General features: G+C 40.4%; 2 protein-coding genes and 1 long non-coding RNA gene across 5 annotated transcripts; 1 reads left to right on the top strand and 2 right to left on the bottom strand.

Moving 5' to 3' along the window:
• Positions 1–23,380: 23,380 nt before the first annotated feature.
• mybl1 (v-myb avian myeloblastosis viral oncogene homolog-like 1) lies at positions 23,381–88,977 on the bottom strand. 3 transcript variants are annotated; one of them, XM_072571509.1, is made up of 17 exons: positions 88,845–88,977; positions 79,462–79,535; positions 70,428–70,533; positions 70,013–70,084; positions 67,360–67,452; positions 64,133–64,353; positions 61,517–61,703; positions 61,327–61,395; positions 60,482–60,586; positions 54,377–54,622; positions 48,872–49,246; positions 47,173–47,315; positions 43,888–44,002; positions 37,125–37,241; positions 36,893–37,000; positions 30,777–30,926; positions 23,381–26,593 (listed from the first exon to the last, which is right to left on the bottom strand). In XM_072571509.1, exons 3-17 carry the CDS (start codon positions 70,485–70,487, stop codon positions 26,468–26,470), a joined length of 2,187 nt encoding a protein of 728 aa, XP_072427610.1. In that variant the 5' UTR covers positions 70,488–70,533; positions 79,462–79,535; positions 88,845–88,977; the 3' UTR covers positions 23,381–26,467. The 3 variants fall into 3 exon arrangements, with proteins under 3 accessions (XP_072427610.1, XP_072427609.1, XP_072427611.1); XM_072571508.1 differs by lacking the exon at positions 79,462–79,535; XM_072571510.1 differs by lacking the exons at positions 60,482–60,586; positions 79,462–79,535.
• Positions 88,912–109,386, top strand: LOC140477490 (uncharacterized). The gene is made up of 3 exons (XR_011960749.1): positions 88,912–89,027; positions 107,741–107,807; positions 108,634–109,386. It is a non-coding gene; the product is annotated as an uncharacterized lncRNA (long non-coding RNA).
• vcpip1 (valosin containing protein (p97)/p47 complex interacting protein 1) lies at positions 104,775–135,776 on the bottom strand. Its single transcript, XM_072571507.1, has 4 exons — positions 132,383–135,776; positions 121,032–121,118; positions 116,620–117,569; positions 104,775–107,652 (listed from the first exon to the last, which is right to left on the bottom strand). The coding sequence occupies exons 1-3, from the start codon at positions 134,988–134,990 to the stop codon at positions 116,650–116,652; spliced, it is 3,615 nt and encodes a 1,204-aa protein (XP_072427608.1). The 5' UTR covers positions 134,991–135,776; the 3' UTR covers positions 104,775–107,652; positions 116,620–116,649.
• Between the last annotated feature and the right edge of the window lie 8,403 nt (positions 135,777–144,179).

Here is a 144,179-nt window from a genome sequence, read left to right as displayed (position 1 = left end):
ACCTGTCCACCTTCCTTCTCACCTATCCGCTCCACCCTCCACTCTGACCTATCATCTTCACCATCCTCCTGCATCCATCTATTGCCTTCCCAGCTACCTTCCCTCCAGCCCCATCCTCATCCTTCTATTTATCTCTCAGCCCCCTTAGCTGCCCCCCACCCCGACATTCCTGATGCCCGAAACGTTGACTCTCCTGCTCCTCGGATGCTGCCTGACCTTCTGTGCTTTTCTAGCGCCACAATTTTGACTCTAAGGAAAACAACCCCAATCTGTCCAAACTCTCTTCATCACTGAAACTCTCCAGTCCAGACAACACCCTGGTAAATCTCCTCTGCCCCCTCTCCAGTGGCATCACATCTTTCATATAATGTGGATTCCAAAACTGCACACAGTACTCTTGCTGGGACCTAACCACCATTTTGTACCTTTCCAGCCTTGCCTCCCTGCTCTCAAACTCTATGCCTCACTGAATAACGACAAGCATTCCATATACTTTCTTAATCACTTTATTTATCTGTCCCACTACCTTGAAGGATAGGCATGCATGCACACTGAGTTTCGTCTGATCCTTGCTGCTTCCCAGAGTCAGTATAGATGAATATTTAATTCACGTAACGTCCCACCTTCCAAAAGGATTCAGTCATCAGTAAATGTGGCAGCAGCACTTGGCAACAGAGGCCACTTTGAGTTCTAGTCATCATGATTTACTTATTCCAAACCCAAGCAGTGTGGTCCAAACTCATTGCTGTAATCCCTGGACTAGATGCCATGAAAATAAAAGCTGAACTAAAAATATGTTGAATACTCCAGTTAGAGGAAGCTCATTAAATACATGTATTTCAAAGTGCAATTTCCAAAGTGAAATATTTCTTGTACATTTTCTTTTCTCTTTTGGAGGAGTTATATCCTGTAATGGAGACACCAACACATTGCCAATGAAAGCTGGCTGCAATTTATTGGATGGATGCGGAGAGAAATTTAAAATAAAGAGTATCATATGAAGTGGAAGTAAAACAGCAGAAATACATTGAAAGGAAATGGGAGAAAGAGGCACATGAGGACTGTTCTTTAAGCTTTCTGACTCAGACTCAGAAAGCACAGACATTGTGAGTTATCTAAGACCCGGTGTAATGACTGAGCCAACTCCAGATGTCAGCAGTTTTATTTCTAATGCAACCAACTGAAACCCTCCTTTACTGAACACAGCTGTTAAGGTCTACAACGGACTGTTAGCCAGTGATGGCCTTCTGTCAGACGTTTGGTCGGACCTCAGCCAAACAGCAGGTGGCATAAGTCAGAGGTCATCTGTTTATTACACAGTAGTGTCAACTACAATTATCCTTTTTGTATCACAAACCCTCACTTAACAAAGCCTGAGGAATAATTTCTGTCCAAACCACATGTCGGCTCCTTTGTCATTACACATAAGGCTTAAGCATTAAGCTTTTGTTGAACAGTCAAGTGTTTGTGTTTAAAAATAGGACAATCCCAGGAAACTACATTTTAAAAATCAGATGAATTATTTAACCCTTGATGAGCTGTGTTTCATTTTAATAAAAACCAACACAAGCAGATTTCCAACTGCTTTAATTGTGAGTATTGAGGTAAACTCTCCTCTATACTTATCCCATTTACTTTCTTTTCTGCAGATGAAAAGGTGGTGAGAAACCTCGACAGAGATATTCTGTTGATTCAGTTTCACTGCTGTGATTAATCAGTGTGGAAGACATTTCAAATATCTAGTAGCAAACTGGCCAGGAAACAAGTGGACAGGTTATCCTCAACCCCTCAGCACCGTGGGCAGTGCTGGGTCCATTGGGAAGCAATGGCAAGGGGCAAATGTTAGGTGTCCTGAAGATGAAATTTCAGTGTGTGGTCAGCCTATCCAGAGTGGGCCACAATACCTCAGTGTGCTATGCTACACACAAATGAGCAGGAAAACAGGGGATGTGAGGGATGCTAAAGAGCTGGGAGGGCAGCAGCAGGCTTCTGGGGAGGACGGTAAGGACATTGGAGGGACATCACCTTCCCCTTGATTCAGTGCTGCAGCATTGGCTGCTACCTACCAGACAGAACCTGATTGATACTTGGTTTGGGGAGTCTAAAACTAGAGGGCATAGATTTAGGGTGAGAGGGGAAACCTTTAAAAGGGACCTAAGGGGCAACTTTTTCACGTAGAGGGTGGTTTGTGTATGGAATGAGCTGCAAGAGGAAATGGTGGAGACTGGTACAATTACAGCCTTTAAAGGATGGGTATATGAATAGGAAGGGTTTAGAGGGATATGGACCGGTGCTAGCAAATGGGACTAGATGAATTTAGGATATCAGGTTGGCAATATATTTATTGATTTGGTATTCTATTTACAATGCCATCTATGTGCCCTCTGAGGCATTCTTTTATTGTTCAATGTAAAGGGCTATTCCTGGCTGGCAGCATTTAACCTGGCACACAGCTAGACCGTAAATATGGTGCCGGAAACACGGAAAGTCCCGCAAAAGTGAGGAGAGTGTAAGAGAGCATGAGAATGGCACGAAGAGCTGTGATATACACAGGGTGATGTCAGCAGCAGAGAATTGTATGAAATAACTTCCTAGATCTCATGGGGAGAAACTTTCAGTGGTGCACCCTGCAATCGGCACTTGGCTGGGTTTTGGGAAAATGCGCTAAGGGATAAATAAATATATAGTTAAACTGCAGAAATAATTGTATGCATTAATTCTCCATATGCTCCTACATCTCGAATACTGTTTGTAGTTTTGATTTATTTATTTAAGAGAGGATGTGCTGGAGGAGGTTTTTCTGGAACGAGCTGGTTGTCTTTTGAGGTTAGGTAGGCTGGCTTTGTTTCCACGACAGTTTTGGAGAGTGAGGGATGATTTAATTGAAGGATATAAGATCCTAAACGGTCCTGAAAAGGTGGAATGGAAAGAATGTCTCTTCTTGAGGCTAAGTTCAAAACTAGGGGGGCACTGTTTGGAAATGAAGGTTTGTCTGTTTACATCCGAGAGAAGGCGAGGTTTTTTTATGTCAGTGGGTTGTGTGACTCTGCCTCAGAAGACAGTGAAGATGGGTCACTGAGTAGTTTTAAGATGAAAGTGGATAGATTATTGTCAAACAAGGACTATCAGGAGAAGGATGAGAATGTGGAGCTTGAAACACAAACCCCATAACCATGATCCTATTGAAACGTAGAGACTGTAATTTGTAAGTCTGTAGGTAATGGGTAAAGCTCTGAACCGGGAACACAAAGTCAGGATTTTATAACTTTAAAAATATCTTTAATTAACCTGTTCAAACACATCTCTGAGCAAGGTGGGCACTGAATCTGGACCCCAAGAGCCCCTCAATATTTATGACACCGAGATAAAGCTTTGGCAGTTTGATCTTTATTTAAGGAGCACAAGTGGTCTTCTTTAGAGGTAGATTTCACTACATTCCTCAAAGCGAAACATTCTGGAAGCTAAGAAAATAAACTGCTGTTGGAAGAATCCATTCTATCCTTCATCAATATTTTGAAATGTACCATAACTAAGAGGTTGGATTACAGGATCACTTTATCTATCTCTACATGAGTTTTTTGTTTACAAGGGAAAAATAACGCTCAAAGACTTTAGGAAAAGAAAGAACTGCTAAATCAAACCTAGACCGAAGTTCAACTGATCAGTTACTGGATGGAGAACTGCTGTAGCAGAAGGCAACATGACATCATCAGCAAATCCCAAAAAAAGACGTTATTCCCCCAACTTGAGTTGAATTCTAATGATTAGACTTTGTGTTACTTTGTCAACATTTTTGACTCACAATGATCCTGCAAAATATGTTTGTCCCTTCAGTCCTGTCCATCGTAAATGTGGATGAATGCCTGTGTGGTTGGATTGAAAGCAATGATAGTTTAAGTTTGCATCTTTGTAATTCATCTGCTTTTGCTGCATGATGGAGGATAATTTGTTACAATAAATACATTTATTTTATTTGTTGATGAGAGCTGGTGTGAGTTTCCTTCTCATGGATAGTGGTCAGAGTCAGGCATTAACCAATCCTAGAGATGACATTGGTCCGATTTTACATTTGGGATGACTCAGGAGCAGTGGGCATGATTTTGTGTACACTATCCCCAGCAAGACCCTTTAAGGGCATCATGACTGTCACCCTTTCACCCTCTGGCAGTTTCCAGGATCCACCTGAGATTTGTGTGATCTGTTGATATGCGTCTCATGGATACATTGAGGAGGTGACCAATGCAATATTCGAGAAGGGTTTGGCCGTTCTGTGTTACCGCACCAATCGTGACAGTTAGCTGTAGAGCTCCTTTGGATTAGTGTCCACTGCTGGATTTCCTCAGGGTACAGCAGACTGCAATGACGTTGGCATGTAGTGCAACACTCCATTTAACTGATCCCTTAGGTGGGACCTCAATTCAACAATCCTAATGATCTGTTCTGTCACTGCCCACACTGAAGCATGGCCTGTACTATATTCTGCTCTCCTGGATTTTAAAACTATTCCTCATTTGTTCAGTTGGTGCTACACATCTCAAATGAATTTAATCTGTAATTTTCCTCCTTCATTTTGGCACGCGACCCTTGCTTCTATTTCATAAAATTAAATTCAGTAAATGAAAGCTTTCACAAACCTCTGTCCAGGCAAAGGGTTTAACCCAAAATGTTGACCTCCTGATGCTGCCTGACTTGCTGTGATCTTCCAGCCTCCTGTCTGTCTACCTTGGAATCCAGTATCTGCAGGTTTTTTTGACTCTAACCAGGAATAACAATAAGCAACAATTCTAGCTGTGCAGCTAAGAACCCTTCCTTCCTCAATCTTCAACCTACCTTGTTTGTTTTAACACTGTGAAATGGACAAGACCTTTGTTCAAGTTCAGCAAACTTTTGGTATTTTGTATAGGTACAAAACAGAAGTTGCTGGAAAAGTTCAGCAAATCTGGCAGTATCTGAGGAGAGAAATCAGAGTTAATGTCTCGGATCGAGTGATTAGGTAGCAGTTTACTGTGTTGTACTGTATAAAGTGAGTGATATAGAAGGCTGGGAATAGTGTCAGAGAAAAAATTTAAAATACCATACTGGGAAATGTAATTCCTTTCATGGAATTCAGTTCAAACTAAATATGATCCAAATGTGACCACCAACCTTTGCTGACTTGATAGATTTTTTCAGGGTGTTGATAGAAATTAACGTTTACTCAGCTATTTCATGCACACGGCACTCAGTGCCAAAGACAACTCCTGTAAGGAAATCCATGTTGCTGATGGACCAGAGTGAGATTCTATATGTTCACCATCTGGTAACACTGGTCATCCACAGAACAACCTGAAAGTCACAAGAATTGATATAAACCTTCTTAAATACCTCCGTCCTTTAGACAGCAGAAAATGAAACATTGTTCTATTTAATTTATTTACTCCAATTTATCAAAAAATATTATTAAAAATGCAAAGTTGACCGTTGAAGAAAATCACCTTCCTATGATAACGGAAATCTTCAGCTTGGTCATAGGGATAAGTGCACCTTTGCTCAAATAATGGCAAGTCTGAAGCAGTCTGGCAATGCCCATAGATAGACCCTGGTATAGTGTTACATGCATTAGGTTTGAAGGCCGATGTCTTCAGGGGTGACCTACACCCTCTCCCCACCAACGAGACAGCTTGCTTGATAAAGCTGTGATCAAGCACTTCAGAGCTGAGCTCAACAGTGAAGGCCAGAGATTATACAGAAAATTAGGATTGAAGGAAGAGATAGAAACTATGGAGTGTGGTGAGAGCAGGGCTGAGGCTAATTTAAAATGGAACAAATTGGGTTTTTACTTGATTGTGTGCAGCCACTGTGATGATTTCTTGGTGAGAGAATAAACACTTGCTGTTTTGTAGTAATATAGAGCCTGTTCTCACAGCTGTAGTAGTTGAATCATACAATCCTACAGTGTGGGAGCAGGCCATTCAGCCCATTGAGTCCACAGCAACCCTCCAAAGAGCATCTCACCCAGACCCACCACCCTGCCCTATCCCTGTAGCTCTGCATTTACCATGGTTAAGCCACCTAGCATGCACATCCCTGGACACTGTGGGCAACTTAACGTGGTCAATTCACCTTGCCTGCACATCTTTGGACTGTGGGAGGAAACCGGAGAATCCAGAGAAAGTCCACGCAGACAAACTCCACACAGACAGTCACCCGAGGCTGGAATCGAACCCACATCCCCAGTGCTGTAAAGTAGCAGTGAACTACTGTGCCACCCTTGAAGGGCTGCAATAAGCTACATCTTCTATACTCTATAACACCCCTCTCATTAGACCAGAAGGCAAACACCCTTGCACACTTTAATTCATGTAAGCTCCTAAAACCTCCATAGACATGGAAGCTCCAGATGACAGAGCATACAACGTGGTGATCAGCGTGAGATCCGAACATTTAATTTAGCAGCATCAGTCCCAACAAGGCAATAGGCTGGTTGCCCAGAAAACTTCAAAGAAAGATCACTGCTGATTTATGGAGACAGCGAGCATTACAAAAACTGACAGCAACACTCAACGCTGAAGAAAACTTCAAAGAATGACAGAAAGAGCTTCAGACACTATAGCACACTGATTCTATAAGATGCTATAAGATACCATAAGATGCAGCAACAATAAAGGAACAAGGTTAATAAAGGAACTGACAAAATCTGGGAGCAGAGAGTTCAGGAAGTTGCAAACTCAGTCTTTTAAACCATATAAACACTGAGTGACTTAAAGAAGTGAGCAATTCTGGTCTAAGACAGAAATATTTTTAGGAATCCTCCATTATATTGGTGAAAGATGAGAAATCTTGCAAGATAGCAAGAGGCAAACACCAATATTAAAGCTGCAAAAGCAGGAAATTACTCCTGAAAAGTGCAGGAGAGCTAATAATACTGAAAACTGAAAGTATTTAAAGAAAGTAAAATACCAAATCACATCAGGAAACCACGGCATCAGAAAAAGTATTGCCGGGAGGATTTAATTTCAGAGACGGGCCAAATAGAATAGAAAATTTGACATCCTGGAGAAAACAATTCTTGAGATATGGAATTGCCTCTGAGCTGGATATAAGGTCAAAAGTTGAAGAAATAAATACACTTTTGAATTGTGCATAATTGTGAGTAGAGAAAATTATGTTACTGTTCACCAAGGGTCAAAGAAGCATCAGGCACATTTGAAAATATACTGAATACTTCTGATAATTATTTAAGCTCAGAACGAATAAAACTCTTGAAACAGCAAGATCTTACAAAAGAATAAAGAGTTCAAAGACATTGAATGTATTCAAGAGGTGGTTAGGTATAACAATTGGGATGAATGGAATCAAAGGTGATGGGATGAAAACAAGATTAGGTTATTGAGTTGGACAATTGGCCATGATCGTGATGAATGGCACAACAGGCTTGAAGGGCTGAATGGCCTCCTCCTGCTCCTATCTTCGATGTTTTTATGTTCAGGAAATTCGATAGGAGACTTTCCACTGACGAGTAGAAAGATAAAACTAAGGTGTTTTAAAGCTGGAGTTCATACAAGATCAAATTGATCTAACCAATCTGCTCAGAGTTGTTATTACATATCCCTGGAGCAGGTGAGACTTGAACCAGGGTATCCTGGGCCAGAGGTAGGAATGCTACCACTCTACCACAAGAGCTCCTCCCAAACACTTAGAAGATACAGATGGAGCACATGCAGTTAGAACAGAGAACATTGAGCAATGTTGTGCTGACCTTTTATCCTACTCTGCGATCAGACTAACCGACATACCCTTCATTTTACTATCATCCATGTGCCTATCCAAGAGTTGTTTAAATGTCTCTAATGTCTCTGACTCTACAACCACTGCTGGCAGTGCATTCCACACAGCCACCACTCTTTGTGAAAAGTACTTAACTCTGACTCTCCCCTAAACCTTCCTCCAATTACCTTAAAATTATGTCCCCCAATGATTACTGCCCTGGGAAAAAGTCTGTGGCTATCCACTCTATCTATGCCTCTCACCATCTTGTACCTCTATCAAGCCACCTCTCAACCTTCTTTGCTCCAAAGAAAAAAGCCTTAGCTCCCTCAACCTTTCTTTATAAGACATGCCCTCCAGTCCAGGCAACATCCTGGTAGATCTCCTCTGCACTCTCGCTAAAGCTTCCACATCCTTCCTATAATGAGGTGCCCAGAATTGAACACAGTATTCCAAGTATGGTCTAACCAGGGCTCTATAGAGCTGCAGCATAACCTCATGGCTCTTAAACTCAATCCCCCTGTCAATGAAAGTCAACACACCATGTGCCTTCTGGACAACCCTATCAACCTGGGTGGCAACTTTGAGGGATCTATGAATGTGGACCTCAAGCATAAGAGTGGTGGGCCTGTGGAATTCATTGTCACAGAGGGCAGGGGAGGCTGGGACATTAAATGTCTTCAAGGCAGAGATTGATAAATTCTTGATCTCGCAAAGATATAAGGGAAACAGGGAGAGTGTGGCTAAGTGGCATTCAAATGCCCATCAGCCATGATTGAATAGCGGAGTGGACTCAATGGGCCGAATGGCCTTACTTCCACTACTATGTCTTATGGTCTTACTCCAGTGCACAGTGAGGGCGCAAAGAATATCACCAAAGGCGCAATAATCTCTTGCCTCACTTCCTGTTGTGACTTAGGGTATATCCTGTCTGACCCAGGGGATTTATCTATCTTCATGTTATTCAAAACTTCCAGCACATTCTCCTACTTAACATTAATCTGTTCAGGCATATCAGTCTGTTTCACACTGTCTTCACTAGTGAATACTGACCTCCCCTATCTCTTCCAATTCCAGGGACAAGTTCCCTCCACTATCCCTAATTGGCCCTACTCTCACTCTGGCCATTCTCGTGTTCCTCATATAAGTGTAGAGCACTTTAGAGTTTTCCTTACCCACTAAAGCTTTTTCATGCCCCCATCTAGATCTCCTAAGTCCATTTTTCAGTTCCTTGGCTACCTTGTAACCCTCTAAAGCCCTGTCTGATCCTTGCCTCCTCAACCTTAAGTCAATTTTCTTCTTCCTTCTGATTAAATGCTCCACATGTCCTGTTATCCAAGATTCCTTCACCCTGCCATCCCTTTCTTGCCTCAGTGGGACAAACCTATCCAGCACTCACAGCAAGTGCTCCCTAAACAACCTCCACATTTCTGTCGTGCATTTCCCTGAGAATATCTATTCCCAATTTATGATCTACAATTCCTGCCTAATAACATTGTAATTCCCCCTACTCCAATTAAATATTTTCCCATATTGTCTGCTCCTAGCCCTCTCCACGACTATAGCAAAGGTCAGGGAGTAGTGATCACTATCACCGGAATGCTCTCCCACCGAGAGATCTGACACCTGACCTGGTTCGTTGCCAAGCACCAAATCCAATATGGCCTCTTCTCTAGTCAGCCTATCTACATATTGAGTCAGGAATCCTGTTACTTCTGCACCTTTCCATAATCTGTCTCCCAATCTGCTCTTCCTTGTCTTTGTTGCTATTGGGGGGGGGGGGTGGGGGGTGGGGGGGGTGGCGGGGGGGGGGGGGGGGGGTGGGTGGGGGGGGGGGGTGGTGGGGGGAGTATAGAAAACTCCCAACAAAGTGACTGCCCCTTTCCTGTTTCTGACTTCCACCCAGACTGACTCAGTAGACAAACCCTGCTCGACGACCTCCCTTTCTGCAGCTATGATACTATCCTTGATTAGCAATTCCACTCCCCCACCTCTTTTACCTCCCTTCCTATTCCTTTTGAAACACTTAAACCCCAAAACATCCAACAACCATTCCTACTCCTGTGGTATCCAAATCTCCATCATGGCCACAACACCATAGCTCCAAGTACTGATCCATGTTCTAAGATCATCACCTTTGTTTTGACTCTTATTGCGTTAAAATGGACACACTTCAACCCGAAACACTACAACTTTTCCCTATCAACTGTCTATCGTTCCTCACCGACTCTCTGCATGCTGTATCTGCCTGTTCACCAGTTACCCCATCCTCTGATCCAGAGCTCCGGTTCCCATCCCCTTTAAACCCTTCCGAAGAGCTTGAGCGAACCTCTGTCCAAGAATATTGGTGCCCCTCCAGCTCAGGTGCAACCCCTCCTTCTTGTACAGCTCCCACCTTCCCCAATTGTGAGAGGCTGTAATGAAACATTTTGAATCTATAACTTGTTTAATGAGACCTGGATATAATAAGAACATTCATTCCAAGTTAGTTCACTAATGAGAAGCACAAAGCAGCATCAGACAATGAGCTGGAGCCTTGTTACACTATTTGAATTCTGGCAGTAAATAGATGTGGTTTTCCCTTTTACAGAGTTGGGTCATTTCACTTTTGAAACATTGTCTTCACACCACAATTGTTCGCATTAAAAGAAACATATCTAAATGTTTCTGTCATTTTGATCTTCGTGTTTTTAAAATTAAAATCCTTTATTTATTGACAAAAATCTCCAGTTCTGTTATTCACTGTGAAGTCAAATGTTCACACTCTACTGCTGTATATTAAAATATGCAAATTAAAATGATCCATTTCTGTGGTGAGATCACCGTAGACTCAGCCCAATTTTCAGATATTCATATGTTACATAGCAACAAACCACAAATAGCAATTCAGAATGAGATCACTCTAAGCAATGCTTAAGTTCTGAATCAAAAGTATTTTCCTAAAGGTGGCTCCTATTTTAGATTTTGATTTTGCAATTTACTCGAAACCAGGAGTAGCTGAATTAAATAGAGTGCCTAATGTTGACGAGGGGCCACTTGTTCACTTAACAAATTAATCAGTAACCCTTGCTTCCCCAGCAAATAAGTGAAGCAGTGGACTTTTGCAAGTGTCTGCCAGATGATCCCCTTTTCACCTTGGTAACTGACTTCCATCTGGTGTCTGATTTAAACAAAGATTCCTATTGTGACAGATGGAGGAGGACATCAAGCTGTCTTCATTTATCAAGCTCCACCACATGGTGCTCTGGATCTGCTTTAGTCTATTTCAGCTGATTTTATTAATGTGTTAATTCTCGGCTTTTAATTCCTTCAGAACACAAGTTCTCAGCCTATTGCCATTCTCGCTGTCGGTCTTTTTACACACCTAACAGGATAAAAGTTGTATTCTGGAGAATTCTGACAAATAAACACAGAGTTACCTGCATGGCAGTTTCTCTGTGGACTGGTGAACAATAAAAGCCCATTGTTTAACTCGCTGGTCACCAGTGAATTTGGTCATTTCCTGGCCTGGAGCAAGTTGTCTGGTTCATGAATATTACAGAGGGACACATTTTTCGGGGGTGATCTAACTTTCTCACACGCTCTCTATTTTCATTGCTCACCATCACTAAATGGCATGTGCTTGGAGCAGTTTGAAAATTTTGTTGTCGGCACAATTTTATGTTTCTAGCAACAATCCTAACCTTCTGACACGGTTTGTTACAAAACTTTGATGAAATATTAACTCTGTTTCCTCTCTCCACAGATGCTGCCAGACCTACTGAGTTTCTCCAGCAATTTCTGACTTTGTTTTAATTTCTAACATCTACAGTTCTTTCACTTTTCTGAACAAGTCGTGCTGGTCTTGGAAGGTAGGGTTGAATCTTACATTGTTTTAACTAAAGTGCGAGTTTCGTTCAGTTATCTGTAGGGATTGTCATCATGATGCCTAGTTTGTCTTCTTTCTAAATCTTACCAAACTCACTTCATTTACTACTTATCTCTGATTTTATCCCCATCTTTACCACACAGTCTTTTCTGAAGAACTGCCCACTGCTGGGACAGGCCAGAACTCCCCCCTTTCTGAGGCCATTGAGCACCTGGACAACACTGTCAATCCTGCACAGTTCCTCACATTGTCCTGGAAATGGCAGATAGGGGGTATTGGTGCCCCACTGTGTGGGCAGGGATCTGGGGGTCTGTTAGAGGGGGTGTATAGACCTGAAGGGGAGAACGCCACAATACCAGTCTCTGTCAGTCTGGCTGAGGTTTCCATCAGCATCAGTGTGGTCTCTGCCACTTGGAGAAAGAAGGTCAAAGTTCTTCTCCATTGCGCCAGTGAATGTGCCACCATCTTTTCTCAGGTACCTCACTCTATCTCTGCTCCTATACCCACCTTTCCCTCTGGGCCTCATGCTCTATCACTCTCACCATTGCCTGTGACATCTTCCCTCGCTCATCCTCGCCCATGCCAACCCAGTCACACACCCTTGTGCTGCCTACTCACTCACTCAGGACAGCTCGCCACCCACTTGCGTCTCTTGGAATGAAAGCAGTCTGCAATGGGGCAGAGGAAGGGTCAAGGTGGTTGGGTGACGTGCCCATCAATCAGCTCCTGATCCCTCATGAGGAGAGTATCCTGACAGGGACCACTCTGAGTGGTTTGATGACTGTGCCCTTGCCTCACTGGGCTGGGAACCCCTGAGTGAAGGCTATCCCCTCTTGACTGTACTGAAGCACTCAACAAACCATGGCCGGCATCCTAGCTTTGAATCTGCACAAGATGGAAGGATATGAGCCCAGTATCTCTGGCTGAGAGGGAAAAACTCAAAAAGAGAAGGCAGAGCAATGCAAGGCAGTCCCCAGGAAAGTTCACAGTCAGTCATACAGTCATACAGCACAGAAAGTTCACAGTCAGTCACACAGTCATACAGCAGAGAGAGTTCACAGTCAGTCACACAGTCATACAGCAGAGAAAGTTCACAGTCAGTCATACAGTCATACAGCACAGAAAGTTCACAGTCAGTCACACAGTCATACAGCAGAGAGAGTTCACAGTCAGTCACACAGTCATACAGCACAGAAAGTTCACAGTCAGTCACACAGTCATACAGCACAGAAAGTTCACAGTCAGTCACACAGTCATACAGCAGAGAGAGTTCACAGTCAGTCACACAGTCAGTCACACAGTCATACAGCACAGAAAGTTCACAGTCAGTCACACAGTCATACAGCAGAGAGAGTTCACAGTCAGTCACAGTCATACAGCACAGAGAGTTCACAGTCAGTCACACAGTCATACAGCACAGAAAGTTCACAGTCAGTCACACAGTCATACAGCAGAGAGAGTTCACAGTCAGTCACACAGTCATACAGCACAGAGAGTTCACAGTCAGTCACACAGTCATACAGCAGAGAGAGTTCACAGTCAGTCACACAGTCATATAGCACAGAGAGTTCACAGTCAGTCACACAGTCATACAGCACAGAAAGTTCACAGTCAGTCACACAGTCATACAGCAGAGAGAGTTCACAGTCAGTCACACAGTCATACAGCAGAGAGAGTTCACAGTCAGTCACAGTCAGTCACACAGTCATACAGCAGAGAGAGTTCACAGTCAGTCACACAGTCAGTCACACAGTCATACAGCAGAGAAAGAGCCCTTCTGATCCAATTCATCCATGTCAACCAGTTTTTCCAAATTGAACTCCATCTGGCCCATATCCCTCTAAAGCTTTCACTATCACCTGATGAAGGAGCGATGCTCCGAAAGCTAGTGTGCTTCCAATTAAACCTGTTGGACTATAACCTGGTGTTGTGTGATTTTTAACTTTGTAAATCCCAGTCCAATACCGGCATCTCCAAATCATAAATATTTCCTGTTCATGTACCTGCCTCTTAAATGTTGTATCTGTATCTGCATCTATCACTTCCTCTGACAGCTAGTTCCATACAAGGACCACCCCTCTATGTGAACAGGTTATCCCTTAGGTCCCTTTTAAATCTTTCCACTCTCACCTTAAACCTATGCCCCTCCAGTTCTGGATTCCCCTACCCTGGGGAAAAGACCCTTGCTATTCACCATATCCATGTCCCTCATGATTTTATAAACCTCTATAAGGTCACGGCATCAATATCCCAGGCTCCAAGGATAAAAGGCCCCAGCCTATCCAGCCCCTCCCTGACCCTCCCATTCCAGTAACATCCTTAAAAATCTTTTTTGCACCCTTTCCAGTTTAATATCATCCTTCCTGTAGCAGGGCAACCAGAATTGGACGCAGTATACCAAATGTGGCATTGCAAATATCCTGTACAGCTGTAACATGACATCCCAACACCTATACTCAATGAATGAAGAAGGCAATCAGTGCTGTGAGAGCAAGCAAAGAAGTCAGAGATACAGCCTGGGGCTGTAGCATTACAGTGAGAGTTACTTGGGCAGCACTGAAGTGCAGAAACATCCTGTAAGTGGATGTTAGATGTCCATGTAGATTTGTAGAGGTTGGCACATGTAATACCAATGCCTGTGAATGTGGGCTTTGTGTGCCAGTGCCTGATATATTGGTGCCTGGTGTCCAACGTGAAAGTCACAAGGTAACAGGGAGGTGATAGCCTACTGGCATTATCACTAGACTATTAATCCGGAGACTGAGGTAATACTTGGGGGTCCTGGAATTGAATCCCACCACAGCAGATAGAGGAATTTAAACTCAATAATAAAAGATCTGGAATTAAGAATCCACTGTTGGCCACAAACCATTGTGGATTATTGGGAAAACCCATCTGGTTCACTTTTTCAGGGTAGTAAACCTGTCACCATTACCTGGTCTGGCCTATGTGTGATTCCAGACCTTCAGTAATGTGGTTTATTCTAAACTGCCCTTTGAAAGGGCCTAGCAAACCACTCAGTTGTTTCAATCAGTATACAGTGTCAACAAAGAAATGAAACTGGACTGATCACCTCACATCGACCTAGGCACCAGAAAAGACCACAGAAACAGCCCTGTCAACCCTGGACTAACCCTCACTAACATCTGGGGTCTCGTGCCAAACTTGGGAGGGATGTCTCAGAGACAAGCCAAGCAACAGCCTGACATAGTCTTCATCACAAAATCATACCTTATAGGCAATGTCCTGGACACCATCATCACCATCCCTGGATATGTGCTGACACACTGGCTGAGGTGGCTGCACCATGGGATACAGTTGGGAGGGAGTTCCTTGACAGCCCTTAACATTGACTCCAACCAAGTCTCATGGCTTCAAGTTAAACATGGGTAAGGAAACCTCAGCTGATTATCCTGTACCATCCTTCCTTGACTGATGAATCTGTACTCCTCCATGTTGAACAGCACTCGAAGGATGTCCTGAGGATTGCAAGGACACCAAATGTATTCTGGATGGGGGACTTCAACTGAGCTGGTCTTGTCCTAAAGGACATAGCTGCTAGTCTGGGTCTGCAAAAGGTGATGAGAGAACCAACAAGAGGGAAAAACACACTTGACCTCATCCTCACCAATCTGCCAGCTGCAGATGCATCTGTCCATGACAGTATCAGTAAGAGTGACCACTGCACAGTCCTCATGGAGACAAAGTCCTGCCTTCACATTGAGAATACCCTGCATCGTGTTGTGTGGCCACTATCACCGTGTTAAATGGGACAGACTTCAAACAGATCGAGCAACTCAAGGCTGGGCATCCATGAGGCGCTGTGGGCCATCAACAGCAGCAGAACTGTACTCCAGCACAATCTGTAACCTCATGGCCTGGTATCCCCTACTCAACCATTACTTTCAAGCCTGGGGTTCACTGGAGAGTGCAGGAGGGCATGCCAGGAGCAGCACCAGGCAGACCTGAAGGTGAGATGTCAACCTGGTGAAGCTACCAACATGAAGAAAGTGAGGACTGCAGATGCTGGAGATCAGAGCTGAAAATGAAGGGATTCCTGAAGAAGGGCTCATGCCCGAAACGTCGATTCTCCTGCTCCTTGGATGCTGCCTGACCTGCTGCGCTTTTCCAGAAGCTACCAACATGCCAAACAATATAAACAGCAAGTGACAGAGGTAAGCAATCCCATAACCAACAGATCAGATCTAAGCTCTGCAGTCCTATCACATCCAGCTTTGAATGGTGGTGGGCAATTAAACAACTCACTGGAGGAGGAAGAGGCTTCACAAATATCCCCATCCTCAATGATGGAAGAGCCCAACACATCAGTGCAAAAGATAAGGCTGAAGTTTTCAAAGCAATTCTTCAGCCAAATGTGCTGAGTCGATGATCCAATTCGGCCTCCTGTCGTCGTCCTCAGCATTACAGATATCAGTCTTCAGCCAATTTGATTCACTCCACGTGATATCAGAAACGGCTGGAGACACTGGATACTGACAACATTCCGGCCCTGACAACATTCCGGCAATAATACTGAAGACTTGTGCTCCAAAACATGCTGCTCCCTAGACAAGTTGTTCCAGTACAGGCACCTATCTGAAATGCTAACTTCAATTTTTCTCCACAGTTGCTCATAGACCTGCTGAGTTCCCCCAGAAATTTCTGTTCTTGTTTCTAATCTTCAATATTCACATTTCTTTGTTTTATTCTGCGTACATTATGCACATTGGAACTCCCCATTCCCAGGTTGGCTTCGTTTATCCAGAATGTACATATTAATACATAAGAACTTAAGAAAGAGGAGCAGAAGGAAGCCACTTTGCCCCTTGACCCTGTTCCACCATTTGATATGATCATGACTGATCTCATCTCAGGCTCAACTCCACTTTCCACTTTTCATAATCCTTCATCCTGTTATGAATTAAAAATATGTTTATTTCCTCCTTAAATTTACTCAATGTCCCAGCAACCACTGCACCCCGGGGGAGTGAATTCCACAGATTCATGACCGGCTGAGAGAAGTAATTTCTCCCCATCTTGGTTTTAAATCTGCCCTTTATCCTAAAACTCTCATTCCAGATTGTCCCACGTGAAGAAACGTCCTCTCTACGTCTACTTTGTCAATCCCCTTTAGCATCTTATAAACCTCAATTCGATCTCCTCTCATTCTTCTAAACTCTGGGGAAATCGGCCTAATCTGCTCAATCTTTCTTGAAAAGCCCTTCATCTCTGGAATCAATTTAGTGAATGGAAACATCAGATTTGTTGACTTAAATTATAATTTATTTCATGAATAATTTTATTACCTTTATATATACAGGTCCTTGACAAAACTCTTTTACCGAAAGAAATCTCAATATTGGTTCAAATCTGAAACATCAGGCCACACTGTGCTAATTAGAATATAGAATATCCTTTATTGTCATTTGTATCCAATGTGAAAAGTGAAAAGTACTGTCATTGTCTATAGGCACCATTCATATTAATTTACAATAAAATTTTTAAAATAATTTAAACAGAGCCAAACTTTTACTTCTCCACTGCTGCAACATGCTGCAGCCAGAGTCCCCTTCCCGCATTCCCACCCATACCATGCCCCACAGGGAGAGTGTCCCGCTCTGGTATTCCCACCCCCACCATGCTCCACAGAGAGAGTGCCCTCCCCCAGCATTCCCACCCCCACCATGCCTCACAGAGAGAGTGTCCCGCTCCAGCATTCCCACCCCCACCGTGCCTCACAGAGAGAGTGTCCCGTTCCGGCATTCCCACCCCCACCGTGCCTCACAGAGAGAGTGTCCCGCTCCCGCATTCCCACCCCCACCATGCCCCACAGAGAGAGTGTCCCGCTCCAGCATTCCCACCCCCACCATGCCCCAGAGAGAGTGTCCCGCTCCAGCATTCCCACCCCCACCATGCCCCACAGAGAGAGTGTCCCGCTCCAGCATTCCCACCCCCACCATGCCCCACAGAGAGTGTGTCCCGCTCCAGCATTCCCACCCCCACCGTGCCTCACAGAGAGAGTGTCCCGCTCCAGCATTCCCACCCCCACCATGCCCCACAGAGAGAGTGTCCCGCTCCAGCATTCCCACCCACACCATGCCCCACAGAGAGAGTGTCCCGCTCCGGTATTCCTACTCCCACCATGCTCACCAGAGTGTCCCACTCTGATATTCCTACCCACACCATACCCCACAGAGAGAGTGTCCCGCTCCGGTATTCCCACCCACACCATACCCCACAGGGAGAGTGTCCCGCTCCGGTATTCCTACTCCCACCATGCTCAACAGAGTGTCCCACTCTGGCATTCCCACTCACACCATGCCCCACAGAGGGAATGTCCCCGTCTAACCACCGCACTCTGGGGTAGTGAATTCCACAGGAATGAAAGGTGTTACGCAAATTATAAAAGGAAGAATTTGCACTCCTTTGGTGCCTTTCATCACCTCTCTAAGACCCAAAGCTTTTCCAGACAATTCAAAATGTAATCACTATTTAATACAGTGAAACACAACATGAATTTGTGTAATGTCCCATAAACAAAACAAAAGAAATAAATAACTAGGAAAGATGTTTTAGTGGTAATGAATGAGGGATGACTGTTGGTTAGGATACCAAACCGATTGTAGAATCTTTTAGATCCACTTGGGGTCTCAGTGTCTAAAAGATTGTCCGTCTGACAGTGAAGAATTATGAAAAGTCAATCAAGTCCCAAAGTCCCAGAGGTGAACCTTGAAATCATGACATTCTGACTCAGATGCTCAAAAATACATCAATCTCATGTACATTTTTTGTAAGATGCTTCAATATTTTTCTCAACTCTTCCATTTATGTAAAGGTTTGCAATATGCACTTGCCTCAATAAAATGCATTGAGTGACTTGTATATTATATTCCTTATCTAAAATGTCTCCGTCAATTAACTTTATTTCACATTCAGAAAACCTACAGTTAAATCAATACTTTCTACATTGTATTGTTAATAGCTCATGAACAGTTCCATGGAGAGAAGTCTGGGAACAGATCACTTTCTTGGTTGATAGTATTAAATATGTCACCATTAAGTAAAGGAAAACTAAGGAAATATACAGGAAAACAACAATATTGAAATCAATATCTCGACTTTCTTGGGTGTGAATTAACATAGATCTTTGTTTTTTTTTTGTAATACTAAACATATTTTAAGATGATAAACTCACCCATTAATTTGTACACCAAGCTGTTGATTAAATAACTTTTAAGAAGAAGCTATGCCAAAACCCACAGCATGATGTGAGGCAGATTGACAGGCAGCAGCTGAATCTTTCCATTAAGGTAACGGACTGGCTGAACAATAGGTCACTCAAATGCATCACTTTACGGTACATATAACTGCTTTTCACTTGTCCATAAATAACCATATGTGATCTTCTCATTCAAAAAAGCCACAATTTAAATACTGAATCTGAACAGAGTAACATTTGGCCTCTTTGTTTGAACTTGCCAAATTTAAACATATGACCAAAATAAACTCGCTGACGTGGGAAGTGCTGGGGTTTTGTAAGATCCTTCTCATTGTCTGATTGCACCAGTTCTCCAACCATGGTTTGTTATTCATTTACATCATTTAAATTTACTTAGTCTTTCTTTTAGATTGAATTGGAAGTTATTGGTCACTTTATTTCCTAGGGAGAGAGAGGATTCTGACCCATCGACAATTGGGAACATTTCTATTCTTAAAATCATAAGTGCGGCATTTATGTGGACAAAGTGAGTTAAATGTTTTATTAAATTGTAATCATGTGACATTAGAACTGATCTAAAATATAATTTAATTAAGTTTGATTCACTATTAAGCAATAGATTAATAATTATTAAACGGCAATTCTTTTACCTTACATTGTACCGCTTTGAATGAAAATTCTTACAGCCAGTTTGATTTTCCTGTCTGATACATTACATATTTTACAATAATTCATGTCTCATGAGTCATTCATTTACAGGGAGATTACTAATTTATTGGAGGGAAGTACGTAATTCTTTTAAGTATGGAATACTTTTGTCAAGTTTTAAATAACTTTTTTTCTGCGTAATAGATATTTACAATATCAAATAATATGTAGCTTAGACATAAGAGAAAAGTAATCATTACAGTGTAATCCCGATTAATGTTTAAGGTTAGGCAATGCTTGGTAGATAAATTTCGAAACAGGTTCTACCCTACAGTTGTTAGAATACTGAATGGACTCAAACTCTTAACATTCGCCTGTACCTGTGTTTTTGTTTTTGCCATTGTTTACTTATTATTTACTACCTATGCTACTTAACTCTGTGATCTGCCTGTATTGCTTGCAAAACAAAGCTTTTCACTGTGCCTTGTTACATGTGACAACAAATTCAATTCAATACATCACAAAGACAGAGAATAAAGCAGTACTCCTGTATTTTTTTCATATTTTGACAGAGGGTACAATATCCAAAACCAAATCACCCATTTCAGGGTTAGGCATAACATTGTTGAAATGCTTTGCCAATATTTCAATGACACCCACCTCCTTGATAGTGCCATGTAAGTCCAACTGTAACTTATTTGCCAACTCCAACAGTCTAATGTTAGTTACTTCCTGTAAACCCAAGAAGGATACCTGTTCCAATGGCAGGATGGTTTCCTACTTATATTGGTGTCAGGATTCACATATATTTGGAAAGGCAAGGACTGATTAGGGATAGTTAACATGGCTTTGTGCATGCAAAATTGTGTCTCACTCACTTGTTTTTTTGATATGGAGGTGCTGGCGTTGGATTTGGGTGGACAAAGTTAAAAAATCATAACACCAGGTTACAGTCCTTCCTATTGGACTATAACCTGGTGTTGTGTGATTTTTAACAGAGTTTTTTGAAGAAGTTATAGTCATAGAGATGTACAGCATGGAAACAGACCCTTCGGTCCAACCCGTCCATGCCAACAAGACACCCCAACCCAATCTAGTGCCATCTGCCAGCACCTGGCCCATATCCCTCCAAATCCTTCCTATTCATATACCCATCCAAATGCCTTTTAAATGTTGCAAATGTACCAGCCTCCACCACTTCCTGTGGCAGCTCATTCCATACACAAGAAGTGATAAAGAAGATTGATGAAGTTAGAGCAGGAGACGTTGTCTATGTGGACTTACAGTAAGGTATTCAACAAGGTTCCACATGGTAGACTGGTTAGCAATGTTAGATCACACGGAACCCCAGGAGACCTAGCCATTTTGATACAAAATTGGCTTGAAAATAGGGGATGGAGAGTTGTTTTCAGAATGGAGGCCTGTCAACAGCTGTGTACCGCAAGGAACAATGCTGGGTCCACTGCTTTCTACCATTTCTATCAATGATTTGGATGCAAATAAAGGTGGTATTAGTAAGTTTGCAGATGACACCAAAATAGGTGATATAATGGACAGTAAAGGTGATTAGCTCAGAGTACAACAAGACCATGATCAGATGGGCCTTGGAGTGGTAGATGGAATTTAATTTGGATAAATGTGAAGTATTGTATTTTGATAAGGCAAATGAGGACAGGACTTAGTTTCAGGGTCCTGAGAGTGTTGCCAAAGAAAGAGATCTTGGGACACAGGTTTATTGTTCTTTTGAAAGTGGAGTCACAGGTAGACAGGGTAATGAAGGAGGTATTTGGTACACATGCCTTTATTGTTCAGCGCTTGGAGTATACGAGTTGGGATGTCATGTTGCAGCTGTACAGGAAATTGGTTAGACCACATTTGGAATATCACATTTAATTCTGATCTCCCTGCTATACAAAAGAGCTCAGAAAAGATTTACAAGAATGCTGCTGGGGTTTGAGCTATGGGGAGAGTCTGATTAGGCTGGGCTTATTTTCCCTGGAGCAGCTGAGGCTGAGGGGTGGTCTTATAGAGGTTTATAAAATCATGAGGAGCATGGATAGGATAAATAGCCAATGTCTTTTTCACAGGGTAGGACAGTCCAAAACATAGGTTTGAGGTGAGAGGAGAAAGATTTAAAACAGACCTGAGGGACAACTTTGTCTACAGAGGTTGATGTGTGTATGGAATGAGCTGCTAGAGGAAGTAGCAGCATCTGGTACAGTTACATTTAAAACGTGCCTGGATGGGTAAATGAATAGGAAGGGTTTAGAGGGATAGAGACCAAATGTTGGCAAATGGAACTAGATTAATTTAGGATATCTGGTAGCCATGGACAAGTTGGACCAAAGGGTCTGTTTCCATGCTGTACAACTCTAACTCTAATTAACCTAGGGTGATGAACTAAAAACAAATTAATAACCAAGAGAAACCACTTGCTCCTTCCTTATCTGGGAGTTTAATCATTTCCTATCTAACAAATTGGGATCCTTGCCAGGGACTGGTCATAACAATTACACTTACGTAGTGTCAAATTTGAACCATTATGTCATACACCTATAGAAATTTTTTAAATAAAGTATTATTTTGGGAGAAACCCGAAGTCATTAAAACTAGTTATGCCTTCACTGTACACATCAAAATAAAGAAATTCAAGTGAGATCAGGAAATAAATCTGGAATTTTCTGGTCTGTGGTTAATTTCAGACAGAAGTGATGGCTCAAGCTGTAAGTTTTAAAATGATTTAACATTAGATTACAAAACTGGAACTATTTAGTCATAGAGATGTACAACATGGAAACAGACCCTTCAGTCCAACCTGTCCACACCAACCAGATATCCCAACCCAATCTAGTCCCACCTGCCAGCACCTGGCCCATATCCCTCCATACCCTTCCTATTCATATACCCATCCAAATGCCTCTTAAATGTTGCAATTGTACCAGCCTCCACCACTTCCTCTGGCAGCTCATTCCATATCCATACTACTCTCTGCATGAAAAAGTTGCCCCATAGGTCTCTTTTAGATTTTCTTGCACTTTTTTGATTGACCACAGCTGGAAACAGTAATGTGGTGAGGATGGCAATGGACAAGTTATTCAGACACCAGGCCAAAGTTCTGGGGATATAGGTTTGAATTCCATCAAAATAAATGGTGAAATTTGAATTCAAACACAATCGAGGATAAAATTGAGATGTAGCCACTGCAGATTATTGTAAAAGAAAAATGCACTGGATTCACTAATACATTTCTTTTAGGGAAAGAAAGCTGCCATCCGTACCTAGTCTGCCCTACAGGTGACACCAGATTCTCATAACATGGTTAACAGGTAATGATCTTCTAGGCAATGAGGGATAGGCAAACATTGCTGACCTATTACACATCCTGGCATTAAACTGAAAACACCATGCTCAATTTGACTTTTTACATGGCCAATTGTTCGGCTGTCACTTAATTTTTTAAAATTTATACACAGGACACAGGCATCACTGGCCAGGCCACCATTTATTGCCCATTACTAATTGGCCAGAGGACAGTTAAAAATCAACCACATTGCTGAGAGTCTGGAGTCACATATAGGCCACACTGGATAATGATGGCAGCTCCCCTCCCTTTATTGGCATTAGGGAACCAGACGGGTACCTCACTGTCAAGTCCAGTAAAATGAAATTTCCCTTTAATTGGTAAAAATCCAGTCGAATAATTGCAGTAGATATGGAACCTGTTTGATTCTCAGAGGGGGAAGCCCTCATGTGATTAGTGAATCAGCACTGGGTCAGTGATCTCATCACTAAAATTTTAATTACATTCCTTTTGTGCTGATTGCAGCTATTTTTCAGTTTTACTTTTCTTGAAATAAAGCTTTAAATCAGAAACGCAACTACATGATAGCACACAGCAATTTAATTTGACAACATAAATATGTTCTACATGGACAGTTGGTGCTCCACTTTTTGATCCTGGCAAGGAAAGAACAAGCACCAGTACAATAAAATACATGTGACAGATCACTGCAGAAGCTTAACCCAGATGGCAGTATAATGGCAGAACTAAACAACCATTCAGTATTTATGCAGCATTGTGAATAATGCAAGACTGATAATCAAAATTGTATTACGTAAATCTGTAGAGACTACACAAATCAGAGCAACTGCAGGATTTATACAACTGCTACATGTATGACATTCAACACTTCAACCCTGCAGAAACAAAACCAGCTAAAGAAAACAAAAATAAAAAAAAACAAAAAATATAACCTTCAAAAAGTGTCCAATTAAAATGTGCTTAGCCAACACAGCATGCAAGATAGAACCTTCACACATAAAATAGCTGTTAAATGTTACAGAATCACTGTTTCCATCATACAAACTATGTACATTCTATACACAGTGCATCAGATGCTCCCTTGTCCATCTCTCATTAGCAGCAAGCATACCCTGCTATTACACATAGCAGTATGACTCAGGAGAGGAAAGTGTCTAAATATTTTATAGCTATTTAAGAACTATGTACTTTTTTTTACATGTCAGTGCTACATTTCCATGCACACATTTTTACTCTGCAGATCCACATAACTAAAACCTTTCTACAAAGAAAAACATACACACATTTCTTTAAAGTAAAAGTGCAAATATCTTCAGATTAGGCAAGTTGAAGCCAATGTTTGACATCCGCATGAAATCAAAAGTTCTTAGATTTGGGAAATCATTTATTTAACATTCAGTAGGTCTAATACAATTTATTTCTCTCTTCAGATATTTTTAAGATTAGGTGGTTTAGCTTTATGCTTATCTTTTTAAAAAGTATACAAACTGATTTTTAAAAAAAATGATACTAAGCTTGAATGGCAGGTGTTATTGCCCTCCAGTTTGCTGCAATATGGTTAGACTATGAATTGAGTTTAGAAAATATGAGCTTTATGGAGATGACTGGTCATTATAGCTGCAAGGTGAGGCAATATGAACATATAACTTAAAATTAATAGAAAATGGCAATTTAATTAGCTTTGTAAAAGCATGCAAAAGATAATTAAAATGAATTGATCTGATATTGAATTCAGCAGACAATCTTTTATCACTGAAGTTGTAGCACAGTATAGACTGGAAACTAGTTAATGTGTTGTTCAGTATATTCATAAATTCACTTTTAGCACATGGATTTCATGGCTCCCAAGAGAGGCAAATATTTATTCAAATCTTCGATTTGTTAGTTGAAAATAAAGCTCTTATTAACATGGTTCAGCTACAATGCAGTTTGATTTTTTGGACTCCAATATTCACAATATAACTGACCACCCAATATAGAATTTTACTACTGCTTTAAAGTTGCTAAAAAGCTTCCCTCTCACCACGATTTATAAACATATCATGCATTGAGAATTAGATCATTATGTCATGAAAATATTAATTAGACGTGATGTTATGAAAAGAAAAAAACTAACAATTTTTCACAAATTGTAGATTGCAATTGTAGTTAATGCTTCTTGTATTAAATAGAACATCTTTGCTTAAAGTACATTTATGGAAGCATATATATATTTTATGAAAACTGGTTAAACATATGAATTGCAATATTAAGGTGCAACTGACTAATAATGGAATTGCATGCAATATCTTGCTAAAAAAAATGAACAGCAGACCAGATCAAGAACAACACATTTCATGTCCTTTGGTTGTTTAGTCAAATCTCAATTTAACAAGGCAGCATTTGTGCACATCCATTATTGATGAAACATATAAGTGCAGAATATAAATGATATTGCAATTGTGGCTAGGTTTGGAAGTGGAATGGTATTATTTATATTTACAGAGGCAGGATATGCTACTGTAAAATGCTTAAGATGCAAGTTGTGCACAGTTTGCATTCTGCTTCAACCACCTCTCCTGGAAGCTATGATGAGGAGTGGGGTAGCAATGCAAGAGCAGTTTTAAACAGGAGCATTAATCAGCAGTTACCTTATGCAAAGAAAGATGAGGAAAGTTTTCTTTCCTCTGCCCATGTCTTGGATCCAAGTACTCAATGGAATAAGGAGACGACTGAAAGTGAATACCAGCTCCTACCCCTCAATAAACCAGTCCACTTTAAATGGTTATACCTCAAGATATTTGCATTTCTTTTAAGTATCTAAATATGAAGAAAATTCATCTAATAAGTGTGCATTTTTTGAATTTGTGACGAATAGAAATCTTTTCTTATAAACAGGAATCAACAGTGTCTCCCAGGTGCTCGATCCATACACATAAATACTATTAAGCTGAAAATAATTTAAGAAAATGTACACTTTCCTCCCAATTAATAACTTTTCCCTGCTTCTACATACAATACATTCAAGACGCTACCTCACGTTTCAGAAACTTATGTTAAATACTGGTATTTCACTAAAGTGAAATAAAAAGAATTCTTCATCCCGTCTACATACATTATAAAAACACTTGGTCTTGTGCTTCACTTACATTTATTTGATCATATATTAACATATGCTCAAAATAAAGCATACCATACAACAGGAAATTATCTTAGTTTCGTCAATTGCCAAGTATCTGATATCAGTTGGTTTAATTTTTAATGCTTGATTCCAAGCAACAAATCCTAATTGGTCAATATATTTGGTTAAGAATTTGGATCAGTTGCAAAAATATAACTACATGACAATTACCCATTATATGGCATTATATCCATCAATAGCATTTAGTCTGTTCTTTTTACAGCATATTCAAGACAAAAGAGTGCAACTCAAGACAGTACTCATCTCCACCTTTCCATCCATTGTGTTTCATTTGGCTTTAAATATAAGCACACATTACATTTAGCAAAAGCAGCTTCATTTTAGTTTTGGTTAGCTTTTTTTTTACAAAACATGTCAGAATTTTTAACCAACTTAAGCCTCTTCACAGAAATCATGCCTTAGGTGGGTTAGGAGTTAGGTCTGCTCCAAATAATCTGGATCATTTTTAGTGTAAATTGATAGGGCTCCTTCAGCAGTGAGCAGTTATAGGATGAGACTCCTGCTTGTGTTGCTGCCATTAAATGCATTCAGGTATCTCCGAGCCTGTTCAGTCATTATCAGCTGATCTTCCGTCTTCCCACAAGCTACAGCTTCCCATTCACTGCTCATCTGTGTATCATACAAAATAAAATGCATCATAAATAAGAAAAATATCCTCAAAGTTCCTCCAAAGTAATACCAGAGACTTGTGGTAATTACAAAGAAAGCAGAGTAGTTATCAATTAACTTGCTTATTAATTTTCTTCCAATACTACGTTATAGCTTTTGAAAAACTTGATTCAAATATCTCCAGAACCTTCCACCCTCATAAAACTTGTCAAGGCACAGATTCCATTCTTGAGTGATAGATGATCGTCATTTAGTTACAAATGTTTGCTCATGTTGAGAGGAACCAGTACCTTCCTTAAGTGGATCCCACAAACTTTGAATTTGGGAATGGACGGAGTCCTGATATCTATATATGTGTACAGATTGCGTTAACAAGATTTTAACCACAAAGTTTGGACTAATAGCAGAGAAATTTAAATTTTTATCATGAATGTTTGAAGATTTGTATTCAAAAAAGAAGAACAGCTTACATTCATACAACATTTTTCAAAAGACTGGATGTTTTGAAGTGCTTTAAAGCCACCGAAACACTTTGGTGGCTGTTGTAAGGAGAAGATGATGCAATGATATCGTCACTCTGGTAATCTAAAGCCACAGGCAACACTCTCAGGACATCAGTGGAAGAGAGTTTTATTTTTATAATCATTTGCTCAATCGGAGCCAGACCACAAAAAAAAACCTCAAAATTCTAACAAACCCTGAACAAATCTCTAAAGCTCATTTGCTGTTTTGTAGACCAGCTTATATCAACCTATACACCTACCACTCTGATAACTTTTGAGACTAGATGATTCCATTGTTCTTTTTGCTGACCTCCCAGTCACCTTAAAGACCTATTAGTTGAAACCTCAGCAGCTTGTGTTCTAGTGCTTAAGCAACCCTTATTTGCTCATCACCCAATCATCAATGGCCAATGATGGTTTTCTTTTCCCATTATTAAGTTTCTCTTTTTTAAATAAAAGTTTCTATCACCCCCAACTATCTTTAATTTATGTATCCTACCAATGATGGCCAAATATTCTACAAATGGTCTAACTAATTCAATCTCAAACATTTTGAAGTTGTCACAACTGGATCCAGCGTAACTTTACTGCAAGATAACCATTCCACAGAGGTGAATTTGTGTGACATTCTTGTTCAGAGGCCATGCTAACTTCCTCTATTGTTCCAAGTGAAACATTTTGTCACATGACTTTAATTAGTGTCCCAAATGGTATCAGTAACTTTTTAGCTACCGTATATACTCATGTAAAAGTCAAATTTTTAAAAATATTTTTAAAGGTTTAATTTATACGATTGACTATTACACGGCCACTAGCTTGAAGGAGCTGAAATTCATGCTGCAGTTCAAAATATCGTATTATCAGCAGAAGTCAATTTGGTTGCCCAACTAATCCCGGGTAAAGAAGATAAACACAATGGTAAACGTAAAGGTAATTACTACATAAAAGGAAGAAAAACATGAATGAATTACTGGTGGTAAAATTTTATTTATACATAACAGTACTAAATTTAACATGACAAAGACTAATTGAAATCCTTGTTCAACCTCATTATGGCCTGGTATAACGGCATTCTTAAAATGAAACATTTATTAAATTCTGAATGTGTAAGCATCTTGAACTTTCCTGCCAAATTCTTCCATTTCCCTCCCATTTACTTTCATATGAAATGAACCTCAGTAGTATTAACAAATTTGTCAAAGAATTAAAGATATATGTAGCTAATACACCTTACTTTTATTCAGATATAATGGCACAATTAAAATGATTAACTTTTTAACAATATTAACTTTTTGATGTATAGTGAACAAAGTGCAATAAGTGTCGATAGACTTAGTACTGACAGACTTAGTACAGTCTGAATGAATGAATCAAATCGTGCTGTCGTAAACCAAGTGGGCTAAGTAGAGTTATGACTGAATGAATAGAGACATAATATAGTAAATAAAGAGTGATGAGTAGAGTTACTGGTATGAATGAATGAATGCAAACGGGAACATACAGTTTCCTTTGTAAGAGGTTGACTTTTACACGAGTATATACGGTAGTGGCTTGTTTAATATACATTAGAACACAACATTTGTCACAAGTATTCAGAGCTCAGTGTCCTTTTTAATTGGGTTGCATGTGTCCACTGCTGTCTGACATTGATTGGTCCATCATTATAGTAGCATAGGTCAGAGTACACAGCTAGGCAAAAAAGTGAGGACTGCAGATGCTGGAGATTAGAGTCAAGATTAGAGTAGTGCTGGAAACACACAGCAGGTCAGGCAGCATCCAAGGATCAGGAAAATCGACGTTCTGGGCAGGAGCCTGTCATGAGGAGCTGCAGGAAAATCCATGTTTTGAGCAGGAGCCCTACATCCTGTGAACGGCTTTTGCCCGAAATGTCGATTTTCCTGCTCCTCGGACGCTGTGCATTTCCAGCACCACTCTAATCTTGCTCCAGAGTACACACCTGCTGTTGCTAAGCATGTAGGCCCAAATATTGTACCCTGTTAAGATTCAAATAATTTTATTCTTCCCTCTCCAATACCAATAAAAGACTAAACAAAAGCATCTTGTGTCCCAATTCCTTTAATAAATTATTAAAATTTGAGATTCACTTACACTTTGTACCTCCTCATTTTCAATTTGTTTGTTTCAAGCTGTTCAGGTAATTAATGATGATATTATTCTCCTACTGACCTCCCATGTGAAATAAACAGATATGGCTGATTCCCCTCACCGGCCCATAAGAACAAACCTTCATTTTAACGGAGTCCCCTATTTCTGCACATGCCAATAAGTGGAAACATCATTTCCATGTTCAGTTTGTCAAGACCATTCAGGGTCTTATCAACTTCAAACAAATTTCCTTTCACTATTGAGCTCTAGGAAAATAAGCCCTGCCTGTCCAATCTTTCCTCATAAGGAAACTGCTCATTCTTGGTAGCAATCTAGTAAGCTTCCTCTGAACCGCTTCCAATGCATTTCCATCCTTCCTCAAAAGAAACCAACACTGATCTCCCCAATACCCTGCATAACAGAAGTGTAACATTCTTCATGTTGAGTTCCTCACATAATAAAGGCTAACATCCAATTAACTTTCTTGATTATCCAAAGATACAGCTGCAGTCTCTTACTCTCCAGCATAATCCTCTGATTCTCATTCTTATCCAACCAAGTGCCTTTTGGAGCACCTTGCCAATAATCCCATCCATCTATGTAGCCCTTGCAACTATTAAACCACACCTGCTGTGTAAAATACCAAGAAATTAGCAATGTAATTGTCGCAAGGCTTTGAGAATTGGCTCAGTATGGAAGACAAGCAAACTTCTGACTTTCAGGTTTGCTTGCCATTGTCATATTGGGATAAAACATAATATTGTTAATGTTCAACTCAACATCATTTCCCAATTTATTTTAGATTGGGAGGACAGTCCGTCTCTTCTTAAATGCCAAATGCTGCCTGCTATAGGCATGTTGGATCCAAGTAGCTACAATGAAAACTACGTGGAATTAAACTGTAGTTTTACAGAAAGGTTAAAAACGATAAATACTATTTCTGATTCATAGAATCTATAGAGTATGGGAACAGGCCATTCGGCCCAACGAGTCCACACAAACCCTCCGAAGAGAGCTCATTCAGACCCACCCCCCTAACCTATCCCTGTAAACCTGCATTTCCCATGACTAATGCACCTAATTTACACATCCCTGAACATTATGGGTAATTTAGTATGGCCAATCCATACAGTTTACACATGTCTGGACTGTGGAAGAAAACCAGAGCACTCAGCAGAAACTCACGCAGACATTGGGAGAATGTGCAAACTCCAGACAGACAGTTTCCCAAGGATGGAATCTAACCCAGGTCCCTGGTGCTGTGAGGCTGCAGTGCTAACTACTGAGCCACTATGCCGCTTCCCCCTCACCTCCCTCTGCCTTTCAAGTTAGTGAGCAAGCAACCATGGATGTAAAAAATTGGAAGTTACACTCATGAATCAATTCATCAACAAGCAGGTGACATGGCAGGAACAGAAGGTGTTGTCAAAAATGAAAATTTAAGCTAAGAGTTAAATCAGATTATCTCATTTGTTCTGTTTTGATTACTGCTGTGAAAAGTGAATAATGTTAAATTAATAATTTTGGTTTATCATACAATGGAAACTTTCAAAAAGACCAATGCCACAGCTTACCTGAATTGGAGTTTCAAATCGTACAGCTTTTGAAGTATTTCGTTGCTTTATCTCGGAAAAGACAACATTTCTGCTCCATGTACTTGTGGCGATGTCTGATTTTTCAGGCAAAAACGTCCTCAGTAATGAGCTGGTCAACAGGCTTTCAGACTGTAACACAGAGGCAATTTATTTCCCGGATTTATATTTTCTTCTTTTATTCTTACATTCTCTTTCTTAACAAAAAGGGCACGTAAGCAAGCAACTTGTATCCTCACACAATGGCTGAAGTCAACTACCAGCAGGCATACAAGGCCAATCTAGACAGGCCAACCAAATTTTTTTTACCCTCCCTTTGAAAAGCAAGTGACCTCAAACTGCAAGACTTAAAATATGCATATTTTGACTAGAACAATACTTACTTTGATAATTTTATCCTTTACCACTTTTTTAAAAAAAAATCACTCTCTCCTGAAGGTGTTGGCTCTTGCTAGGTGCCAAAAGGCCACACATACAAACATGAGTCACTTGACATGAGTCAAGCAAGTGTCATTAATAAACTATGAAAAGCAACCTTACCTGACTTTTCCTCTCACTATATGTAGGAACAAGATCTAGTCAGACGATGCATGCCAAATTTCTTTCAAAGAAAAGTATAGCCTGCTTAATATGCACAAAACATTCTGCAATTTATGTATACCATCATTATCTTGCTGTTTTCCTTTGGCTCTTTCCTTTAAATTTTGCAATTAAATTTGGTAATTAATTTAATCAAACCCATGTTTCATGCATTTTTAATTTCTCCAATCAGGTTTTTGTACTTGCTACATCACTAAATCTACCTTTCTTAAAAAGGTCACAAATACCTTCATTGGTGTTCATACCTCCTCAAATTCACTGCCTCAAAAATACCATCCTTTTCCAATGCTTCGACTTTGTTGTCCAGCTCAGTGGAATGTCCTACCCCACACATCTACAGCACCTTCCAGATGGTGTCCTATTGCTATTGGAGTTTATCCAACCACACTGCATCTGGAACAGCAGCGGGAGTCGCTGTGGAGCATCAATATGCTGACATCTTTGTGGGATAGCACAGGCTGTGAAGCTATCACACCACTGATAAAGAGTACACAGGCAAAGGAAACATATGATCACCAGAGTAAAAACTCTTGGCTGCATCTGCAAGCATTGTTTTTACCAAGATGGTACAGGAATCACTGGGCCCATTGCCCTCTCAGTAACACTCGATACTCCTGGGGCAATTTCAATGGATTGGAGGATGGCAAATGTAGCCCTACTATTTAATAAAAAAGAAGCATTGAGAAGGAAAGAAATTACAGATTAATTAGCTAAAATCAGTAGAAAGCAAAAGGCAGGAATCTATTCCAAAAGAATGAGATAAAAGGGCATAACAGGATTAGACATGGATCTATGAAAAGGAAGTCATGCTTCATAAGCCTACTAGATTTTTTTTAAAAGTAGTATCACTAGTAGAATAGTGAAGGCAGAACCAGTGGATATGGTGTATCTGGATTTTAAGAAAACCTTCGATAAAGTCCCAATAAGAGTTGGTATGCAAATTAAAGCACATGGGGTTATGGGTGATATCCAAGCATGGATTCAGAGCTGATTAGCAGGTAAGGAGAACAAAAGGAGTAGGAATAACTAGGTCTCTTTGGAGTGAAAGGTGCTGGCTGGTGGGGAATCACAAAGGTCTGAGCTTGGGTCCCAGCTATTTACAATATATACTAACAATTTGAATGAGGAAATCAAATGTAATATTTCCATGTTTGCGGACAACACAAACTATGTGGAGCATCAATATGCTGACAGCTTTGTGGGATAGCACAGGCTGTGAAGCTATCACACCACTGATAAAGATTACACTGAGCACGGAGGAGAATATAAAAAGGCTCCTAGGCAATTTAGACAAGTTGAATGGTGGGCAAATATATGGCTGTCACAGTATAACATGGATAAGTGTGAAGTTATTAACATTGGTTTGAAAACCAAAATAGCATAGTATTACTTAATTGGCAAGGGAGTGTGAAATGTTGATGTACGAAGGGACCTGGATGTCCTTATACATTAGTCACTGAAAGCAAGTATGCAAGTGTAGTAAGCAAAGGGGAAGTGACCTCTCTGGAAGTAATCCAGAGACCCAGGGAATGTTCTGAGGACTTGAGTTCAAATCCAAACATAGCAGATGGTGAAATTTGAATTCAATAAAAATCTGGAATTAAGATGGCAACAGTGAATCTGTTGTCAATTGTTGGGAAAACCATCTAGTTCACTAATGCTCCCTTTAGGGAAATAAACTGCCATCCTTTATCTGATCTAGTCTACATATGACTCCAGACTCACAGCAATGTGATTAACTCTTAAGACCATAAGACATAGGAGTGAAAGTAAGGCCATTCGGCCCATCGAACCCACTCCGCCATTCAATCATGGCTAATGGGCATTTCAACTCCACTTACCCGCATTCTCCCCGTAGCCCTTAATTCCTTGTGACATCAAGAATTTATCAATTTCTGCCTTGAAGACATTTAGCGTCCCAGCCTCCACTGCGCTCTGCGGCAATGAATTCCATAGGCCCATCACTCTCTGGCTGAAGAAATGTCTCCGCATTTCTGTTCTGAATTTACCCCCTCTAATTCTAAGGCTGTGTCCATGGGTCCTAGTCTCCTCGCCTAACGGAAACAATTTCCTAGCGTCCACACTCTCCAAGCCATGTGTAATCTTGTAAGTTTCTATTAGATCTCCCCTTAATCTTCTAAACTCCAATGAATACAATCCCAGGATCCTCAGCCGTTCCTCATATGTTAGACCTACCATTCCAGGGATCATCCGAGTGAATCTCTGCTGGACACGCTCCAGTGCCAGTATGTCCTTCCTGAGGTGTGGGGACCAAAACTGGACACAGTACTCCAAATGGGGCCTAACCAGAGCTTTATAAAGTCTCAGTAGCACAACGGTGCTTTTACATTCCAACCCTCTTGAGATAATTGACAACATTGCATTCGCTTTCTTAATCACGGACTCAACCTGCATGTTTACCTTTAGAGAATTCTCCACTAGCACTCCCAGATCCCTTTGTACTTTGACTTTATGAATTTTCTCACTGTTTAGAAAGTAGTCCATGCTTGTATTCTTTTTTTCCAAAGTGCAAGACCTCGCATTTGCTCACATTGAATGCCATCAGCCATTTCCTGGACCACTCTCCCAAACTGTCTAGATCCTTCTGCAGCCTCCCCACTTCCTCAGTACTACCTGCCTGTCCACCTAACTTTGTATGATCAGCAAACTTCGCTAGAATGTCCCCAGTCTCTTCATCCAGATCATTAATATATAATGTGAACAGCTGCGGCCCCAACACTGAACCCTGCGGGACACCACTTGTCACCAGCTGCCATTCCGAAAAAGAACCTTTTATCCCAACTCTCTGCCTTCTGTCAGACAGCCAATCCTCAATTCATACCAGTAGCTCACCTCGAACACCATGGGCCCTCACCTTGCTCAGCAGCCTCCCATGTGGCACCTTATCAAAGGCCTTTTGGAAGTCTAGGTAGACCACATCCACTGGGTTTCCCCGGTCTTACCTACTTGTCACCTCTTCAAAGAACTCCAACAGGTTTGTCAGGCACGACCTCCCCTTACTAAATCCATGTTGACTTGTTCTAATCCGACCCTGCTCTTCCAAGAATTTAGAAACCTCATCCTTAATGACGGATTCTAGAATTTTACCAACAACCGAGGCTAATTGGCCTAGAATTTTCCATCTTTTGTCTTGATCCTTTCTTGAACAAGGGGGTTACAACAGCGATCTTCCAATCATCCGGGACTTTCCCTGATTCCAGTGACTTAATGGCAATAAGTGCAGGCCTAGCTGGCAATGCCCATGTGGTCAACTCTTAACTGCCCTCTGGGACAGGCAATAAGTGCTGGCCCAGTTGGTGATGCCTCAACCCATTAATGAATAATTTTTTTTTTAAAAGTTGAGTACATGAGCAATGGTGTACAGGGTCTTGGTGAGACCTACACAGAGTATTGTGTGCACTTTGGTCTCCTTACCCAAGAAAGCATATATTTGTCATAGAGGGTGTGCAGCAAAAATTCATCAGACTGAGAGCATTGTCATACAAGGAGAGCTTGAGTCAACTAGGCCTGGATTCAGTAGAGGTCAGAAAAGGGAATATCGTTGAAAGGTTTAAAATTCTGACAGACCTGAACAGATTGGATGCAGGGATGATGTTGTCCTGTCTATGCATCTAGAATAAGGGGTTACAGATACAGAATAAACCAGTTAGGACTGAGCTGAAGGGAAATTTCTTCACTTAGAGGATAGTGAACCTGTGGAATTCTCTTTTACATAAGGCTGTGGTGGGCAAGTTATTGAATATATTTAAGAAAGAAATAAAGATTTCTGGACATAATCCTTGACACTTTATGGGGAGAGTGTCTATGATGTTGAGGTAGAGGATCAGCCATGATCATATTAAATGATGGAGCAGGATCAAAAGGTCAAATGGTCTGTTCCTGTTCCTATATTCTGTGTCTAAGTAAGTTTTTTTTTATTTTACTATCACTCCCATATAGTGTACAGTTGTTCAGAACAAAGAGCTTGTAAAGTAACAATTACAATGGTCACATACTGGGTGAAAAACTTTAAAAAGAGAAAAGTGAGCTATTCCATTTGTCTGGGTCAAACAGTCTCTAAATAAAAACAATTTACTACTGGAAGTAAGTTAAACTCTAGATGTGAATAAACTTCTTCAAAAATAATTTATTGTAAAAAACAGAAACTTACTTTCAGCTCCACGACAAAGTAATATTACAGTATACAATATCAAATTTTTCAATAGTTGTTGAAACTGTTATTTTTCATGATATTCCAGATACTGAGAACTTGATCATAACTATTTCATTCTGATAGCTCAGCTAATTCTAAAACACATTGTAATCAATGTTAATATAAAAAATAATTAAATCAGGTGCAGGAAGTAAAAATATTATAAGTTGTTTTTATAAATTCTGTGCAGACCCAGTTAAATTTAGTTAAATATAAACAAAGCTTCAGTTCACTGTTCTGCACCAAATCCAATGCTCTAATCCATACTGTGCACAAGAAGGTCTGGAAGTGATTAATAAGATCAATGACTAGTTGTCCTGTTTTTGACAGCATTCTTAAAAGAAAAAATATTTCTTGAACCACTGGGAAAATTCAATGCTTTTTTCAAATTACATAGATCTTTTATGTTTAAAGAGAGGACATCTAATCTGAAAGCTAGCCCCTCTCAGAAGAAATAAACTTCCTTCCATGTAGTAAATGTCTGAGAGTCTATATGCAGCATCCTCTCAGAACTACGCAAAAACAATCAGCTCAGTTCATATGGACTATCCCTAATTAGTCCTTGCCTTTCCAAACACTTGCAAATCCTGTCCCTCATTTTCCCTTTAACAACTTACCCAACATCGATGTCAAGCTCACCAGCCTATAGTTCCCTGGCTTGTCCTTACCATCTTTCTTAAATAGTGACACCACATTAGCCATCCTCCAATCTTCCAGCAACTCATCTGCAACTATCGATGATACAAATATTCCAGCAAGGGGCCCAGCAATCACTTCCCTAGCTTCCCACAGAGTTCTAGGGTACACCTGATCAGGTCCTGAAACCTTTATGCGCTTCAAGACATCCAGCACTTCCTCCTCTGTAATATGGACATTTTTCAAGATGTCATCATATATTTCCCTACATTCTACATCTTCCATGTCCTTCTCCACAGTAACCACTGATGCAAAATGCTTGCTTAGTATCTCCAAAGTAGTAAAGCAGCGATCTTAAAGAAACTAATTCAGAAACCAAGTTCTGAAGAAGGGCCACTGGACCCAAAACTGACTTCTCTCCACAGATGCCTTCTGACCTGCTGAGTTTATACAGCAATGTTTGTTTTTGTTTGAGAAAAAATTGCTTGTTTACACAGAACCATACACGAGGAGCAATGCCAATAAACTCTGAAGCTTTTTGCAATAAGCTTTCATACTAATTCTTTCTTAGATACACTCATATACACAATTAATTTGCTTCTAAAAATGACTACTTTGCAAAGTTTCCAATAAGCATTGATGAACTCACCTGTACATCTGAAACAGCGGTCTGTGTGAACTTTTGAGTACCAATTTCATCCTTAATCCATGTGTCTAAAACAAGAGATTTTCGTACTTTCTTGAACGGAACTGTGTGCTGCAATTTGTTAGGTTTGGGGAAAATGAACAGAAGAGGCATACCACAAAATTACACAGCAGTCAGAATCACCATAATCAGGAACTGTTCAGATTAGAAGAACAAGGAGAAACTTTATTAGCACCTCTTGCTCACAGATTTTGAAGATGGGATCCATTCCTTCCCCAAGTAATATGTCAGTACCAGTCTCTTTCTTTAAGACCTCTCGAATATCCTCTTCTAAGTGTGCAAGTGACTGAGGCTAGGATGACAAAGAAATGATTACATTTTCTGCAATTCAAAATGTTATGTTGAGGATACATATTTATATTTAATGTTAACTGAAAGGAGAAACAACAACTGAAAGGGGAATTAACAACTATTTGGACATTGTCTGGTTTGAAATGGGTTTTATCAAGTGAATTCTTGGAACCAAAGCCACCAGCTGAGGTGGAGAGGGTCGAGTGACAAGTTCCTAGGAGTGACAATAACTGAAATCTGTCCTAGATCTCCTACTTCGTTGCAACAAATCCTCTTCCTCAGATGTCTTAAGAAATTTGGCATGTCCATAAGAACCCTCACCAACTTCTACAGATGCTCCACTGAAAGCATTCGATCTGGATGCATAACTTCCTGGTATGGAAACTGCTCCGCCCAGGACATTAAGAAACTTGAAAAGGTTGTGGGTACAGCCCAGACCATCACAGACTCTATTTACACTTCTAACTGTTGCTGAAAGGCTGCCGTCAAAGACCCCTCCCACCTCTTCCGTCAGGCAGAAGATATAGAAGCTTGAACATACGCACCGACAGATTCAAGCACAGCTACTTCTTTACCATTATTAAACTGCTGAATGGACCTCTCTAACTTCAAATAATGTTGACCTTGCTAATGTTGACCTTGCTTTGTGCAACTCCTGTGCAGCCATAACTTTGTACTAATGCCTTGCTCTAAGTGCTCCATGATTTGCATGTCCTTGTTTGCTATGATCTGCCTCTACTGCCTGCAAAACAAAGCTTTTCACTGTACTTAGCAATAAATCAAATTTTAAAAAATCAGTTTAATGTGTACTGTGGATTACTTGTTTGATTACCGTAAATCAAGTGACTGAAGAAATAGCCAAGCAAAGCTTTCGAGGAAAGAGAAGAGATGGGGGTTCATTGATTTAATTATTAAACAATGCCTGTTTTTTGACAGGACTAGGGGCCCTACACTAATGGTTGCCCACAACAGTCTTTGAACGTAGGATTCCGTTGTATAGTAGCTGAAATCAGTACAGTAAAGACAATGTTCCTGGAGCTAAACAACTCTCTTCTGAAATTCTGATTCTTAGAAGTTGTTCTTGGAAACCTGACAGATGGCAATACTGGTCAAACTGAAGGAATGACCAATTATCAAAGACTAGAACTTAAAATTGATTGCAAATATAACTGGAAATTGATCAATTTATGTTTGTCAGTAATTTGACTTTGTCAACAAGAGAAAGTGGACAAGAAGAGTATATTATGTCTTGTTTCCAGCCCCTTGACCCACAGGTGTTGTTGCCCTTTTGTCTTTCTTTAAACAAAAACATTTTTGCAGAAATTTGTCTTTTTATATTGTGTGAAGATGTGTGAGGGATTAAGAAGACACTTTAATTTTAGATTATAGCTTTGGTGTTAACGAGAGTGTGCCACTTGTTTCAAGAATAAGTTTTGTTTACAATGAAATAAAATTTATTAAACAAGGCTTGTGGATGCTTCTTTAATTTCTGATAGTAACGGTAAAGTAACCACAGCCCCAAAGTACCACAGGCTGTTCTCTCATTAGAGAGAGAGATGACGAGTGATGAGTTTAACTGGAGGCGGGTGAGAGGTTGAGAAGGAGTTGTTACCTTAGCCAACTGGGGAAACTGACCCTGCATTGCTGGTGTCATTCTGCATTGCAAATCAGCCGTCCAGCTAACTGAGCTAACCCACCCCAAAGTTTCTGCTAGTCGTTGCAAACAGGAGCATTTGACCATTATGGTAAATTATCAACATGTGTTTGTACTGATGACGTAATGGATGGAGTAGGGGGACTTGCTCTCAGTGCAATCCTCCTATCATTGTTGTAACAGCAGACATTTGAATTTTTTTAAACTATAGTTTAGAATAATTTTAAAACTTCATTTTGTATGTTAAAATTCACTGATTTCTTAATAAAAGATAATTCTTGTTGTAAAAATTAATTTCAAGCTTAACAATTTTAACAATGCAAGTTCTCAAAAGCCAATTATTTTGGAAACATCTGCAGCTCCACAGAATCATTATTTGGAAGATAAATCCAGCAACGAGCCAAACTAAAGAAATTGGCAGGAAAATAGCTAAACTCTCATTCCATGTCCTTGTTACCTCAAGATTTATTTATTCCAATAAATATTTATCCAGACTCCCATTTTCCATATGCAGCAAACCAGGGGCATCCAAATCCTGCTATTCATGTGCTTACTTGCACCAAATTTCAGGCAACTATCATCCCTGTTCTTACTGACCTACAACTGCCACCTGGTTAAGCAATGCTTCAATTCGTTCTGAGAATGGCAAAAGACTGGAAAGTTATATAATTATTTCACTTTTTATGGTGAGAGGCAAATGCAAATGTTTTTAGGCCAGGGTCTTTCAAGTCTGGCTCAAGAGCAGCTCAGGAGGGCATACCAGGAGCAGCACTAGGCATGAGGTGTCAACTTAGTGAAGCTGCAATACATGATGATATACATGTCAAACTATGCCATACAGGTGTTCTTGATGGTGGGATTTAGAACTAGGGAACAAAGTCTCAGAATAAAAGACAAACCATTTTGGACTGAGAGCAGCAGGAATATCTTCACTCGGTGGTGATAGAACTTTGGAATTCTCTACCCCACTGGGCTGTGGAGGCTTCGTCATTAGGTTCAAGACACGGATTGATTTCTAGTCACTAATAACATAAAACAATATGGGGATAGCACAGGATAGATATGAGGGACACATCAGCTATAACCTAGAACGATGGAATAATTTTAAAGAGCTGACAGACTTTCCTTGCTCTTATGTTCCTATACCACTAACAACAGGTTAGATCAAACCTCTTCAGTCCAGCTACATGAATTATTGTCCTACATTCACTATTCAAGCAACTCACCGAGGAAATGGCGCCACAAATATCCCCATTTTCAACTATGAAGGAGCCCAGAATATTAGTGCAAAAGACAAGACTGAAGCATTTGCAACACTTTTCAGCCAGAGGTGTCAACTAGGTGTCAGTCTCATTCTGAAGTCCCTACTCCTCAAATGTCAGTCTTCAGCCAATTTAATTCACTCCAACCAATATACCACCAGACACCGCAAAAGCTACAGGCTCTGACAATAGTCCAGCAACTGTAACAAAGACATGTTCCAAGGCTGCAGGCTCTTCTAGCCAAGCTGCAGCACTGGTATATACCTGGCAGTGTGGAATGTTATCTAGGTATGTCCTGCACACAATAAACAGACAATTACCACCCCATCAGTCGACTGTTGATCATCAGTAAAGTGATCAAAGGGTCATAAAGACTGCTATCAAGCTACATTTGTTTAAGAGCACCTACTCACTGACACTCATTTTGGGTTCTTCCAGATTTACTCAGCTCTTGACCTCGTTATAGCCATGGTTCAAATATAGACAAAATGGCTGAATTCCAGAGGCATGGCAAAGGGAGAAACTCTCACTGGTTCAAGCTATACCAAGCACAAAGGAAGATGATTGTGGTTGCTGCAAGTTAGTCATCTAAGCTGCAGGACATCATTGCAGGAGTTCCTCCAGTGGAATAAACTAGGCACAACCATTATCAGCTGGCTGACATTTCTGCCACCTCCAAACGGACCCCACCACTAGGGATATATTTCCCTCCCCACCCCTTTCCACCTTCCGCAAAGACCATTCCCTCTGCGAGTACCTGGTCAGGTCCACGCCACCCCAACAACCCACCCTCCCATCCTGGCACCTTCACCTGCCACCGCAGACATTGCAAAACATGCGCCCACACCTCCTCCCTCAGCTCCATCCAAGGCCCCAAAGGAGCCTTCCACATCCAAAGTTTCACCTGCACATCCACCAATATCATTTATTGTATCCGTTGCTCCCGATGCGGTCTCCTCTACATTGGAGAGACTGGACCCCTCCTAGCAGAGCGCTTTAGGGAACATCTCCAGGACACCCGCACCAATCAACCACACCGCCCCGTGGTCCTTCATTTCAACTCCCCCTCCCACTCTGCCGAGGACATGGAGGTCCTGGGCCTCCTTCACTGCCGCTCGGTCCTTCACCACCAGATGCCTGGAGGAAGAACGCCTCATCTTCCGCCTCGGAACACTTTAACCCCAGGGCATCAATGTGGACTTCAATGGTATCCTCATTGCCCCTTCCCCCACCTCACCTCAGTTCCAACCTTCCAACTCAGCACTGTCCCCATGACTTGTCCTACCTGCCTATCTTCTTTTCCACCTATCCACTCCACCCTTCCCCTGACCTATCACCTACATCCGCTCCCCCACTCACCTATTGTACTCTATGCTACTTTCTCCCCACCTCCACTCTTCTCTCATTTATCTCACCACCCTTCAGGCTCTCTGCCTTTATTCCTGATGAAGGGCTTTTGCCCGAAACGTCGATTTTATTGCTCCTCGGATGCTGACTGAACTGCTGTGCTTTTCCAGCACCACTCTAATCACAACCATCATCAGTTGCTTCATCAATGACTTTCCCTCCAGGGAAAGGTCAGAAGTGGGGATGTTCATTGTGCAATCATCACTGTTCAGCTCTGTTTGCACCATCTCAGAAAACGAAGCAGTCTATCAAGCTTGGACTTATTCCTGAAGAAGGGCTTATGCCCGAAACGTCGATTCTCCTGTTCCTTGGATGCTGCCTGACCTGCTGCGCTTTTCCAGCAACACATTTTTCAGCTCTAGACAACTATCAGGCTTGGACTGTCAAGCAACATTTGGGTTATGCAATGGCTATCTCCAAAATGGAAAATCCTTATTGGGGATGGGTATGTATCAAGGGTAGCATATCCATGGTGAAGAGGAGGCAGTGGGACTAAGATTCTGGACATTTTGATAACTGTTGATTCTTGTTAGTTAAGAATCTGACTACCTTGGTCTTAAAAATATTCAATGACTGCCTTCATCGTTGTCCGAGGTGAAGCATTTGCAAAACTCAAGCCTCTGCAAGAAAACAATTCTTCTCTTTTCTATGTTAAATGGCACCCTCTTATTTTTAAACTCTGTCCTCACATTTTAATCCCTCCCATAAGAGGAAATATCTTTTCTGCACCCACCCTGTGAAATCCTATGTATTTCAATTAGGTCACCTATCATTTTTTCAAACACCAATGGACGCAAACTCAATGTGCCAAACCTGCTTTTCCACAAGATAATCACCCTACCTCCCCATTCCAAATAAAAACAAAATACCAATAAAGCAGCAGTGTGTAGTTAAAATTTGCATATATTAGATCAGTATATAATCATTATAATATTCAGCTGATGTGTTCTGCCCTGATGCACGTCCTTAGGTGAATGTCCAGTGCTGCTTTTGACCTGGGTTGTCTTCCTTGTAGTTTCTGTTAATGGTGGTTTACTGCTCCCTTCCAGTCTCTGGGATAGGGCAAGAAAGTAGGTTCCAAAGTTTACCTCAGTTGGAACAGGAACAAAACTGGCTGGTCATATTCTAAACTACCCACCTCATTCAGTAACCTCTCTTGCTAATCATCTAGCCAATTGGTCCCAACATATAACAGATTATGAAAGTATGAAAAACTTTTTTAAATTATTTGATAGAAGTTTTCTTTTATATAATGAGATTTCAGGCAAATCTCTACATTTGCCCTGGTGACAGAAGACTGAGTAAAACCTCTCTTCCATACTCCCCCATTTCTGTACACGTATATTGCAACATATAACCCTCTTTGCAACTCTGCTTCCCTCTCATACACTTCACAGCCCCTCATCCCAAATCCCCAGACACACACTAACCCAGCAAGCCCCTCTCCGACCCCATGCACGCAACAGTCCCACATTCCAAACTGAGGCACAGTCTCATTCAACAAGCCATGTCCCCAAACCCTCACAAGCTCGCAAGACAGCTTTTCAAATGCTCACACATTCAGCAGCACTCCATGCTCAACCATCATACTAGCAGCCCTTCTGTCCAAACCCACCTCATTCAGCAACCTCTCTTGCTAATCATGCAATCCCATTCCCCCTATGTGGGAGAGTGTTTAATTGGCTCAATGTTCCTGTGAAGTGTCTTGAGACATCTTATTACATTAAAAACATTAACTGATAAAGTGGCTGCTCTGAACCAGTTGAAACAAACAGCAAACAATATACTGACCAAATCATTAAGTGCAGTTTCCAGTTAATATATAATTTATACTATATAATATATACTATATAATATATACTATATAATATATGTATACACAATTACAAACATATAAACAAGATGGATGAGTAGGCCACTTTCTTTTAAGCCTACTCTGCCATTTATGATAATCATGGCTGATCTAATTTTAACTTCAACTCTCCATATCCTCAACAATGTGTTATTCCTCTTGGTAATCAAGAGTCTACTTACCTTTGCCTTAAAAAGCTTTAATATTAAAGTTCTAAATTTACTTTGAAGGAAATAGTTTTAGTTGCTGTAATAATTACTGAGGTTGATAGGGTTTGTGCTGTATTCCAATTGATGATGGTCATATTGGACAGACCCAAGGATGCTAATATTCAGACATATACACAAAGATGCTCCATGAAGTGGATAAAAATGGACAGCAGAATGGAACAACAAAAGACAAAAATCTCAAGACAGACAAACTGTTGCCCAGAATTAAGCCAGCAACCTCTGATCTGCAATACTGCACTTACCACCATTTTCAGAGGCCCATATTTCTTTTCTTGAGCAGCCAGTGCATTCTTAAAGGGTGTAGGCGTCCTTGGTGTGCTGTCCAAAACCGTTCGTCTTATTGTGGGAGTCCTGAAACTACAAGAAACAAAGTACAGTGTGAAGTATGGAGCAAAATTCAGTAGGATGTTTGTACAGTTAAATTATGGATGTAAAGTTTCTAATCAAATAAGAATAACATCATACACCTTTTACCCACTCCTCCTAAGCAGTGTCCATATATTGCTCTATATCTGCTCAAGGGAGAACCCACTCAAGCCTCCATCTACATTATAAATGAAACACAATGTGTTGGTCCCAATCCCTATAGCAAAAATAAAACCTTAGGATGATACTCTAATGCAGTACTGAGGGAATGGCTCACTTGCTGATATTGCAAGGGTCCATTGCCTGCAGTTAATTTTGAAAGGATAATTATATTTTCTAATGATAACATCAAACATCTTATACATTGCTGGTAATTATTTCCACTTCAGCAGAACATATTACTTTAAAACTAACAATACAAACAAACAAAAAAAAACTATATATATCCTGGTCCAGTGGTGGGGGCACTGGGAATGTGACACAAGAGGGTCAACTGCACCATTCTACAATTTTACCAAGAGTTTACATGTATTAATTATACCTAATCAGATGGATTAAATTTCTCCTACAGTTGGTGGGTTTTTAATCAGGATAATGTTGAGGCCCAATGTAAAACCCTAGTAATGCATGACAATTCTTTCCCAGAACACTTCCTGGTAATGTAGGCGGTTTGGAGGTTGCGGACTGCCGTTCAGCTGCTTACCAGCAGAAGGCAATGAAACAGATTTCTGATGCAGCCATGCAAAACTAAAGTCCATTAAAGTGCTTTCCAACAAAATGGTGAAAGCAGTAACAACCTCAGATGTTAGCTGCTCAAAGGAGCTCCAGATATTTTAATGTATCTGTGGTCACGGTGCTGGAGGAAGTAAGGACCTGAGACAGATCACCTGACAAACAGCTGACAGCTAAGAGCCAAGAGCCTCATAGGAGAATAGTGCAAAGTGCCTGGATGAAGCTCACGCCCACTTTCTGCGACTAAGTTTTGGTCTTGTCTCTAACAATTATATATTTTCTATTGGAGCAGGTAGAAATTAGCATGACTAACATCTGCAAACAACTTCTCCAATCACCCAAGTACTGTCTTTACTCAAAACCATTCTCCCAACTTACTTTTCCCACCATAAGGACTTCATTAAAAGGATCAAGACTCTTCAACTCCTTCAATTCTTACCATGTCATGCACTATATATATTATATATATTATATATATATATATATATATAGGAAGTTTTCAAGTCATTCACAGCCAATAACTTTTTTCTCTTTGTCACAGAGTCCAACACATTACAATGAATGCACAATGACAACTGAGGAAGATTCATTGCTTTTTTAAAAAAAAATCAAATCCACAATAGAAAGTACTAAACTCAAAAAATAAATGTAGAGCAGCCCCTGTAAAGCAGAGTAAAGGAGGCAAGCTGATTAGGAGATGATGATAAAAGCTGAGTAGGTTTCATCATCCATGGGTTCAGGTTACTATGCTTTTGCAAGATATCACAATTTTTCTATACTTATTCATTGCTCCTTAAAAACAACTGCCATGGACTTAACTAAGTGACCTCCTCCATGTTTCAAATTATAGGGAATGTCACCTTTGACAGATTAGGCACTTTTTGATCTATACCTGTTGCCACAACTTTAACAACTCCTCCATCTGCACAATTACTGGAAAGAATTTTAACTGGAAAGTGTTGGGTTTGAGCGGAGAGCAGGTAAAATGTGGGTAAAGCAACATGTTATTTAATGGGGAACCTCAGTTGAGATGTTGGATCTCCAACTGAAATATGTAAAGAGTGAATTACTTCTGCCATTAACCTAGCATTTCAGTTTCTACAGGTTTCCCGAGCTGTGAAAGCCTTTTCAAGTCAACAGGAAAGGTCAATGAATGTCTGTGAAATTGACAGGTAGGAAAGTCTGTATAGAATCATGCTGCTGCTTCTTTGTTTAAGTGGAAATCTGGTGTCCATAATCCTCATCTAAAGAGTCAGTTTTTACAGCCTTAAAAGTTTTTTGACCCATCTTAGACTTGGACAGTTTGGGCCTGCACTTCCCTGCCAACAACCTTCTACTACTGCAGAGAAGTTTTTATGCAGCTTCTGCTGTTCCTTAAGAGCACCAGTACCTCTCTTCCAATCAGCAACATGTCACTTGACAGGGCAGAGGGAATGGGTCCAGAAAGATCCAGATTAAAGAGACAATATCCATTACAAAGGGCTTTCATCCAGCCAGATATACATTTCATATTGAGGCAAGAGATTGCTTCTTTTGGGAGCAAAAGCTACATTTGCTAAAAGCATTCAGTGAACTCGCAAAAGTTGTAACATCTCTATTTACTTCATAAGATCAAAGAACAAATTGTATTGAGGGATAACTAACCAAAAAGTGAGGTTAAGGTTTAGCATAAACAATATTTGCTTCACGCAGCTGAGAAAAATTGGAGCACAGAGAAATTGAGTGGAAGATTATGTGAAGTTGGCTGTTGATAAAAGCTAAAATTGGATAAGTAATTAGATGTTTGGGAGCAGATTCAGCAGTCCTGGTGATCTCTCTCCAGGGAACAGATTGCACTACCAAGATGTTGAGGCAATCAAGTCAGTGAGGCTTTGGGGGCTTTCCAAGGCTATATCATTGAAAGTAAAAAATAGGAATCCTTTGCCTCCTTTGGAGGGATTTGATGACTTGGTGACCCAAATGTTAACAATCCAGCTGGAAACGGTCTTGACCACATCAGCTATTTACAATGTAGTTAACCCATTAGCTGAAAGATATTTGGCTCCAGTTAAATCCTGAATGTTAGAGTCTAAGTGATTACATATGTAAGTAAAAAGGATGAGAGAGCAAGAGCTTGTGTGAGAGCAATAAAGTTAATTTTTTGGATGCTTCAAGTTAACCCTGGAACTGTGCCTTTACGTTGGTTCATCCACGCACTCCAATCCTCAGAAGATAATAGTCTATCAAACCGGATCATAAAGAACTAACTTTTACCAGTATTCTCTTAACCAGGGATCATACCCTTGAATATTATTCATATGTTCTAAAGATCATATGACTACTTATATACAGCATTAAACTTTGATTGATGTAGACATAACCTTTAACAGGTATAGTTTTCCCAAATATTACTTATTTATTTGGAAGAGGGATAGACTGTAACCACTCACCCTGCATTTTCCTTTTGAACCCGAGGTGTTTGGTCTTTGCGTAGCGGAGTTGTGACGAGAACTTTTTGTCCACAGACAGGAGTTGAAGTAAGTGCTGGATTATCAAGACTCAGATGATCATTGCCAGAGCAGATGTTAAAAAACTGTTTTTAGAGCAGGAAATAAAACAATAAATTTGATACTGAGGTTTAGTGATTTAATATTTACAAAATGCTCCAATTATGACACAATTACAGATTAAAATCAGGAACAAATGCTGGAAGTGTGCAGCAGTTAAATCAGGATCTATGAATATTGAAACAGGTTTATTAACAAAGTTAAAGTTTTCAGTTTAAATGTTTCCAGTGCAGAAGTATTTCCAGAAATTTTATTTTTTTAAATTGCAATAAAATCAAGTTTCAAGTAAAAGGATATCTAGCCTACAGGCTTTTTGAATTAATGTTGCAGTCAAAAGCCACAAATTAATTTTCTAAAGCTTTTGACTTGATAACATTCATCTAGTTCTTTTTGCAAAATTCTGAAGATTAAACATTCATTGCATCTGACAGCAATCTCTCAAGTATTAGTAAACACGCATAATCTTTTTTCCTTACTTGGCTAAAGATTTCCTAATCTTAAAGATTGCCTCTGCAAAATATGAACAATGCAAAAAAAACTAAAACAACAAAAAAGGTTGGTGGATATAGATATACATAGCAAAAGGATATGGCAGCAACGCAGGGCAGCTGTTGCATAATGAGATCCAAAGTGTGACAGGAACTGATACAGTATATGAACATAGAGAAACAGCAGTAATAAGGATCAAAAGTGGTTAAGAAAAAGCAAATTAAATTTCTTTTCCCTGAAATGCACCTAGTATCCGGAACAAAATAAACAAAATGTATCATTGGCACAAATAACGAAATTAGGTGTGATCTCACAGCCATTAGAGACATGGTTCCAAGGAGATCAAAGCTGGGAAATAAATATTCAGGGATATTAAACTTCAAAAAGACAGACAGTGTTTAGCAGAAAAGATGGTTGATTAACACTCGCAGACATTTAAAAGAATAGTTCATTGCTCATAACAAAGACATATCCCAGTGAGGAAGAAGGATTCTTGGAAGGCTTCAAATAACCAAGAAAGTGAAGGATAGAATCAATTTGAGGAAACTAAGGAAAAATGTGCTGGTATTGGAAACAATGCAGAAGGTTCACTAGATTGATCCTGGGTGTGGAGGGATTTTATGAGGAGGAGTTGAGTAGGTTGGGCCTTTGCTTACTCGAGTCTAAAAGAATGAGGGGAAAACTTACTGAAAGAAGCAAGATTCTTAGGGGGCTAGACAGGCTGGATGCTGAGTGGTTGTTTCCCCTTGCGGGTAAATCTAGGACCAGAGGACATAATTTCAAAGTAAACAGTCCCACATTTAGGACAGGAATTTCTTCTCTCAGAATAGTGATTCTGTAGAATTCTTTTCCGCAGAAAGCTTAAGAAGCTGGGCGGTTAGATTTACCAAAGGCTGAGCTAGACAGATTTTTAATACAGTAAAGGAATCAATGGTTATGGAGAAAAGACAAGGAAGTGGAGTTGGTGATTAGCAAATCAGCCATGAGCATACTGAAAGATAGAGGAGACTTGGCAAGTCAAATGGCTTACTTCGATTCCTACTTCTCATATTAAGATAATTTCTGCTTAGTAAAATAGTTCTGAGATTTTTACCTGAGAAGGAGAAAAGGGCAGTGTTTTTACTGGAGTACTTTTTGGGCTTGTTGTGCTATTGTCCATGAAAGAAACACTGTTACAGTCACTGGACGGAGATGGGCCAAGCCGAAGTCTCCTTTTCCTCCTCAGTATGGTTGGTGGCGTACTGAATTTAGCAACGATAGGGGATGTTATCGGAATGAGTTCACCCTGCCCACTGCTGTTACTGCAGGTACTTCTGCTCAGATCGGAAATGGCATGGCCATCAAAGCGATAACCTATTCCACTTCTGTGCTGTAAACGTTCAAATTTAGCTGGAGTCTGTTTAGCAGGTGTCTTTTCATTCGCTTCAGAGAAGTCAAAGTTTGTTAACTCATTCCACACTACAGAATCCTGAAAGAAAGGGAAAATGAACTTGTTACTAGCAAAATTTACAATAAAAGAAATTATAATTCAAGTGTAGACATCAGCACTATGATGATCAAATATGGTGCAGGATATATAATCTTTATTTAGTTAGCATTCCTAAAACATACAACTTTAGGGATCAGCCAAGTCCTTTTATTGGTAGATGTGAACTGGAGAGAAAGAAGGTTGATGCAGTTTGAATACAAGTAGATTGATGTCATCATATTCTATTGTTATGGTTACAGTAGTTGTTTAGTTCTACATTAGTACTGAAGACGGAAGTCTGTTGGTGATAAAATAAAGTTAAAGGCAGTATACCCAAATTTAGAATCTTCAGGTTGCATATACAATTGATCACAACAATAAAACTCTTAAAAGGAAAATAGAAGTACAATAAAGCAAGTTCAAAGTTTGGGAGAAGATTTGTAGCTCGGGTGCTCGTTGTTGTGGTTCTGTTCGCCGAGCTGGGAATTTGCGTTGCAGACGTTTCGTCCCCTGTCTAGGTGACATCCTCAGTGCTTGAGAGCCTCCTATGAAGCGCTTCTGTGATGTTTCCTCCGGCATTTATAGTGGCCTGTCTCTGCCGCTTCCGGTTGTCAGTTCCAGCTGTCCGCTGCAGTGGCCAGTATATTGGGTCCAGGTCGACGTGTTTGTTGATAGAGTCTGTGGATGAGTGCCATGCCTCTAGGAATTCCCTGGCTGTTCTCTGTTTGGCTTGTCCTATAATAGTAGTGTTGTCCAAGTCGAACTCATGTTGCTTGTCATCTGTGTGTGGCTACTAAGGATAGCTGGTCGTGTCGTTTCGTGGCTAGTTGGTGTTCATGGATGCGGATCGTTAGCTGTCTTCCTGTTTGTCCTATGTAGTGTTTTGTGCAGTCCTTGCATGGGCTTTTGGACACTGCATTGGTTTTGCTCATGCTGGGTATCGGGTCCTTCATTCTGGTGAGTTGTTGTCTAAGAGTGGCTGTTGGTTTGTGTGCTATTAAGGGAAAGACAACGGAACGAGGACATACTGCAACCCAAAGGACTAGCCACACTACCATACATCAGGAGCATTTCCGAACTGACAGCCAGACTTCTGCGACCACTAGGACTCGTAACAGCACACAAACCAACAGCCACACTCAGACAACAACTCACCAGAACGAAGGAACCGATACCCAACATGAGCAAAACCAATGTAGTGTATAAAATCCCATGGAAGGACTGCACAAAACACTGCATAGGACAAACAGGAAGACAGCTAACGATCCGCATCCATGAACACCAACTAGCCACGAAACAACACGACCAGCTATCCTCAGTTGCCACACACACACAGATGACAAGCAACATGAATTCACCTGAGACAACACTACTATTATAGGGCAAGCCAAACAGAGAACAGCCAGGGAATTCCTAGAGGCATGGCACTCATCCACAGACTCTATCAACAAACACATCGACCTGGACCCAATATACCGGCCACTACAGCGGACAGCTCGAACTGACAACCGGAAGCGGCAGAGACAAACCACTATAAATGCCGGAGGAAAGATCACAGAAGTGCTTCACAGGAGGCTCCCAAGCACTGAGGATGTCACCTAGACAGGGGACGAAACGTTTGCAACACAAATTCCCAGCTCGGCGAACAGAACCACAACAAAAAGCAAGTATACAATTTAATTCCAAAAAGAAGTGTCAGTCATTGGAGTTTAATATATATGAACAGCAACAAGATTACACCTTTATTTGAATCTGTTGCTGTGATAGCCAGCTTACCTACTTTAAAATGAGTGCTTACCTGACACTGTAAATGGTTCAATTTTTATTTCACAGTTTGCCTCATACTTTTCTAACATTCGTGTAATTTTAGTTTTTCAGGTGTAAGACCAGGAGGTAGGGGGGCAAGGGAAACAGTTGCCCAAGTGAATGAATTTGTCAGAAACAAACATAAGACCATAAGACATAGGAGTGGAAGTAAGGCCATTCGGCCCAGCGAGTCCACTCCGCCATTCAATCATGGCTGATGGGCATTTCAATTCCACTTACCCGCATTCTCCCCGTAGTCCTTAATTCCTCGAGACAACAAGAATCTATCAATTTCTGCCTTGAAGACATTTAGCGTCCCAGCCTCCACTGCGCTCTGCGGCAATGAATTCCACAGGCCCACCACTCTCTGGCTGAAGAAATGTCTCCGCATTTCTGTTCTGAATTTACCCCCTCTAATTCTAAGGCTGTGTCCATGGGTCCTAGTCTCCTCACCTAACAGAAACAATTTCCTAGCGTTCACCCTTTCCAAGCCATGTATTATCTTGTACGTCTCTATTAAGTCTCCCCTTAATCTTCTAAACTCCAATGAATACAATCCCAGGATCCTCAGCCGTTCCTCATATGTTAGACCTACCATTCCAGAGATCATCCGTGTGAATCTCCGCTGGACACGTTCCAGTGCCAGTATGTCCTTCCTGAGGTGTGGGGACCAAAACTGGACACAGTACTCCAAATGGGGCCTAACCAGAGCTTTATAAAGTCTCAGTAGCACAACGGTGCTTTTATATTCCAACCCTCTTGAGATAAGTGACAACATTGCATTCGCTTTCTTAATCACGGACTCAACCTGCATGTTGACCTTTAGAGGATCCTCGACTAGCACTCCCAGATCCCTTTGTACATTGGATTTACGAATTTTCTCACCGTTTAGAAAGTAGTCTGTGCTTTTATTCTTTTTGCCAAAGTGCAAGACCTCGCATTTGTTCACGTTGAATTCCATCAGCCATTTTCTGGACCACTCTCCCAAACTGTCTAGATCCTTCTGCAGCCTCCCCACTTCCTCAGTACTACCTGCCTATCCACCTAACTTCATATCATCTGCAAACTTCACTGGAATGCCCCCAGTCCCTTCATCCAGATCATTAATATATAATGTGAATAGCTGTGGCCCCAACACTGAACCCTGTGGGACACCGCTCGTCACCGGCTGCCATTCTGAAAAAGAACCTTTTATCCCAACTCTCTGCCTTTTGTCAGACAGCCAATTTTCAATCCATCCCAGTAGCTCACCTCGAACACCATGGGCCCTCACCTTGCTCAGCAGCCTCCCGTGTGGCACCTTATCAAAGGCGTTTTGGAAGTATAGATAGACCACATCCACTGGGTTTCCCTGGTCTAACCTACCTGTCACCTCTTCAAAGAACACCAACAGTTTTGTCAGGCATGACCTCCCCTTACTAAATCCATGTTGACTTGTTCTAATCAGACTCTGCTCTTCTAAGAATTTAGAAACCTCATCCTTAATGATGGATTCTAGAATTTTACCAACAACCGAGGTTAGGCTAATTGGCCTATAATTTTCCATCTTTTGTCTTGATCCTTTCTTGAACAATGGGTTTACAACAGCAATCTTCCAATCATCCAGGACTTTCCCTGACTCCAGTGACTCTTGAAAGATCTCAACCAATGCCTCCGCTATTTCCTCAGCCACCTCTCTCAGAACTCTAGGATGTATCCCATCGGGGCCAGGAGATTTATCAATTTTAAGATTTTTTAGCTTTTCTAGCACTCTCTCTTTTGTAATGGCAACCATACTCAACTCAGCCCCCTGACTCTCTTTAATTGTTGGGATATTACTCATGTCTTCCACTGTGAAAACTGACGCAAAGTACTTGTTAAGTTCTCCTGCTATTTCCTTATCTCCCATCACTAGGCTTTCAGAATCAGTTTGAAGTGGCCCAATGTCTACTTTTGCCTGTTGAATGCTGGAGAAACCTCAGCAGGTCTGGCAACATTTGTGGAATGAGAAACAGTTAATGTTTTAAATCCAGTCCAACTCTTATTCAGAGCCAAAATAGACTCAAGGGACACAAAATGTTAACTCTTATTCTTTCTGTAGATGCTTCTTGCCAACTAGGTTTCTCCAGCATTCTCAGTTTGGTTCAGATTTCCAATATTTGGAGTTATTTTGATTTTGTTCGACTGAATTAATCAGGTTTCTCATGAATTGCATGCATCAGCTAGGCTGGCAGTATTAAAATTTCCTCTTGTAGGCCAATCACGAGATGAGAAATCTGGCACTTCTGCAAGAGAAGATTCTGCAGCAGCTTAAATGGGCAAGTGTCATTTGTGTTGAACCAGTAAAACTGCAGATATCTAGGGGAATCAAGAAGAATTCCATCGATGGTGACAGAGTAATTTCATGACAAAATGACTTCTTTCCCTCATGGAAAGTGGTTTTAAAGAAATCATGGTAAGAAATGGTACAACATATGAATGAACAGAATTTTTACAGCTTTTCAGAATTTTTGGCAGCTATGCATCAGAAAATGTAACTCTCTCAACAACCGGAGTTAAGACAAATTCTCCCTTACAGCTCATTGTTCCTGCACTTGAAGGATCCTTCACTTATCGCCAAGTAATCATCACCCCTCCCTTCCCTAGTTTCTTTAGTTTCCATCAGTTTGAAATAAGTTGTCACTACATCTCTTCACTCACATGCTGTCAACTCTCGGTGGCTACAATTGCGGTTTCATCCCATCATCAGGTATCCGAGGAACTGGCTTCTAAATTCTTAGGATTCAAATCCTTGCCTAGTTCATGCAATAACCTGGTCACTCTTCTTGTTGCTTGTACACAATAACCAGCACAAAATACCTTGTCACTTTAGAAAACCTCACTTTTACTGAAGAGATTGCCATTGACATAATAGGAACACACAAAGCTGTCAATATTGGCAGTGATACAATAATGGCTATAACTTCTCTGGCTGTAACTTTAAGGCTTCTACTAAACTAATTCAGGCTATAAGATTGTTCATAAAATACCATAAAAATGAGATAGGCAAGTAAACACCCCCAACCTCAAGAATACAGAAAACAAAGAAAACTAAATATAAAATACAATAAAAAAAACTCTAAATGAAGAAAATTTTGAAGGAAGATTTAAATAGATAGTGCTATTTTAATGCAGACATGGAAACTAAAAAAAAAATCTACACAAGCTAAACAATCTATGCATTATGTATATGGAAATGGTAAATTAAAACTTAAATGGGCAAACCATTGGTAAGTACCATTATTAATTATATACCAAAGTGAATTTTTTTTTAGTATATGTAATGATAAGAGGTGACAAACTTACCGCTTCAATTAGCTCAAAAGTCTTAGTAAAGTCAGGAATTGAATGCAGTGTATTGAGGACTGAATTCTCCTCCTGTACAAGAAAACGGTTCAGGGATGCCTGTTGTACAGGTGTGCTAGTCTCTTGGAGCTGCTCCTTGGTACAGATTTCACTTGCTTTATCCTCCAGGCTACTCAACGTACTAGATAAACTTTCATCACCAAAAAGACTTCTTGACCAGCAGGTGAAATCAGCAGTTTCTTGTGACTAAAAACAATTAAACAAAAAGCAGTTTACTCTAAAGTAAACACACTGAAGTTCAGAACTCTATTTAAACCAAATTGCTCTTAGATTTTGTAGAAACAGTTATTGGTGTATTATGGCCAAATCACCAAAATAGATTTCATCACGCCAAAATACTCTATATTTAATAGAGTTAGAAACATCCATCAAAATCTAACAGATTAATGACACACTGTTGATAGAATTAATGCAAATCCTAAACACTTCTATTTCATTACAAAGCACAGTTTTGCTTACAAATATTTAGTTTGAATGACCACTGAAACCATAAAGCTGAATTTCAATAAATATAATTTGAATGTGATACAGTTGAACATAAAATTATTTTAAGTCCTTAACAGCTGCCTCCATGACATTTGAAACGTTCAAATGTTTCACTGGTCACAATTTCAGACAGACCTGTAGAAATATTAAACATACACTGAAATAATTTTTAAAGCCACATGAACCTCTCCTTTCATAATAACTTTTTCTTAAATTAAAGACTAAAAATCTCTTAACTGAGATTTTAACTGTGTAATATAGCTTGACTACAATTCTAATACTCAGGCAGAATGATTGGTTCCAATTTCCCAAGTTTGAATTGAAAACTAATAAATAAACAAACTCTACACATTCATTTCAGGATAAACCAAAATGATCTTTTAAGCAAATCTAACAAATCTCCAAAAGCAGCTATCAAATATACAGAATAAAATTGCCAATAAATACTAACAAGCGTCGTGTAAAATTTTGTCTTATTCTTTTTGTAGTATAGAGTGTCAGACTCCTTCGTGAGCATTCCTCATTGATTCATATAACATCAACCAGCCTTGCCAAGGGTGCAGTTGCCAAGTGTAATCTTTGTGGAGTCATCTGCGTTTCCACAAATGTGTGAAAGATGCAACACTTGGCATATGCTGCTTTTCAGTTTTACATTCAAATGATAACATCTGAAAGCAGGCACTTTTAAGTGGCCACTTAGCTGATTATCAAAAGACAATCAATCAGTTTCTAAAAAGCATCTGTAATTACAGCAAGTTCAATCTTACGTGAAGACCTGTACACCCAATTACATAATGTGAACATATTGATATGATGTCCAAATCGTAAATCTGTCATTTTTCTCCTTTGGAACTACTTACTTCAGAATTTAGAACATACAATTTGCTTAAGTAATCATCATCACTACTAGCAAACAGCATGTAACTATGACAAAGGTTAATTTGCCTCCCTCCTCCTCCTCCGCTTGGCTGTAGTCTTTGATATGACTGACCACACCGTACTCCACCACTGACCTCTCTACCATCATCCAGCAAAGTGGGACTGCACATACCTGGTTCTAACAACAGTAGTCACAGTATCATCTGCAATGGTTTGTTTTTCCTGCACTCTCAATCGAGATTTTAATTGTATAATATGGCTTGACTACTATTCTAATATTTAGGCACAATGAATGAAGGTTCCAATTTCCCAAGTTTGAATCTGGATCCCCCAAGAATCTATCATTGATCCCTCCTATTTCCCACCAAATGCTGGCCCTCATCAACATTACCAAAACCCAAATTTTCACATGTTTGACATTCTGCTCTATCTCACCAACTTCATTGCTTCTCCAGCATCCAGTACTGGATGAGCTGAAATTTCCTCCAATTTATTGCCTTCAGCCTCCACTAAAAATGTATTCCCTTGCCACAGATGCCATTCTTTCAGTCGTTTTAAAATAAATTCTTGGATAGGCTGTGGGCATTGCTTGCAGAGGCAGCAAATTGCTGCCTGTCACAATGAATTTCGGTCTTCTGGTGATCCAACACTATCCTTGTCATAGTTCACAATATTTGCATCTACTAAAATTGTGCCTGCCCCATCAAGTCAATAATACAGTTCAAGAAAAGCAGTTTTCTGAGTATAGAATCCTGAGGAACCCATTGCCTACCTTCCTCCAGTTGGAAAAACAAATCATTCACTATTACCCATTTTCTTGTATCATAGCTAACATCACTACCACGCTGCCACTATCCTTCTTTTGGTAACTTTAAAACTATAAATAAGAGCCTAACTCTATCACATCATCTCTACCACATTTTAGCCCATTCAGTAATCTCAACAAACTGCCACCTCATTTTGATTTTGGCAACATCTTGCTCCTTGGTAATGATAGATGGTTCCACAATAGCTCCCCTCATTTATTCCTAAACAACACAGCCCTGCTATTACTGCCCTTTTAATCTCTATACATCTATATAAGACATGCATTTCCTTTTATGTTAGTTGCCAGTATTAAGACATCATCACTTTTCTCACATCCCAACAGAACTTCCTACATTGAGCCCCTGGTTCTCTTTGGCTTGTCTACTTAACATCTGTGGAATACACTATTTTTTTAGCTCCATCTTGCTCAACATCTCTTTCAGCATTCACGGAGCTCTAGCTTTGGTTTCCTACATTTTCCCCTTGGGACATGTTCTGACTGCATCAACTTCATCACCGTCAACTTCTTAAAGGCAGCACATAATTCCATCATAGCTCTGCCTAACAATCTCCAATTTCAATTTACGAGAGACAGATCAGTTCTTACTAGAAATTGGCGGTCCAATAATTCAGTATTTTTCCTTGTTCTTTTTCATTGCTAAACTAACCATGTAATTATGATTACTGTTTCCTAAACGCTTTGCTTACTATCACTTGATCCAATCATTTCCCCAAATTCAGAATGGGCAACATTTCTTTTCTCATTAGGCTGGAAATATACTAATTAAGAATATTCTCCTGAACACACGAGAAAGTCTTTCCCCTTTCTACCCTTTACATTGGTACTATCCCAGTCTACATTAGAATAGTTGAATATAACTATGCAGTTCTAATATAGGTATTACATTTTTGTAACTTCCCTGCAAATTTGTTCCTAAACAATAAGACATACGAGCAGAATTAGGCCATTCAGTCCATTGAGTCTGTATTGTCAATCAATCAATCAGATCATGGCTGACCTGATAATCCTCAACTCCACTTTCCTGCCTTTTCCCCATAAACTTTGATTCTCTTACTAATTAAAAATTTGTCTAGCTCAACCTTGAATATACTCAAAAACACAGCTTCAAAAGCCCTCTATGAAAGAATTCCACAGATTCACAATACTTTTAAGAAATTCCTCATCAGTCTCTTAAATGTGTGATTCCTTAATCGGAGGTTATGCCCTCTGGTCCTTGACTGACCCATAAGAGGAAACAACCTTTCCACATCTACTCTGTGAAGTTTTCAAAGAATGCTGTATGCTTCGATTAAATCCCCTCTCATTCTTCTATATTCCAAATACAGGCCCAATCTACTCAACCTCTCTTCATAAGATACTCCCTGGTATCAACCTAGTGAACCTTTTCTGGACTGCCTCCAAAGCAAATATATATCTTTCCTTAGACGACTGTTCACAGTATTCCAAAACTATTCACAGTATTCCAGCTGTGGTTCTACTAGCGCTTTGTATGGCTTTATCAAAACCTCCCTGCTTTTGTATTCCATTCCCTTCAGAATAAATGCCAACATTCCATTTGCCTTCCCTATGACCGGCTGAACTTGGATGCTAGCTTTGACAGATTCATGGACTCCCAAATCCCTCTCTTCAATAGCTTTCTGCAAGCATTCTCCATTTAAATAATATTCAGTTCCTCTATTCTTCCTGCCAAAATGCATAATGTCACACTTCACCACATTACGTTCCATCTGTCGAGTGTTTTGGCTATGCACTTAACCCATCTATATCCCTCTGCAGACTATGTCATCTTTACCACTTGCCTTTCCACCTATCTTTGTGTCATCCTCAAACTTGGTTTTAGTAAATTTACTTTCCTCATCCATGTCATTAGTACATATTACAAATAATTGTGGCCCAAGAAAATGATCCTTATGACAAAGCACTAATAATAGATTGCCAGGCTGTAAATGCTCTCCTTATCCCAACTCAGTCTGTTATTCGTAGCCAACATTCTAATTGTGCTCACACAACCTACAACACCTTGGACCGATCTTATGAAGCAGCCTGATATATGTTACGTTATCAAACGCCTTCTGAAAATCCAAACATATTACACTCACTGCTTCCCCCTCAACTATCCAGCTTGTTACCTCCAAGAATTTTAGTAAATTTGTCATGCTGACATCGCTTGATCAGACTATTTATTTCTAAATGTTCTGCTATTAAATCCTTTCGAATAGATTCTAACATTTTCCCCAATAACAGATGTGGGCCTAACTGGCCTACAGTTACCCATTCTCTTTGTCTACATTTCTTTTTAGTGAAAGATATTACCTTGGCACTGACAGTTTTCCAATTCTCTGGAACTTCTCCACACCCTAAAGATTCCTGGAAGATTACTACCAGTGTATCCTCTACCTCTGTAACTACTTTGTTTAATATCTTAGGATGCATTCCACCAGGTTCAGGGGACTTATTGGTCTTTGGCCCTTTTAGCTTCTCTTGCACTTTTTCACCAGTATGAGTTACCGTATTTATTTCCTGTCCTTTTGTCACTTGAATGTTCAGCAATTTTGGGATGCTGTGAAGACTGATGCAAAGTATTGAATCAATTCCTCTGCCATTTCCTGGTGCCCCATTATTATTTCCCCAGCCTCATTTTCTCAGGGGCCAATTTCACTTCAGCTTCTCTATTTTTTCCAATCTGATGCTATTCTTAACTTCCCTGGTTTCTCTATACCTTTCCCACTCATTGGTGGTGTTAAGACGCATGCAGTAGTGTAATGGTGCCTTCAAGTGTTCCTTAACTTTCATCAAATTGATCATGACCCTGAGCACTCAAGGATAACCGCCCTTTCCAAAATGAGGATGGTCTTTAGTCAATAACATTATTTTCTTCTTCCTTCTTTCCTGAACTCTTCACACTCACATTTAGTACACAGTATGAAGCCGCATCGTGTCCCAGTGGTTACCACTGGTGCCTCACAGCACCAGGGAGTCGGGTTAGATTTCAGCCTCGGGCGACTGCCTATGTGGAATTTACACATTCCCCATGCGTCTGTGTGGGTTTCTTCTGGGTGCTTCGGTTTCCTCCCACAGTCCAAAGATGTGCAGGGTAGGGGAACTAGCCACATTAAATTGCCAATTGTTTCCAGGGATGTTAAGGTTAGGTGGATTAGCCATGGGAAATTCAGGGTTGCAAGGATAGGGTGGGCAGTGAGTGCTCTTCAGAGGGTTGGTATGGACTTGATGGGCCAAATAGCCCGCTTCCACACGGTAGAGAGTCAATGATTCTATTCTATGATTCTGTATTTTTTTTAAAAATTGTATTCGGTCTCAGGTTTCACCACATCAAATTTCAATATGGATGCTTAGTTATATTTTAAAGATGGTGTTGTGGTACCCTTCCTCCATTCTCAAATTAAAAAGTTAACTTCCAGAGCTCAAGAACAAATTACCTTAACCTCCAAACATGCATTTTTCTCAGCATCGGCATAACCAAGAAATTGGACTGAGCCTTGTATAATTAAAAAACATACTGTTTTCAAGCAATACAAGTCAATAGGAACTCTCAATTTCAATTCAAATAATTTTAGAAAAATTAAGCCACTTCAGTTAAAGAAACCTGCACTGAATCATAAAGCATAAATCCTAAAGGATGTATATTCATCAAAACAAAAAGCTTCTAACTGCATTATGGCATAAATACGCTATTTTTCGAAGTATGCTAATTTCTAAAATATGACTCTAGATGTTAGTGGAATCATAGCAGCACAATGAAAAGCTAAAATAAGAAAAAGCAGAGATGGAATGGCAAGTCTAAGATGAAAAAGCTAAGCAATCTAAAAGTTGTCAGTGCACAGAATCCTTACAGCTCCTGCTCGTTTTCTTCTGACTTCACTCTCGGCTGACATTAGGAGGAGTTCAAGTTCCCTTATTCTTTGTTCTTTATCAGGATCGTCATCAACATATGGTTGCTGAAATGAACATGTAACAGGAGAACAAAAAAAGGAAAAGAACAAAACAAGGAGTGACAGGAAAAGAGACACGAAGATATGAGGTTTACTCTTTCATTCAAGTGCATGAACTATTGCAAGGTTATCAATGATAACACACCTGTTAAATTCTGGTATCACAGATTAATACGATTTTTTAACATGATTAACTAATCAAATGGCAATAAAATATTTTTTACTGTGTACATTTATTTCAATTATTGGACAGCCTCAGTGCCCCGCTCAACAAAACAGCAACAGCAACTTTGTCCAGATGCAAATTATTTTGATCATTAAAAGAACTCAGAAATCGCAAAATGTTCCAGGTTGATAGAAGTGTAAATTAAAGCAGATGCTGAGTTTTTCCAGCACTTTTTGTTCTTATTTCAGATCTCTAGTATCCTCAGTAAGTTACTTATATTAAAGTAGAAAAAGTGAGCTTTGAAAATACATTTTTCTGAATTCATAAACATAGCATGAGTTATCATGGATAACCAATACAGAACAGGATACAATTTGAATAGATAAAGCACAATGCATTGTTACATGACAAACAGAACAGAAATATATTTTTTTAAAATGTCTAAGGTTAAATCATAGAATATGTTTTGACAATGCCTGAATACCAACAGAAGTACACAAACTAAGAACCAGACAGCTCCAAAAGTATGTATTCTTGAACCTCATTTAGATCACATGAAAGAAAAAAGTCAGTTTCTTACTTGAGTAAAACCTGTTGTGGTATTTTCTGTGCAAGATTCTTCTGTACCTAAGTACTGGTGTCTAAGGGCCTTAACAAAGACAATTTATCTCAATTTCAAGTCTATTCAAGAATCAAAATTATAGCCAGCATTAAATAATACCATTTAATTTGAATAGATTAATTGCTCAAGTTTTTAAAATTAAATTTACTTGTGTAGACACAGGAATGAAAAACTGGTTCTGGAACTGCACTGTGTTCAGAGGTGTCCGAGATGCTATTTTCTGTTGCTGGATGCTTGGAAGCAAGTCACATTTGGGTGCTTCCTGCAGGTATCCTTCCTGCTCAACTTTCCTTCGCATTGTAGAATTCCAATGGTTCTTGATTGAATTATCTGTCCTACACAATACAAAGCTGAACTTGTGATACTGAACAAAACATTCAATGTGGGGGGGCAAAAAAACTTTAAAATATAATGATCTTCTTGGGAATGATTTTTAAGCATTAATCCTAAATACTTTTAAAATGATAGTTCATAAGGTGTTTGTGATTTATTGTTGTCACAGGTACCTAAGTATAGTGAAAAGTTTTGTTTTGCATGCAGATCATACTATACAAAGTGCATAAGGGTAACAGAACAGAATGAGGAATACAATGTTACAGTTATAGAGAGAGTGCACAAAGAACGAGGTCAACATTAAATTTAAAATTTGAGAACTCCATTCAGAAGTCTAATAACAGCAAGGAAGAAGATGTTCTTGAATCTGTTCATACGTGTGTTTAATTTCTGTATCTTCTGCCTAACAGAAGAGGGCAGATGAGAGTATAACCAGGGTGGGGGAGGGGGTGTCTTTGATTATGTTGGCTGCCTTCTCAAGGCAACGAGAAGAGAAGAGTAGATGGAGCCAGTGGATGGAAGGTTGATTTGCATGATGAATCACTTTATTGCAGGTATTCTGCACAAGCTATTAACTAGCAGTCATTTGTTGAAATGATACTCGTGCTTTAGGCCACGAGCATTTTTAGAAGGCGGGGCAAGCACGGCAGCATACGGAAAACTCAGTGAACAACAGCCAGGGACATGATGGGTGAAAGGCTACTGACTGTGCTGTAAAAATGTTATGATTCTAAGAAAAGGTCATGATGATGTAATCAGAAGGGTCTCATTTAAACATGCTGCAGTCTCTTAAACAACTTGGCCAGCAGGTGAGATTGCAAACAAATGGTAGAATTTAGTTAGTTGAGGTAAGGAAGGGATGAGATGGGACACATGTGGAATTCTCTGCCATAGAAAGCAGTTGAGGCCAACACAATAAATGTTTTCAAGAGAAAGTTAGATATAGCTGTTAGGGCTAAAGCAATCAGATGGCATGGGGAGAAAGGAGAAACATGGGGACTGAGTTGGATGATCAGCCAGTTTCCATTCAATATGATTTTTATTGAATGGTGGAGCTGGCTCGAAGGGCTGAATTGCCTACTCCTGCTCCATGGGTGGGGAAGGTGAGACAGAAGGTTTCAATTGAAGGTGTTTAAAAATAATTCAAAAATAAACAGAGAGCAGTAGTAGTAAAGACAGAAGCAATAATCAAAGTGTGATTGAAGGGGTAGAAAATATATGCAGAAGATTGCAGCAGACATTAGGGCGAGAGGTAGTAATAATGGTTATAAAAAAATCAAAGCTTAAGGCCCTTGACCTGAATGCACATAGAATTTGTAGCAAGATACTTGACAGAACCAAATGAAATAAATAAATGTAACTTGATGACTAACACAGGGACATGGTTACATGGTCACCAAGACTGGTAACTTAATATTCAAAAAGGTATTTAATATCCCAGAAGAATAGGTAAAAAGAAAAAGGAGGTGGGTGTCTTTGTTAATAAAAGATGTCCATGAGTGCTCTGGTGAATGATGATACAGGCACAATAGATCTCAATGTAGAATCAAAAATGCCAAGGGAAAGACATGATGGGTGAGAATCATGCACAGACTCCCAAAGAGTTGCCACACTGTAGGATAAAGTATAAGTCAGCAAATAATGTAAGAAGAGCATAACAATGGTCATAGGTGATTTTTATCTGCATATTGACTGGACAATTCATATGTGCAAGGGTGGCGTCAAAGTCAAATTTCTAGTCTCAGGGATTGCTTCTTAGAGAATATATTGCAGAAGTTAACCAGGAACAGGATATTTTAGATCCACTAATGTACAATGAGATATAATGTGGTAGAACTATTAAGAGATCTTGTAGTTAAGGATTCTCCAGGCAATAGTGTATACAACATCGCACAATTTCAAAAGCAGTTTGAGGAAGATTAACTCTGATCTCAAATCAATGTTCTCAACTAAAATAGAGGCCATTACAGAGGTATGAAGGAAGAGTTGTCCAAAACAGGCTAAAAGAATAGACTAAAGGGGAAAGTCAGTGGCTGATCAGTGGCAGACAATTGAGCAGATATTTCAAAGTATCCGAACCAAAACTAATGTATGAAGTAGCAAAAATGCATGGTAGGCCAAAGGATTGGGAATACTTTAGGACCCAGCAGCAGATGACTAAAAAGCCTATAAAGCTAGAATTAAATTGATAATAAAAGTAAATTGGCAAGAAATAAAAACAAACAATAAGAGCTTCAACAGTAAACCAAAGAGAGAGAGAAGCTGAAGTAAAACTTCTACCTTGTCAAAAATATTCTATAAGTATTTGATTCCAGTCAAAAATATTGCATTCTTCAGCTCATTTACATCACCAATGTAAAAAGAAAAATAATTTCATTAAATTCTGCCAAAATAAGGAATTTAAAAATTGTAAAATGTAGATTAAACATACCTTCCAGGAAGTAACTTTGCAATCTCAGCCCAGCGATTTCCCAAACGCTTATGTGCTTCATAAATGATCTTGTCTTCCTCTTCTGTCCAAGATGATTTTTTAACTTCGGGATTTAAATGATTGTGCCATCTTTCCCGGCATTGTTTACCAATCCTGCCTTTCAGGTATTTGGCAATTAGAGACCATCGCTTTGGACCATATTTCTGAACTAACTCAATTACCTATGTGAGATGGCAGAGAAAATCAATTCAAAACTTTGAACACTTCACAAGTATCTGATTCCTTATGTCATTCACTAAATGTTAAAAAAAGCCAATTAGTCCTTGCAAAAATCCTAGTACTTGTGCAAAAGTAATTGGAGGAGGTCAACCTAATGATTGGTTGCCAACTCAAAATGTGAACTCTGTCTTCACAGGCACTGCCTGATCTGTTGAGTATTTTCAAAATTTTCTGCTTTCACTACACAGTAATGTATGATTTTAAGAGGTGTATTTTGACCTTTTTTTGACATAGGTTTTAAGACAGAGATGGTGAGCTGACTCTACAAAACCAATAAATTAAACTAAACACAGTTTGAGAGGGCCTAGGGTTTAGTTTTTTAAAAAAGTTAGAATAATAGAAGCAGCATGGATGGGTGACGTCAGGGTTAAGTTTAGCTTTCAGCAGTTGTTGGCGTTTTGAAATTGGTTGTGCAAGCTGTTATACTTTTTTTTAAATTAATCATCCACCATTTGGGCAGCACGTTGACTCAGTGGTGAGCTCAGTGCTGCCTCACATGCCAGGAACCCTAGGTTTGTGTGTCAGTGTCTGTCTGTGTGTAGCTTGCATGTTCTCTGCATGTCTGTGTGAGTTTCCTCCAGGTACTCTGGTTTTCTCCCACAGTCCAAAGATGTGCAGGCCAAGTGGATTGGCCATGCTAAATTGCCCACAGTGTCCAGGGGGTGCACAGGCTAGGAGAATTAGTCATGGGAAATGCAGGATTACAGGGATAAGGTGTGGGAGATGCTCTTCGGAGGGTCAGTGTGGACTCGATAGGCTGAATGCTTCCACACTGTAGGGACTCAACAATTCTCAGCCTCTTACAATGTAATAACGAGAGTTCGGAGACAGTATGTTCGTGTAAAGGGCAAGGCTGGAAGGCATGAGGAATGCTGGATGACTAGAGAAATTGAGGGTCTGGTCAAGACAAAGGAGGAGGCATATATCAGGTGTAGATAGCTAGGATTGAGTGAATCTCTAGAACACCAAAAGGGCAGAATGAGTATTCTTAAGAGGGAAATCAGAAGGGCAAAAATGGAATACGAGATATCTTTGGCAAATAGAGTGAAGGAGAATCCAAAGAGATTCTATAAGTATAATAAGGGTAAAAGAGTAACTAGGGAGAGAACAGGTCCCCTTAAAGATCAACATGGCCATCTATGTGCAGAACCACAGGAGATGGATGAGATTCTATATAAACATTTTGATCAGTATTTACAGAGAAGGACATGGAAACTACAGAACATGGAGGAAATATGAAAATTGTTCATATACAGAATAGAAACTGATGAAGGTCTTAAAATACACAAAGGTAGATAAACCACCAGACCTGATGGGGTGCTTCAGAGAACCTTGTGAGAAACCAGGGAAGAGATTGCTGGGGCCCCTCGCTGACATATTTGTATCAGTGACGGCTAGGGGTGAGGTGCCGGAAGCTAGAGGTTGGCTAATATGAAATTATTTATGAATGGTTGTAACGAAAATCCAGGGAACTATAGATCGGTGAGTCTTACATTAGTGCTGGGTAGGTTATTGGAGGGGATCCTAAGGGATAGGATTTACATGCATTTGGAAAGGCAAGGACTGGTTAGGGACAGTCAACATGGCTTTGTGCATAGGAAATTTTGTCTCACTAACCCAACTGAGTTTTTTGCAAAGAGGTTACAAAGAAGATTGATGCAGGCAGAGTAGTGGATGTCATCTATATGGACTTACGCAAAGAGGTTGAAAAGGTTCCACGTGGTTAGTAAGGCCAGATCACATGTGATTGAGGAGAGCTAGCAAATTGGATACAAAATTGGCTTGAAGGTAAGAGACAGAGTGTGATGGTAGAGAGTTGCTTTTCATACTGGAGAGCCAAGACCAGTAGTGTGCCACAAGATCAATTGTCCACTGCTTTTTGTCATTTATATAAATGATTTGGATGTGAATATAGGAGGTATGGTTAGTAAGTTTGCATCAAAATAGGTGGTGCATTGGACAGTAAAAGTGGTTATCTCAGAGTACAACAGGACTGTGATTAGATGGGCCGAGTGGGAGATGGAATTTAATTTAGATAAATGTGAAGTGTTGCATTTTGACAAGGCAAACGAGGACAGGACCTATACACTCAATGGTAGGGTCATGGTGACTGTTGCTGAACAAAGAGACCTTGGGGAGCAGGTGCATAGCTCTTGGAAAGTAGAGTCGCAGGTGGGCAGGGTGTGAAAGGTTGCATGAGGCACACTTGCCTTCAGTGGTCAGACCATTGAGTATGAACTGCACGTCTGCATGAAACAGTTACTCCTCAGGTCCTTTTTACTTCTTTCCCCTTTCACTGTAAAGCTCGGCCCTCTAGTTTTGGACTCTGCCTCCCTGGGGAAAAAGACATTGGGTATTCACCCTATCTACATCCTCTATGATTTTCTAAACCTCTGTAAAGTAATCCCTCAGGCTGAATAGGTTGGGGCTATTTTCCCTGGAGCATCGTAGGCTGAGGGGTGACCTTATAGAGGGTTTATAAAATCATGGATAGGGTTCTTTTTCTTACCAAGAATTTTTTCCCAGGGTAGGGGAGCCCAAAACTCAAGGGTATAGGTTTAAGGTGAGAGGGAAAGATTTAAAAGGGAGCTATGGAGCAACGTTTTCACACAAGGAGCGGTGGTGTGTGGAATGAGCTGTACAACATTTAAAAGGCATCTGGATGGGTACATTAATAGGAAGGGTTTAGAGGGATTTGAGCCAAATGCTAGCAAGTGGAACTAGATTAATTTAGGATATCTAGTCAGCATGGAGGAGTTGGACCAAAGGGTCTATTTCTGTGCTGTACAACTCTATTTCAATTTTGTGTGCTTGGTTTCCATTCAATTCAATAGAATAGATATAAACATGTTTATAATAAAGAATCAGATTTTAATATTTTTTTTAAAAGCCTTAAGTTTATCATTACTAACAGTATTTTGTAAAAACGTTTTGGGTTATTATCTTACCTTTTGATCTTCCTCCTTAGTCCATGGTCCTTTTATTAGCTCTGGATTCAAAACTTTTTGCCACCTATGCTGGCATTGAACATCTGTTCGGTTCTGCAATATTTCAAAAGTCCTTGATTAGCAATATTGTCTGAGAAATGTGCCGAATTAGAAGTTTCATTAACCAAGAGGTTTCCTCAATGTTTTGCAGCTAGAAATCCAATTCACTAAAGCATAATGGAATTCAACAACATACTCGCGGAACTCTTGTGGAATTGTTGCCTTCATGGCTTCTTCCTCCCCATCTCGGTCATCCTCTGCAGTCCCAGAACCCTTCGCTATTTCTGGTGCCCAGTGCATCTCTACTACTAATATTGGTGACAACATCTTCTGATGCCAGCAGATCTCAATCTCTCTCTCTCACTTTTCTTTTTGAAGGTACCACAGAAAACCTACTTTAACAATGCCCATATAAACCAATAATCTAAAAAGAAAGGAATCCCCAAACCATACTTATGAAAGGAACCAAAGGACAAAATTTCACTTTTTAAAAGTTTACTGGAACAGAAAAGCTCGATTCATTGGTGGTAATATAGCCAAAAATCTCCTGGATGCTGGCAGCAGAACAAGCCAGAAAAACTGCTCCAGCTCATGCAATCAGTTTCCCTCTCTCTTTCCTCCTCCTACCCATTCAGGTACAGATTGTCTCTCTAGTAGAGCAGTAAGAGCAGGTGGCAGGGAACCTGTAACTGGAGGAGCCAATGCTACCAGTACCAGGAACAGAATCAGAGATTGGAGGAGCACCTCTATTACTCCCGAACTGACTGTTCCCCCAATTACAGCTGAGGTCTGAAAATGACTGACAAAAGAGCTACAACTCTTTTTTTAAAAGTTTTCTAACAACCCAAACATAGGAATGCATGTTTAAAATGGTAGATTTCTGAAATGCCAATGTTGGAAATCTGCCAAACAGCAGAAATATTTTATTGCTGCAGAAGTCTAACACGTCAGTTAAGAATTTTGATTATCCCTTTTTATAGAACTCTCGTTTTACTTTCGTGGTCATGTTTTGTTTTGTAATGTTTCTGTTAAGCTCCTATGAATATTTAACTCCGACAAAGTTTTCCTTAGTTCTAGACTTCTCCTCCAACCCAGGCAGGACAGAGATCCTTCCTGATTCTCTCTTGTGCTTACAACCTGTTTTTGCTGTTGATTTTGGGGATTAAAACAAAATGGCAGGCACAGCCAGATGTGTACTGCCCATCATATTGGGAAAGGACCAGGGAGAGGCATCCACCATTCGAATCAAAAATCAACCTTATGTTCATTACCAATATCCAAGTCAGGTCTTTGCTTCAACAGTGAGTGTAACCCATGACGCAGCAACCACTAGCTGCCTCAGAAAATTAACTCTAAACATAGCTTTTTGAAAGAAAAATGAAGTACTTTACAGGATCACAGGAATGTTAAAGGCTAAGAGAAGGCCATGTGACCATCATGCCTGCACAAGATTTCTGAATGAGCATCATAACTTTGTGCCGTTCTCCTACCTTTTCTCCCCACAATCCTGAATATTGTTTCTCTTTAAGTGATCTTCTAATACTCTTCTCAAATGCCTCAATTGAACACCCACTTCCAGACTGTGCGTTCTAGGCCTTAACTATTTGTGGTTTGAAACAATAGTTTCTCTCATTGCATTTGCTTCCTTTTGCAAATTACCTTTAGGGACCTCTCATTCTTGTTCCAGCTCTCTCTATCTACTCTGTCAAACTTGCTCATGATTTTGAAAACTTCGATCAAATCTCCTCTCATCCTTGCCTTTCTAACAAAAAAAAAAATCCCAATTTCTCCATGACTGAGGATTTTCTTCCCCGGAACCATTCTCAGAATGATCTTTTGCACTAAGGCGTTCACATCCTTCCTAAGATGTGGCAACCAGAATAGTACAGAATACTGCTGGTGAAGTACAGCTAGTGTCTTCTACAATTTTATCATCAGTTTTCGTACAATTTCAGCTACTCCTAGTACCGATCTTCCTTTTGACGTCGACACTGCCCTCCAATTTGCGATGACTCTTCACTGACAATTCACCTGCCCTTGATTGTTAAAACAATTTAAGTTCCTCAGACATTCGATAATTCTTTCAGAAAGCATTCCTAGCCCCGAAACAGCACTGTCAAGTCCATAAAACTGCTCATCAGTTAACCATTGCACTAGCTGCAGCACAAACAAGATCTGATGTTGCTTCCAATCTTTGCACTAGTTTCACAATGAAATTTGACCTCACATATCTAAGAGTCCTCCAAACATCACCATTTGTGAGCAGGTTAAGAAGGTATCTGAAGTGTGTGCTCCCAAATTGAACACCTTCATACGTATAAGAATGGTCATAATTTCTTGTCAAACTAAAGGCGAATTTAATACACCATTACGAGTGTGCAAATTACCCAAGTTCTGGGAAGGAAGGATTAAACCATGAGTTGGATAACTTTAATTGCTGCTAGCCTCATGAAAACAACAGCTCACTGTCAACTTTCCTTAGAGTTTTGAGGAATTAGATTTGTGCATTAAGTATCAATGGAGACGTCATTTCATCTTTAACAACTGGCTTCACCAATCAGAAGTATGCAGTTTTCAATGCAGAAAACATAAAATATCTTTTTCTCCCACTTACAAGAAAATGACTAGCAATGAAATTCCAATCTTCTGTACCATGTTCCTCTACCAACTTCTTTAACTTCTCATCCTGTATAGTACAAACAAGAGAAAATATACAGCATTCATGTTAGTTGATTAAAACTGCAAAAGGTCTTAACTGAAACTAACAGTCAAACATTTTAACTTATTTGGCCAAAAACATCCATTAATTGGCTCAACCATGAAAATACAAATGATTATCACATTAAAACTTTTAGTACCTCAACGATTTATCTTTACTGTAAAATTAGATTTGAACAATTAAATTATTTCTATTGGAAGTTTGATCCTATAATTAAACATGACCATCATATTTAGCATTGAGTGAGTTAAATGGGATATCGTAAAAGAAGGTACAGTGCTCATATTCTGAAAGGACCATTCAGATTTACCTCATCAGGTATCCATTTAACTTTGTTACAGAGCTTCTTTGTACCTTTCTGTTGAGGCATATCATAGTCACGATCTTGGAACAGATGTTCATCATCATCATCTTCACTGTTTTCAAAAGATAGATGTTCTTGCATTATTATTTTACACATTGTTATTAGAACATTCAAGCCTATTCAGGTGCATATTAACAATAATTAAAATTAAAAGTACTCAGTTTCACCTTCCATCCCAAAAACTGTATTTACAAAAGAAGAAAAATGTGAATAAAAAAAGGTCTTCAAAAAAAAAGGTCTTCATAAAAAGTTTTAACACAAAATCGTTCAAGATTTTTGTCTAAGCCACGCAAGTGTGTGCCTTAAAGCCAGGTATAGTGTTTACATCCCTGACTCTATTAATTTGCAAATATCTTAACTCACTGATACTAAATGTGTTAATTTAGGTTTTATCCATAAACAATGCAAACTGTGAAGTCTTTCTAACCTCCAGGCAAATACAATTCAAATAGGACAAACTCGGAAACAAGAAATCAATATAATCTACTCAAGAAAACAAATGCTTCATTCAAATTATCCACATTATGCACAAAATTCTTTCCTAACATTGCTTACTTCAGATGCCTAGATAATTCACTTATGTGAGGCACAGAAAGAACTGAACTGTTAGTAGTAGATTGTAAATAAAGTTTCTTAGGGCGCAATTTTCCACTTTTGAAACTGTGCAGGGACAGCCATACTAAGTGGAAGCTAACCTACTGAGCAGCAATCGACTTGTTATAGTTGACAGGCAGAATTTAGGTATATTTCTCTACCATAGGCCCCAACACTGGGATGCTAGATTGCCAGAAGCTGCAATCTGGAGGCTAATCAAAGCTTACAAAAGGAGTAAGTGACAAAAAAAGCATTTTTTTTCCCCTTGTCGCAGAGTCAGAGACCCCCCCCCCCCCCCCCCCACCTGCCGTCTGTGCCTCCGATAACCTTCACATTGGGATAAATGAAGCACTTCCCCAACTCCCAACCCACCAGTCAGGTCATCCTAACAGAAAACTAATCATCTTTCTGAGCTGCCGGGAAGGTAACTGGAAAGGTGACAAGATGAGGCAGTTAAGAAGCACGGTGGCCCAGTGGTTAGCACTGCTGCCTCACAGCACCAGCATCCCAGGTTCGATTCCAGCTTTGGTTGAATGTCTGTGTGGAGTTTGCACATTCTCCCAGTGTCTGCGTGGGTTTCCTCCCAAAGTCCAAAGATGTGCAGGTCAGGTGAATTGGCCATATTAAGTTGCCCATAACGTTTGGTGCATTAGTCAGAGGGAAATGGGTCTGGGACGGTCACTCTTTGGAGGGTCAGTGTCTACTTGTTGGGCTGAAGGGCCTGTTTCCACACCGTAGGGAATCTAATCAAATAGATGAGGACACAACAGCATAACTAGAGCATAACACATTTGTATTCCAGCCTTCTTGAAATTAATGTCAGCCTTTATTAGCTTTGCAATTTGTCCGCTAGGACAACTAAAACTCTGCTCCTGCATGGTTCTCAATTCCTTTCCATTAAGAGCATATGCTAATTTGTTTTTCTTCTTCATGTTGAACTCCATGTCATAATTTTAACTTTGGAATCAAAATATATCCCTTTGGAATTCCTAGTTCCAATCTACACAACTTGTTGTGCCTCCAAATTAGTGTTACTGACAAACTTGGATAAGCAACTCCTTATTCCTTCTACCAAGTCATTAATACACATTATGAGAAATGAAGGCTCCAACTTGTAACCCCAGGGAATAATGGCTGTTCACACCATTCAGGGAATACTTTTTTCACCCCCATTCTGTTTCCATATTATATATTTTTAAAAATACACAGCAATCTCCAGGCGCAGTCTACCCTACACAGCGTAAAAGATCGGTGGGCACATGATAACATCTGGGCACTTGTCTTATTTGCATGTTGAGCTCTTAAGAGATACCATTCAAAGGTGATAACACAACATCCACTCCCAACCCCCCTACAAAAAAGATAGTTGTTGTATGCTATAGGTGGAAATACAACCATTGGGTAATAGCAAAATTAGAGTTAGAGATAGCAAAATTTACAAGTACAGGAATCTCAGTTCATAAATCATTTCATTGCTCTGACAACTCCTCCAGATTGTGTAACCTTCTTGGCTTGCAGATGTTTTACCAGTAGATTGTTCAATGTCCTGATATTCCATCACATTATCATCAGCTGGGTGTGTTCTTGTGCGATCTCAATGCACAGATCAGTATATTGTACACTTCCCTTAGGTGGCTACTGTTCTTCCATTGCTGTTTGATAGAGACTTTGTATGACCTGACCACTCTATGCATATGAGAAACCTCTGCAAATAACTATGCCCCCATTATAGGGTATGTCACACTGACGTATTGTCCTATGCAAAGTTGAAGTTGTTCTGCATTGCCTGCCAGTCATGCACCAACCTCCCTTCATTGAGCAGGATGTCCTGCACCTCAAGAGAACTTGAATAAGTGATGCTTTCACTTATCCTCTGAACAGGATCTCTGCCGATGAAAGTAACTCTACATCCAGAGGTGTAGCTCTGAGGTGTAATGGGACAACGCAAGTCTTGGTTTAACTGTCCTACACTTCAATAAAAAGTGATTTAACAATATAAACCATTTGCTGCTTGATCAAGGATAACAATTTTAATAGGGAGAGCCCATGATTTACACCCCATCCAGTGCACGTATTCCCGAAAAGGTCTTTATTATGCTGAGGTGCATTGTCAGAAGTTATTTCTTTAGGTGCACCAAACAGACTGAATTGGCTGCCATAGACGTGACTGAAGTGCTCCTTACCTGTCTGAAGACTGGAAATGTGGAGAGATAATCAATGTCTAAAATTATGTCGTCCCCATTTATGGTAAATAGGTCAGTCGCTACTTTGGAATCAGGAACTGATGGAATCTCACAACTTGTGGAGGTTCTCCATATTACTGTGGCTAGTATCTGTGACTTGCCTCACAGTTAAAGATTTCTTGTATACTGCATCTCTGAGGTACAATAAAGCGTTACCTTTGAAATTTCCTTTGGCATACCTGGAAGGTTTCAGGTACAATCCTGGATAAATGAAATGCATGTATCCTTAGTCTCTTCTGCTGCCACCTAGTGATCTAATAGACGATCACCAAGATGAGATTGTGACTTGGTTGTCCTGCCTCTGTTGATCCACTTCTGACTACCAGTTAAAGTATGTTATTTTCATGCCAAATTGCCATGACTGCATTACATCGGTACACTAACAATTCAAGAAATTGATCACACATTGTAGACAATTATCGGTTTTATCTATGAGTTCCAATAGCGTTGCTGCACATTTGCCAGAATTTGTACTGGTAGGATATTTACTGTCATACCAATCTTGGTTTTGAGCATGCATTTGCCAATTTAATTTGGGCAAGTAATGTTGAATGTGGCAAAAGTTTCCAATTGGTGGAAAGCATGATCATCTGGTTGGAAGTTGCTCCACTCTGGGTTTTGACTTGGGTCTGGATTTCTTTTCTGTGAATTGTATGTATCAGCATATCTTTATATAGGTCTGCGGTGCATTCCATGCTGCTACTATGATACCACCGTGTCAGTCTTATGTTTGGTTGTACCCTGTAGCAGGCTGTAGTTGCACCTTTAGACCCAAGTCAAAACCCAGAGTGGAGCAACTTCCAACCAGATGATCAGGCTTTCCACATTATGAATAATGGATAAAGTCAACCAACTGGAAGCTTTTGCCTCATTCAACATTACTTGCCCAAAGTAAATTGGCAAATACACGCTCAAAACCAAGATTGGTACGACAGTAAATATCCTACCAGTACAAAATCTGCTATTCAATGTTCTTGTAAGTGGAATGCCTTGCCTGGAATGCAGGAAAGCTTTGCGATGGGTGCGATAGACTGCACTTGTCACACAATTTATTTGTTTCGTACATCTGGACTGCAATAATCAATAATGTGTGCAGTACCTAAGCTTGCAAGTGTTGTTTTCTGACTATGATGGTTTCAAATTTCATGCCATCTGCTTGCATTGAATCATTGCAATGACCTTTCTACTACTTTCTGGTCGTTTTAGAAGTCTGAGGTATCAGATTTGTTCTGTTTTCTGTGCACAGGACAAATCTGGGTAATTTACCATTGTTGGATAGATGCCAGTGTTGTAGCTCTATTGGAACAGCTCCGACAGAGGCATGGCTAGGTCTGAGCACATGTCTTCAATAGTATTGCTGGAACAGTCTCAGCCACTTCAGCATCAGCCCAGGCCTTGTTTGTTTATAAAAACCCACATGTATGCATGGCATATTTTATTTTTAATTTATTTTTCAACAATCCTTATTATAGAATTTGATCCAACTTACTAAATACTGTATACCATCTAAAGTTCAAAATGGCTACTGTTATTGCAGTTTATGCTAATTGTGAGGAAAAGATAAAAAAAACCCAGACTTTCTGGATAGCAGTGCAGCAAATACACCACCACTGACAGATTTACACTGCATTCTTATGAAAACAACTTCACAGACGCTGGTGAACAGCCCTTGACTTTAGTACTGCCTCTTCAGAGTCAGCTATCAGAGTGCCATTATACTTGCCTTTTACAGTGAGGCATTTTCATCTTCCAGTCTTAGCTCCAGCAGGGATCCAACTAACACCAAGCATGTCTCATTGCCAGGGAGTGACTATGGCTCTGGAGTTCTTGGACATATCAGTCACTACTTTAAGCTGGATGCCTGTCAGGAAAAGACCTCACAGGAATTTCTTCATGTGAACTGGGCATCACTGATTGGGTCAGCACTTGTTGCTCATCCCCTGGTAAGTGGTAGTGAGCTACCTTCTTAAAGTCCAAAGCGTATAGCCATATATTCTCACTGGATTAGAGAATTATAGAACAATCTTGGCAAGGTTAAACTAACTATCAGATATTAAAATTTCCCATATAGACATTACGCAAGGAGGCTTCCTAATAATCCCAAAAGTGAAATAAGTTATTTGCCATCTTCCATGTCAGAAAAATCTGGCGAATATTTCAATGATAAGAACAGATTTCATTACCCATTTATGTGGTAAGTTTCGAAAATAAGTCATCACATAACTATTTGTATTACAGAATGCATTCTCTAAGCATAGCCTGTTCACTTACATACTTCAACTAAACAGGATGCATGCTGTCTGCCAAAAAACCTGGCAACACTGAATAACATGGCACGAAGCACTTTTCATCCTAAAAAGTGAGAAGAAAAAATTCTTTATTTTTCGCACATTACTTGTCTTCAAAGAAAATCCAAATTTTCCAAATTATTATAAAAATTAAACATTTGATAAAAGTAACTGCCAGCCTCTGTATTAATGCTATACACTGAAAATGAGGTTACAATTTCCACATTGTGACATTGAAACATTTTTTCTACAAGTAGCAGTGTCTTCCAAACAAGCAGTGCAAGTATCCAGCACATCCAAGAACAGGAGGCTAACCAAATTTCAGTAGGCAGGGATCATTAACATATGTACATCATGGAAACACACCCTTCAATCTAACTTGTCCATGCCGACCAGATATCCGAAATTAATCTAGTCCCATTTGACAGCACTCGACCCATATCCCTCTAAACCCTTCCTAATTATATACACATCCAGGTGCCTTTTAAATGCTGTAATTGTCCCAGCCCCCACCACTTCCTCTGCCAGCTGATTCCATACATGCGTCAAGCTCTGCGTGACAAAGACGCCCCGCAGCTCCCTTTTAAATCTTTCCCCTCTCATCTTAAATCTAGTTCTGGACCCCCCACCCCAGGGAAAGACCTGGTCTATCCATGCCCCTCATGCTTTTACAAACCTCTCTAAGGTCACCCCTTCAGCCTCTGACACTCAAGGGAAAACAGCCCAGCCTATTCAATCTCTCCCTATAGCTCAAACCTTCCAACCCTGGCACCATCCTTGTAAGTCTTTTCTGAACCCTTTCAAGTTTCACAACACCCTTCCGATAGGAGGGAGACCAGAATTGCACACAGTATTCCAAAAGTGGCCTAACCAATGCCCTATACTGCAGCCAGGCAGTCTGCTGCAAACGGCAGAAATTCAGCAAGTCTGCAGGTTGCTGTCTTTGTTCCAAGGTAAAAAAGTGGGAAAAGGCCAGGCATGGTTGATTTGAACTGCACTTGCTAACTCTACAGGACCACTCCTGTTCCTGTTAGCCCCACAAAGCTTGCTCATCAGTAGTCTGGCTAGGTCATTGTGAGAATGTGTATTGGGTATAAGCAAGTAGGGAAAGAGTTAAGTTCTGAGTTTTGTGAAACAGCAGGTTCAGCTGAGCATGATTCAGATCAGATAAGAATGTGCAGTTAACAATGGGGTGCTGGAGGCAAGGATAATGGGTTAACAAGGTGGAAAAGCATTAATTATGTAGAACTATTTAATAATATTGGAATCATTCAGTATGTAAGGTCAGTTTAACAAGGTTGAAAAGTATTAATTATGTGAAGCCAGTTAAGGTTAAGATCATTCATTGTGCAATAGCAGATGATTTAATCTTTACTACTGACACTCGCTGATTGTAATGGTCACCCAGTCAATATGCATGTTGCCTTATCTGGATGCTCTGCCCTGTAAAATGATTCATTACGAATCTGCCCTGTAAAATGATTCATTACGAATCTGCTGTTTTAGAGAAGACTGAGAATTCACATCTTTGTGGACAGGGCAATTGTTGTCTCTCCCTCCAGGGCCTGGAATAAAGATGAAGGAGGTAAAACTTTACTGTGTCTCTGAGCATTTTGTTTAGACTGAGGTGGGATTGGGATGACAATTGTAATTAGGACAATTTTGACAGTTGTGGCGCTGCTTTCCTGGTTAAAATATAAACATAGTTTCATGGCTAAATAGGAGCAGGAATAGGTCGATTTGCCCTGAAAGCTGTGTATCATGGCTGATTTTGACTGTGGCTTGACTTCTACTTTCCTGCTTATTTCCCTGTGACCTTTGAACTTCTCATGAGGGAACAACTAGTTATCACCTACTGTCAATTCCCTCAGAATCATCATTAGATCACCTTTCAGTCTTCTAAACTCTAATGTGCACAGGCTGAATCTGCTTCAAAAGCCAAAAAAAAAGACATCCCTTCATCCCCGGAGTCATTCCGATGAACTTTCTCTGAACTGCCTTAATACAAATAATCTCACCAAACTTGCACACAATACTCCAAGTGCAGTTTCACCAACATCCTATCAAGTTGGAGCAAGATTCCCTCTTGCAAAAAAGAGCAAACAATCCAATTGCCTTCCTAATTACTTGCTGCACTTACACGCTATCCTTTTGAAATTCTTTCACAGGGACACCCAGATCTGTTGATACTACAAAATTATGCAGTCTTTTTCATTTAAAGAATATTTCTATTTTTCCTGCAAAAGTGGATAAGATCATATCTTCCTAATATGACAAAATTTTCGACTATTCATTGATACTACTTATTATCCCTAACTGGATCATTTTTAGCCCCCTCACGACTTGCTTTCCTATGCATCTTTGTATCAGCAGCAAATTTGGCTAAAATACAATCAGTGCCTTCACCAAGTCATCAATGTAGATTATAAGTAGATAAGGTCCAAGTACTGAACCCTCTGGAACAGCATGAGATTTGCCTACCTGAAAATGAGTGTGGTGCTGGAAAAGCACAGCCGGTCAGGCATCAGAGGAGCAGAAGCATCAACATGTTGAGCGATAAACTCTTCATCAGGAAAATTCCTGATGAAGAGCTTATGCTTGAAATGCCGACTCTCCTGCTTTTCCAGCACCACAGTCTTCGACTCTGATCTCTAGCATCTGCAGTCCTCACTTTCTCCTATCTGAAAATGTCCCATTTATTCCAAATGTCAATTCTCTATCTGTACTAAATTATCCCCAACACCATGAATTTTTGTTGTGCCATAGGCAAGGTATGACATGACATGAAATGCCTTTTGGAAATCCTAATACAGTACATCTATTGATTTTCCACCTTGCTCATAACACATCCTCAAGGATGAAATTGGTCAAATGATATTCCACTTTCAGAATATCATGCTGATTTTGCTGTATTGCATTATGATTTTCTAAACATCTTGTTATTTCCTTAATTTTAGTTATTGATAAATAATTTGATAATCACTTCCTTAATAATTGATTCTAGCATTTTCCTGATAACTGATGTCAGGATAAGTGACTTGTAGTTTCCTGCATTCTGTTTGTTGTATTATTCAAGAAAATCAAAGAACAAAGAAAGTTTACAGCCCAGGAACAGGCCCTTCGGCCCTCCAAGCCTGAGCCGATCCAAATGTATTGTCACTACTAAATATAATGATGCTATATTTGCAGTTTCCAATCCAATGGAACTTTCACAGATCTACAGAATTTAGGAAAGTTACAACTAATACAATAACACACACTGCAATAATTTATCTTAAGGTCACAAGTTCAGACTGTCAGGTCCAGACGACTTTTCAGCCTTTAGTTCCATTAGTTTTTCCAAGTACTTATTTTCCAGTGATCATTGTTTTAAAATGCCTGCTCCCCTGTTGCTTATTGATTTTCTATTACTAAGGATATCTTGGGTATCTTCTACAGCGAAATTGATACAAAATACATTATTATTATAATCCCCTCGTTTCATCTTCTAAGGGACTAACATCCATTCAGCTACTCTTTTCGTTTTTATGCACTTGTTTGCTAGTTTTCCCTCATACTCCAATTTTCTACTGTACATCATTTATTTCAAATTCATACTATTGTTAAGTTCTTTAGTTAGCTAAAGGGATAATAAATCCATTTTGAAGGGCCTATTTCCTTGCTCAGCATTATAAAATAACTCCTTAAGAATTTGTCATTGCTCTGTACCAGGCTTGTCCAGCAGGGACAAACAGTCCTATTGGTCCAGACTGCCCCACCAAGGAATGCTACAAGACTGTGAAAGCTTCCAAGTGAGGTCATGTGGAAAATTTTGCAAAGTGATGCTCCACCAATTAAAGGCCATTTCACACTCACATTTGCTGCTGACAGGTTCACTGTGCAAATATCCTGGCCTTCATTCGGTCTGAGGCCTGAGAATGGCAGCGAGTCTGTGGGAGGAGAGAGGGAAGACTGTTAGGGACAGCATGCCTCATGGGATGGCGATGGGTCAGGGAACACTGATGCAAGTGGGAGGCAATGAGCAAGCACCTGTTCATTCATGAAGGAATCAGTAAACATGCGTGCGTGCACAAGTGGGCAGGCATGCCTGAGGAAGTAAGAACAGTGTGCACTCATGGGGCTGGATTACGCAACCTGTAAGTGCATGGGGAGGTATCAGCGTTGTACATATAGAGGGCAGTGGTTGCACACATGGCGTAGGAGGAAAGGAAATGAAGCGTGGGCAGGAAGGACGGAGCCAAAGGGCCCATGTGTGGGAGGGGGGAAGCAGGTGTGAATATAGGCAGAAGGGAGAGGAGGAGAAGTGAAAGCAACATTTGCTTGAGGGACGAAGGGAAGAAGAGTGGTATACAAAGAAATGAGAGGGGTGGGAGCCATTGAGGGAGCAAGTTCCTGGGCAAGGGAGGAGAGGGCAGAGAGGATATGTGGAGTCGTGCCAGTGCACCAGGGATGGAAGGAGGAGAAGACTGCAGCAGAGATGGGGGTGGGAGGGGTGTGCATGAACAAGAGGAGGGAATGATGAGTATGGACATGTAGGAAAGGTGGAAGGTAGGCACGTGTGGGAAGATCACATGGTAGGGGTGCACACACACAGTTGGGAATCAGAAGACTACCCACTTGAGAAGAAGGTGTAGTTTGGATACGAGCATAACAGGTAGTGAGAGGGCACACAGGAGGGAAGTGAGCTCGGGAAGAGTGGGGAAGCACCAGGGGGTGGAGGATGGTAAAAAAGGCCAAGGCATGAGGCCAGCAAACTCGCAGCATCTTAACGAGGCAAGATGGTGGTAATGTCACTGGCCTAGTAATCCAGAGGACTGGTCTAGTTTGCTGGGAAAATGGCTCTGAATCTCACTTTTGTAAATGGTAAAACCTGAATTCAATAGAAATATGAAATTAAAAGATAATCTAATGTCAACCCTGTTACCATTTTGATGCCCTTTTAGGTATTGACATAACTCCACCCACAACTAGCCTCTGAAATGACTCTAACAAGCCAGTCAGTTCAAAAGCAATTATGGACGGACAATAAATGCTGGACCAGCGGTGATGCCCACATCCCAAGAATTAAAATAAAAGAAAATACTTCACACCGACATTTTTTCCTCCTATCACCTTTGCCTCTTTTGCCAATTACTTTAAATCTGTGTCCTTTCTTACTTGATCCTTTTAGGAGTGCTCTGAACAGACACCTCATGGCTTTGAATACCTCTATCAAATCTCTTTTCAAAGTTTTCTCCGAGGATAACAGTCCTAACTTTTACATCCAACCTCACTTGCTGTTAAAATCAAGCAAAAATGAGCAAGCATTATGTCACATGTGTGTGGCATAGATAGGATTCTGCTAACAGATGGTGAGGTGTCCACAGTTCAGAAGATCAAAGACATTTGAGACACCACTGATCTTCCGGTTTCTAACTCTCCAGTTGTCAGTTACTATCTCTGTGAAAAACCCAATCACCTTTTGTTTTCTCCATATTTAGTACTCTCTTGTCTCACAATAAGGGAAAGAACAGGCCAAAGAGGGATAGTAACAGCATACATTCATTTGATGGATAGAGTGCATTGGATGAGGATGATTATCAGGAAGATGCAAGATATTGCATAGGGCTGAGGGAGAGTGGTGGTGGAGAGAAAGATGGGGATGTGAGGAAGAAGTGCAAAGAAAAGGAAGAGCCTCACATTCACTTGAAAAAACAGTGGGAAAGACTCTGGGTGTTGGTGAACATGCAATTATACACATTTTCTGACTGATTAGGTATTAGAATGTTTACGGCACTGAAAACAAAGGAAAACACTATACTCCTGCTGATGTTCCAAATTACCTCTAGTCATGACTGCTTTGTAGAATTGTTAGAGAAAGAGTATTTGGCTCACACTGCTACCATAAATGTGTCGAAGGAAGATACTATTAAAAATGGAGTACTTGGGCAGCATGGTGGCTCAGTGGTTAGCCCTATTGCCTCAGCGCCAGAGACCTGGGTTCAATTCCATCCTCAGGTGACTGTGCAAATTCTCCCTGCAACTGCATGGGTTTCTACTCGGTACTCTGATTTCCTTCCAGAGTCAAAAACGTGCAAGTTAGGTGGATTGGTCATGCTACATGTCCAGGATGTGCAGTCTAGATGGATTAGCCATGGGAAACGCAGGGTTACAGGGGTAGGGTAGGGGGGTGAGATGGTCTTCAGAGGGTCAGTGCAGACTCTATGGACTGAATGGCTTGCTGATAGACTGTAGGGTTCTATGATTCTATGACAGCCTTGAATCTACCTTGACCGTTTTCTCTAAATTGTCTTTGGATTGGATGACCACATTACATAACATCTTAACCACCACTCATTTTCAGGTTTCCAATCCTATCCAGTATCATAGTCATTCCTCACTTACCTCAGTAACATTAGTCATAACTTAAACAATATTCAAATAGATACAAATGCACAAACTTCAATATAAATTGTCCGTTACTTAACACATTGAATACTTTAAGCTAGTTTCTCAAGCACCATCTGCAAGTTCCCCTCAACATCCCAACTTAGAAACAAATCACAGTTGGGTCAAAATACTGAAACTCTCATAATAAGTGCTGTTGGAGTACCTACACCATTATGGCTGCAGCGATTGAAGGTACCTTACTAACATCTTAAAAGACAACTGGGGATGTGCAATACATACCGGCCCAACCAGTGAAGCCCACATCATATGAATCAATCAATTTAACAAAAAAACTTTGTTCTTTCCTAAAGATACCATGCCTACCTTATGTTAAGCCTAGATCAATACTTAATATGCTAACTTTGAAACAAACTTCATTACTTTTGTTTAAACACTATGTAAACATTATTTACTGTGGAAGCAATGATTTATATTAAGTGCAACTTCAAAAGACACCAAAAAACATCTCTATCCAATGCATATTCAGGCTTTCAGAAATCAAAATTCATAACTGCTCCATTCAGGATGCAAAAATGGTTTATTGTTTTCAGGAATGTTACTAATATTTTCCAGAGTTGTTAACTAGAAATTATATCTCCACTCAAAAATCCTATGCGATTTTGTTCTGTTGCACAAATTAAATGATGTGTAAGATGTAGAACCTTTGAAATGGGTTAGGAAAATAATCTACATAATGGTAATCGAACCAAAAAGTTTTGAAATTTTCAAAAAAAAGAATTTCAATATATTTTACTTCATTGGTGCTCCTGATCATGTGCAGTCCTTGTCTTCTGATAGCTGTTCTATGGAGTAGCTCCCTCATCTTTACTGATTCTGTGGCTTGGCATTTCACCCACCTACGATCGACTTGGCTTCACTACCCACAGACATTAGCTTTCCCCTACTCCTTGTAAACTGCTGATATACAGTTTCTTAGTTCTGACTTCATGGAAGAATCCATGTGTGTCGTGGCTATCAGCAAGTTGCTGGATATCCTGTGCTCTCTCCATGCTCTGTCTGTTCTTTAGACTATGGGGATTTTGTTGGACTTGTCTGTATTCTTGCATTCTTCAGCTTTTGGTGATGTTTCAGCCTTGTGCTTGTAACTTAGTAGTTCTCGGACCTCCCGATCATTCTTGTCAAACTAGTCTTGATATTTTCTGGTAGAGAAATCTAGAGTCTTCTTGCAGGTGCTGTTACAATGAATTTGAGGAGGAACTGCATGCTGTGCACATTCTGTAATTCCTGTCGACTGACTGTCACCACATTGGCTGAGAAGTACCGACTCCTCAGTCACTGAAAACACTAAGACTCTAAATGTGATTGTACTTATATAGCATAGCACCATCTGGTGACTTCACAAAGTTTAAAATTACATAGCACAGCAAATTTTCTGAGACACTTCAGATGATAGACTTGAGTAATATGACAAACATTGTTTGGTTGAAGCAATAATCAAGCATAGAAACAGGCTCTTCAGCACACCAAGCCTTACCTAGACCCGCTATTTATTGGCCCATACGCAGTTTCTATCACTCTGATTGCCTCCCATTTCATGTATCTTAAACATTGCTAATGTGCCTACTTCCACCACCTCCACTGGCAATACATTCCAGGCACCCACCACCCTGCATAAAAACCTATCCCTGCACTTCTCCCCTAAACTTTCCCCCTTCACTTGAGCCTGTGCTCTCTTGTAGTTGACCTTTCCACCTAGGGAAAAGCCTCTGACTATGCACTTTATCTATGCCTCTCAATTTTGTAGACCTCTATCAGGTCACTCCTCAGTCTCCCTCTTTCCAGTGAAAACAATCCAAGTTTATCCAACCTCTCCTCTTAACTAAAACCCTCCAGATCTGACAACATCCTGGTTTACCTTCTCTACACCCTCTCCAGAGCATCCACGGTATTCTGGTAGTATGGCAATCAGAAATGCTTGTAATATTCCAAATGTGGCTGAACTAAAGTTTTATACACCTGCAACATAACTTGCCAAATTTTATATTCAATGCCCCAGCTGATGAGGGCAAGTGTGCTGTCTGCCTTCTTGACCATCTGATCAACCAGTTTGCCACATTAAGTAAATATTCACTGATTGCTTGGTATCTTGAGAGCAATTAAAAATATAATAAACTTAAGAAATTATAGCAACACTGAGGAAAAACAACAGAAAATGAGGAAAGGAAAAGAACGGACAACACTAGATCAGAAGATATGCATCACAAAGTGCTAAATTGCTCTGATGGGTTTTGGTAAACCTTGAAACAATGCCTTCAGCACGCTAGATTTTTAAAATTCATTCTTGGAATATGGGTCTCTGTCAAGTTTAGCATTCCTCAATTGTCCTTGGAATTATGGGACCAATCAAAGGTATGTACACACACTTATTTTCTAGTGACAAGAGCTTACGGAATTAGAGATCATTGGTAATTTACCAGAACTTGCACAAGTATGAACTGATCAGAAAGCCATTATTTATTTTATAAACGACAAGACATGTCTAAGTAACCTGATTTAATTGAGATTATTAATACAGCAGGATAAATGCAATATACTGTGCACTCTAGAAATTTGAAATAAAAAAAACACAGAAAATGTTGAGGAAATCAGCAGGTCTGTCTGCATCTGTGAAGACAGAAAGATAGTTAATTTTGAGTCTGATGTGATAAGTCAGAACTCTGAAGTTATATCAGACTCGAAACATTAACCCTAGTTTTCTCTCCATACATGTTGCTAAACTGACATGGCTATAGAATTAGTTAGATGATTGGACACAGCAAGAATAATACAAAGTGACATGATATGACATATGCCATCCATCTAGCATCATTAGCTTTTCTTTATATTACCCACAATCAGGAGAAGTAACAGTTTAATTATGTCAATTTGGATGCACACAATAAATAGCACAGGAGCATAACAATGTAAAGGTCTTTATGATTAAAGATGTATAATTTATCTTTTATTTTAGGTTGGATTGCAAAAGTATGGCATATGAGCATTTTTTAATGACAAAATCCTTCATAAAAGTAAACAAGGTCATGGTCTTTCCATGACAGTGATTTAATCTAGTACGTGACTACAAGTAAATAACTGAAAACCCAAGGTGTTAAATGGAAAAATGTTTATGTAATATATGCGTTTTATGACATATAGAGTTAACATACAAAGCAGTTGGATTTATTTACATTTCAGAAGAATCAAGGATGAGCAAGTCTTTTTTAAAAAAAAACAAAAAGTTCAGAAGACACTAGTTTTGAGTTTACAAACCAGTTTAGTTCCTCTTCTAGAAACACATCAGAAAACAAGCTACTTCTAAAATTTGGTTTAAGGTATTTCAAACGCAGAGAGAGTTTAGTTAAGAACATGCAGGTTATTAGAGTTGAGAAAGTTTAAGCTATCAAATTTGTAGAAAAGTTCAGATCAACAGATTTGAAAGGACTTATTAAACTGTCTCCACAGACTATGGAAAAGTATGTGGGAGGATTCAGGTAAGTGGACTCCTAAAGAACAGAGATCGGATACAGGTAAATTAGAAACCCACCGATATTGGTAGACAAAGCAATAAATGAGCCTGAAATGGTCTCTCGTGCAGAAAAGGTTGAACGTAAGCCAAAGTAAAGTCTCATGAAGGGAAAGTTAGGGCACAAACAACCAAATGATGGGAGAAAATAAGATGAAGCAGTGAAAGTGGGTGTGAGTTCAGAATACAAATGAGATCAAAGCTAAATACTGAAATTTCAGACAGATGTGTAAAGGTGGAATAGGGTGTATGAGAAGAGGTTTGCTGTTAACATAAAAAGGTAGCAAGAAGAGTGATGGATCCCATCCAGACACATTCATGGAGACAGAAGGCGTTGTTACCTAATGATTCCCTAACATCTATCGTCACCAGGGAAGATTTTATGCAAGCCATATTGAAAGAGGAACTGAAAGACTCAAGGGCTAAAAGTTGACGAAGGTATTAATAATAGTTGCTGTACTTAATTGATAACTCAGTGGATGAGATACATGAGGATGTTGGGTGAAGTAAAAAAAAATGGAAATTACATAAGCACTGATCATAATCTTCCAATCCTCTTTTAATATGGGACTGTCCAAGAGGACTGAAGCATTTCAAATATTATAGATATTTTCAAACCAGCCTGTTCAGAGATGTAATTACACAGCTCTGGAGCAGGTGGGACTTGAACTCGGGACACTACTACACGCACCTGTTCAAACATTACACACTTCTTTAAAAGTAAGAGGGTGAGGATTAAAGCAGCAACTACAGGCCAGTCAGTTTAATATCAGTATTGAGAAATGTTTTACAAATTATTATTCTGGACAAAATTAACAGTTACTTGCTCAAGTGTGGATTAATTAAGGAAAATCAGTCTGGATATATCAAGGGCAAATCATATTTAACTAAGTCAAAAGCATTAAAAGCTGCAAAGACCTGATCATCAAGTAAGATGCGTGGAGAGAAGCAGAATTACCTGATCGGTTGAGTAGTTCTGGCATTGTGTTTAATTTTCACATCTTTTTTTAAAACTGAATCAAATTAGTTAAAGGTAACAGAGGGATTGAGGTTAACACATTTAATATGGTAGGCGGAGGTGGGTACTGCAGATGCTGAAGATTATAGTCAACATTAGAGTGGTGCTGGAAAAGCATGGCAGTTCAGGCAACATCTGAGGAGCAGAAAAATCGATGTTTTGGGCAAAAGCCCTTCTTCAGCCCCGATTTTCCTGCTCTTCGGATGTTGCCTGACCTGCTGTGTTTTTCCAGCACCACTCTAATCTAGACGTTTAATATGGTGCACATAGACTTCCAAAAGACATAAAATGTGATGTAACAGGTTTGCCAACAAAGTTAAATCCATGAGTAGTGGATACAAAGTTTGTTGAAAGACTGGAAGCAATTGATACAGGGTTCCCCAAGACCCAGTGCTATAAACCTAGTTTTCCTTGAATGAATTTAATGCCAGATTTGCGTGGATGGCACAATTTCAAAATTTAGTTGACAACTTGCTCATAGTGTGAACTGTCAGGAGGACAGAAATCACTTCAAGAGGTCAAAAGCAAGTTGATGGAGTGGGCAGATTAAACTTAACAGTGAAACCTACATTCTGTTATGAAATTCAAGAAAGAGCATGAAAATTAAGGCATAATTCTTAAAGTGGTGCAAGAAGAGAGAGAGACCTCAGGTGTATGTATGCATGCATTGTTCACACTGGTAGGGTTGATTGAGAAAACAATTAACACATCCTTGGTTTACAAATATGGGCAAAGTAAAAATTCAATCAATCACTAATCCTCAACTGGAATTTTGTCTCCAAGGGAGTGAAAGCTTCAGAGTAGGAACAGAAAACATTCAGAGCAATTCTAGGGATGAGACACCTCATTGTCCTTAGACAAAGACTATTGTCCTTAGAGGAGGTTCAGAGGTTTTTGATAGAGGTGTTCAAAATCATTAGGGATCTATGACTTGGAGGTGCCGGTTTTGGACCAAGGTGGACAAAGTTAAAAATCACAACAACAGGTTATAGTCCAACAGGTTTATTTGTAAGCACTAGTTTTCGGAGCACCGTTCCTTCATCAAACGGTTGTGGCCTAGATAGCATGGTGGGATCTGGATAGCATGGATAGGAAGAAGCTATATTCCTATTTGAGAGCCAGAGGACACCATGTTAAGGTGAACGATAAAACAACAAACAGCACAAGGAAAAACATTTTTTTCAAAACAACAACCAAGTGGCTGGAATCTGGCAAGCACCACCTAAGTGTGGTATGGTGGCAAATTCAATCGTGGCTTTCAAAAGAGTACTGGATAAATGTCCAAAGACAAAAAAAATAGACTACAGAAAAAAGGTCAAGGGGAATGGCACTAGGCAAGCTGCTCTTGTCGAGACACAGCTTGGGCAAAAGGCTGAATAGCTTCATTCCACTTTGTAACCAGTCTAAAAATCTGTTTGGTTAACTGGTCATTTCAGATAAAATTATTCACTTGAAGACAAGAGTACCAAGAATATCTCAGAGAAAAGTAACTTATCTCTGGTTTACGTGAAATGGACTTGACTTCTGTAATTTATTATAGAGAAAAATAGGCAAGAAAACCGAAGTCCTACTTAGCTGGTACTCAATAAAACTACTCTGAAGATCCTAGTTAACGATTTCAATATAAACGGTGGAAGCCCCGTGAGATTGAAGGACAGAAGAAACCTCGGACTTCAATTGAAAATAGTTGGTCGTGCTCCTCTCCCCTCAAATTCTAACCCAGCAGATAAAACAAAACCTGGGTAATGTTATTCTATCGATTTATTCAAGGATAAGCCCACGATCGACTTGACAACTAAAGACGGCAGTGATTTTTGGACTGAATCCCAGCAACTGCTAGTGGCCAACTGTTGCCAATTTTACTTCTGGCCAGGTTCTGAGATCAGTTTCACAACGATATTGCACGCCCAGCTGTGATGTGGCGTGTTATACCTCCCAACAACCCAACTCAACGGGTTGTAATCTGTCACGTTATATCTGATGCACATTTCACTTTGAAGTTTAGCGGCTCCCCGGTGTGCTTTCCTGGATGGAAGCAAACACACGCCTTTTGCAAAACTAACCCTAACGTGACAACGATCCGGAGGCACTCCAATAAGCCTGGCTTCGATAACACGTTTGTGTAGGAGCAGCTGCAAACATCGCAGGTTGTGTGTGACCTGCGGCGGGCAGCTGACAGCCGCAACAACTTTGAAATATATTTTAAAAATGAGTCAGCTCAGTGTCCCACACTAGCCACCCAGAATCAGTGAGAAACCACCCACTCACCTCCGAGCTCGCTTGGCCATCACTGACAAGGACGGTTACCTCCCTCTTCTTCCTTCTCAGTCAGTCACTCACTCGCTCGGGGGCTTCAGGATGGTCAATCTCCGATCATTCATACATGGAGTGAAGGTCGCTGTTGGCTGACTGAGTACCAACGGTAGGGTCACCATATCCCCAGGCAGCCGGGTAAGAGACAGCGTCTGTCTGTATGTATATATATGTGTGTGTCTGTCTGTCTGGCTTATAGGGGGGACCTCGGCTCTCCGCTGCTGCCTCTCAGCCACTCTCCTGCTCCGTTTCTATATCCCGCCAAATCTCGCGCCCAGCCTTCCCTCTCAAACACTCACCGACAACATTTGAATGTGCGCACGCGTCCTGACCGTTCATAGGGCCCGCCGCGGGAGGGGGGGCGGCGCGAGCGGCCGCGCGACAAGCACTCTGGGAATTGCAGTCCGCATCGAAGGCCGTGCGCCTTGACAGCAAACGTCGACTGCGCCATCTTGTGTGGATTAGAAACACCGCGGCTGCTGCTGGCCGGCGATCGGCAAGTCTCACACTGTTAAGTGCTTGTTGCGGAAAAAAAAACTAACCATACCTTGGCACTTTATTTCAATTAGTTCCTGTTTTTGTTAAAACGTTTGCAACAGGAATAGCCAGGGTCTGGTGGTGTGATGCTAGTGTCCCTACCTCTGAGCCAGGAGGCTCGAGTTTAAGTGTCACTTTGCCCCAAGGTGGATCATAACTTCTCCGAACAGGTTGATCAAAGAATATCTGTAGCAGTAGCCATAAACATTGTACTTTGGCGAACTCAGCAGGTCTGTGGAGAGAGAAACCGCGTTAATGAAGTTTTTCCAGCAATTTCTGCTTTTGTTTCAGATTTCCATCGTCCGCCGTTCTCGGTTTTATTAACGTACTTCGAGTGCCTCTCGCAACGTGTATGTTTGTAGTAAATCTTTCCTGGAGTTACAAACGGCAAAATTGTAGAATGTGGTCCCTTCTTGGAATGAAGGCAATGCCAGCGTTTATTGCCCATCCCTAATTACCTATGAGTTTATACTCCACAACCACCTGATGAAGGAGCAGCGCTCCGAAAGCTGGTGCTTCCAATTAAACCTGTTGGACTATAACCTGGTGTTGTGGGATTTTTAACTTAGTACACCCCAATCCAACACCGGCGCCTCCAAATCACACCTAGAGAGCAATTACCTGAGGGTCAGGAGTCACATGTAGGCCAGACCAGGCAAGGAGGGCAGTTTCCTTCCCTAAAATACATTAGTGAATTAGATGGGGTTTTCTCCTTAACAATCAACACAATTAGACTCTTAATTCCAGACTTACTATTATAATTATTAAATTCAATGCCACCATCTGCTATGGCAGGATTTGACGCTAGGTCCCTAAAGGTAGCACATTGGTTAACACTGCTGCTGCACAGCGCGAGAGACCCGAGTTCAATTCCTGTTTCAGGCAACTGTCTGGGTTTCCTCCGGGTGCTCTGGTTTCCTCCCACAGTCCAAAAATGTGCAGGTTAGGTGAATTGGCCGTGCTAAATGCCCGTAGTGTTAGGGGAATAGGTCTGGGTGGGTTGCTGTTCGGAGGGTTGGTGTGGACTTGTTGGGCCGAAGGGCCCATTTCTACACTGTCTAAAACATCACCTCAATATCTTGATCAGTAGTCTAATGATAATATCGCTCAGCGATCATCTCCCCAAACTTCAAAAAGCCCTTGCTGTCACTGAGACGTTACAACAACATCTGAAGCCCCGTAATGGAGTAGGAAAAAAAAGGGTCTTTTTGTTACTGCTATGTTGTTCCTTTCTGTTTCTTCTGCTTCTCCTCATGTTCCTTGAATAAGTGGACAGGGGTTCAGCTTTGTGTACAAAAAATAAGATGTGCAATTATTTCAGTTTTTTCATTGACCCTAACAGGCCCCAGTACAATTTACAGAAAACAAGGTATTTAAATATAATTACTTCAGTAATGATTTTGCGTTGAGCAATAAATATCAGCCTTAATTACTTTTAGATTTAAATAACTCTGCAGACTCATTACGAAACAGGAGCTTTACTAGAACACGTCTCACTGATCTGTCTTACATCTTACACAAACTTGTACAATCACAAAATCATATGATATCACATCACTTCCAGATATAGATTGGCATTAATCCATTAAAATACACAGCTCCTCCATCCTCCCAAAATCTCCAATGCTGGTTTCTGGATTGTTAAAATCAAGAAACCATTATCTTGAACTCTTAATTCTTAAATGTTGTTTTCTTCTCTTATGTCCTTTCTCAATTCTTCTCTCAAGGCCACAATGGTTGTCCCTATATGAGTATATGTCAAAGGGTCCTTGTCCCCTCTGAAAGGGATCAGAGCTTTCAGTCCAGCAGTTGGTCTGTCAGACTTTCCTGGGCAGGAGGGAATTGGTAGCTAACTTTGGTTTGCAGTTCACATTTTCAACTGATTTAATGAATGCAGTTTCTCTGATTGGTTAAGTTGGGTAGATGACTGCTTCCACAGGCTATTTGACAACCAGTGCATGCATGTTCCATTTCACAGTACAATGCAACTCATTGTTTGAATGAGGTGAAGTCACAGATGTTATGCTGAACAGGCTGGGGTTGTTTTCCTTGGAGCGTTGGAGGCGGAGGGGTGACCTTAAAGAGGTTTATAAAATCATGAGGGGCATGGATAAGTAAATAGACAAGGTCTTTTCCCTGGGGGGAGGAGAGTCCAGAACTCGAGGGCATAGACATAAGGTGAGAGGGGAAAGATTTAAAAGGGATGTAAGGGGCAACGTTTTCATGCAGATGATTGTGCATGTCTGGAATGAGCTGCCAGAGGAAGTGGTGGACGTTGGTACAACGACAACATTTAAAAGGCATCTGGATGGGTAAATGAATAGGAAGGGTTTTGAGGGATATGGGCCAAGTGCTGGCAAATAGGACAACATTAATTTAGGATTTCTGGTTGGCATGGACGAGTTGGACCATAGAGTCTGTCTCTCTACTGTACAAAGACTCTATGTCACAAAAACTTGTCCATAGCAAGTTTGGGACCAGATCTCTAGCCAAGTGATATTACCACTATGCCACTTCTTCCCCACAACACCAGCTAAATGAGATAGAACATAGAACATAGAAAAGTACAGCACAGAACAGGCCCTTAGGCCCACAATGTTGTGCCAAGGCTTAATCATAATCTAAAACATAAACTGAACCTACACACCCCTCAACTCATTGCTCCATGTGCATCCAGCAGTCGCTTAAATGGCCCTAATGACTCTGCTTCCACCACCACTGCTGGCAATGTATTCCATGCATTCACAACTCTCTGCATAAAAAACCTCCCTCCTGTGTCTCCTCTATACCTTTCTCCGAATATCTTAAAACTATGACCCCTCGTACTAGTCAATCCTGCCCTGGGAGAAGTCTATGGCTATTGACTCTATCTATTCCTCTCATTATCTTGTATACCTCAATCAGGTCTCCTTTCTTCCTCCTTCTCTCCAGAGAGAAAAGTCCGAATTTATTCAACCTTTGTTAGGTGTAGGGGAATGCGTCTGGGTGGGTTGCGCTTTGGTGGGTCGGTGTGGACTTGTTGGGCCGAAGGGCCTGTTTCCACACTGTAAGTAATCTAATCTAATCTAATCTTTCTTCATAAGGCAAGCCCTCCAGTCCAGGCAGCATCCTGCTAAACCTTCTTTGCATCCTCTCCGAAGCCTCTGTATCTTTCCTATAGTAGTGCGACCAGAACTGGACACAAAATTCCAAGTGTGGTCTCACCAGGGACTTGTAGAGCTGTAGTAAAACCTCGCGGCTCTTAAACTTGATCCCCCTGTTAATGAATGCTTTCTTAACAACCCTATCCACTTGGATGGCAACTTTGAGGGATCTATGTACTTGCACACCCAGCTCCCTCTGTACCTCCACACTGCCAAGAATCCTGTGTTTAATCCTATATTCAACATTCAAGTTCGACCTTCCAAAATGCATCACTTCGCATTTATCCAGGTTGAACTCCATCTGCAGTTTCTCAGCCCAGCTCTGCATCTGTCTATGTCACACTGCAGCCTACAATAGCCCTCGATACTATCAACGGCACCTCCAACCTTTGTGTCATCTGCAAATTTACGAATCCACTCCTCAACCTCCTCATCCAAGTCATTTATAAAAACTACAAAGAGCAGAGGCCCAAGAACAGAGCCCTGCGGGACCCCACTCATCACTGACCTCCAGACAGAATACTTTCCATCTACAACTACTCTCTGCCTTCTGTCAGCCAACCAATTCTGAATCCAGATAGCCAACTCTCCCTGTATCCCATACTTACTGACTTTATGAATGAGCCTACCACGGCGAACCTTATCAAATGCCTTGCTGAAGTCCAGATACACTACATCCAGTGCTTGACCTTCGTCGACCTGTCTTGTCACCTCTTCAAAGAACTCAATAAGTTTTGTGAGGCATGATCTGCCCCTCACAGAGCCATGCTGACTGCCTTTAATCACACTATGCTTTGCCAAATAGTCATAAATCCTATCCCTCAGAATTCTTTCCAAAACTTTGCTGACCACAGATGTAAGACTGACTGGTCTGTAATTGCCAGGGATTTCCCTATTGCCCTTCTTGAAAAGAGGAACAACATTTGCCTCCTTCCAATCGTCCGGTATGACTCCCATGGAGACTGAGGAGGCAAAGATCCTCGCCAGCGGCTTAGCAACCTCCTTTCTCGCTTCCCGGAGTAGCCTAGGATAGATCTGGTCTGGCCCTGGGGACTTATCAATCTTAATGTTTTCCAAAACTACCAGCACATCAACTTCATCAATTTTGATCTTGTCAAGCCTGTATCCCAGCTCCTCAACGTTTTCATTCACAACAAGGTCCCTTTCCTTAGCGAAAACCGATGCAAACAAACTCATTTAGGGATTCCTCTATCAGCTCAGACTCCACTATCCCCAATCGGCCCTACCTTCTCCCTGGTCATTCTCTTATTCCTCACGTATGAGTAAAATGCCTTTGGGTTCTCCCTAATCCTTCTTGCCAAGCCTTTTTCGTGCTCCCTCCTGGCTCTCCTCAGTCCATTTTTGAGCTCCTTTCTAGCAAGCCTGTAATCCTCTAACGCTGTGCTAGATTCTTGCCCTCCACCTTACGTAAGCTGCCTTCCTCCTTTTGACAAGAAGCTCCTCTGTTCTCATCATGCAAGGTTCCTTAACCTTACCCCTTCTTACCTGCCTTAGAGGAACAAATTCGTGCATCACTCGCAACAACTGCACCTTAAATAGTCTCCACATTCTGCTGTGCCCTTTCTGTGGAATAATAGCTCCCAGTCTGTACTTCCCAACTCCTGTCTGATAGCATCATAATTTCCTTTTCCCCAATTAAATACCTTCCCTTTGTAACTGCTCCTTTCCCTTTCCAAGGCTATTATAAATGTGAGGTAGTTGTGATCACTGTCACCAAAGTGTTCTCCCACCGCGAGATCTGACACTTGTCCTGGTTCGTTGCCGAGCACCAAATCCAAAATGGCCTCTCCCCTCGTCAGCCTGTCCACATACTGAGTAAGGAAACCTCCTGAACACACTGGACAAAAACGGCTCCATCCAATCCATCTGCACTTAGGAGGTTCCAGTCGATATTGGGAAAGTTGAAATCGCCCAAAACAACAACCCTGTTACATCTGCATTTTTCCAGAATCTGCCCGCCTATGAGTTCTTCAATCTCTCTCCTGCTATTAGGTGGTCTGTAGAAAACCCCCAATGTGGTGGCTGTTCCCTTGCTGTTCCTAACTTCCATCCATACTGACTCAGTACACAAACCTTCCTCAACAACCTTCATTTCTGTAGCTGTGATGCACTCTCTAATTAGCAATGTTACACCACCTCCTCTTTTTTCCATGCTCTCTGATTTTTTTAAACGTTCTAAACCCTGGAACATCAAGCAACCACTCCTGCCCCTGTGAAACCCAATTCTCTGTTATGGCAACAACATTGTAGCCCCAAGTACTGATCCATGCTCTAAGTTTGTCACACTTGTTTCTAACACTCCTTGCATTAAAGCAGACAAATTTAACCGATCCCTTTGTTTCATCGCATGATAAACCTTCCCGATAGACTCACTACATCCTGTCACTGCCCCATCTGCAACTGTTCTCCTGTACAGACAAGTAGTACCAAAGAATCTGTGCAAGTGCATAGCACAGAAACATAGCTAGTTTGGTATCGGATCCAGACTGTCTTGCCTAGTTGGAGTATTCCTTATCATATTTGGCATAGTTCCACATCTAGCTAGAATGATACTTGTCCTCTTTTTTTTCCAAGTCATCAGCTTGTATATATGGCATGAGTGCACAAGTGAGAGCAGGGATTGAGTTCTTAGTCCTGTTTGCCTCGAGTTCACATGGTGCTGGACCATTTTGTAGAAACATAGAATTATACAGCAAGAAAACAGACCTCACAGTCCAACTCATCCAGGCTGACCAGATATCCAAAACTGATTTAGTCCCATTTGCCAGCATTTGGCCAGTATTAGCAAGTTTTGAGAATATTTGTAGCTCAGGTTGAGGTTCTGGATTAAGTTTGCTTGCTGAGCTGTAAGTTTCATTTTCAGATGTTTCACCAGCAAACTAGATAACGTCATCAGTGAGCCCCTGGTGAAGCACCGGTGTTACTGACCTGCTTTCTATTTATGTGTTTAGATTTCTTTAGGTTGGTGATGTCATTTCCTGTGGTGACGTCTATGAAGAGCAGAGGAAAATCACCTATACAGCATATTCAAAATGAATGGGTACCCAATGAACACAGTCTGCCAATTTCTCAGCAACAAACCCAAACAAGCAGACAAAACCCGCCCAGAAATCCTAGCCACTCTCTCCTGCCTTAAAGACATCTCAGAAATGACTGCCAGACTATTCCAATCTCTTGGCATCATGGTAGCCCACAAACCCACCAACACACTAAAACAGCAGCTAATTAATTTGAAAGACCCCATACAGACAACAAGCAAAACTAATGTCATTTACAAAATACCTTGCAAGAACAGTAACAAACACTACATTGGACAAACAGGCAGAAAACTAGCCACCAGGATACATGAACATCAACTAGTCACAAAAAGACATGACCCACTCTCACTAGTATCCTTACATACAGATGAGGAAGGGCACCACTTTGACTGGGACAACACATCCATCCGAGGACACGTCAAACAGAGACACCCACGAGAATTCCTAGAAGCAGGTATTCCAACCAGAACTCTATCAACAAAAACATCGACTTGGGCCCCATTTACCATCCTCTGAGAAAAAGGACAGGAAATGTCATAACCACAGAAACTGACATCATGAACCCAAGGAAACCTAAACACATAAAGAGAAAGCGGGTCACTAACACCAGGGCTTCACCGGATGAACACTTCCCATCAACCACCATCCTCTGTCTTCTTTCAGCTAGCCAATTTCTGATCCAAACCACTAAATCAGCCTAATTCCATGCCTCTGTATTTTGTGCAATAGCTTACCTAGGGAAACCTTCTCAAATGCTTACTGAAATTCATATACACCACATCAACCACTTTACCCTTGTCCACCTGTTTGGTCACCATCTCAAAGAACTCAATAAGGTTTGTGAAGCATGTTGACTATCCCTAATCAACTTATTCCTCTCAAGATGATTATAAATCCTATCTCTTATAACCTTTTCCAACACTTTACCCACAACTGAAGTAAGGCTCAATGGATTGACTCTACGCCTCTTTTTGAACAAGGTGACAACATTTGCTATCCTCCAGTCTTCTGGCACTATTCCTGTTGACAATGATGACATGAAGATTGAAGCCAAAGGGTCTGCAATCTCCTCCCTGACTTCCCAGAGAATCGTAGGATAAATCTCATCCAGCCCAGGGGACTTATTACACATTCCACAGTTGCTAACACCTCCTCCTTATGAACCTCAATACAGTCCAGTCTAGTATCCTGTATCTCAGTATTCTCCTCGACAACATGGTCTTTTTTTACTGTGAACACTTACGAAAAATATTCACCGAGCGCTTCCACTATTTCCTCAGACTCTCCGCACAACTTTCCACTACTACCTTTGATTGGCCTGAATCTTTCTCTTGTCATTCTTTTATTCCTGATTTACATATAGAAAGCTTCAGAGTTTTCCTTGATGCTATCTACCAACAACTTCTCATGCCCCTTCCTGGCTCTTCTTAGCTCTCTCTTTAGGTCTTACTTAGCTAACTTGTAACTCTGAAGCGCCCTAACTGAGCCTTCACGTCTCAACCTAATATAAGCTGCCTTCTTCCTCTTGACAAGATTCAGCTTCTTTAGTAAACCACGGCTCCCTCGGATATGATCTCTTGAAATGATAAGTACTGATAATGAATCTTCTAAATAAAAATCTAAAGATGAATCTTAAAGATTTCAAGTGACAGAACTGTAACCATATCCTTTCGAAGGTTGTTTCATTGTAGATTGTCCTTAGGAAAAATGATTGTTGATGCACTGTCTTAGGAACAAAAGGTCCTAATAAAAACGAAGTGCTGGAGAAACAAAGTGTTCGGTCTGGCAGCATCTGAGGAGACAGAAACAGCTAACATTTTGAGTTAGAGTCATAGAGATGTACAGCACGGAAACAGACCCTTCGGTCCAATCCGTCCATACCGACCAGATATCCCAACCCAATCTAGTCCCACCTGCCAGCACCCGGCCCATATCCCTCCAAACCCTTCCTATTCATATACCCATCCAAATGCCTCTTAAATGTTGCAATTGTATCAGCCTCCACCACTTCCTCTGGCAGCTCATTCCATAGAGGTAAAAACAATGACTGCAGATGCTGGAAACCAGATTCTGGATCAGTGGTGCTGGAAGAGTACAGCAGTTCAGGCAGCATCGAAGGAGTAGCAAAATCGATGTTTCGGGCTAAAGCCCTTCATCAGGAATAAAGTCAGAGAGCCTGAAGCATGGAGAGATAAGCTAGAGGAGGGTGGGGTTGGGGAGAAAGTAGCATAGAGTACAATACGTGAGTGGAGGAGGGGATGAAAGTGATAGGTCAGGGAGGAGAGGGTGGAGTGGATAGGTGGAAAAGGGGATAGGTGGAAAAGGAGATAGGCAGGTAGATCAAGTCCGGACAAGTCATGGGGACAGTGCTGAGCTGGAAGTTTGGAACTAGGGTGAGGTGGGGGAAGGAGAAATGAGGAAACTGTTGAAGTCCACACTGATGCCCTGGGGTTGAAGTGTTCCGAGGCGGAAGATGAGGCGTTCTTCCTCCAGGTGTCTGGTGGTGAGGGAGTGGCGGTGAAGGAGGCCCAGGACCTCCATGTCCTCAGCAGAGTGGGAGGGGGAGTTGAAATGTTGGACCACGGGGTGGTGTGGTTGATTGGTGCGGGTGTCCCGGAGATGTTCCCTAAAGCGCTCTGCTTGGAGGCGCCCAGTCTCCCCAATGTAGAGGAGACTGCATCAGGAGCAACGGATACAATAAATATTAGTGGATGTGCAGGTAAAACTTTGATGGATGTGGAAGGCTCCTTTAGGGCCTTGGATAGAGGCGAGGGAGGAGGTGTGGGCGCAGGTTTTACAGTTCCTGCGGTGGCAGGGGAAGGTGCCAGGATTGGAGGGTGGGTTGTAGGGGGGCGTGGACCTGACCAGGTAGTCACGGAGGGAACGATCTTTGCGCAAGGCGGAAAGGGGTGGGGAGGGAAATATATCCCTGGTGGTGGGGTCTTTTTGGAGGTGGCGGAAATGCCAGTGGATGATTTGGTTTATGCAAAGGTTGGTAGGGTGGAAGGTGAGCACCAGGGGCGTTCTGTCCTTGTTACGGTTGGAGGGGTGGGGTCTGAGGGCGGAGGTGTGGGATGTGGACAAGATGCATTGGAGGGCATCTTTAACCACGTGGGAAGGGAAATTGCGGTCTCTAAAGGAGGCCATCTGGTGTGTTCTGTGGTGGAACTGGTCCTCCTGGGAGCAGATAGGGCGGAAGCAGAGGAATTGGGAATACGGGATGGCATTTTTGCAAGAGGTAGGGTGGGAAGAGGTGTAATCCAGGTAGCTATGGGAGTCGGTGGGTTTGTAAAAAATGTCAGTGTCAAGTCAGTCGTCATTAATGGAGATGGAGAGGTCCAGGAAGGGGAGGGAGGTGTTAGAGATGGTCCAGGTAAATTTAAGGTCAGGGTGGAATGTGTTGGTGAAGTTGATGAATTGCTCAACCTCCTCGCAGGAGCACGAGGTGGCGCCAATGCAGTCATCAATGTAGCGGAGGAAGAGGTGGGGAATGGTGCTGGTGTAATTACGGAAGATCAACTGCTCTACGTAGCCAACAAAGAGACAGGCATAGCTGGGGCCCATATGTGTGCCCATGGCTACCCCTTTGGTCTGGAGGAAGTGGGAGGATTCAAAGGAGAAATTGTTAAGTGTGAGGACCAGTTTGGCCAGACGAATGAGAGTGTCGGTGGAAGGGTACTGTTGGGGACGTCTGGAAAGGAAAAAACGGAGGTCTTGGAGGCCCTGGTCATGGCGGATGGAGGTGTAGAGGGATTGGATATCCATGGTGAAGTTGAGGCGTTGGGGGTCGGGGAAATGGAAGTCTTGGAGGAGGTGGAGGGCATGGGTGGTGTCTCGAACGTATGTGGGGAGTTCCTGGACTATGTCGAGGACAGTGTCGAGGTAAGTAGAGATGAGTTCAGTGGGGCAGGATCATGCTGAGACAACGGGTCGGCCAGGGTGGTCAGGCTTGTGGATCTTGGGAAGGAAGTAGAACCAGGCAGTGCAGGGTTCCCGGACTATGAGGTTGGAAGCTGTGGGTGGGAGATCTCCTGAGGTGATGAGGTTCTGTATGGTCTGGGAGATGATGGTTTGGTGATGGGGGGGTGGGATCATGGTCGAGGGGGCAGTAGGAAGAGGTGTCCTCGAGTTGGCGTTTGGCTTCAGCAGTGTAGAGGTCAGTGCGTCAGACTACCACTGCGCCCCCTTTATCCGCTGGCTTGATGGTGAGGTTATTCCTGATGAAGGGCTTTTGCCTGAAACGTCGATTTCGCTGCTCCTTGGATGCTGCCTGAACTGCTGTGCTCTTTCAGCACCACTAATCCAGTTTCAGCACCACTAATTCAGCACCACTAATACACGTACCACCCTCTGCGTGAAAAAGTTGCCCCGTAGGTAGGTCTCTTTTATATCTTTCCCCTCTCACCCTAAACCTATGCCCTCTAGTTCTGGACTCCCCAACCCCAGGGAAAAAACTTTGCCTATTTACTCCATCCATGCCCCTCATAATTTTGTAAACCTCTATAAGGTCACCCCTCCGCCTCTGCGCTCCAGGGAAAACAGCCCCAGCTTATTCAGCCTCTCCCTATAGCTCAAATCCTCCAACCCTGGCAACATCCTTGTAAATCTTTTCTGAACCCTTTCAGGTTTCACATCTTTCTGATAGGAAGGAGATCAGAATTGCACGCAATATTCCAACAGTGGCCTAACCAATGTCCTGTACAGCCGCAACATGACTACCCAACTCTTGTACTCAATACTCTGACCAATAAAGGAAAGCATACCAAATACCTTCTTCACTATCCTATCTATCTGCGACTACACTTTCAAGGAGCTATGAACCTGCACTCCAAGGTCTCTTTGTTCAACAACACTCCCTCGGACCTTACCATTAAGTGTATAAGTCCTGCTAAGATTTGCTTTCCCCAAAATGCAGCACCTCACATTTATCTGAATTAAACTCTCATCTGCCACTTCTCAGCCCATTGGCCCATCTGGTCAAGATCCTGTTGTAATCTGAGGTAACCGTCTTCGCTGTCCACTACACCTCCAATTTTGGTGTCATCTGCAACCTTACTAACTGTACCTCTTATGCTCACATCCAAATCATTTATGTAAATGACAAAAAGTAGAGGACCCAGCACCAATTCTTGTGGCACTCCACTGGTCACAGGCCTCCAGTCTGAAAAACCCCCCACCACCACCCTCTGTCTTCTACCTTTGAGCCAGTTCTGTATCCAAATGGCTAGTTCACCCTGTATTCAGTGAGGTCTAACCTTGCTAATCAGTCTCCCATGGGAAACCTTGTTGAATGCCTTACTGAAGTCTGTATAAATCACATCTACCGCTCAGCCCTCATAAATCCCCTTTGTTACTTCCTAAAAAACTCAATCAAGTTTGTGAGACATGATTTCCCACGCACAAAGCCATGTTGACTATCCCTAATCAGTCCTTGCCTTTCCAAATACATGTACATCCTGTCCCTCAGAATTCCCTCCACCAACCCCATCACTGGTCTATAGTTCCCTGGCTTGTCCTTACCACCCTTCTTAAACAGTGGCACCATGTTAGCCAACCTCCAGTCTTCCGGCACCTCACCTGTGACTATCGATGATACAAATATCCCAGCAAGAGGCCCAGCAATCACTTCTCTAGCTTCCCATAGAGTTCTAGGGTACATCTGATCAGGTCCTGGGGATTTATCCACCTTTAACCGTTTCAAGACATCCAGCACTTCCTCCTCTGTAATCTGGACATTTTGCAAGATGTCACCATCTATTTCCCTACAGTCTATATCTTCCATATCCTTTTCCACAGTAAATACTGATGCAAAATATTCATTTAGTATCTCCCCCACTTTCTGCGGCTCCACACAAAGGCCACCTTTCTGATCTTTGAGAGGCCCTATTCTCTTCCTAGTTACCCTTTTGTCCTTAATGTATTTGTAAAAGCCCTTTGGATTCTCCTTAATTCTATTTGCCAAAGCTATCTCATGTCCCCTTTTTGCCCTCCTGATTTCCCTTTTATGTATACTCCTACTGCCTTGAATCTCTCCTAAGGATTCACTCAATCTATCCTGTCTATACCTGACATATGCTTCCTTCTTTTTCTTAACCAAACCCTCAATTTCTTTAATCATCCAGCATTTCCTATACCTACCAGCCTTCCCTTTCACCCTGCCAGGAATATACTTTCTCTGGATTCTCGTTATCTCATTTCTGAAGGCTTCCCATTTTCCAGCTGTCCCTTTACCTGCGAACATCTGCCCCCAATCAGTTTTCAAAAGTTCTTGCCTAATACCATCAAAATTGGCCATTCTCCAATTTAGAACTTCAACTTTTAGATCTGGTCTATCCTTTTCCATCATTATTCTAAATCTAATAGAATTATGGTCGCTGGCCCCAAAGTGCTCCCCCACTGACACCTCAGTCACCTGCCCTGCCTTATTTCCCAAGAGTGTGTCAAGTTTTGTACCTTCTCTAGTAGGTACATCCACATACTGAATCAGAAAGTTGTCTTGTACACACTTAACAAATTCCTCTCCATCTAAACCCTTAACACTATGGCAGTCCCAGTCTATGTTTGGAAATTTAAAATCCCCTACCATAACCACCCTATTATTCTTACAGATAGTTGAGATCTCCTTACAAGTTTGTTTCTCAATTTCCCTCTGACTATTAGGGGGTCTATAATACAATCCCAATAAGGTGATCATCCCTTTCTTATTTTTCAGTTCCACCCAAATAACTCCCCTGGATGTATTTCCGGGAATATCCTCCCTCAGCACAGCTATAATGCTATCCCTTATCAAAAATGCCACTCTCTTCCCCCCCCCCCCCCCCCACTCCTCTCTTGCCTCCTTTTCTATCCTTCCTGTAGAGTTGTATATGACTTGCATGCTGCCAGACGTGCTGAGTTCCTCCAGCACTTTACTTCTGTCAGATTTTCAGCATCTGCAGTATTTTTCTTTTACATATGTTAACAAGTACAGTTTGTTCAGATGGCTACCTTAAATTTTGCTAATGCTGGAGGGCACCAGGTACTTGTTTCTGTCAATTCAACTTGTTAAAGGCTAACTATGTCAAATTTGGTCCCTTCATATCATGGGAGATGTTAGGGGTCTGGAAAGGTGTAGAGAAAGTCCATAAGATGAATGTCTGGTTTAAAACACTGAAGTTATGTGGAAGAGCTTAAAAAAAAAGATTCTTTTGATTTAAAAAAATCTGGGATATGAAGGAAGGCATTGGATTTATTTCTTCCAGGAACCAGAGGGTGGTGAGAATCTACGCTGCACCACCTGAGAGGGTAGTAGAGGTGGAAAATCTCACAACCTTTATATAGTATATGGATGAGCATTTGAAATGTCATAATATTCAAGACTATGAGCTAAGTGCTGGAAGGTGGGATGTGTGGGTACATTGGTGCAGACTACATGGCCTAAAGGGCCTCATCTGTGTTGTATGACTCAAAAGACTGGGCCTTTCTTTGGTTAGCATTCCAGAACAATCTAATTCTGCAATGGAATACAGGGAGAACTAGCCATTTGGATACAGAACTGGCTCAAAGGTAGAAGACAGAGGGTGGTGGTGGAGGGTTGTTTTTCAGACTGCAGTCCTGTGACCAGTGGAGTTCCACAATGATCGGTGCTAGACCCTCTACTTTTTGTCATTTACATAAATGATTTGGATGTGAGCATAAGAGGTACAGTTAGTAAGTTTGCAGATGACACCAAAATTGGAGGTGTAGTGGACAGCGAAGGGTGGTACCTCAGATTACAACAGGATCTAGGCAATGGGCTGAGAAGTGGCAGATGGAGTTTAATTCAGATAAATGTGAGGTGCTGCATTTTGGGAAAGCAAATCTTAGCAGGACTTATACACTTAATGGTAAGGTCCTCGGGAGTGTTGCTGAACAAAGAGACCTTGGAGTGCAGGTTCATAGCTTCTTGAAAGTAGAATTGCAGGTAGATAGGATAGTGAAGGCAGCGTTTGGTATGCTTTCCTTTATTGGTCAGAGTATTGAGTACAGGGTTGGGAGGTCAATTTGCGGCTGTACAGGACTTTGGTTAGGCCACTGTTGGAATATTGCATGCAATTCTGGTCTCCTTCCTATCGGAAAGATGTTGTGAAACTTGAAAGGGTTCAGAAAAGATTTACAAGGATGTTGCCAGGGTTGGAGGATTTGAGCTACAGGGAGAGGCTGAACAGGCTGGAGCTGTTTTCCCTGGAACGTTGGAGGCTAAGGAGTGACCTTATAGAGGTTTACAAAATTATGAGGGGCATAGATAGGATAAATAAACAAAGTTTTTTTCTTGGGGTCAGGGAGTCCAAAACTAGAGGTCATAGGCTTAGGGTGAGAGGGGAAAGATATAAAAGAGACCTAAGGGGCAACTTTTCACACAGAGGGTGGTACGTGTATGGAATGAGCTGCCAGATGATGTGATGGAGGCTGGTACAATTGCAACATTTAAGAGGCATTTGGATGGGTATATGAATAGGAAGGGTCTGGAGGGATATGGGCTGAGTGCTGGCAGGTGGGACTAGATTGGGTTGGGATATCTGGTCAGTATGGAAGGGCTGGACCAAAGGGTCTGTTTTCATGCTGTACATTTCTATGACTCTATAATTCAGGATCTATATGATCTCCTGCATTTAGTTTGATCTCCTAAAAAGATCTGAAAATAATTTTCCAACTTATTTCCCGTAACTGGCTTGAGTTTATATAAGGCTTTTCAAAACCCGCATTGTGATGCACTAGACAGCATTACTTTATAGGACAGGATAGACTAACTAGTGTTTATTTATCCTGTCATTTTTATACGTGACACAATGGCACAAGAAAATCAACAAGAGGCCGGGCCCCTCCAAACTTGATGCATGTTTTGAAACAATTGTTTGACAATGTTATAAATGAATCGTAATTCAAAGTAATTTAAGTAAATCTAATTCCTACATATTGAATACACAGAATGCAATATTAAGCGAAATATTTTTCTCTTAAATTGTATGGGTCAGATAAACGTCACTAATATAAATGAAGGAAAACTACTTCCTTGATCTGTGAAAATATTGTTTCGGGTGCAAAGATAAAGTACTAAGTTCTCTTTTGTGGGACCTGCACATATGCACAAAAGAAGGAAATAGGCAGTTAAAACAGTTTGAAATATTCTTGACCAATATGCACGTGAAACATTTTAATTTATTGCACCTTCAGTATATGCTCATAACTCATGCTAACAGCAAGTTGGTACTTAGAGAATGTACCACTTTGTTTAATAAGCATTCAAGAAAAGAACTCCAAGTACTGTACAAGTCACTTATAGTACTGTACAATATATACTTTTATAATACACAGGTGTTACATTATAGAAGAATTCATTTTAGATATTTAGTACAGCAACCACAAATATAAACAAACCAAATTTGCTGAACAATTGCCAGTGTTGTCCTGTTATCATAAATGTCAGTATATTTCTTATAACTATTATTAATTGTTGTCATTTTCATTTAAACAGGGACATTTTCTCCACTAAAAATAAAGCATATATACAGTACACTACCCATACATACTCAAGGAGAATTACAATATGTTCTAATAACTGGATGGCAAACACTGCAAAAAAGTCCAGTTCCATGGGATATTTACCTTTAGGCCTGCTTAGGAGCCCCAATTTATCTCCATTCTTATATTTTGTTCCTTCAGTTATATCATTCTACAGAATGCTCTGTCTAATAATACTTTACATGAGTTCTGCTATCGCACTTAAAAGGACAATAAAGTTAAAAATCCCATGGAAAGATGCTCATGAATTTTAATGCACATGCTTAATGAAGTTGTCTTGTAATCCTCATAAATCCTAAAAACAAATTCAGAAGCAAATGAATCATTAATATTAAGGCCCAAACTGCCAGCATACAACTCATTTCTAAGAGTCATGAAAAACTCACCACTCCTGTGAAATTTAATTTTTAATTTAATCAATATTGTCTGAAAGCACATTCACTTTTGCATGCTAAGAATGTAAATATTTATGAAATGTGTAAAGTTTACAGCAAGTCTCTAAGCAGCTTTGAAAATGATTCAATTGCCATAAAGATCACTATAAATTAAATGAAATCTGCCTATTAAAAAAGAAAAATTAATATTAAGATTAATAGACAACAATACTGGCTGTTCCAAGCACAGTCTAAATGAAAAACAGAAACACTCAACCTTCTGTTTTTGAAAAAGGAAATCATTGAGGTTTACTTCCAGAGAATCTTCTAAATGTTTTCTATAATACGGAATTATGAATATCTTGTTTTAAAAAATAAGTAAGGCAGACTTATGTATTATGTAGTTTTACTGATTAAGGTTTGTGCATTATGAGTCCACATTTAAGGAGTAAAACTACCTTGTTATAGTGGCTATGTCGGAGTTTGTATTTCAAAAATCAGACAATATTTGGTGGTATTTTCTTTGCCCACCAAAACTTAGTCTTGTTAAAATTGTTCATTACACACTGTTACCGTAAAATCATCTACTACAGTTAATAATCACGCTGCTTGACTGCAATAATAAATACTACCATTACCAGTGACACACTACAGAATGGCACCTTTAATAATGGAAAAAGACATCAGTTTTTCTCAGAATTTGCAACCTGAGAGGAATATAAGCTCTGTGTGTGTCTGTGTGTGTATATTGGTGTGCGCACACGCACTTGCTTGATAGTTTGATATAACTTGGTGGTTTGAGTGAGGATAAAGGAACTCAAATTGTGATTTTAAACAACATATTGTCATGCTTATTTTTGTTTCATCTGCACAAGAGCTAAATACTTGATTTTTTAAACTCAAATAAAATTAATGAAGTTCTGATTAATACAAAGCAAACTGAATGAAGCAACAAGAAAATGAATGTTTCAGCAAGTATATTTTTTTTAAAAAGATAATATTTTCTTCACTAACTCCAAAGTTAGATCCATTTTGGGAGTACTTTAGAGAACAGCACCAGAAGTTTTTGGATCAAAGTTTTTTGTGGTGGAAGTCTGAAAAATACTGAACCAAAATCCTTAGTTCCCTCCCAGAAAGCAATATTATCTTTCATTACAGCTTTTACTTTCCCCCCAAAATAGGTGCTAAACTTTAAGATTAAGAGTTTTTATTTTCCAATTCTACTACATCACATACTATCAAAGCCAAAAACTAAAGATTTCAATATCAGTATAGAATTTTCTAAATACTGAATTTGAACATATGCTGAAGCTAAGATGAACCGCTTTGGACTGGTAGGTTTCAAAGCAATGGATATTCCATTCCCACTTAAACACTCAGGCAAAAATATCTGCACACCATGGAAATAAACAAAATGCAGCAGATGTTTTAAGTGCAGCTATTTTTGTCATCACCAATTGAACAATTCCTACATGCTCCAATGTCACAGTTTAAGTTATTATGAACAATCAAACTTAAAGTGAATCTCAGATCTGTCAAGAATCTTGCTATGATAAGGTAATTGATACCTTTATTTTTCATCATGGCTAATCACATTTGGTGACTTAGATTATTTCTGCAAAATGCCAAATCAAGAATATTGACAACTTTTATTATACTAAGCCCCTGTCCCTGCACAGGCCCTAGAAGCCAGGGCAGACAAGCGACTGTGTAGTTCTTTCTAAAGAGTTGTATATTTATTCTGTTTTAATGGGTGTACATATATGACCTTATCCAACTGTACATTCCAGTATTTTATTTCTAACACAAGCATCACCAACTAATATTGTTCAAATCAAACTTTAAATGCATCAGGAAAATATATTCTTACGAGACTCCTCTCTTTTTACCAAAGCGCTCTCTCTCAATGTGAGCTACATCAAGAACAGAATCTCATCCAAGGTTAAGTTAATAATTATGGTTCTGTGGATAATATGGGCAGAAGCTGTCATCTGAATCATCAAGAAAAATCTTGCAGTCATGCAATTGATAGGGGGATTGAATCTCTGTCTTTTGAACACGATGAGCTTCTTTTGCCTTGGCATGGCTCTTGTACAAAGCCCAGCTCTGCCTGCATGAGGGGAAAAACATTAGACAAATAATTAAATTCAGTAGTGAGTGCAAATTTATTGTCCAACTCACTTTCTTTTTCCCCCCAGAAGTTTCAACAATACATCTTTTTCCAACCAGAAACACAGGATGGGGAAACAATATAGTTTTACAGGAGTGAGTATTACTAGTAATGCTGCTTTTAGATTATCCAATGTATGTGTCAGTTTTGGTATGGAATCACTTATTTTGCTTTCTTCATATATCCCATCATTCCCTTTCCCCAATCTGGCGGTTACTGTCCAGGGTCAATTAAACATAGGTCTCGATTATAAAACTTGTATTGGGAATCAAACTGTCTACAGAAAGTCTTCAACCAAACATAATTTCTTGTAATTTAGCTTGTTAAGTTTACTGAAATTATCAATGTAAGAATTATGAATGGTTGATTTAACATAACAATTTGTATTTCAAAACTAACGGCTAATGGAGGGGTTGACAAACTTGTTCTCACTTAGGACCCTATTTCAAGACTGGAAAATCATCATGACTCCTGTCATGATTGTGACAAAATATGAACAATCAATTTTCAGTTTCCGACATTGATGATTTTAATGCCCAAGACCTTTTATAGACAAAAATAACTTAAAACAAAAGGAAGGAACAGTGACTTAAGATAGCCTTAAGTAGTCAACTGACTAGGTTGAGCCAATGTGAAATCAATATGAGGTAAATGAAGACTATTTGAGCCAAAAATACATTTTATCAAGAGACACTGAAACTTAGTCACAGATAAAGAAATCCTCGCCTCCTATTTTTGATTTACATCCTTCCAGAAAGTTCACATATTGGGCTGAAAATCACCTGCAGATTATCCAGCTTAAAAATACAAATGCTGCACATGGGAATATACAAATGAACTGTATTTCAGACAAATGTGGGGCAGAAAAGGAAAGTGAATTTGTAACACACAACTAGAATTCTCTCTCCTTGCTTCCCTCAGCTTCTTGAAAAACAGTACCCAGTGATAAAACAAATGAGAGAAACAAAACACACTCACCAAGAACACATGGATATTCACAAATTTCACCACTGCTCAGCACGCAAGACCTTTATTAAACAACCATGGCCTCAAGTTAAGTTCGAGCATCTCAAGGACTCAAAGGATTTTCGTTTTTAACTTTACATTCTAAACTCCTTTTTAAGCTTTATACCTGTATATGTGCATGTGTTTGATTTTGTGTTTTTTAAAATTTTTTTCTCAAGATAGTGGGTAATTAACCTCTTTCTTTCACTTGAGAAAACTGTGGTTTGAACCAAGAAAGAGTATTAGAGAAAGGTAGCAGGGTGCACAAAATATTGTGGAGACAGATCGCACCAGTATAGAAAATTAACAGGTCAAATCAGATAAGGGTGAATGCAATGAAATCTAAATCAGGGTTATTGTCCATTTATGCGAATCCATAGGGTATAGGAAATAAGACTGGAGAATTATAGATGCAGATTGCCACATGGAAGTATGATGTTGTAACAACAGAAATCTGGCTCAAGTAAGGGTAGTACTAGGTGATACATGCCAAAAGAGAAAATGCTGGAAAATCTCAGCAGGTCTGGCAGCATCTGTACGGAGAGAAAACAGCTGATGTTTCGAGTCTTACTGACCCTTTGTCAAAGCTAAAAAGATACATGCTAAAAAGCTAAAAAGATAGGTGATTCATGCTCCTGGCTAGAAGGTATTCAGAAAAAAAAACTAGGAAAAGAGGAACGGTTAAGAATTAGTTAAGGACTACACTGAATACTGGAGAAGCAGGATGACCCAGAGGGATCAAGCTTGGAATAATTTTGGCTCAAGCTAAGGAACAAAAAGGGTGCAATTGCATTGGTCAGTGTACCCGATAGACCATCAACTAGTGTGAAGAATATAGAGAACAAATCTGCAGATACATTAATAGGGAACTTTAGCTACCTGAATGTAGATTGGGACTAGAGCAGCATAAAGGGCAGAGAGGGAGAAACGTTCCTAGATTGCATTCAGGATTTTTTTTGTATAGCAGTATTTGTCTATTTGATGCTCAGAAATTAGGTGGACACAGCAGAACTATCAGTGGAGGATAATTTTGGAGACAGTATTGTTCGGGTTTAGGATGAAGATAGAAAGGACAATAGGCAATCAAGAGTTAGAAAAATGAAGTGGGGGAGAGCCAACTTCAATGTGGCCAGAACAGAACAGGACTGGCTAGACTGGCAAGAGAAGTTTTTTGGAAAAAATTATAGCTAAACAATGGTGCATTCAAAAAAGAAATAATTCAGACATTGTGAAGGTGTATTCCCACCACTCTGAAAGATAGGGCTAACAAATCCAGAATTCACTAGATGAAAAAGAGAGATAGAAATTTAGATAAAGCAGAAAAAAAAGTATGCTTGTTTCAGGTGTCAGGTAGATAATACATATGAGAACCAAGAATAATGCAGAAGGTTCAGAGGGAAGGTGAAAAAGCATACTACAGAATATAGAGGAATTGTGAAAAAGACTGGTGGCCAAGATAAAGGTGAATTCCAAAGTCTTTTATGAGCATATATACAGTAGGAATGTAGTGAAAGGAAGAGTGGGGACAATTAGGGACCACATATGGTGGAGGTAGGAGGCATGGCTGAGGTATTAAATGAATACTTCCTATCTGTCGGCACCAAGGAGTTGAATGTTACCAAGACCATAGTGACAGAGGAAACTCTGTCATTTAAAGGGTTCAAAACTGATCACAATTATAATGCAGAAGGAAGCCATTCAACCCAATGTGCTACTCCAACTCTTCAAAACAAAAATCATTACCTAGTGGCCATCTCCTACTTTTTAAGGATCACGATGTTGGATTATCTGTACTTAAAGCTGACAAGGCATGAGGACTAAATGAGCTGCACCCAAGAATATTGAAAGAAGTCAGAGTGGAAATTGCAGGGGCACTGGTCATGATCTTTCAGTCTCCCTAGGGTGGTGTCACAAGACTGGAGAACTGAATTATTATACCATTCAAAATAAACATTACTTCTGTTGTAAGAATAAGCCTCGCAATTACAGATCAGTCAGTTTAACTCCAGAGGAAGGGGAGCTTTGAGAAATAATTCATAGAATCATACAGTACAGAACAGATCCTTCAGTGCATCAAGTCTGTACCACGAAAAATATAGTGCTACCTACATTAGTCCCACTCTCCCACAGTAGGCTCATAGTCTTGAATGTTAAGACATATCTCATGCTGATCCAAGTATTTTAATAAGGTTTAGGTTTCCCATCTCAACTAGTCTCCCAGGGGTGCATTTCAGATCCACACCCCCAATTCTATCATTCAGTTTTTGGGATAGAATTATTAGTAACATAGAAAAAAGTGAGTTTACTATAAAGAATTATCTTTATAGTAAACTTAAGAAGAAATCATGTCCACCTAACTTGGGGCTTTTTGAAGTAGTAATGGAAATGGTTGATGAGGGTAACGCAGGTGAAACGGTGTACAAAGACTTTCAAAGGAATTTGATACAGTATCACACAACAGAATTGTGATCAAAGTCATAACTCAACAGTAGCAATGTGGACATAAACTTGGCTGAGTAACAGGAAATAGAGTAATAGTCAGTGAACATTTTTCAGATTGGAAGGTTTCCGGTGAAATTTCCCAGCGATCGTTGTTTTTCTTGATATACAATAATGATCTAGATCTTGGTGTTCAGAGGAAAATTTCAAAGTTTGTGCAGAACTGGGCTGAGAATTGGCAAATGGAGTTTAATGCGGAAAAGTGTGAGGTAGTTCACTTAGGGAGAAGTAACAGGAATGCAGAGTACTGGGCTAATGAGAAAATTCTTGGAAGTGAAGATGAATAGAGAGATCTCGGTGTCCAGGTTCATAAACCCCTGAAAGTTGCCACCCAGATTAATATGGTTGGTAAGAAGGCATATGATGTGTTGGCATTTATTGGCAGGGGGATTGAGTTTTAGAGTCACGAGGTCATGCTTCAGCTGTAAAAGACACTGATAAGGCTGCACCTGGAGTATTGCATACAGTTCTGGTCACCGCATTATAGGAAGGATGTGGAAACTTTGGAAAGGGTTCAGAGGAGATTTATTAGGATGTTGCTTGGAATGGAAGGAAGGTCTCATGAGGAAAGGTTGAGGGAACTGAGGCTGTTTTTGTTGGAGAGAAAAAGGTTGAGAGGTGACTTAATTGAAACGTATACGATAGTCAGAGGGTTAGATCGCGTGGACAGTGAGAGCCTTTTTCTTCGGATGGTGAAGGCTAACACAAGGGAACATAGCTTTAAATTGAGGGGTGATAGATTTTGGACAAATATCAGGGGTAGTTTCTTTACTCAGAGAGTACTAGAGACGTGGAATGGCCTGCCTGCAACCGTAGTGGACTTGCCGACGTTAAGGGCATTTAAATGGGCATTGGACATACATACGGATGATAATGGAACGGTATAGGTTAGTTGGGCATCAGATTAATTTCGCAGGTCAGCGCAACATCGAGGGCCGAAAGGCCTGTACTGCGCTGTAACATTCTATGTTCTATGTATGATACAAAATTTGGAAGCATTATAAACTGTGGGGAGGACAATGTAGCATTTCAAATGGACATTCTGGTCAGCATGGATGGGTTGGACCAAACAGTCTGTTTCCGTGCTGTACATTTCTATGACATAGACAAGTGGATGAATTGGGCAGGTAAGTGGCAGATGAAGTTCAACAAGAGTGAGGTGATGCATTTCGGTCGGAAGAACAAAAATAAAGGATACAATTCTTAAGGGGATGCAGCAGTAAAGGGGTTTGAGTATATATTTTCATAGATCATTGAAACTGACAGGCTAAATGGAGACAGATGGATACAGTATCCTGCATTTTATGAATAGAGCTCAAGAGCAAGGAAGTTATGTCGAACTTATGCAAGACACTTGTTAAATCTCAGCTGGAATATTGTGTTCTGGACAACACATCAGGAAAGATATGAATGCATTGGGTGACAGTGGAGAAGAGATTTGCATGCATGGTTCCAGAGATGAGAAATTTCAGTTGGAATGGAGATGTGTGGACTATTTGCTTTGGAGAGAAGATAACTAAGAAAAGATCTGATAGAAGTTTTCAACATCATGAGAGGTCTGGATAGAGTGGATAAGAAGAAACGGTTTCTGATTCTAACAGCATCAAGAATAAGACAGCATAGATTTGTGGGCAGCACGGTGGCACAGTGGTTAGCACTGCTGCCTCACAGCGCCAGAGACCCGGGTTCAATTCCCGTCTCAGGCGACTGACTGTGTGGAGTTTGCACATTCTCCCCGTGTCTGCATAGGTTTCCTCCGGGTGCTCCGGTTTCCTCCCACAGTCCAAAGATGTGCAGGTTAGGTGAATTGGCCATGCTAAATTGCCCGTAGTGTTAGGTGCAGGGTAAATATAGGGGAATGGGTGTAGATGGGTGCGCTTCGGCGGGTCGGTGTGGACTTGTTGGGCAGAAGGGCCTGTTTCCACGTTGTAAGTAATCTAATCTAATCTATGTGATCTAATCTAATCTAAAGTGATTTTCAAAAATATCAAAGGTTACTGGTTAATGATAGACAAAACCTGGTATGGAGGGAAGGTGTTTCAGGTCTAGAAAGTGTGGTGGAGGCAGATACAATTTAAAAATTCAAGAGGGCATTGAATGATTGAATAAAACAACATGCAAGAGTTGGAGGTAAAGGTAAGAGAATGGCACTTAGTCATGATACTTTTTGGAGTGCTGGTGCAGATATGATGGGTTGAATGGCATCCTTCTGACTATAACACTTAGTGATTTTATAAAATGTAATTCCATTGGGGAAGAGGAGAAAAAGTGGGGAACTATAGACTAATTCTACAGACTGGCCTAATAACAACTAAACAGAAAATGCTAAAATTTAATATAAAAAATGTAATAAGAGGACACTTAGAAAATAATGGTAGGATTGGGTAGACGTTACATGGATTTATGACAGGGAAATCAGGCTTTAAAAAAAACCTGTTGGCAGGAGATGACGAGTAAAATAGATAAGGGGGATTTGGCATAATAGTGGTAAGCTTCGATTTTCAGAAAATTTTGAAAGGTCCCACTTCAGAAATTAGTAAACAAAATTAGATGATATCAGGAGTATATTTCAGGTTGGCAGGCTATGACTAGTGGAACATCATGAGAACTAGTGCTTGGGCCCCAAATAATCACAATCCCATCAATTGTTTGGGTTTGGGAGTGAAATCTAATATTTCTGAGATTGCAGATGACACAAACCAAACTAAGTAAACATGTAAGCTAAGAGGAGACTGCAAAGATGTTTCATGGGAATCTGGATTGGTAATGTAAGTGAGAAAATATGTGGTAGCAAATTACATGTGAAGTTATCCATTTTGACAGGAAAGACAGAAATACAGAGTTTTTTTTAAAAATGGTAAAAAGCTGTAAATTTGTGAAGTTAGAATCACAAGCCACTACAAATTAATTTGTAGGTACTTAAGCAATTGGTATCTATGTTGGCCTTTACTATGAAAGGATTTGAATTTAGGAGGAAGGATGTTTTATTACAATTATATACAGCCATAGTGAACCTAAATGTGTACAGTTGTGGTCACTGCATTATAGGACAGATGTGGAAGCTTTGGAAAGGATTCAGAAGAGATTTACTAGGATGTTGCCTGGTATGGAGGGAAGGTCTTATGAGACTTGAGGCTGTTTTCATTAGAGAGAAGAAGGTTGAGAGGTGACTTAATTAAGATACCTAATCAGAGGGTTAGATAGGGTCTACAGTGAGAGCCTTTTTCCTCAGGTGATGATGGCTAGCACGAGGGGACATAGATTTAAATTGAGGGGTGATAGATATAGGACAATGTCAGAGGTGGTTTCTTTACTCAGAAAGTAGTAGGGGCGTGGAATGCACTGCCTGCAACAGTAGTAGACTCACCAACTTTAAGGGTATATAAATAGTCATTGGATAAACATATGGCTGAAAATGGAATACTGTAGGATTGATGGACTTCAGATTGGTTCCACAGGTCGGTGCAACATCGAGGGTCGAAGGGCCTGTACTGCACTGTAATGTTCTACGTTCTAAATGAAGATATACTTGCCACAGAGAGACTGTAACAAAGGTTTACCACACTAATTCCTGCAGTTCATGAACCGGGGGCACAGTTTCTGAATGACAGACAAGCAATATACAAAAGAGATGAAGAAGAATCTTTTCAACAGAGCATTGTGAATCTTTGAAATTCTCAGCTCTGAGGGTTGTAGAGGTTCAGTCAATGAATTTGCTAAAAACTAAGATTGATGGATTTTTACACATCAATAACATCAAGGGATAGAGGGATTGTGAAGAAAATTATGTTTAAGTACAAGATCAGTTATAGAGTCATACAGCACAGAAATAGACCCTTCAGTCTATCCAGTCCATGCTGAACATAATTCCAATCTAAACTAGTCCCATTTGGCCCATATCCCTCCAAACCTTTCCTATTCATCCAAATGTCTTTTGAACATTATAACAGTACCCACATCCACCACTTCCTTACTGTTTATTCCACATGCAAACCACCCCATGTGCAAAAAACTAGATCATGTCTTCTTAAAATCTCTCTCCTCTCCCCTTAAAAACATGCCATCTAGTCTTGAAATCCCCCATCCTAGGGGAAATGACAACTACCCTTAAGTCTATCTATAGCCCTCATTATTTTATAAACTTCTATAGGTTGTCTCTCAAGAATTCCAAATACAACTTTCTTTTTTCGCATTTTTAGTGCTTTGTGTGTTAACTTAGAGTCATAGATTTGTACAACACACAAGCAGATCCTTTGGTCCAACTCATCCATGTCAACCAGATAGCTTAATCTAGTCCCATTTGCCAGCATTTGGCCCATACCACTGTAAATCCTTCCTATTCATGTACCCATTCAGATCCCCTATAAATGTGGAATTGTATCAACCTCCACCACTTCTTCTGGCAGCTCGTTCCATATATGCACCACCACAGGTCCCTTTAATTCTTTCCTCTCTCACCTTAAACTGATGCCCTCTAGTTCTGGACTACCCTATGCTGGGTAAAGACCATGACTATTCACCATTTCTATACCCCTCATGATTTTATAAACCTTTATAGGTCACCCTTCAGCCTCCAATACTCCAGGGAAAATAGCCCCAGCCTATTAAGCCTTGCCCTATATCTCAAACTCTCCAACACCGGCAACATTCTTGTATTTTTTTTCTGCACCCTTTCAAGTTTAACAACATCTTTGCTATAGCAGGGAGACCAGAAGTGAGCACAGTATTCCAAAAGTGGCCTAACCAACGTGCCATTACAAATTCGTATGGTCATAATTATAATTAGGTTTTGTCTACAAAAGTTCATCGCATCACCCTGCATTAAATCAATTTTTCCAAAATGAATTTAATCCATATTTGCAAGGTAAAGTGTCAAGGTAAACTTATATTTACACCTAGCCACTATTGACACAATTGTTGGACCTCAAATTGTCATCTCCCAGCTTCTCAACGTGTATTACAGAGAAACTCCTATGTTACAAACAATTCTAATTTTATATTTCCCAATATTCTTTCATTTTGTTAATTATAAAAATATTACATAAAAGTAAGGTCAAAACACAAGTTAAAATGACAAACAAATTATATCTATGTGTTGCTGCTCGCTTGAAGACTACATTAAGCATCAACTCACAGTGAGCAACACAATGGGCGATAGTCTGACATTCAAAAACATCTAATATTTCCAAAAACAACCAAATACACTGTCTCTGATAGGTTTAACTGACATCTTCCTGCACACTTCTACTTTAGCTCATCAAATGAACTTGTAAAGGCCACAAATTTCTTAATAGTTATCCAAAAAGAGTCAGTTATTTATTTATTTTTTCTAACCTTCCCACAGTAAAATATTCTGCCATTGTAAAGAACTTATAATATCTTGGGTACATTTTTCTGACTCACCAGCTTGATAGTATCCATTTCTAAATGAAGTCAAGAGTGATCCATTGGTTCAATTGTCCCCTCTATTTCCTGACTATCCATTTCCTCAAGATCTTCATTCAAAAGGTTTGCATTCTGTGACTTGCTGGATGGTACAGATGGGTGGGATGATAATTCCACACCAACAGCTGTTGTTTCCATGCTCAAATTCTCGTTGTCACCTTCTTGTGGAGTGATTGATGGTGTCTCCAGTGCATCAGTTTGAAGGCTTTCAGTTCTCATTATTGACTGAGCTGAGGAAGTGGTAGAGCGTAGTTTTGAATCTGGGGCATCACTATTTATCAATTGTTCCACATTTTGATCCTTCATATGTTTATCCATGGAAGCTTGAATGGAGGATACCATCTCCTGCAATTTTTTACGTTGTGCTTCAATTAAATTGGCGTCAAGTTGCCTACCGTCTCTCATCGTTACAAAGCCAGGTGCCATTCGTATTAGCTGGCTGTCCCCACTGCTGGATTTGGGTGGAGAAGCTCCATGTTTAGGACTAGACTGGCCAATACCATAACTAAGATCAGTTCCTGATGAACTACCAGTGCTTTGTTTCCTAGGCACCTGGATTTCCCTGCTATGCCTCTGTTCCAGCTGTGGGCTACTTGAAGCAGTTCCAAGGGAATGACCTTTTCCTTGGAAAGCCGTGACATTTGGCATTTGTTCAGATTTTTTTCGCACCACTCCTCCACTGCCAAGTTTCATGCCTCCATGTGGGGAAGGACTTCCTTCCCTACTTCTTGACCCTCCCTCAGACCGTAATTGATTTAAGGCCTCTTTGATCAGATTGTCAATGTTGGGACCAATGGGAATGTGCCCTGCTGGATCAATGCACAGCTCCAGTCTATCATCTGTTCCATTATACACAAATGTCTTACCAGGAAGGTGGGGAAGAGTGAAATGCTTGCCATCTGCCAAACCTGTGTAAAAGTATTAACAGCATTAACGTATTAGAATACAAATGATATAAATGCACATAAATGCTAGAAATACTCAGCAGGTTTAGAAGCTTCTGTGGAAAAAGGAACAGGGTTAACATTTCAGATGGATGACCTTCCATCAGAACTGGAAAAAGTTAGAAATGTTACAGGTGTTAATCACATGAAGGAAAAAGGAAATAAGAAAGAGAACAAAGGGTAGGTCTCTGAAGAGATGGAAGATGTAAGAAATCAAATGACTAAATAGTTGATTATGCAAGGTTCAAGGGAATGGTAACTGGACAAATATGTTAAAGAAATAGAAGATGCATCTCGAGGAGGTGTGAACAGTGAGAACAATGAACAGCTGCTGTCTAAAAATACAACCACAAGTTAAAACCACAATCTCTTTGGCCAATCCCTTCACACCCATACTCATGAGTCTTCTCTTGCTCCTGTCACTTTAACAGCTTCCAATATACAAGTCATAACCAGATCATTTGCTAATGATAACCAATCCCTCTACACTTTCATTCCTCATTAGATAGGTCTTCTCCCAGTCTCTATCCGTCATCACATTCCTCCACTTGAGGAAACTTGTTCTCACATTGAACAACTCTTCTCAGTTCATCCAAATAAAAGTAATCACAATGGTTACCATAGGTGTAAAAGTTATGATGGCCTTTTTTGTGGGGTATATAGAACATTCCTTGTTCCAGTCTTACTCATACACTCTCCCCACCTCTTTTTCTGGTATTTTCACGATTGTATTAGTGCCTTCCTGTTGTCACCCAAAAGTAGCAAGTAACTAACTAAAACTCTATCAGATCTTCATCTTGTTTGCCAAAACTGTTCAATATTCCAGGATCATCTCAGCTTTTCCACTACCAAGTATATTAGCAACCACTATGCACTATCTTCTCCATCCTCACCTCCAACTACTATAAGGAGCGCACTGAAGATGAAAACTAGTTAGATTGTAACTTGTGCCCCTGGTTGTTATCTACACACTTAATGCTTTCGTGGCCATGTTTAATAAAATCAACACTGAAAATGTGTTGCTGGAAAAGCACAGCAGGTCAGGCAACATCCAAGGAACAGGAGAATCGATGTTTCGGGCATGGACCCTTCTTCAGGAAGGAGGAAAGTGTGTCCAGCAGGCTAAGATAAAAGGTAGAGAGGAGGGACTTGGGGAAGGGGCGTTGGAAATGTGATAGACGGAAGGAGGTCAAGGTGAGGGTGATAGGCTGGAGTGGGGGTGGGGGCGGAGAGGTCAGGAAGAAGATTGCAGGTTAGGAAGGCGGTGCTGAGTTCGAGGGATTTGACTGAGACGAAGTTGGGGGAGGGGAAATGAGGAAACTGGAGAAATCTGAGTTCATTCCTTGTGGTTGGAGGGTTCCTAGGTGGAAGATGAGGCGCTCTTCCTCCAACCGTCATGTTGCTATGGTCTGGCGATGGAGGAGTCCAAGGACATGCAGGAGGAAGAGCGCCTCATCTTCCGCCTAGGAACCCTCCAACCACAAGGAATGAACTCAGATTTCTCCAGTTTCCTCATTTCCCCTCCCCCAACTTCGTCTCAGTCAAATCCCTCAAACTCAGCACTGCCTTCCTAACCTGCAATCTTCTTCCTGACCTCTCCGCCCCCACCCCCACTCCAGCCCATCACCCTTACCTTGACATCCTTCCACCTATCACATTTCCAACGCCCCTCCCCCAAGTCCCTCCTCCCTACCTTTTATCTTAGCCTGCTGGACACACTTTCCTCCTTCCTGAAGAAGGGCTCATGCCCGAAACGTCGATTCTCCTGTTCCTTGGATGCTGCCTGACCTGCTGCGCCTTTCCAGCGACACATTTTCAGCTCTGATCTCCAGCATCTGCAGTCCTCACTTTCTCCTCCTTAATAAAATCAACACCTTATTCAGGACACTAAATCTGTTGATTTTTTTTTCCCTCTAGTAATCTCGTCAATCACACTCTTCTGCTCACTTCCCATATCATTCAAGTCTTTTTTAACAAGCAACTATCTAATTCATGTAAATTAATTAACAGATTCTGAATAAATAATTTGCCTTTTAGTATATTTCACAAACTCAGAAGTTCCAAAGCACTTTACAGCTAATTAAATATATTTTGAAAGGTAGATACTGTTCTAATTTGGGACGGCTTCAACAATAGTTTGTGGAAAGAATTCCATGTTCCAACCACTAGAGGGAAAGGGAGAGTGCAAGCAGAGTGAGAGAGCATACATGGAAAGTGGGGGTTTTGGAAAGGGTTAGTATTCAATATCCTTTATGAAAGGAATATAAGGTTTGCCTGCAATAAGAGTTCTGAAAAATATTTTATGTAAAACTACCGTAAAGGTCAGCATGATCAGGAGGCAACAATCTTACTATCTTACATAGCTTCCAAAATGGTACACCAACACAAATAATTAATGTCCCATCTCTTATAGCAGTTGAATATATGATGCATGAATGGAAAGCTTGGTAATGGACCGAAAATATATACGAATGATCAATAGGTGCTTTTCAAGACCACAGAGATATAAGCAGAAGCCAGTGGTTGGAACACAGCAAAATGTTTAGACAACATAAAAAGATAGAACATAGCTGATATGATGATGATGTGTGCATCTTTCAGTTGTGCCACATTTGACAATGTCAACTTCAAGCCAGTGGAGCTGGTACAAAAGAACTGTTTCTGTGCTGTGTAGTTTACAAAAGTATTAAACCTAGCAATAAACTTAGCTATGAGTTAGATACCATTACACCTCTTTATTTATCAATAATCAAGTTAATGATAATCTGATTGTGTTTTGTGCCCATTGCAATAGCAGAAAGCTTTAAGTATTCACTTAGATAATTGCTTAATTAATGTAATGCTAGTTATTCTTAAATATGTATGTTGAATGCCTGGGTGACAGCAAAAGATTCAGCAATAATTGTTAAAAGCAATCCACTAAATTTCCCTCCAATCATAATATTAAACAATTTAGGGTGCTTTTCAATTTAAAAAAACATCTTCCTGAAGTTCATTCAACAAGGTATTGAAAGTTTTCCTTTATTATCAAAGTAGTTAAACAAGTATGAAGTTAAAAGAGAAAATGAGTTTGGAGTAATTCCAAGCACTACAGTTCCGACACTCAAAACAATCAAGTAGAAAAGAAATGCAATCGTAAGCACATTTCAGTTCACAATCTGAGGCAGAATAATAACAATGTTTCCATGTGAAGACTGTGACATTTCCTTGTCGAGTGGAAATACAAGTACAGTTCACTACATTGAGACAGCTACTTTGCACATCATGTCTCCTAGCAGCTAGCTGTCAAATGACACTTGTAGTTTAGTCGTTTTTAAAGCAGAGATTCCTCACAGATATATCAACGCTAATTTACAACTGCAAAAAAACGTACTCGCCTATTAAATAAGTAGAGAGTGATGAAAAATGCATCATGATTCATCTTACCTACATCTTTCTTCATTGTGTTATAGAATACTCCACCTTGTTCAAATAAATGTGGTAACTTCTTTGCATAAGACCAAACATCTTCGCCTAAACAACGAAAAAATGACAAGTTATAATTCTCAGCATAAAATCATTCACAATTACTTTATTAGTATTCTTTGAATAGGTAACCAGCAGGATAAACAAGGAAGCAGTTAATGTAATATAATTGGATTTCCAGAAAGGCATTTGATAAGATGCCACACATTAGATTAGATTCCCTACAGTGTGGAAACAGGCCCTTCAGCCCAACAACTCCATACCAACCCTCCAAAGAGCAACCCACCCAGCCCATTCCCCTACATTTACCCCTCACTAATACACCTAACACTACGGGCAATTTGGCAAGGCCAATTCACCTAACCTGTACATCTCTGGGCTGTGGGAGGAAACCGGAGCACCCGGAGGAAACCCATGCAGAATGTGCAAACTCCACACAGACAGTTGCCCGAGACAGGAATTGAACCCAGGTCCCTGGCGCTGTGAGGCAGCAGTGCTAACCACTGAGCCACCGTGCCACGCAAAATAAGCTAGAGGCCATGAATTTTGGCAGTAGTATATTAGCATGGGTAGAGGACTGTCAAATTAATAGAAAATAGAGAGTTGGGAATAGGACATTTTCAGAATGGCGACCTGTAACTAGTAGAGTATCTAAGGGATCAGCACTGGGGCCACAAAATGAATTGGATGAGGAAAGTGAATGTACTATTGCTAAGTTTGCAGATGACACAGGGATAGGTGGGAAGGCATATGGTGAGGATGATGCACAGAGTCTGCAGAGGGATCTGGACAGATTAAGGATGTGAGCAAAAACTTGACAGATGGAGTATAGTGTTGAAAAATATAAGTTATGCACCTTGCCAGGATGAATAGTGGAGCTAACTAATACAGGAAGACTGAAAAAAGCTACAGCACAGAAGAACCTGGGAGTCCTTGTGAATGAATCATAAGTCATTGTCCGTAAAAATTCCAACATACAAATTCAGCGGGTAATAGGGAAAGCGAATGTTCATCTTTATCTCAAAGGGAATGGAGTATAAAAAATAGGGAAGCTTTGTTAAAATTATAGAAAGCACTAGTCAGACAACACATAGAATCTAGTGAACGGTTTGGTCCTCTTACCCAAGGAAGGATATACTGGCGTTGGACGTGGCCCAGAGAAGGCACAATAGTTTGATCCTGGGACTGGAGTGTTTTTCCAGTGTGGAGAGATGGAGTAGGTTGGGCTTGTGCTCATTGGAGTGTAGAAAAATTAAAGGCAATCTTATTGAAACATACAAAATTCTAGGGGACTTATCAGGGTATGTTGGCGTTTACAATCAGAAGTATAATCTCAGAGTAAGGGCTGGCCCATATAAGATAAAGATGAGGAAGGCAGTCAATCTGCGGAATTCTGAGGTTGGGTCATTAAATGCAACAAATGCTAGCCTAGCCAGAGACACCCACATCCCATGAATAAGTTTTTTAAAAAATTCAAGCCTGAGATAGACAGATTTTTAATCAGTAAGGGAATCAAGGGTAATGGGGAAAAAGCAGAAAAGTGGTGTTGTGGATTATCAAATCAACCATGATCTCGCTGCATGGAAGAGTGGTCTCGAAGGGTTGAATAGCCTAGTTCTGCTGTAACTTCTTAAATGGCAATCTCAATCAGATGACCTTAAGTAGAAACAAAAAGGTAATAATTACTTGCCTCGCTAATAGCTAATTATGGTGTTTTGGAATATATAATTGAATTCAACTAGCATAACTTCATCTGAAACCAATTTTAATTTAAAACACATTTCACATTAGAATCATAGAATCCTTACAGTGCAAAAAGAGGCCATTTAGCCAATTGAGCCTGCAGCAACCCACTGAAGAGTACCCCCACTGAGATCCCGCATTTACCATGGCTAACCCACCTAGATATCCCTGGACACTATGCACAATCCATCTAACCCACATGTCTTTAGACTGTAGCACCTGGAGGAAACCCATGGAGACATGGGAGAACACACAAACTCCACACAGAGAGTCACCCAAGGCTGGATTCAAACCCAGGTCCCAGGCGCTGTGAGGCAGCAGCACTAACTAAGCCACTGTACATTTTTAGACTTGATGCTCTGCATGGCTCTAACTAAGATAGGTTAATAACTCAATCCCAAGGTTCATCAAATATGTTCTCTAAACAGGTACTAGGAAGCATGCAAGAATAGGTGAATTACTTGTCCTGAGATTTTACTTCAAGGCATGGTAGTGCCTGAATTTAACAAATTAGTTGACAGTGCTTCAACAACTTTAAATCAAAATAAAACTGGAAACATGAAACAGCTTGCATGTTAGAATGGCCTCATTTTGCATTAGTAATGATGGTGGCACTGTTGGCATTCAAGATCATTAATCCTCTGATTCTGACAATCAGATGCGCAGTTAAATGTGGAAATCTGGAAGTTCTGATGTATGAATCCATGTTTCCATATCGGATATTCTGTTGCAGCCCGGCCAGACTGCAATCAGTAGAATCATGAAACTGATTAAAACCTGCATCGTGGCACAGGGGTACTGCCTCTACCTCTGAGCCAGGAGGCATAGGTTTAAGTTCTACCTGCTCCATAGATATATAATAACAGCATTGAACAAGTGGATTAGAAAATATCAAAAACTAGCTTTTCACACTTGTCATAAAAATCCTTTAAAGCTCCTTTAAATCCTTTAAAACTACAACTAGACTTTTAGCTCACTTACTAAATTCAGAATTACTGGACCTCAAAGGCCCTGAAAATGATCATATTTGTGGAATGGCAAATCTCTCCAATATGACTTTAATAATAGTGTCAACTAATTTGTTAAATTGAGGCAGTCCCATTCCTTGAAGTAAAATTACGTTTAAAATAAATACTTCTTTGAAAAATAAATGTTTACGTCCTATGAAGTTCTATCTTAATCCCATGTATATGTACCAATCACTTATTTTACTCTAAACTTTTTAATGAGAAGTGCTGTGAGTGTGACATTAAACAAAGCTAATGTCTTTAAAATGGACAAAAAAGATCTTGTAAAATGACTTCCAGACATCACATGACTACCCTTGTGGATTGCAGTTCAAGACTACATTTTCCAGGAAAAATCAAAAAAATACCCTTTGAAATTCAATAAACATTTCCAAGGAAAAAACCTAAAAAAAAGCCTTGACAATGGATGGCCCTAGTAGTTGTGAATAGCTCTTACAAGCAACTTGATTATAACATAATGGATAAGCTCTGCGTCCCTGCTCTAGGCAACCCAATACTGTACTTAATGTGGAAATACCATTCACTAGTTTTGGGATAGCAATCAAATTAAATTTTTAATTGCTTATGATATCTTGTCATGATTTGGACTGGGGTGTACAAAGTTAAAAATTACAAAACACCAGGTTATAGTCCAACAAGTTTATTTGGAAGCACTAGCTTTTGGAGCACTGCTCCTTCATCAGGTGATTGTGTCACACAACCATATATAACCTGGTGAGCTGCTTACAACAACCAAAATTTTGGGAAGGCTGGAAGGATTCTGAGACACACCTTCAAACAGAGTGAGAGTTCACCAAGGCAACTTGAGGAGGCTTTCATAAATCAACTGCTGTTTTGCTGACAGAATCAATGAAAACTACAAGTGTCGCAGAAGTAAGAAGAAACTTCTCTCTTTCAAATCCTGCCTTACCTATTGAGTCATCTGTACAACACCTCAAATTACTCAATTACAGAACCATCTTTCATCTTTATACATATTATTTGTCCTTACCTTTAATTTTTGTATACATACTTTTAGCTAATAATGTTACCACCTTTTACTCAAATGAATTTCAGCAATAGTTATGTAATAAATTAACATTTACCTTCTTCAAAGCACAAAGCTTTGTCATTTTTTTTAAAAGTTGAAACACTTTAAAACTATATTTCTGTTTACCAGTAGCATACAGAGTTATAGGAATAGAGTGGGAACTGCTCAATCAGCTACTGACAGACCTAATTGCCTACTTCTGATCCTCTGTTCCTGCAACTGAGGCTGTGAACAGTTACAAAAAGGAATTGCAATTGAAAAGCTACAAATTTCTAGGTGACATCTATTTCATAATGACATTATTTTCATCAGTACAATCTAAATTCACATTAGGCTTATGTACAAGTGGTTCTATGCTATGTTAAATAATTTGTTTCTTTTAAGAACAAACAAACCAATACAATAGTAACCTAACATTTTACTAATATTGTAGATGTCAGTTCCACATGAACTCTGTCTTCTGGTACTCAACCCAGCCCATGTTTGAGCCTCAATACTGAATGCCAACAGGGGAATTGATTGCTGGATGCCATAAACATGTGTCATCAATCTTGTGCTTTCACCCTTTCGTATTTTAATATATTTTGTTCTTTCTTTCCAATATGTGAAAGAATGTTGGGTACTCTTATTACTTCATTTACTAAGCCAATGTCATTGTTTGTTTACTCAGTATTTCAAAGCGTGTTTATTTTTTGCCTCCTTGACTAGTCAGTTATTTGCTTAATAGCAATAAGATACATGAATATAAGTGCTTTGTGCAATTTCAAAGCAAGTCAAAAACAAAACTGAGAATGCTGGTTAAAATGAACTCATTTAAATTGACTAGCAAAAAAAGTGATAACAAAAGAAACTTAATTTTTGTAAAGTGAAGGAATTTAAATCAAATGGTTCAGTTCAGATAAAATTGCCGTTTCAGGCAGCACGGTGGCACAATGGTTAGCACTGCTGCCTCACAGCGCCAGAGACCCGGGTTCAATTCCCGCCTCAGGCGACTGTGTGGAGTTTGCACGTTCTCCCCGTGTCTGCGTGGGTTTCCTCCGTGTGCTCCAGTTTCCTCCCACAGTCCAAAGATGTGCAGGTCAGGTGAAATGGCCATGCTAAATTGCCCGAAGTGTTAGGTAAGGGGTAAATGTAGGGGTGTGGGTGGGTTGCGCTTCAGCGGGTTGGTGTGGACTTGTTGGGCCGAAGGGCCTGTTTCCACACTGTAAGTAATCTAATCTAATCTAAAACAGAACAATCACATTTTAGCATTACGCTGTAGGTTCCTTTTTGATTTTAAACAGTAATAAGTTGATCTTCTTGTACTATAGAATTGTTTCTTCAAAATTATACACAGAATTATGTAATACTTTCATTATCTCAGCTAAATGGACATTCAGGTGACCATGTGAATTAGGCGCAGGACTGGGCCACTCACCCTCTTGAATCTACTCTGCCATGTAATACGATTATGGCTGAACTCATTATTCCACATTCTTGCCTAACTCCAATAACCCAGATATACTCAGAATATATCTATATCTTCCTGAAAAATATTGAAAGACTTTGCTGCTGCTGCCTTTTGAGGAAGAAGTTCCAAAGATTCACAACCCTCTGAAAAAAATTCGAACGTGTCTTAAATTAGCGAGCTCTCGTTTTTAAAAGCTTTGGATTCTCCCACAAGACAAAATATCCTTTCCACATCCAAAGCGTCAAAACCTCTCCAAACTCTTGTGTGTTTCAATCAAGTCATCTCTTACTGATTTAAATGCCTGTGGACACAAGTCTGTATTGTCCATTCTTTCCTCACAAGACAACTCACCTGTTCCAGGTATTAGTTCAATAAAATCAATGTTGAACTGCTCCAAACGTCTTTATATCCTTAAAAAAGGATACCAGTACTGTAAACAGGACTCCAGATATGGTGTCATCAATACCCTGAATGAGAAGCATAACCCCTGTAATTTTTATAGACTCTCAGACATTTACAGTACATCAGGTGGTTATTCAGTCCATTGGGTCTGCGCCAAAGATCTGATTACACTAATGCCCTTTTCCAACTCTTGGCCCATTTCCCTGCAGGTTATAGCAATGTAAGTAAACACTGCTTAAAAGCTACAAGATCTTCTGGTTTTGTACAGTACAATCTGTCTGTATAATATGCAAAACAACACTTTGCATTTTATCTTGGTACATGTGACAACAATAAATCAATCAACTTAACAACCCTTTCAGGCACTAAGATCAAGAATCTCACTCCTTCTAGGTGAAAAAGTCCTTTTGAACCCTCGTCTTGGTCTTCTTCTCCTTACTTTAAATCTTTGGCCCTTGATTATTGACCTCTCTACTAATGGATAAAGGGCCTTCCCATCTACTCTCTCTATGCCCTCATAATTTTATACACGTCTATCAGGTTCACAATCAGCCATTACTGCTCCAAAGAAAACCCTAACCTCGCCAATCCTTCCCCATAACCCAAGACACCCAGCCCAAGCAGCATTCTAGCAAATCTCTCCACATCTCACTATTACCACACTACTCTCAAAATAATCTATAACACTTTATCAGCTTTCATAATTGTTTGCTGAATGAGCATACCAACTTCCTGTGATTCCTGCTCAAGAGCACCTGGATCCCACTGCATCTCAGAGCTACGCAATAGTGTATCTCAATATACACTATTTAGTTCTCTCCATCACTGTTTATTCTGCACAAACAAGATAAAGTCAGGAGAAAAATCACCTGTTGCAGTCGTTTACAACTACCTGATATGAATTAACCGCACCTTCCTGAACAAGCTACTGCCAATGCACTTGGTCTAGTGCATGTATACTGCCAGGGTTTGAGGACGCAAACATGCGCTGGAGTGTCAGAATTTTAAATATTGCTTCAAGCAGCTCAGGCACGCACTGAAATCTTGTGCAATCCACCAACAGTATTCTAAAAAAACATCATTGTCACATGAGCTGCAACAGTGTAAGTAAAAGATAAAGCAACAAGTTTCAAAGTGTACAAGTCCACATGATTATCCTCTAAACACATTCTGCTGCTCCTCAGCTGCTTCCAGCTGCAAGGCCATTCAGGAGATACACATACCATAATGGTCTGTGAAAAATTAAACAGTTCATTCTTAAAATCTGCCAAGAAATATTTGATGTGGTAAATTTCCAGCAATCCAATTCATTGTTCTACAATCCAAGTATTTTCAGCATTATAAACTTCATGGACACTACAAAATGAATTAGTTATTTTAAAGTACGAGCAACATAACATGTACTGTGTGTGTGTGTATTTGATCTCAGCCTAAGATAGAAAATTCCAAATGTTTTCTAAATTAATTATATTTACCACTTAATTTACATTATTCAATTTCAGTAACTTTAATCTGTCAAACTGGAGTGCAACTCTAACTAGCTACTTAATCCTTTTGTTGAATTTTCAGATTTAACACATGTTTAAAGGCCAACCTGTTTCACACTAAATAAAGTTCTGAAAAAGCTATTCTCTCTTCAGATGTAAGTGGACTCCTGCAATGATCCAAATATCTTTAAGGGTCCAATTTGAATCGTTTTTTTTATTTGCAATAAATGAGGATTAATGGGATTGAACGCTAACAGCTTATAACAAATGATGTATAAAGTGCCAAATGTATGATATTAAACAATTACAGCTTATACGCCTCACTTACTGATATCAAGATAAATCTCCCAACTGAAGTGCATGCAGAAAAAATTAAGCAGGAATAAATACAAGGATATCTAATTTTCTATTGCCTCATAGGCCTGTTTTTCGTTCTTAAAAACTCCATCGTGACTAAGCACTATTCCACATTTAATTGAAATTTGAATGGAACAAACACAAGAATCATCACTGGTTGTCTGAAAATGAAAGAAGCAATTTCAACAGGCACTTTCATTTCTCTGCAAAAATGAGAGGCGGGTTAAATTTTGACAATGTTGTAACATTAACTGTAATTGGCACAGGTTAATGCTCTAGGGACATGGGTTCAAATCCCGTGAGGTCAGCTAGTAGAATTTTAAAGAAAATAATTGATAAATCAGCACTATTTCCTCAAATGCTGTTCATGAACCTATTATCATAAAAATCCATTTGATTCACAAATATACTTTATGTAGGTATTTTTATGACCAAGTGAAGAGAGAGAATTGACTTCGTTCTTTTGTAAACTTCGCTTGGTCAGTTGCAATAAATATTTTGATTTGTCATAAATCAATTTGTTGGACCTGTGTAAGGGAGGAGGGACTTGAATCCGTACCTTCTAGTCCAGAGGCATGGACTCTTCCGCTATGCCGTAAAACCGCCTTATTTCTTATTTTAGCATTCCGCTATCACATTTCAATTATAACATAGTTAACTAGGCCAAAATTAAGGAGTAAACTTATAATGCTTTGTTGACTGCAAGGAACATTCATTTAATTACCCACTAATCCTCAAAAAGTAAGAAAACAAAACTTAAAAACACACACACACAAACATAGGTAATAAATTTAAATCGAAGAAAACGTTTCATGTGGATAGGAAAAGTAGACTTTGCAGATTTTTGAAAAAGGTTTACAGTCTTGAAATGTTAGATTTTAAAACAGAGGCTAGTTATTCAATTACAACAACAAAAATAAAAATTGCTGGAAAAGCTCAGCAGGTCAATTAACTTGGTCATAAAAATACCTACATGAAGGATATTTGTGAACCAGATAGGTTTTTATGATGATTGGCAATAGTTTCATGTACATTAGAAGAATTAGTCCTGATTTATCATTTTTTTTTAAAAATCTACTTGCTGCTCTTATGGGATTTGAATCCATATGTCTAAAGTATTAGCTTGTGCCAATTACAGCTAATGTTACAACATAATCAAAATTTAACCCGTCTCACATCTGAGGAAGGGTCACTCAACCCAAAATGTTAACTCTGATTTCTATCTACATATACTGCCAAACCAGCTGAGCTTTTCCAGCAATTTCTGTTTTTGTCTCTGGTTTACAGCATCCACAGTTCATTTAGTCAGGTGGCATATTTAGTAAGATGGTGTATGCTTCTAATGTATAAGTCTAAGTTAATAAAGAAGTGCAGAGTGATTAGTTCCAGTTCTCTGCTTCACTAACCAGTTTTCTGGAAAACAATCTAATTGAGCAGTCATTACTTTGTAGGGTAGAGAATTTCCGACAAGTCACAACTTTGGAGTGAAGAAAGATCCCCTTACCCTACTTTAAATGCTTAAACCCTTATTCTCAACCTGTTCTAGTCTCCTTAGATAGAGGATAAAGCCTCATAACACTGACCCTGTCAAGCCCTTTAAGAATTGTCTAAGCTTCAATTAGAGCAGCTCTCATTCTTCTAAACTATGGAGATTGAATGTCTGAGCTACTGAATCCCACCTTATAGAATAACCCTTTCATTTCAAACTGTATGCAGCTCCACCAGCAGTCAAGAAGCTCAGTAACATCCAGGACAAAAAAGGGCCCACCTGAATGCTACCCCATTCATCATTGGTGGCTACAATGGCTAAAGTGTGCACTTCCTACAAATTGCACTATAACAACTCACCTAGATTCTTTCAATAGCATCTTCCAAACTCATAACCTCTACCATATTAAACAAAAGGACAGCAAATACACAAGAACACCTCCAGCCGCAAGCTCCCTTCCCAGCCACACATCATAGTGACTGAGAACTACATTGTGGTCCTTCACCTTAGCTGGGTTAAACTCTTTGAACTCCCTTCCCAACAATGCTGTGGATGTATCTTCCCCCGCAAGGACTGCAGTGATTCAAAAGGGAGTTCACTACCACTTCTTCAAGATCATTACAGGTGGACAATAAATACTGACTAGCAAGCAATGCCTATAGCCCATTAATTAAATATAAAAAAACAATTTCTACTCCTGCCCACTACCCAAATTCCTGCTGGAATTGCAAATGTATACAGAGGGTGAGATACAATAATTTTAGTGTAGCAGTGCAATAATTGACTGAACTGTGCTGAAAATAGCACTGTAGTACTGAAACAAACTTTGGAAACTGCTGTTTCCTCCAAATAAGATGAAACTACCTTAATTAACAGAAAATTAAAAACAAGAAAATTGTTGTTGGGAGAGGAAAGAACAACTTCAGTATCAGAAGGCTAAAATCATTATATTCCATCAGGACATTTATTTTAATTTTCACATAAAATGGACAAATTGGAAAATTTTCACCATAATATGGTTAAATGTTCCAAAATCTAATGTAATCATGCTTTTTCAGTCATCTTAAGCTTAGGACCTTCATAATATGCCTGGATTTACTTCCACTGCAATAATAACAGAACTTTGAATCATGGCATACACAAAAAGTGCAAAGGTTCAAGGCTTCAGATATGAATGCGGCCTATAAAATCAGACTGGTGTTCAAACAGACTCTTCAAACCTTCGCTAATCATATAAACTACAATATTTACAAAACATACTAATAACAATAAGTAAAAATTGTTTATTTTACTAGTTAAGTGTATCTGAATTAAGTAATTTTCATCCAAAGTTCTATCCCATTTCTACACCTAATTTATATTACCGCAAAGATACCCAGTGAGCAAGAAGTCTTAAAAGACCTTAAAAAGAAACAAATTACACCAAAGATGTGCAGGTCAGATGAATTGGCTATGCTAAATTGCCCACAGTGCGAGGTGCATTAGTCAGAGGGAAATGGGTCTAGGTGGGTTTCTCTTCAGAGGGTCAATGTGGACTGGTTGAGTGGAAGGGCCTGTTTTCACACTGTAGGGAATCTAATCTTAACCATTTCTTATCGGAACATTCAAATGATTGGATGAAATTATCAAATAATGCATATGTTTACTAATCAATGTGGAAATATAATTCTGCTGATTATATTTGAATTTATAATGTCAAAGACATAAACACAGAAAACAGTATAAACATATTAAGTTCTGGAACAAAGTTAATAAAACTAATACTCTGTTAATGCGCAACAAATGTCAATATATTTTGTAAAGTGAATTTGCAAAAAAACCACAATGCAGTTTGTTCCAAAAACATTTGACATCACACAACCTAATTAAGATCAAGTAACAGCCGGGTGGTGATATATTAACTTTGACACATCATGATACCGACTGCATCACTGCTCTCTTGCTTCACACTTGCTGCTTACAACATTAAAACACATCCTCAAGACATATGCTCACAAACTCAGAAACACAGAGTTATAGCCTTGCAGCATAGACTATTTCATTTCTTAAAAATAATTTGGATAATAAATATATTGCTCCCTGTTTCACAATATTAATAATGCGAAACAAAATAATCAATAACAATTCAAACACAAAATGTGAACTTTCCTGTAATCTTTCACTCTCCGGTGTTAATTGACCTAATATATTTTTAGCATTTACATCAGCTTTCCACTTTTAAGTTTTCTTTTTATTTTAATAGCTCCCAGTTGCAGAATCCTATCACAATAATATTCCTACATAAGTTAATCAGAATTAATAAAATTAAGATAATGTAATTTCTCACCCATTAAGGTTGCTAGAAGGCAGAGGGAAGACATTTCAAGATCAATATGCTCTTGCATCTCCTTAACGGAAGCTCTACCAGATGCTTCAGGTTCTTCAGTTTTCCAGGAATGAGCTGCAGATGTTGAAGCAGCAGGAACAGATTCCTTGCTGTCTTTCAGAATCTCCACAGAAACACAATCACCGTGTTGCAGAGGCAAAACCTCATTCTCCCATCCCACTTTAGGTGGGTGCAGTTCCTTCAGAGGAAAGCCATGCCGTATACATTGCAAACGCGGGGGAAGGCTAAATTCTTTAGCTATGCTTTCTTGAAACTCAGAAAATGTTACAGATGCTTGAAGGGTCAATGTTGCCTGTCGGCCATCGCTAGTGGTTACTCTAATCTTTTTTACTTTGGATGGTGATGTGGAATAAGGGGACTTAATGGGAGTGGCTGGAGCAGACGATGGCCCATCTTTAACAATTCCAGGAGAGGATGGTTGGCCTGGTACCTTCTGATCTTGGCGTAATTTGTCAGTTTTCCGCTTTTGCACAGTAGCTGCATGGTCGGTAATATTCTGCTGAATACCTCGTTCAGTTTTGCTCATGTTCAGTTCTTCTTTATGCAGAGTCTTTGATTTCTGACCCATTAAAATTATTTTGGTTGGTAAATGTGGTTCTGATGCTGGTTCATCTTGCAAGTCACCAACTCTACGACTGTGTGCCCCTTCAACAGTGACCGGAGTATATTCATCAGGATTTTTTTTAGCTGTATGATGTAATATAGTGTTAACAACCTTCTGAATCAAAATTTCACTTCCAAATTCACCAGGAAAATGCTTAGTAACAAGCTTCATAGCAACATCATAAACATTGCTGTTTAGCGTCACATCGCTTTCATACTGAAACCAATAAACAGTTTCTCGAACCACCCTCCCATTCCATTCCAAAGTTATTGGGAATGCCTCAGGTAGGTTATCATATTCCTTTCCTTCCCAGAAATGCTTGTAGCCACAACCACATTTACCTCCAGCAGATCTGGTATTAGTTCGATCTCCATCTAAATACACAACAGAACCATCCCCTTTGACATGGCGCATAGAAGTACCATGACACCAGTTGCAAGATGTTAAGTGACTCAAATTGTAATCTGGCACCAGTACATCTTCTTTAGGGTCATATGAGCAGACCAGATGATTGACAGGAAAGCTGTAATTTTTGTCTGGTTTCAGTTGGCCATAGGTGCTTGTAGCTAAGTTGTACAGCTTTCCTCCTGGAGCTAACCATTCAGCAGGCACATGAAGTTCAGAAAGAGCACCACAAATCAAACATTTTTGCAAACGATTTTCAATTACGGCCTTCTTTGCAGCTTCAGTAACATCTTCAGGTTGTATTCCAATCACCCCTGTCCTTCTGTATATATACTGATGAACATCTGCTACCAGAGAAGGGTGAATATCATGTGTCTTCAAGAAAATTTCTTCCATGGCAGCAACTAGCCTCTGCAAGTACTTGTCCTGCAAACTTCGGTCACCTCCCAAAATACAGTTGTCATCTTCAAACTGGATATACTTCCGAATAAGCTCCTGTGGTACACCCCAAGCTTTGGGCAACAATTTCAAAGGAAGCCTTGGTAAAGGACCCCTTTTTATCCCAACCAAAGGTATATAATGGTTGCGTCCTGAACTGCTCCATGCAATACAAATAGGTTTATTTAGCTGTCCATCCTTACCCCAACATTTTTCTGCAGGGACTAATCCTGGGAGAAAAGTAGCTGAATAATCACCACAACTTCTCATTCCACTCAGGGAATCCAACAAAATTATTGGACGATGTAACACATTGGCCAACCCAAAGATATGAATATTACGTAGACCTAAAGGTACTCCTTCAGGAGGAACAAACAAAGGATCACACTCGTTAATGATATCCTCCCATTCTGCCGAATCAATGAAATCATGAAATAATGCTTTGTAACGATCCAGGTTTACCTTAAAATGCTGTTTGAGATTTTCACGCAAAGCATGCCAAAAAAGTTCTCTTCCTACTAAAGCCCTGGACACAGCATGAACTAAACAATGACCATCACCATCCACATGTACAGGGATTAAACGCTCTTGATTACTATTTGCCTTCTTGATTTCCTCAAGGGTATCGTGGAGGTATAAGAGACTCCCTGAACGGTCTTTTCCATAACCCATAGTCCCAATATGCTCTGGATCAATAAGGAAAGCTCTGTCACCTAACAGGGCACAATCAAACATTTCCCCTTGGTTCATCGCTTTCAAGAGCTTGGCTTTCCCAGTTTGCTTATCCATGCCATACCGGGTCAAGATGGGAGACAGCAGTTTACAGTGGTAATTGGACAGTCCCATCACTTTCACCATTTCCGTGCCCTTTTTTGGGGCGGTGACTCCCAGCAAAGCATTCCTCAGCAGGTTGTGCAGCACCACATCTGGGTCGGTGACTTCCTCTATATTGACTAGATTTCTTTGTTCATGGCGCTGACCGCATTCAGTACATTCTATACTGACTCCATAGGCTGGGAAAAACAGCCGAGCCTGGCACTTGGGATCCGGACACGTACCCGACAGAATACGTTTGTCTTTTTTCTTAGATCCTTGCAACATTGTTTCATTGATTATTCCTGATTATAGTAAAACCAGTCTATGTAATATATATGTATATATAGTCGTTAATGCTCACAGTGTCATAGTCAGTTGATAATGGGAAAGACTGCTCCTATCATCAATATTCTTGAGTGGGAGACGAAACACGGAAGTACTCAGTTTCCTCCTCTTTCTCCTTCCACCCTCAGTTTCCGTTATGAAACGAAACGAAACAAATCCCTTTTACTGAAGGCAGGAGACAGCGGTGAAGAAAGAGAGAGAGCTAGAGAGGGAAGGCAGGTTGATTGACTGTGGGGACAGATACGCATGCGCCGGGGTCGCGCCTCCTCTTGGGAATTGTAGTTTCCTGCCGAGCCCATGGCCGTCCGCTTTGCGGGTGGGACGTGAGGCGTTCGAACTACAAGTCCCAGAGCGCATTGAAGTGAGTAGCGGGCGAGTTCATGGAGAGGAGGACTTGAACTGCTGGAGCAGCGAAAGGCGTGCTGGGAGTGGAGGTGATGATTATATCGCGTTTGTGTTTTTTTCCTAGCTTTTTGATGTCGTAATTTCTGTGGTAATATGGTCCCGTGACCTTATCACCCGATTAAAAATTATTTTCACAGGCGATCACCCTGCCTCACGAGTTGATGCCCTGTAACTGAGGGCACGCGTGTGTTTATGGGGCTTTCAAATGTGTGTTGTTTGATTTCCCCACCCGCTCTTGTGCAGGGAGGAGTTGACCGATGGGGCTCGCTGTAAGTTTTTGTCAGTTTAGATTAGGAGTTGCTAGGCCTGCCGCGCGGTTACCAAGGAAAAGCCGGTGTCATAGTTACCCACCATTGTCTGCCTTTGATGACGTTTAATACCCCGCTGCGCGCCTGCGCTGAGTCGCCGGTGACGTCAACGAAATGGCCGCTGGTGGTGGGGCAGACAATGAGAGGTTGTCGCGACCTTCTCATAGATCCATTTCCCCACCAGCTTAAAGCTGTAATAAACCATGCTCCGAAACGGAAACAGAAATTGTCGGAGAAACTCAGCAAGTCAGGCAGCATCTGTAGAGAGAGAGAGGGAGAAGAATCTGAAGAAAGGTTCACTCAGCAAAACAAACCAGAGACCTGCAGAAGCTAAACATCAGAAACAAAATATGAAATTGCTGGAAAGACTCAGCTGGTCTGGCAGGTTCTCCGAAAGGGTCACTGGACCAGAGAAGTTCACTTGGCTTTGTCTCCACAGAAGCTGAGAGTGTGTTGCTGGCTCTCTCTCCACTGATGCTGCCAGACCTGCTGGGTTTCTCTAGCAATTTTGTTTTTTTTGTTTCAGATTTTCGGTATCTGCAATTCTTTGGCTCATCCTCACTGGTTATATAATCAGGCAGCATTCAAGGAGCCTGACCTGCTGTGCTTTTCCAGCGACACACTCTCAACTCTGATCTCCAGCATCCGCAGTCCTCACTGTCTCCTCTCCACATATGCTGCCAAGACCTGCTGAGATGTCCTAGCAAACTCTCTGATTTTTTTTATCTGAAGAAGGGTCACCGAACTCAATGTTGACTCCTGTTTTCTCTAGAATTTTGAAGTTTTACGGGTGTAGATAGAGTGTGGTGCTGGAAAAAGGGCAACAGGTAAGGGAGAATCTGAGATGCAGAAGAGTGGCTGTATCCGGCAGGACCCTTCATCAGGACTAGGGAAGGGTCCTGAGAAATGGGGAGTTGGGGCTGGGGGGAAGGGTTCGGGGGTGGTCTAATCAGTGGCTTCAAGATATTAAAGATTGGGTGAATAAACGATTCATATTGATTGGAGATTCTAAAACTAGGGGGTATTCCAAAAAGTAGGTTCAGACTGTTCAGGAGAGCTATTCGGAAGCACGTCTATGCACAGAGGAAGGTAGATGTTTGGAACTCAAGATTAGAGTGGTGCTGGAAAAGCACAGCAGGTCAGGCAACTTCCAAGGAGCAGGAAAATTGATGTTTCTGGCAAAGCATTTGCAGTGCCCTCTTCTGCCAAGATGTTTGGAACTGTCTTTCATAAACATAGGTGGATGCTGGATTGGTTGTTAATTTTAAATATGAGAATTGTTTTGTTAAACAAAGGCATTAAGGGATAAGGGCCAAAGGCCAGAGATCAGCCAAGATCTTATCAAACGGTAGAATAAGCTCACAAGGCTGAATGCCCTACTCTTGTTTGTATATCTCCATGAGTTTGTTTCTCTCTCCACTGATGCTGCCAGACCTGCTGGGTTTCTCTAGCAATTTTATTTTTTTATTTCATATTTTCAGTATCTGCAATTCTTTGGCTCATCCTCACTGGTTATGTAATAAAACACTGCAAATTTTGTTGAATAAAAGTTATGAAAAAGCTCTGAAGCAAAAATATGATTACTTTTTTAACATTTCTGAACCATTTGTCCAAGTTTCAATGTCAAATGGCGTGGATTTAATTCTGCACCAGCTGAGGTTATCATTAAGGTCTCAGCTTCTCACCCTCTTCCCCTCAGGTTAAACCACCACCAGTCATCTCCCTGTCATGAGACAGCATCCCTATGGCAACTTTACCTTTTACATCTTGATAATAATGAAGTATCTGTCATTTAAAAGCTAAGAAATTGCTATTGTTCAGTTACGGAGAAAGCTCTCAATGTTGTTTTCCTGCTATGTCTCATCTTTCTCCCACAAATCAACATTTTAATTAGATATTAGTTGTGGCCACATATCAGAAATTCACAGATATGTGTTCGTTCCTGTTTCTCTTTGAATTGTCTGTCACAGTCTGAAACCTGTGAGGGGAAATCATGATTTCAGATAGTATCAGTGGTTTTTCACACATTTAGAATTTGTTGTGATTTTTTTTCCAAGGGAATGGAGACAGCAATGCAAATGCTTCCAGTTAACAGTTTGTTAATAAATTCCACAATGAGCTCAACTGTCTTTTCAGTGTATTATTTTCAGTTGGGTCCACTGGTAAAAGAAAACGTGCAGCTGTTGTGAGCACAGTGGCAGTCATGAATACCAATGGGTGCTATGAATTAGAATCTCTACAGTGTGGAAACAGCATGCCACCTGGACCTAGCCTCACACCATATCCTCATAACTTTTCATTTCCCATGGCTTATCCACCTAGCCTGCATATCCCTGCACACTACAGGGCAATTTAGCATAGCTAATCTACCTAATCCACATATTTTTGAACTGTCATAGGAAACTGGAACACCCAATGGAAACCCACACAGACACGGGAGAATGTGCAAAGTTCAAACAGACAGTTACCCAAGGCTAGAATTGAATCTGGGTCCCTAGTGCTATGAATGGCAGTGCTAACCACTGAGCCACCATCCCTTACACAGTTAACTGTTGTGAGAAATGGTAATTGGGAAAACTTTATGGACCACCAGCCAGAGTACTTGCTGGACCACGTGAGCACATAAACTAAAATTGGTCTGCTTTTCCATCCAAACACAAGCTGTCTGATAGGAATCAGACAGATCACCTGCCGTTAGGCCAATGATGCCATTAACTGGCCCATTTAATGGTTAGTTAAGGGCCTGCTTCTGCACCTGCTGCAATAATGTATTTGGCTGGAGAAGCAGAAAGGAAGCAGCCATCGTGTTACTTCATATCAGGTAAGAGAACTTCTTTTTCAAAAAGCATAATTCCCACTTTATCTAATTCAACTTCAAGTTGAATATGGGATGAGAAGGGGTGGCATTATACTCTCTAACCACACCACACCCCATAAAATTCAGACCTTATACACAGCCTTTCAACCAGAACCACAGAGTTATCATCACAGGTTTACGTTTGTGAATGTGAATAATTGAACTTTTGAAAAGGGATAAATGGCAGGTCGGGGAATTGAGACTTGTCAAGTATACTACTCTGACATCAACCAGAGTACTAAGGAGAATTTGATGCTCAATCATCCTTTGCAAGAGAAAGCCAGAAGAGCACATTATGGGAGTGTAAATAGAAGAAAGTGTACCCAGGACATAAAATCCCTACAGTGTGGAAAGAGATCATTTGGCCCATTGAGTTGACATCCAGAATCATCACCAGCCCCAGCCTCCTACCCTATCTGCATTTACCTTGGCGAATCCACCTAGACCAAAATCCTGGACACTATATATATTTAGCATAGCCAATCCACCAAACCTGCACATCTTTCGATTGTAGGAGGAATCTAGAACACCCGGAGGAAACTCACACAGACACAGGGAGAATGTGCAAACTCCACGCAGACAGTTACCAGAGGCTCAAATCAAACCTGGATCGCTGGCACTGTGAGGCAACAGTGCCACTACATCAGTTGTACTCCCCAATAGTCAGTGATCTGCAAATGACAGAGTGCTGATGTCATAGGATTCTGCATGCCTCCAAGTCTTACTCACCCAAAAAAAGCAAGAGATTATGCTATCTTTTTAAATAATAGCTGTTCGCGTATCCATGTCATCAAGGTCTTTTTCCTGAGGTTCTTACACACTTGATGTAACTGCAAGACACCAACTTCTGTCAACAGCAACCAAATTTTATTAAGCACAGTACAGTACAAGCTTTGGAGAAACCCTGAATACTCTTTACCAGGCTTGTGAGTCATGTCCAGGGTTGCTCTCTCTGGAGCTTACGGGGTCATGGAAAAGCTCTCTCTGAACAAAGGAAACAGTCCTTCCTTTACACAAAGTCTTTACGTCACAGTTAGTAATGCCCACAAGACAAACCCCAGCCATCCCCCTCACATTTACATGCCACTCAAGATGCCAAGTGACCACCTCACCTCCAGAAACAATGTAATGCAAATCATCCCTTAATGGCCAGATCTGGTGTGAATTGTATTATTTAACTACAGGGAGTAGTCAGAATTCCAACTATAATGTTCTTATGATTTCTGAATAGGGATGAAAACAATGTAAATTATTCCGAATGGCAAGGAAATGGCCAAGAAAACCTCCCACATTCCACCTATAAGACAAAGACACACCACACTACCCCAGGGTATTCAATTTCTTACAGGTCAACATTAGAGTGGTGCTGGAAAAGCACAGCGGATCAGGCAGCATCCGAGGAGCAGGAAAATCGATGTTTCAGGTAAAAGCCCTTCATCAGGAATGAGGCTGACAGCTTCTGGGATGGAGAGATAAATGGGAGGGGGGGGTGGAGTGGGGCTGGGGAAAAGGTAGCTGAGAGTGCAATAGGTGGATGGAGGTGGGGGTGAAGGTGATAGGTCAGAGAGGAGGGTGGAATGGATAGGTGGGAAAGAAGATGGACAGATAGGACATGGTGCTGTGCTGGAAGGTTGGAACTGGGATAAGATGGGGGGGGGGGGGGAGGGGAAATGAGGAAACTGGTGAAATCCACATTGATGCCATGGGGTTGAAGGGTCCCGAGGCGGAAGATGAGGCATTCTTCCTTTAGGCGTCGGGTGGTAAGGGAGTGGTGATGGCCTTCTTGCAGGTCAGCAGAGCAAATTAACCATTTAATATAGCATCCGTCCATTTATCATTCCATGATGACCACCTCGATGGCACTAGCACCTTCTTCATAAGAATCTTACTGCCAGTACTTAAGCAAGCTATTTACACACAACATACAATGATTATAACAGCAAAAATTGCTAGTCCATGGAGTAGATAGAATCTGCAGCATCCTCCCACGTGGAAAAAAAAGTTTACCCATAATGTCCTTAAATTCACAGTCCTTAGTGACCACTCCATCCCCTCCAAATCAAGTGGAAGTGAGCCAGTCATTCAAAATCTCCTTCAGTAAAGTCCAACCTGAAAATAAAATCCAGTCTGTCCTTGCACACTACTCCACAGAGAAATCTGACTTATTGGATAAAGGCAGTTAAATACTTAACAAAACTGACGAGGCTTCCATTCTTGTGGAGATGCTTCAGATGGAGGATACCAGCGCATCTGAGCATGCAGCTACTGGCTAGGTGAATGTACCATTCTTTGCTGCTTCTGCTCCTGCTCTGCTGTTAAATGTAACAACGCCAACTGGCTGTTGTGATGTTAGCTTGATCAGTGAACCATCATGTCCCTTAAATGATCGAAAGAGGAGGTAAAGCTCACATGGTTTAATGTCCATAGGAAGGCCACTGACAAAAAGCGTACAGACCTCCTTTTCACTGTTGGTAGCTTCTTCACTTTTCATGCTCATGACTGGGGAGCTGATTGAATCCGTTGGATCAGGTGGTGGAGGGGTGCCCGAAGGCGTGCTTTACCTGTGAGTGGAGAAACTCTAGAGACAATGTTAGCTGCTGAAAGTATCTTTGCATTTCCTCTCTCATTCCTTCCTTGCCTAGGTGGTTACCAGTATGAAGATAGTCACACGTTTAACTACACTAAATTGGTGATGTCTGCCTACTTCAACATTCTCAGTCGTCTTGAAATCTGTTACTCTGTTGACTATTTATGACATTCCTGATGAAGGGCTTTTGCCCGAAACGTTGATTTCGCTGCTCGTTGGATGCTGCCTGAACTGCTGTGCTCTTCCAGCACCACTAATCCAGTATTTGATTTTCAGCATCTGCAGTCATTGTTTTTACCTTATTTATGACATTGTCAAGTTTATACAATCCATAAACTTCGAAATTGTATTGCCTAAACAATTCAGTCAATTATAAACAACAATCAATGGTCCTAAAATCAAACCCTTGGGTAACCCATTCAGGTTAGTCAAAAATTATTTTCCTTTAACAAATCAATACTTGGCTAATGTGAAGGCTGTCAGGAAAAGTATTTCAAAAATGTGGAACAGCAAGAACACAACAAAATGTTTCCTGTGCTCTAGCCATTGAAGAGGCAGTTTCAGTTCAGATTTAAATCTCAAATATTCATAGGAAACAAATGCAGAGTATATTAAAATATGTCTTCCAAATAAAAGTTGGAATTACAGTGGTTACAGACCAGTAATTGTAGAACTTTGGTATAGTTCGACATTCTTTGAAGTTGCAATATGAAGGGGGCCAATGAAGTCTTAGCAATAATTGACAGAACTGAAACAGCTCAGCCTCAAGTTCTAATATTCTCTACAATCTTAACAAAACATCAAAATTAAAATGCACTCTTCTTTTTGTGAACACTCTGTATTAAAAACGCAGCAGCACAGATATTATAATATAATACTCTCATCTGTCTAAAGCATAACCACTGATACAATTGTTTTTTTTTTAAAAAAGGCACTGCAGAATTTCACACAAATCAGGGGTTCAAGGTCCTCAATCAATTTGTTTTAAGGTTGCATGTTTGATACTTTTAAAAGAGGACCTAATGTTGTATAATTTTAATGTACAAACAAATTCTGCCCTATTACATAGTCCACAAATACATTGAATTGAGATCCTGATTTAAATAAGGCAAAATAGTTACTTAAAAGGATTTTCTGAACCAGTATTTTTACAAACCAAAATATTTAAATATCAAACACTTTCGGTATGGCGTAATTTATATTGAAACATTCCCCCCCCCCAGCTCCACCCCGACCCAAGAATTAGTACAACCTTAATTTCAGCATTTCTTGTTTTTTTTTGCATCTTCTCAATGAAATTACATTTGTAACAAGAGAAAACCATCACGGCAGACCACATGGTGCTGCAGTCCAAGCCATTTCTCTTCCCCCCCCCCCCCCCCGCCCTGAAGAAAATCTCACCAAGTTGAGTCCACAGCCCAGAAACTGGGACTCACACAACAAAAAGCTGGACAAAGCTTCCCTGGCAGTCAATGCACTTCACTGTCAGGATCCGAGCAGATTGACTCCACTTTCTCCCCTTTTCCCGGTAACACCATGTTGTCCTATAAGTATTTCTAAGTGGAGGTATGGGGGATAAAGGCAATAACGCTAACCTTTTTTAATGCTTTGGAGCCTCAAACCTCGTGTCTATAGGATCTTAAACTTATTTTTCCAGGGTACTCGAACCCCTTTCTCACTTCTCACAGGGTCTTGAACCTCTTTTCTTACTCTCTACGTCTGGGGACTTGAATGCCAATTAAACCCAGGGGACTCGAACCCCAATTAAACCCAGTAACATATGATTCTGAAAGTGAACCCATTGATGTGCAAGTGCATAAGTTACCTCAGAGATTCCGTCACCACAGAGTCCTAAAGGACAAGGGGTCAACTGAGTGGTAGGTTAAGGAGAGAAATTAAGGTAAATCTTACCTCTTGGGCCCATCCATCTTACACAACTGGCACTCAGATGATCACTTATTCAGTCCATCTAGAAGTTCTGTGTATGTTGGAATCCCACTGCTGCCACCAAATGTTAAGTTCTTTTTCCTGAGATTCTTACACAATTGATGCAACTTCAACACACCAACTTCTGTGAACGGCAACCAAATTTTGTTAAGCACAGTACAGTTCAAGCTTTGGAGAAACCCTGACCACTCTTCACCAGGCTTGCGAGTCTTATCCAGGGGTGCATTCTCTGGAGGAGCCTTTAACACACACCTCGCAGGGCTTATGGGATTGTGGCAAAAGCTCTCCCTGAACAAAGGATACATTCCATCCTTTATACAAACTCTTTACATCACAGTTAGTAATGCCCACAAGATAACCCCCAGTCACTCCCCTACAGTCACATGCCACTCAAGATACAATGCAGTGACCACCTCACCTCCAGAAACAGTATAATGCAAATCATCCCTTAATGGCCAAATCTGGTGTGAATTGTACTTTTTTAGCTACAGGGAGTAGTCAGAATTCCAGCTACAATGTTCTTATGGATTTCTGAATAGGGAATGAAAACAATGTAAATTATTCCTGAATGGCAAGGGAATAGCCAAGCAAACCTCCCACATTCCATCTATGAGACAACGACATACCACCCTACCCCCAGGGCATTCAATTTCTTACAAGTCAGCAGAGCAAATTAACTCTTTAATGTCACACCAACACTGGGATGCTCTGCTTTACTAATAGTCCTAGCCCTTCTCCATTATATCCTTTCCTATCTTCTCAAAAACAACTTTTATGCAGAAATATTTAATATTCAGTTCTGCTCCTCCTTGAACCAGGTCCTTATTATAGACATAGAACTTAGAACATTACAAGGCAGTAGAGGCCCTTCGCCCCTCGATGTTGTGCCGACCTGTGGAACCAATCTGAAGTCCATCTAACCTACACTATTCCATTCTCGTCCATATGCCTATCCAATTACCATTTAAATGCCCTTAAAGTTGATGAGTCTACTACTATTGCAGGCAGTGAGTTCCATTCCCCTA

This window comes from Chiloscyllium punctatum, chromosome 5 (genome assembly GCF_047496795.1).
Source record: "Chiloscyllium punctatum isolate Juve2018m chromosome 5, sChiPun1.3, whole genome shotgun sequence".
NCBI classification, from domain to species: Eukaryota; Metazoa; Chordata; class Chondrichthyes; order Orectolobiformes; family Hemiscylliidae; genus Chiloscyllium; species Chiloscyllium punctatum.
This window is presented reverse-complemented; position numbering and strand designations above follow the sequence as displayed.

What these genes read in the sequence shown, in the direction of transcription:
- mybl1 (XM_072571508.1), bottom strand. Translation starts at nt 88,864, where the DNA reads ATGGCCAAGCGAGCTCGGAG. An exon ending in TTAAATGGATACCTGATGAG is followed by an intron (nt 70,085 to 70,427) that starts GTAAATCTGAAT and finishes TGTACTATACAG; the next exon opens with GATGAGAAGTTAAAGAAGTT. An exon ending in TCATTGCTAGTCATTTTCTT is followed by an intron (nt 67,453 to 70,012) that starts GTAAGTGGGAGA and finishes GAAATATTGCAG; the next exon opens with AACCGAACAGATGTTCAATG.
- vcpip1 (XM_072571507.1), bottom strand. Translation starts at nt 134,990, where the DNA reads ATGTTGCAAGGATCTAAGAAAAAAGACAAACGTATTCTGTCGGGTACG. An exon ending in CCTTCTAGCAACCTTAATGG is followed by an intron (nt 121,119 to 132,382) that starts GTGAGAAATTAC and finishes TTCGTTGTTTAG; the next exon opens with GCGAAGATGTTTGGTCTTAT. An exon ending in CACAATGAAGAAAGATGTAG is followed by an intron (nt 117,570 to 121,031) that starts GTAAGATGAATC and finishes ACTTTTACACAG; the next exon opens with GTTTGGCAGATGGCAAGCAT.